This window comes from Nelumbo nucifera, chromosome 1, assembly GCF_055504915.1.
Source record: "Nelumbo nucifera cultivar China Antique chromosome 1, China Antique-T2T, whole genome shotgun sequence".
In the NCBI taxonomy this organism is placed as follows: Eukaryota; Viridiplantae; Streptophyta; class Magnoliopsida; order Proteales; family Nelumbonaceae; genus Nelumbo; species Nelumbo nucifera.
In genome coordinates this window covers 95016010-95160188 of record NC_142649.1, presented here as the reverse complement: position 1 = coordinate 95160188, position 144179 = coordinate 95016010, and the positions used below count along the sequence as shown (strand labels likewise).

The 144179-nt window shown below is 38.9% G+C and overlaps 5 protein-coding genes and 1 pseudogene across 6 annotated transcripts; 4 read left to right on the top strand and 2 right to left on the bottom strand.

The window, feature by feature from the left end:
- Nucleotides 1-27834: 27834 nt before the first annotated feature.
- LOC148803576 (zinc finger BED domain-containing protein RICESLEEPER 2-like) lies at nucleotides 27835-29021 on the top strand. Its single transcript, XM_088896851.1, has 2 exons — nucleotides 27835-28893; nucleotides 28977-29021. Exons 1-2 carry the CDS (start codon nucleotides 27835-27837, stop codon nucleotides 29019-29021), a joined length of 1104 nt encoding a protein of 367 aa, XP_088752977.1.
- Nucleotides 29022-78421: 49400 nt separating this feature from the next.
- LOC148803575 (uncharacterized) lies at nucleotides 78422-79096 on the bottom strand. The gene has a single exon (XM_088896845.1). It carries the CDS (start codon nucleotides 79094-79096, stop codon nucleotides 78422-78424), a length of 675 nt encoding a protein of 224 aa, XP_088752971.1.
- Nucleotides 79097-82584: 3488 nt separating this feature from the next.
- Nucleotides 82585-84956, top strand: LOC104605548 (uncharacterized). The gene has a single exon (XM_010270357.3). It carries the CDS (start codon nucleotides 82857-82859, stop codon nucleotides 84819-84821), a length of 1965 nt encoding a protein of 654 aa, XP_010268659.1. The 5' UTR covers nucleotides 82585-82856; the 3' UTR covers nucleotides 84822-84956.
- Nucleotides 84957-87605: 2649 nt separating this feature from the next.
- Nucleotides 87606-91358, bottom strand: LOC104605547 (leucine-rich repeat receptor protein kinase HPCA1-like; annotated as a pseudogene). The gene is made up of 6 exons (XR_016081469.1): nucleotides 90881-91358; nucleotides 90636-90788; nucleotides 90358-90497; nucleotides 90055-90274; nucleotides 89734-89969; nucleotides 87606-87862 (listed from the first exon to the last, which is right to left on the bottom strand). The product of XR_016081469.1 is annotated as a leucine-rich repeat receptor protein kinase HPCA1-like (transcript).
- Nucleotides 91359-97907: 6549 nt separating this feature from the next.
- On the top strand, nucleotides 97908-101026 carry FNR1 (ferredoxin-NADP[+]-oxidoreductase 1). Its single transcript, XM_010270356.3, has 9 exons — nucleotides 97908-98312; nucleotides 98463-98697; nucleotides 98806-98939; nucleotides 99155-99233; nucleotides 99395-99486; nucleotides 99642-99719; nucleotides 100208-100270; nucleotides 100382-100616; nucleotides 100703-101026. The coding sequence occupies exons 1-9, from the start codon at nucleotides 98199-98201 to the stop codon at nucleotides 100768-100770; spliced, it is 1098 nt and encodes a 365-aa protein (XP_010268658.1). The 5' UTR covers nucleotides 97908-98198; the 3' UTR covers nucleotides 100771-101026.
- Nucleotides 101027-114469: 13443 nt separating this feature from the next.
- LOC104605545 (glycine-rich protein 2-like) lies at nucleotides 114470-115643 on the top strand. The gene has a single exon (XM_010270354.3). The coding sequence runs from the start codon at nucleotides 114731-114733 to the stop codon at nucleotides 115316-115318; it is 588 nt and encodes a 195-aa protein (XP_010268656.1). The 5' UTR covers nucleotides 114470-114730; the 3' UTR covers nucleotides 115319-115643.
- The last annotated feature ends 28536 nt before the right edge of the window (nucleotides 115644-144179 follow it).

Genomic DNA, 144179 nt, shown 5'->3' with positions numbered 1-144179 from the left:
TGGGCCTAGGCCGAATAGGGCTGCATCGCTTTTTTTTATTTTTTATTTTCTTTTGAAAATTTTGATTTCTTTTCTAAATAAAATTGTAAAAGTAAAATAATTAACTTTCCTATGAACTTTGGGAATTAGGAACTATTTAAAAAATTAAGAAATGAGAAATCTAAGTTATTTAATACTACATAAATGAAAAAAAATGCTTAACCAAATTGAAATAAGAATGATGGAATAACAAATTGGAAAAAAAAATAGGAATTTTATTTCATTTAAATTTGAATGGTACAAATTAGTGAATTACAAATACAATGATTAGATCATTGCATACTTGGATGAATGAAATACAAAAATGGAATAAATTAATAAAATATAAAAAATACAATATGGTTACAAATTAAAAATACAAAATTACATTGTTAAAAAATTTAAAAAAATATATTGAATAAATTAAATAAAATTTAAAAATTTTACAATAATTTGAAAAAATGAAAAATTCTACAAGTAGTCAAATTCATGAATCATCATTCATGACTTTCATCATCTGCTTCGGGTGAAATGTCCGGTGTTGTATCATGCCCTTCCTTGTCTTGTAATCTATCTTCTGCATCTAGCCAATCCTTGAAGCAGATGCACATCTCTATGTTCTCTACGTTCATTCAGCTTCTTTTGTCATCCAAAACCCTGATACATGCACTAAAACAAGACTCCGATGGAATTGTAGACACTAGAGGGGTTAGTAGATTGTGTGCCATGGTGGCGAGAACCGGATAATTTTTCAAGTGTTCACGCCACCAAGCTAAAATATCAAAATTATTTGATACTTCACCTAAATTAGAAAAATTTGCTTGCAAATAAAAATTAAGTTTAGTAAATAAACTTGTTGTAGAACTAGCAGATTTCTACGTTCTACTTATTAAATAAAAAAGCTTTTCTCTTCTACTACTGGGCTCAAAGTTAAAAGGAGAAGAAGAAGATGAACAAGTTGTAGGAATATTCCGTACAACTTCAGATTCATACAAACTGTACATTTCAAATAATAACTTCTTAATTTCTTCTTTTTTATTTCCTATATCAATATTCATATTTTCATAATATGTTTCAAGTAAAATATCTAAACCATCTTTCCTAACCCTAGGGTCTAATATTGTAGTTAAACAATAAAGGGGAGAAATGTTCTCCCAATATTTTTTAAAATTATTTTCCATAATTTTAACAATACATTGAAATTGTGGATTTATTTCTATATTTGGCAAAACAATCACTAATTACCATTAATTGATATGGGAAATTACAACTAGTTGGATAATAAATTCTAGATAATTCATTTGTTACATCATAAAAATGTTTTAAAAAATCTCTTATCTAGACTGCCATTTCCCAGTCTTCCTCGAATATCATATCATTAGGCATTTTTAAATTATAAAAATCAGAAAGAATTTGTTTATGAGATATACAACTTTCTGACATAGCATAGGTAGAATTTCACCTATGCTTTACATCTAATATAAAATGTTTATATTTTAAACCATAATTTTGGCAAAAATATTTAAATTCTTGTTTTCTTGCCCCTGAACTTTTTATATATATAAAACAATTTCTAATTTTTGAAATATGATTTGAAATAATATTCAAGGCATCTTGAATACATAAATTTAAGATGCGACATGCACATCTAATATGAAATAATTTAACATTTAAGCATGGTTTTAATTGAGATTTTAAAATATTTATTGCAGAATCATTATTGCTAGCATTATCAAAACTAATAGAAAACAATTTGTTTTCTATTCCATAAGCATGCAAAGTATTTAAAATACTTGCAGCAATAGCTAGGCCACTATGTGGCCATTCAAGCCTAGTAAAACTTAAAATTCTTTTATTCCAAAGCCAAATTTTATCAATGAAATGGCCGGTAACACAAATATAACTAATATTAAATTTGGATGTCCAAACATCTAAAATAATTGCAACTTTAGAATTAAGATTTGCTAACAAAGAAAATAAATTTTCTTTCTATTAATAAAAAATTTTTAAAGCATCAGTTCTTATAGTATTCCTAGAAAATTTTTTATATTGTGGGTTTACAGAAGTACACAACCATTTTTCTAGCTTTGGATCTTTAGCTAATATAAATGGTTGTTTTGCATGTACAATATACTTAGCAAGTTCTTGTCCCATTTTTTCTTGTGAACATTTAAAAGTACCAAAACTAGTCCGCCTCCCAATCTGTGTTTGGGTTGTTTCTCTCCCTTCATCTTCCTCTTGCTCATGTTTGAGCAGATGTCTTCTCAAATAGCCCGTACCACCATTGCTACAATAACTAAAGTATTTCCTACATTTTTGACAAACGACCATTTTCCCCTTCCCCTCAATATCCTCTACTTTGAAAAATTTCCAAACCGGGCTACTTAGCTTAGAAGCCCTCAGTTTTTCCATAGTACTACTACTACTACTGGGGGTGACAGTTCTACTTCCATTGACATCAAACGCATCGGCATCAGTGCTAACACTAATACTATCGTGAAGCGATTGAATGTCATCCATGGTGAACATGTTGGGGAATTGGTTTTGAGAAGGGCCAACCATTTTTTAAAATTTTAAAAAGATAAAAATTAATCTAATTCGATTTACTCGGATTGCCGGTTCAAAATCCCAACTTGATTTCAACGGTTGAAGCCTTTCAACGTCCAAGCCTCCCGAATTGAGATACTTGAGCTGGTTGAACAAGCCTTCTTATTGAAAGTCGAAACTTCGATAAAGTTGAGACTTGAGAATTGAAGAATGCAAAATCAGACAATTAGTTAATTAGAATTTCTCAGATTGCAGATAATTGAGAATGTATGAGTATGAGAGAGAGAGAGAGAATTAAGAGAATTGTTGAATTGGTGTGATGAAAATGGTGGAGGATAGGGTTATTTATAGGAATTGAACATAATTCAATTGCCCAAAATACCTAAAAAACTATCTGTTATTTAGTTGTTGGGAGGGGTATTTTGGTCATTATAAAGTTACTTATAACTTTACCCAAAATGCCCCCCTAAACTAGTTATATAACTGTTGGGGGGCATTTATGTCATTTTTTCAACCCCCCATAAGCAAAATACAAAAATACCCCACTAATATGGCTGTTTATAGCTGTTGGAGGGGTATTTCTATAAACCCCTCCCCAAAAGTTGAAACTAGCCACCGAGCGCGGCCCGCTACAAGCTTGGCGGGCCATGCCAGCACGCGGGCCGCAGGCAGCACGACACGACCCAGCATGACACAAACCTCTATGCTAGGCTTGGCATGGCCCGTTAGCCATCGTGCCATGTCTGATTTACATCTGTATCTCTCACGAAGCTTAGGGGGGAGCAACATGTCCCAAGTTGGCTAGTCAGTGAGCAATTATGTTTTTCTTCTCTCCACATGTGTGAGTAGGCAAAGTGAAAGTGTGTTTCCCGCGAATGGCAAAACACTCATGAATTAAAGCTTCACATCTCAATGGAGGTTGGTCTAAGGTGACGTTTGATAACACTTTTCAGATGTTTGAAGTTTGAAAACTTTGCTTTTCAGATGCCAGTGGTGTTTGGATTTAAGTCTGATAAGAGTATCTGAAATACAAATTCAGATCTGAATTGGTAATATTTGGTTTCATGTCTTACAAAATCAGATGCATTTCAATGTAATAAAATGACATTAATGCCCTCATTATGTCATCTATTCAACAACAACAATAACAACAATAACAACAACAACAACAACAATAATTTATTTAATATTAATTACTAATAATAATAAATCATATTGTTATAAATATTTATTATTACTTAATAAATACTATTTCTCTATTTAAATAAATAATAATATTTAGTATTAATATTTATATAGTAATAAGAATATTTTATAATATATTTATTAGTAATAATTAAGATATTTTTATTTATTATTAGTTAATAATAATAATACATAAATGTTATTTTTAATAAAATAAAAAAATTATCTATTTCAAAAGATATAGTATTTGTATATTAATAGAATACTATTTTTATTTAATATCTTTTTTATTATTTATAATATTATCAAAGTCAAACAATTTATTTCTAAGGGCATAGTAATAAACTTCACAATTTCAGATGTTGGAGAATTTCTCCAACTCAAATAATGTTATCTTTTCAGAACTTCTAAAAAGTAAAAATACCATTTCTATTTATTTTCAAATTTTCTATCTGAATAATATCTTTTTAACTTTTCAAATTTCAGATTTTATATTTATCAAACACCACCTAAATGCGTTTAAACAGTAGATCCTAAACTTGAAATCTCCTTCAATCCAGAATTTTGGCGAGCAAGCCTGTGAGCTTCAATCGCTGCCCATCAATGGGAGGATTCCATTTAACCTTATATCTAGTTCTGGAATGAGGGGCTTGCCTATTTCCATTTTCCAGTTATTGCATTAAGATATTCCAGGACGGCAATTGAGGCTTGTTCAACAATTTTACCTGGAGCATCCAGTTTATTTTGGAAGACTTTCTTACATCTATTTTTCCATATTTGTCATAAAAGAAAATACAATTTTTTTCAGAGGAGACTTCATTATCATTAATAGAGTTAATTTCCCTCCATTCTCAGTCACCGCTAAGCAAAGTCCTCCTTGTCAAGGATGGGGTTTGGGGAACCCCATCTTTATCATATGGGAGAATGTCGGTTCAGCCCAAGGTCAGAATTTTTAGGCCAAAATAAAGTTGGGATAGATGCCAATTCGAAAAATCGAAATTGATGTCAATTCACAGGCATGCATTGATGTATAAAATGGGGGGTTTTTGACATTTTAAATATTTACAACTCTACAATAAAATTCGGAATTCTGCATTGAACCTGTTCTTTAAATTTAATTTGTCTGGCAAAGGAGCAATATCTGAGAATTTTTTTTTTTTTTTTTTTTATTTTGAGTACGGGGCTCTGTTCATGTTTTAGTAAAGGGTACGTCGTTGGATTGTTCTACCACCCTGGTTGCACAATAAATAGTCTCATACATGGTGGGTTCAGGTTAGGGTTAAAAAAAATTAAATAATGAAATGTGAGGTGTAAGATCATGTTAGGAAGTTGTTGGAACGTATTTTGTAAGGACAGATCCCAACTCCACTAAATATTATTGTATTATCTTTAATTTAGAATTAAAATAATATGCAGACATATATAAATGTAATAGAGCGATCTAAGCTTCTAGAATCCATCCAACCCTAAGTCTTTCTAAAACTATTGAATTGAATATTGATCAAATACAAGTATCTATTCATTAACATAAATTTTGTTTCTTTTCTTTTGTAAGCATGCAGAAATAGAAGGTACATTATTAGTTTTTTCCTACTTTTTTGTTCAATGTTGAAAGATAAGAGAAAGGGTAGACAAGTCTTGGGCCGGATCAATTGATTCAATATGCTCTTAATTTCTTTGTTCTTCTTGATAACAAGATCTTTTGTCAGTCAATTAAACTATTTGGTTGGTGATATTGTCTAATCTGAGATATTCTAAATCGAATACATAATCAGATAGTCCTACTAATTGAACCAAATCGAGATGGAAGTATAACCCTGATGCAGGGATGGAACGTTAAGCAAAGAAGTGTTTACATCGGCTTAATTTTAGCTTGGTTGATTCGAACGACGATTCACCCGGTTTGACCATCATTCTTCAGGCTTGTGAAACAAGAAAGCTTCTATTAATTAAATTGTTTGCAGAAGAGAGACGAAATTAAAGTAGGCTAACAACGAACAGTTGGACGGTAAAGAAAAATTAATTTGACTTGGGCGTTGATGCATATATGCATTGTTTTCTGATTCGCATCAGCTGCTGCGGCAATTTGTATCTTCGTCCCGTCGAGAAAGTTCAATATCAAGGTCATACGTCATTGCTAACAACAGTTATACTGTTATAGAAGAAATTACTCGTCAATTTAGAACCTTTTAAATTTCTTTGAGAAATCAAACCTGAAAGAATGACTCTTCAGTCTTATTGAATTAATTGAGTAGAGTACAACGGTATATATATAAAGACAAAAGATAGAATCAAAGTAGGAGTCTGACTCTTTTGGATAAGAATACAGGAGGGGTAAGAATTGTAATAAAAACCAATCACGTTAACGTGTAGGTTAGTGTGAGGATGAGTATTATAATACTCCCTCTCAAGTTGGAGAGAAGATGGTTCGAACCAACTTGGAAGCCAAGGTAGAGAAATGGTCTTTGCCAAGAGGCTTGGTAAAGACATGGTCTTTGCCAAGGTAGAGAAATGGTCTTTGCCAAGAGGCTTGGTAAAGACATCTGCCAATTGTTGAGATAGAGTGTAAGAAGCTCGAAGAAGACCAGTGATACGAATGAGCCAAGAAAATAGATAGAGAGAAAAAAGGAATATTTCTTGATGCTCTATTAAACAGGTTACAACCCTGGTTTATAATAGAGCAGGGATACAAGTTCGGCTAGCTAAGTTAGAATACAAGGAGGATATGTACATCAATTGTCGATAGGACTATATCTCCTAGAATTAAGGAGATAATGATAGGATAACTATCTCTCCTTAATTCTAGGATAGTAATGTCGATAGAAGACTAACATCCCCCCTCAAACTCAAGATGGTAATGTGTCAGTCATCTGGAGTTTGCCAAATAGAGCACGGAAGTGAAGAGGAGAGTGAGCTTTGGTAAATATATCGGCAGACTGATCCTGGGAAGCGACAGGAACAAGGCGAACAGTACCCTCGAGCACATGATGGCGAATAAAGTGACAATCAGTCTCAATATGCTTGGTGCGCTCATGGAATACATCATTGTGGGCAATCTGTATGGCGCTACGATTGTCACAATAAAGTGAGGTTGCAGATGAATGAGTAAGTCACATGTCATGGAGTAACCATCGTAACCATAGCAACTCGGAGGTAGTGTTAGCAAGAGCTCGATATTCAGCTTCAGTACTGGAACGAGAGACAACCGTTTACTTCTTACTACGCCAAGATATAAGAGAATCTCTAAGAAAGAAGCAATAACCAGTAGTGAAGCGTCTATCAGTAGGATCACTGGCCCAATCAGCATCAGAGTATGCGATCAACTGAAGAGAGGAAGAACTGGAGTAGTGAAGTCCATGAAACAAAGTGCCCTTGACATAACGGATGATACGAAGCACAACAGCATAATGAGTAGTGCGAGGGGCAGACATGAACTAACTTACAATATGAACAGCATACGCAATATCAGGACGAGTGATAGTAAGGTATACAAGACTACCAACCAATTGTCGATATAAGGTGCAGTCACTAAGAGGAGTACCGTCAGTGGCTGTAAAATGGGCATTAGGCTCAATCGGAGTGTTAACAGTCTTAGTATTAGTGAGTCTTGCACGAGAATTAAGATCAGTAGCATACTTGGCCTAAGACAGATAATATCCCGATTGATCGGAGGAGACCTCAACGCCTAGGAAATAATTGAGGCGACCAAGATCTTTCATTTCAAACTGTTTGCTAAGAAAAGTCTTAAGAGCGGAAATTCTCTGCAGATCATCGTCAATAATAATCATGTCATCCACATAAAGGAGGAGAAGTACACAACCCTGAGAGGTCTTACGGATGAACAAGGCATGATCATAAGTGGTAGATTTAAAACTAAACTGACAAACAGTAGAGCTGAATTTGGAGAACCATGCTCGAGGCGCCTGCTTAAGTCCATATAGAGCCTTACGAAGACGACAAACCTGATTAGAGAGATGAGCATAACCAGGAGGAGGCTGCATATAAATCTCTTCAGAAAGATCGCCATTGAGAAAAGCATTCTTAACATCCATCTTAAATAGCTGCCAATGCTTAGCTGTAGCAATTGCAATAAGACTGTGAACAGAGGTGAGACGGGCAACCAGGGCAAAAGTCTCATCATAATCAATGCCATACTCCTGTGTGAACCCTTTAGCTACCAATCTAGCTTTATACCTCTCAACGGAACCATCTGCCCGAGTCTTGATTTTGTAGACCCATTTACAACCAATCACGGATTTATTTGGAGGCAGGTCAACTAAATCCCAAGTGTGAGTGCTTGTAAGAGCTTGAATTTCTTCTGCCATTGCTTTCTACCATAGAGGGTCAGTACTAGCCTCACAATAGGTGCAAGGCTCATATAAAGATACAATGGTAGAATAACAATGAAAATCACGAAGAAGAACAGAAGGTTTAGTGACCCTACCAGAACGACGGAGTGGAGCATCAGAATGGTCAGAGTCAAACTCATCCGGAGCAATCAAGGGCTCAAAAGAAGGTAAAGGTAGAGGATGCATAGCCCAGGTAGATGCAGTCGGAGAGGTTGCAGGTTGTGTAGTATTGTTAGAGCTATCAGAGGAAGAAGTAGTCGGACCTGTAGGTAAATCATCAGGAAAAAGTGAAATAGTAGGATCAGTGAAGAAATGTGAAGGTGTTGTGGTAACTCGAAATGGGGAGAGACTTGAGAACATTTTGTGTTCCCAAAAGGTAACATGACGAGATATGCGAAGTCATTGGGAAAGAGGATCCCAACACCGATATCCTTTATGTTCAATACCATACCCGAGAAAACAACATAGACATTCTTTTGGTTCTAGTTTGGTATGTTCATGAGGTTGTAATAAAACAAAACAAGCACAACCAAATACACAAAGAGTTTGGTAATCAGGGCAATGGCCATACAGTCGTTCATAAGGAGAAATGTTACCAATAACAGGAGAGGGAATGCGGTTGATGGTATAAACTGCAGTGAGGGCTGCTTCCCCCCAAAATCGTTCAGGACAAGAGGAAGAGATTAAAAGAGCTCGAACAGTATCAAGAATATGCCTATGTTTTTGTTCTACACGTCCATTTTGTTGAGAGGTACCGGGACAAGATTTATGAATGATAGTTCCATTTTGTGAAAGAAATTGGATAATGATAGAATCTCGATATTCCATGGCATTATCAGTGCGAAAAATTTTGATGATAGAGGAAAACTGAGTTTTGATCATGGTGGAAAATTGAATATAAAGTGCAGGTAGTTCAGATTTATTACGCATGAGATAAATCCATGTATATCAAGAGAAGTCATCAATGAAAATCACAAAATAACGCGAACCACCCATGGTATTATGAGGTAAAGGTTCCCAAATATCAGAATGAATAAGATCAAAAGGTGCAGAAGAAACAGAATCACTGATATTAAAAGGCAAAGCATGATGTTTTGAAAGAGGACATGAAACACAATCAAAGTGGGTTGTTTCAACAGGACCCAAACACCCATTAGAAATTAAAGATCCTAATCTAGAGGTAGAAATGTGACCAAGGCGAGCATGCCAGACAGTAGAGGTGATAGCAGCAACAAGGGATGGTAATTGAAGAGATGATAGCTCAAACAATCTCCCAACCTTACGGCTTGTCCCAATGATCTTCCCTGTCCATGGATCCTACACAGTACAACCACGACTTGAGAAATGTATTTCAAAACCAAGTTCACATAATTGTCCAACAGATATAAGATTTAGAGATAATTGATGTACCAAAAAAGTGTTAGGAAGTAATAAACGAGGTGTTGAAATAGTTCCTACACTTTTGACAGTTAAGGTGGAACTATCAGCAGTATGAACAATTGGTGCAATAGAAGGATGTGACTTGGAAGTAAAGAGGGATGAATTGGATGTCATATGATTGCAACAGGCAGAGACAAAATACCATGATGAGGTAGTACCTGGAGTGACGGACAAGACTGAATTAGAAGGCATACCAGAAGCAGGTTGGAGCTGGTGAAGAAGGGCTTGGAGGTCTCGAAGAGAAAAATTTGGAGAGGTGTTATCAAAAGAATCCTCTGTGGCAGTAGCTGCAGTAGAACTCGAAGCCTGAGAACCCATAAATGAGGACTTTTGTCCAGACGCCTTTTTGGCTTGCAATCGGCGGCACTCAGAGATAGTATGACCAGTCTTCTTGTAGTAATTACAGAAAGTCCGTTTTGAAGATTTAGAGGAAGTTGAAGAAGTAGCAGGCGTGCCCAGAGTAGTAAGAACATCATCAGTAGATAATAAGGATCGCTCATCTCGATGTGTTTTTAGTCGAGTTTCTTTAGAGAGCAAATCTTTGATTGCAACTTCAAGGGAAGGCAATGGGCTATGATGAAGTAGAGTACCACTAATAGGTTCATACTCATCCATGAGAGTCATCAGAAGATGCCAAACACGTTGGCGATCGCGGAGTTTAGAATAAGTAGTAGCTGTAGAGGTACTATCCCATTCAGGTTTACACTGTGTTGGCTGGTCCCAAAGAACTTGTAATTCGGAGACATAACTGTGAATGGTCTGTTCAGGTTGCTGCTTCATACAATGAAGATGCTTATAGAGATGGAACTGATGTATATCATCAGAAATAGAACAACGAGCTTGTAGAAAATCCCATACCTCTTTAGGAGAGTCATATCTGCGAAATTCCATTTTTCCCGTCCCATTTTTCCAGTCGTTCAGTAAATTTATATTCCGTTTCATTAGCAATTTTAGTAGGTTTGGGAATCTCACCAGTCACATATCGCCATAGAAGGCATCCATTGAGAAAACTGCACATCTCTTAGGACCATAAATCATAATTTGAGCCATCGAAGGTAACAGTGATGGGATGACAGATATGTTGAGCAGCTTTAAATGAATCCATGAGAAGAAACACAGATCTTTGGAGCAACACAAATCATGGAAAAATCTTAATACTGACCGGTGCCAAGAAACTTCACCAGATGTAAGCCGCTGGAACCCGAAAGAAGATTGATCGAAATAGTCCTTAGAGAATCACCAAATCAGTCTCAGGAATGACAAAGAAGGTATGCACTTCATTCGAAGTAGACAGTACCCAGGAGAAAGAGCTTCATGGGTGCAGTCTTCTAATATATACCGGAGCTCAGAGAAGTAGAGAACGAATGAATCCGGAAGAGACGATCGACAACAGTCCCAATATAAGGGAATTGGTCGAAAATAGCTGCTGCAGTAACTGCAGTAGTGTCCACCCAAGACAAGAAATTGATGTCAACCCAGATGACAAACTTGCTGCCGGGAGTGTCCTCTCGATTCTAAAGCAATATGCGAACGGGGTTTCGTCCAACCTCAATGATCTCTGGCGTGTTCTGGACCATCTCCAGATCCGAAGCTGGAACGAGTACAATGACGAAATCAACACGACAGGGTGGTGCTGCTAGTAGTCTGGTGGGATTTACGAGTTATTGCCACGCTGTGACGTTCGATGTCAGTGGAGAAGCTTGGACCATCAACCCATCCGCGCTGTTTTGTGGCTGGTAACGAGAAACAGAGTGCCGATCTAAAGACGCGGAGGGCAGGACTGAAACAGAGATCAAGAACCATCAGAAAGAAAACTTTGTATTGTCGTTTCAGAAGACGAATCAAGAGAAAACACCAGAATGCTCAGTTGAAGACAAGTTGTTTCTCAGATCAGTCGATTGATTAGATCTGAGAGCACAAGCAACCGAACTGACTTACCGGAAGAACAAGACTGTCGGAAAAGCAAGAACGGAAGTCACCAGAACTGAAAGACTTGCGGCTCTGATATACGAATGAGCCAAGAAAATAGATAGAGAGAAAAAAAGAATATTTCTTGATGCTCTATTAAATAGGTTACAGCCCTTATTTATAATAGAGCAGGGATACAAGTTCGACTAGCTAAGTTAGAATACAAGGAGGATATATACACCAATTGTCCATAGGACTATCTCTGCTAGAATTAAGGAGATAATGATAGGCTCCTTAATTCTAGGATAGTAATGTCGATAGAAGACTAACAACCAGACTGCAATTTTTCGCGAACAAAATGATAGTCGAGGTCTACATGCTTGGTGTGCTCATGGAAGACCAGATTACGTGCAATGTGTAAGGCGGCTTGTTTATGGTAGTAGCATTGAGTAGGTTGGAGAGGGACACCGAGATCTCAAAGTAGGAAACTGATGCATTGTGCTTCACATGCTGTAGAGGCCACGGAACAGTACTTGGCCTCGGCTGATGAACGAGCAACTGTTGATTGTCGCTTGGACTTCCATGATATGGAACTGTTCCCAAGGAGACAACAATAACCTGTCACAAAGCAACGTGTGGTGGGGCAAGAGGCCCAATCGGAATCGCAGTAAATGTGTAGCTGAAGTGAACTAGTAGAGCTGAGAAGGATGCCATGGCTAGGCGTGGCTTTATTGTAGCGAAGGATGTGAAGAGAAGCATCTCAATGAACATTCGTCGGTTTGCTAGAGAACTAACTGAGAGTATTCACAATGTACAAAATATTTGGACGGGTGACTGTCAAATATTGGAGGCGTCCAAGAAGATGACGAGAGCGAGTGGCATCGACTAGAAGTTCATTCTGTGTGTCGTCGAAACGGCTGTTTTTATCCATGGGAAAAGTAGCAGGTTTGGCATTTGTGAGGCCACAATCATGTAGAATATCAAGAGTGTATTTGATTGCATCAATAGCAGCAATGTTGTTACTTGACAATAATATATCATCGACATATACCAAAATTGTAGTGTAGGGGGTGCTACAACATCGAGTAAAAAGTGAATAGTCAGCCCGAGATTTCTGAAAACCATGCTCAAGCAAAGCTGAAGAGAACTTGGCAAACCAATTCCGGGAGGACTGTTTGAGGCCGTAGAGGGATTTGAGAAGGCGACAGACTTTGTTCTCCCTCTGTTTAGGAAAATCGGGAGGTATTTTCATATAAACTTCCTCATTAAGGTCACCGTGGAGGGAGGCGTTGTTCACATCAAGTTGAAATAGGTGCCAATTCTGGGTAGTGGCTACAACAAGTAAACATCTCAAAGTGGTTAGTTTGGCAACTAGAGCATATGTCTCTATGTAATCGAGGCCTTTAATTTGTGTAAAACCCTTGACAACAAGACGAGCCTTGTGCCTTTCAATGGTGCCATTAGAATTATATTTGGTCTTGAAAACCCACTTACAGCCTACGACCTGTTTGCCAGGGGGTAGGTTAGTAATAACCCAAGTGTCATTGTCCTCTAAGCTTTTATCTCAGCAGCCATGGCATCACGCCAACATGGTTCTTTGATAGCGACAGAGAAGGAAGATGGGTCTGAGGTAGAGGAAATGGAGGTGAGAAAGGCCATGTGTTTGGGTGTGATGTGGGCATAGGAAAGGAAGTCAAAGGTGGGGTAGGGCATACCTGAAGATGGTGAATGTTGGTGTGGGTGACAAATGCTACAACATTAATCACTATTAAATGCTGCTGCACATTTTCAGAAATATTGATTCAGTGTTCTAGAGTCATTCTTGAGTATCAGAGATGTAATCGAGTGCTCTGAACAACTACTTTACTATGTAAGTCATGTCCTCTTCAATGATCGTCCCTTTCCAATATGAGTCGTTTGATCTTCCTAGAATAGTTGGTTCCCAAGTTAGCCGATTCGGCTCCCAAGAAGAATTGACGTCTGCTCTGCTCAATGTGAGTCGGTTCACCTTCAACCGACTCCATCCATTATAAATACCCCCATCCTGTACTGGTTCGGATAACAAAGAGACAAACAATACAATGCTTAACAGAATTCTTCTCTCGATCTACTAAGTCTACTTTCTCATTCTTTTATTTTTTATTTTACTGCCTTCTTTCTCTTACTATTTTTCACAAACCATTAGTGGTATCAGAGCCCGTTTGATCAATCTCTTGGGCGTGATTTCTCCTAAACATAATGAGTGCAGAAGCCATTCATTCCACCCCTTCTCTATTAATCTTCAATGGAGAAAACTATAACTTCTGGTCCATCAAAATGAAGACCTATTTTCGGTCACAAAGTTTATGGAGAATCGTGGAGGAAGGATTCTGCATTGCTGAAGATACTTCCACTCTTTCAGCAAATCAAAAGAAGATCTATGAAGAGAATCAACAAAAGGATTGTCAAGCACTATTCTGTTTGCAGCAAGCAATGGCTGAGGAGATATTTCCTCGAATCATGGGTGCATCAACTGTAAAAGAAGCATGGGATACTGATGAGGGCAGATTTGGCCCTCCAGTGAAATTGCGACACGTGGCACCTCGTGACAACTAGGCAAGCACCCAGGCAACAACTTACCAAGTTGGTGTCCCCCCCGGGCACCGGTCTGGCTGGCCTGGTGCGACTTGCACGCGGCCTGGCGTGGCCCGCGTGGCCTGCGCACGACCTGGCGCGGCCTACGTTCGACCTGCGCAGCCTGCGCGACCTGGCGCGACCTGCTCGTGGCCTGCGCGACCTGGCCGGATCAGCCTGCCACAGGCGCCGACCTGGCAACCTGGCCTGGGCACAGGCGCCAACCTGGCAATCTGGCCCAGACACAGGCGCCGACTTGACAACCTGACCTGGACACAGGCGTCGACCTGACAACCTGACCCGGACACGGGCGCCGGCCTGGCAACCTGGCCCGGACACCGACCCGCCGACTGACACAGGCGCCGACCTGACAACCTGGCCCAGACACAGGCGCCGACCTGGCAACCTGGCCCGGACACCGACCCGCCGACAGACACAGGCGCCGGCCTAGCAACCTGGCCTGGACACCGACCCGCCGATTGACATAGGCGCCGACCTGACAACCTGGCCCAGGCGCCGACCTGGCTGCCTGGCACAAGCGCCAGCTTGACAACCTCGAGGAGTTCATCACCGTACCCCGGTTCTGACGGGATATGACGTCTTACCATTTGAAGGCTTTTCACCCACCTAACCCGCGAGGGCACCACTATATAAGGACTCCGACCCCCAAAGCCAGAGGGGAGAAAAAAGGATGATAACCCCCGCTCTCTAGCTCTCTCATTTCTCTCCAAGCCCTCTGTATTCAGAATGCTAACTTAGGCATCAGAGAGTCCCCGCCGGGAAAATACCCCCGGGTCCTCTGATTCAGTTCTCGCAGGGCCCTCAGCTCTCCCCGTCTACAAAGGAGAGAAAATCACCTCACGCGCAGGGTAGTCGGGTTGCGCTGCACCAGGGAGCTCCACCATCCTTTGAGTTGCAGACCGCCTAGGAGCAAGTCAAGTGACGAGTTCGCCATCAGGCAGTTCGGCACCAGGGAGCACTACCAGGCAGTTCACCATCGAACAGTTCGCCACCAGGCAGTTCGCCCCCAGGCAGTTTGCCACCAAGTAGCTTGCCACTAGGCAGTTCGCCACCAGGCAGTTTGCCCCCAGGCAGTTCGCCACCAGGTAGCTCGCCACCAGGCAGTTCGCCACCAGGCAGTTCGCCACCAGGGAGCGCCACCAGGGAGCACCACCAGGCAGTTCGCCACCAGGCAGTTCACCACTCGGCAATTCGTCACCAAGTAGCTCTCCACCAGGGAGCTCGCCACTGGGTAGTTCGCCACCAAGTAGTTCGTCACAAAGTAGTTCTCCCCTAGGGAGTTCGCCACCAAGTAGCTCATCACCAAGGCACGTCACCACCGGGTCAAACAACGAGGTACTTAGCCAAAAAATTTATACATCACAAGAAATGGTACGTGACCAAAAACGGTTACATCAGATACGATGCAGGAGGAGTTTCAAGGATCTGTCAAGGTACACACTGTTAAATTGCAGAAGTTTAGAAGGGATTTTGAAAATCTTAAGATGAAGGATATTGAGACTGCAAAAGATTACTATTCTAGAATAAAAGAAATAGTAAATCAAATGGGAGCCTATGGGGAGACTATTTCTGACAAGAAAATAGTCGAAAAAATTCTAATCTCTTGTACAGAGAGATATGATCCAATAATTTCGGTGATAGAAGAAACAGAGGATCTAGAAAAACTATCACCAACTGAATTGATGGGCACTCTCGAGACATATGAAAATAGGCGTGATAAGCAGAATGAAAATTCGGTTGAAGCTGCCTTTCAGTCTAAAGTTAATCTGCGGTCTCATAAAACAAAAGTTGATGGAAGAAAGTCACAAGGAAAACCAAAAGAAAATAATGACAAGTATTCTTCATGTGGTATTTGCAAGAAGAGAAACCACTTGGAGAAAGATTGCTGGTTTAAAGGAAAACCATAGTGCCAAAACTGTAAAAAATTTGGCCATGTTGAAAAAGTTTGTAGATTCAAGAAAACCCATCAAACTAATTTTTCAGAAAAGAAAAATGAGGAAAATAATCTTTTTTATGCTTGTCATTCTGCAATAGAAGAGAAAAAGGATACTTGGTATCTTGACAATGGGTGTAGCAACCACATGACTAAAAATGAAGGTATCTTCCACAGTCTTGATAAAATCAAGACAAAAGTCAAAATTGGTAATGACGACTTCATGGAAGCAACCGGCAAAGGCACCATTGTTGTTGACACCAAACAAGGCAAGAAATACATAAATGATGTACTTTTGGTCCATAATATTGATCAAAATCTACTTAGTGTGGGACAAATGATAGAAAGAGGTTACTCTCTACATTTTGAGGGAAACTCTTGCACAATCTATGATAAGCAAGACAAATCCCTTGAAATTGCAAAAACAAAAATGACAGAAAACAGGTGCTTCCCCATTCAATGGAAAGATGCAAGTTATATAGCAATGCAAGCACAAGTGGACGAGTCGTGGCTATGGCATAGAAGATTCGGACACTATAATTTCCATGGATTAAGGATTCTTCAACAGAAGAACATGATGCGTGACCTACCAACTATCAAGGAGTTCAACAATGTCTGTGAAGGGTGTATGCTCGGAAAACAACATCGACAACCCTTCCCATCCGGCAAAGCTTGGAGAGCCAAAGCGCCATTGGAGTTAATTCATACAGATGTTTGTGGTCCAATGCCTACTCCATCAAATAATCAAAATAGGTATTTCATCCTCTTCATTGATGATTATTCTAGAATGACATGAGTTTATTTCTTGCGAGAAAAATCGCAGGTTTTTTATATTTTTAAAAAATTCAAAGCCCGTGTTGAGAAGCAAAGTGGTCACAACATCAAGACCATAAGAAGTGATAGAGGCAAAGAATATACCTCTAATGAATTCAACAAGTTCTGTGAAGATGAAGGCATAGAGCATCAACTCACAGTTGGGTACGCTCTAGATAAAACAAAGTATCTGAAAGAAAGAACATAACAGTTATGGAGACAGCAAGAGCCATGCTCACGGAAAAGGGTCTTCCCAAAATTTTCTGGGCAGAGGCAGTAAGCACTGCTGTCTATTTGCTCAATAGATGTCCTACTAAAGCTGTGCAAGATAGGACACCAATTGAAGCTTGGAGTGGGCAAAAACCATCAGCAAAGCATCTCAGAGTTTTCGGATGCATATGCTACACTCATGTCCCACAGGAGAAAAGAGGAGTTATAGTGAGCCAACACTCTACATCAAAACTCAAGGTACAAATGACACTCTCATTGTTTCTCTATATGTTGATGATCTTATTTATATCGGAAATAATGAGAAGATGGTCAAGAAGTTCAAAGAAGACATGATGAAGACTTTTAAGATGACTGATTTAGGCCTAATGCACTATTTTCTTGGAATTGAAATAACTCAAGAAAAAGAAGGGACATTCATCTCACAAAAGAAGTATACAGGAACTCTTTTGAAGAAATTTAAAATGGAGGGGTGCAAAACAGTCTCCACTCCATTAGACAACACTAAAGCATACAAAAAGGAAGATGACTTGCCAAAGGCAAATGAATCACAATTTCGAAGTATGATTGGAAGTCTTCTTTATTTAACTACTACAAGACCAGACATCATGTATGCAGTTAGTCTACTATCAAGATTCATGCAGAATCCAAGTCAAGTTCATCATGGAGCAGCTAAAAGAATACTAAGGTATTTGCAAGGAACAAAGAGCTATGGAATTTGGTACAGAGTCACACATGACTCTAAGCTCATTGGCTACACCGACAGTGATTGGGCAAGTTTGGTAGATGACATGAAAAGTACATCTGGTTATGCCTTCACACTTGGATCAGGGATATTTTCTTGGGCTTCAAAGAAGCAAGCAATTATTACCCAATCATCAGTTGAAGCAGAATATATTGCAGTAGCAATAACAACGAGTCAGGCTATATGGCTCAAAAGGATATTTGATGACATTGGAGAACCACAAGTTGGTGCTACTAAAATCTACTACGATAGAAAATTTGCTATTGCAATGGCAAAGAATCCCATATTTCACAGCAGAACCAAACATATTGGCATCAAGTATCACTTTATCAGAGAAGCTAAAGGAAACAAAGAAATAGAATTCAAACATTGCAAAACTGAAGAACAGTTACCAGACATATTCACAAAGGCACTACAGAAATGCAAGTTCCAATTGTTACGAGACATGATTGGTGTTGCCGAAATGTGCACCAAGGAGGAGTATTAAATGCTGCTGCACATTTTCAGAAATATTAATTCAGTGTTCTAGAGACATTCTTGAGTATCAGAGATGTAATCGAGTGCTCTGAACAGCTACTTTACTATGTAAGTCGTGTCCTCTTCAATGATCGTCCCTTTCCAATATGAGTCATTTGATCTTCCTAGAATAGTTGGTTCCCAAGTTAGCCGATTCGGCTCCCAAGGAGATTTAATGTCTGCTCTGCTCAATGTGAATCGGTTCACCTTCAACCTACTCCATCCATTATAAATATTCCTATCCTGTATTGGTTCGGATATCAGAGAGGCAAACAATACAATGCTTAACAGAATTCTTCTCTCGATCTACTAAGTCTACTTCCTCATTCTTTTATCTTTTATTTTACTGCCTTCTTTCTCTTACTATTTTTCACAAACCATCAATCACGTAAGTGGGCTGGTGGGCAGTGAGGTCGAGTGGAACGTCGTAGTGCGGTAGCTGGTGCGGAAGTAGTAGGTGGGGTGTCTGTGTGTGGAACGATTTCTGGTTCAGAGGGGATTGGTGTTGGTGTACGGGAGGTCAGTTCAGTTATGGGAAGTGTGGAAGGGTTGGTTGGGGTTCCTGATGAAGGGATTGTGATATCTGGGACGGGTGTAGGAAGGACAATGGTGGAAGAGCTAGATGGAGAGGAAGGAGAGAGAAAAGGGAAATAATCCTCATGAAAGATTACGTCATGGCTGATGAATGTTGTATGCGAGTCAAGGTCGTAGACACGACAACCTTTGTAGCCATGGGGATAGCCAAGAAATATGCAACGGCGGGCACGGGAGCTGAACTTATCATGTGTGAGATGGCCGTTGGGAGTAAAGCAGAGGCATCCAAAGACGCATAGGTGTTTGTAAGCAGGAGGACGACTAAAAAGAAGTTCGTGAGGTGTACGTCCTTGGAGAAGTGGAGTGGGGGTTCTGTTAATAAGGTAAGTGGTGGCAAGGATACAGTCCCCCGGAAAACTAAAGGGAGTCCTGCTTGAAAGTGCAAAGCACGGGCAACGTTAAGGAGGTGTCTAAGTTTTCGTTCAACCACCCCATTTTGTTGGGGGTGGAGACAGCTAAGTTGGGGAATGACGCCATGGGATTGTAGAAAATGGACCATGGGTCGGGAGCGGAATTCCCGTCCATTATCGGAACGTAAGAAATGAATGGATGTATTGAAATGAGTGGAAACATAAGTAAAGAAATATTGCAGTAAGTCAAAGGTTTCAGATTTATATTGCATAAGAAAAACCCAAGTACAACGGGTGTAATCATCAACGATAGATAATAAATAGTGAACTCCAGCTAGAGATGGAACGGAGTAGGGTCCCCAGATATCACAATGGATGAGTTCGAAGGGAGTTGTAGTAGAGATGGTGCTTAAAGGAAAATATAGTCTTGTTTGTTTAGCCAAGGGGCAAATGTCACACTGATGGTTAGTGGATGCAATGGTAGGTAGGTGTAAGGTGTTTTTAATGGTTGCGAGGCGAGCATCAGAAGGATGTCCCATGCGCCAATGCTAGAGGTCAAAATCTTTGATGGTAGTGAGAAGGGAGGTTGATGGAGAGGCACCCATGAAGTGATACAGACCGTCGCGTTCTTTACCCAACCCGATTAGCATCTTCGTCAATAGGTCCTGAAAAACACAATGATCGCATAAAAAGTGACAGCAGTTTAAGGCTTTGGTAATTTTTCTTATGGATAACAAATTGAATTTAAATGAGGGTAGGTGTACAACATTGTCTAGATGCATAGTGTGTGAGAGTGTGGGGGTGCCAATAGAAGCAATTTTGGCTGACGAGCCATCTGGTAAGGTAATAGGTGGAAGGGTGGGTGTGTTATGAATAACTAACTGTAGTGAGCATGTCAAGGGAGGAAGCCATGTGGTCAGTGGCTCCGGTGTCGATGATCCAAGATTGTAGTGTACCTTGCTGTGATGTAAAAGCAAAAGAAATACCTGCGAAGTTGGCTAAAGAGGGTCCAACTTTGGTCTCACCGAGTAGCTTGAGAAGTTTGTCGTACTATTCTTGAGTAAGAGATGGTGGAGAAGCTGCTGTGTTCAATGCTGGTTTATTTTTGGTGTCATCAGTAGGACGGATGGAATGCGGCTTCCTAGGCTTGTAGTTAGGTGGATACCCATGCAGTTTGTAACATATATCCTTGGTGTGCCCAATGATATTGCAGTAAGCACAACGATCCTTGGTGCGATTCCCTTTAGAGTCCTGATTCTTTAATGGTGGAGTATTGAAGGAATCACGCGAGGTTGAATGCAGAGCCATGGTATCTGGTGAAGGTGTGGATTGAACTTGTAGCATTTTGTGTGCTTCCTCTTGTAAGGCCAATGAGTAGGCTCGGGTAACCGAGGGTAAGGGTCCATAAGGAGAATCTTGAGATTTTAAGTTGGAAAAGGTATCATTGAGGCCCATAAGGAACTGCATCAGATGAAGTTGTTGTTGGCCCGTTATGTAGTCCTTTGAAGCTGCACAGGAATAGGAAGGGGCAATGGTATATGTTGCCAACTCATTCCAGAATCCTTTGAGAGTGTTAAAATATGCTGAAATTGAGGTGGAATGCTATTGATGCATGGCGATGGTGCGTTGCAACTGATATATGCGAGGTCTGTTACTCACCATGAAGCATTCCTTGAGGTCCTTCCAGACTTGTTCAGCCGATTCAGCGTAAAGAACAGTAGGCGCTAAATCTTTGTAGTGAGTGTTAAGGATCCACGAGAGTACCATATTGTTCACTCTCTGCCAAGATGAATAGTTGGCATCCGAGAGTTCTGGTTGTTGAATGGTGCCATTGACAAAGCCTAATTTTTTTTGGCAGACAAGGCCATGGTCATGGCACGACTCCACATGTTGTAGTTGTCTCCTGTCAGAGGAGAGGACACGAGCAACATACCTGGGTTATCAGAATAGTGTAGGTAATAGGGGCTCTCTACTGAATCGATCAAAGAGAACTCATTGGAATTAGCAGAGTCGGTAGCCATTACAATGAAAAAAAAAACAGAGAAGAGAAAGAAGAGACTATCGATGCTCTGATACCATGAAAGAATGACTCTTCAGTCTGTATTGAATTAATTGAGTAGAGTACAACGGTATATATATACAAAGACAAAAGATAGAATCAAAGTAGGAGTCTGACTCCTTTGGATAGGAATACAAGAGAAGGGGTAAGGATTGTAATCAAAACCTATCACATAAATGTGTAGGTTAGAATGAGGATGAGTATCATAACAAAACCTAAGACTAGACTAAGGATATTTGCAGCTATATATTCCAACACCCAATTTCGTTAACAGGTTTTTCTTAATTCAAACCCATCGGGTCCGATTGAATGTGCTTCCAATTCCATTTATCTCTGCAACCAAAAATGCAGTATCCTTCAACTTTGATTTATGAACAACCACTCCAGCTAGTCAACGACCTTGGCCTTTTTTCCTTTCAACTTCAATATTCTGGGCTTACTCCATGCAGTTTGGATTCCAAAGGTTAAACCATTTTTCTCTCTGTCACGAGCCATTTGTTCAACCGCCTGGTTAAATGGGTCAATCTATATCATATATATGTATAATTATTAATATATATATATATATAATAAAATATTAATATACATAAATTTATAATGTATATTTATATTTTTAATTAATATATATACATATTTCAAATTTATTTTTTATATTAAAATTTAAAATTTGAACTATAATAGTATTTTTTTAACAAAAATAGTGCCTTTGGCTCCTTACAATACTTGAATTGCAAAAGGTCACCTGACCAAATGCAAAGGTATGGCTTATGAAAGTGTTCTTATCAATTGTATTTTGTAACTATGAAATGCTAACTAGGTCAAAGGAGTCAATGGCATAATCACCTAGGTCAAAAAAATTGGGGTAAATTATAGATGGGTACCCTGTATTTTGGGGGTAGTGATAGATAGGTATCCTAGACTTTCAATTGCAACATTTGGCACCCTGATTTCTCAAAAATAGACACTTGGGTCCATCCATTAGTATTCTGTCAATTAAACATTACATAATGCCAAAAATACCATTCTCGTATATTTTTTTAGATCATTCTTTGGAGTAAAATCATCACCAAAGAATGCCATCATCGAAAAATTTGTATATGTTATTTACTATCCATGTGAGAACGTCATTGTGGGGAGACGCTTAGTAACCTAAGAAGGGTATTTTTGGCATTATGTAATATTTAACTGACAGAATACTAACTGATAGACCCAAGTGTCTATTTTGAGAGTTCAAGGCACTCAAGTGTTGCAATTGAAAGTTCAGGATACCTATCTGTAACTACCCCCAAAGTATAGTGTACCTATATGTAAGTTACCCAAAAAATTTTGACCAATTTGACAATTTGTGCACAAATCCTGAGTTTGAGATAAACTCAGACCAGAATTGATGCGGGATAACAGTTCAAATGGTTGAGTGCCCCTATCAATGACGGTTTGAAAACACTTGTCTTGAAGATACAGTAATTAGTCCTACTCTAGAAGATAATTCAATAAGAAAAAAATCAAAGATTAGAAGAGAAAGAAGAGAGAGAGAAGAGAGAAATCAAAGAGAAGAGACTTCAGAAAAGAGTGTGTCAATTACACATTGCTGCCCCACTCAGCTATTTATATTAATAATTTAAAACATAGCAAACTTACAACATTGCCCCTACTACAAACATAAATAAATAGCAACTGAAAAATAACTGAAATAACTAACTTACTGACACTACTAATATGCTAACAACAATATAAATAACATGCAAACAACATAGATAAACATATTATTGCTTTATAACTCTACACTCCCCCTTAAGTTGGGAGTAGATATCAATTATTCCCAAATTGTGTAAATCTGTCTCCAATTTGGTCTTTGATACTGTCTCAGTGAAGAGATCAACAAGTTGCATGTCGGTGGCAATATATGGAAGACACATTTCTTGAGAAGCAACTCTCTCTAATAACGTGTCAATCCACTTCAATATTCTGAGTTTTGTCATGTTGAACTAGGTTATGAGCAATGTTAATAGCGGCTTGATTATCACAATACAACATCAGGGTCTTCTCAAAAGCAATGCTCGATTTCTCAAATAGGGATCTCAACTACAATACTTCAGTCACACCATTCGCCATAAATCTATGTTAGGCTTCAAAACTGAAATGGGCCAACAACATTTTGTTTATTGATTCTCCAAGAAACAAGATTTCCTCCTACAAAAGCACAATACCCAGAGATGGATCTCCTATCATCAACACACCTAACCCAATCAGCACATATGTAGACTTTTATTTTCATGTGATCATTATCTTTGAAGAGTATGCCTTTTCCTAGACATCTCTTCAAATAAATAAGGATCCTCTCAACTGCAAGAAGGTGAGCGGTGTGGTTTTAGGGGAATGCATATACTAGCTAACAACACTGACCATATAAGAAATGTTTGGTTATGTGAGGCAAAGATAAAGGAGTTTTCCAATCAATCATTGAAACATAACCATGTCTTCAAGGGGCTCTCCACCTTCTACACTTATCTTATGATTTGGTTCAATAGATGTGTCAGCAGGTTTAACACCAAACTTTCTAGTTTCTTCCAAAAGATCAAGAACATACTTCATTTAGGAAACAAAATTCCCATATTTAGACTGTACTTCCTTAATTCCCAAGAAATACCTAGTTCTCCCAAATCTTTAACCTAAAATTCTTGGTAAAGCAATTGCTTAAGAGAGTCAATCTCACCGGTGTCATTCTTTGTCACCACAATATCATCCACATATATCGCAAGTAGAGTCAAGGAGGAATCCATTTTCTTAATGGAAAGGGTGTGATCTGATTAGGCTTGTACATAGATGAATTTTTAAGAGCTTGTCTAAATTAGGGCTGTTCATAAGAATGCCCAACCCAACCAAACCGACCAACCCGGACTGACCCAACCCGAGTCGGCCGGGTTTTCATCAGTACCGGTTGGTTTCGGGTTGGGCAAATATATAAACCGATATATCGGGTCAGTTTCGGTTTTTTTGTGTGAAAACTGAAACCAACCCGACCCGAACCGAACTAGTCTGACTAGTTCGGTAGTTCCTAGTTTGAGTAGTTTCCTACTTAACTATAACTAGTCTTCTACTAGAACTAGAAGGCCCATTAGGCAATTACAATTAGAATAGGCAATCTATCATAGTTTCTAACTTTCTATAGTCTTTTACACCAAATAGGCAACCCATTAGGCAATTACAAGTAGAATAGGCAATCTATCATAGTTTCTAATTTTCTATAGTCTTTTACACCAAATAGGCAACCCATTAGGCAATTACAATTAGAATTCAATTAGGTGTCCTTTTTTACCTAGATTAGAATTTAGAAAGTTTCTAACTTTCTATTTTATTGACAACTTTGTCTTCTCTTAATATCCTCTATTCTCTAACTTGGTTGGTCCACCCCCCTCAAGTTCTCAACCCAAGAAATCTTCTATTCTCCTAATCTCTTAATCTCTTTTATTCTCATTCTCTCAACTCAAGGCCTCAAGCTCAACTGCTCAAGTCTCATTCTCAAAGTCTCAACTTCAGTCATTCAAATGTTAGTATTTATTTATTTATTTTTAATTTAATGCATGTTACAAGTTGATATATTTTATTTGTGTTTTGTTTAAGTTTGAGCTTTGAAAAAAATCCAGTTAATGATAATATATTTGCACAAAAAAACTTCAGTTTTGTATGAAAAACCTAATCTATTTAAAATTTTAAATATATATTTATATTTTAATTTAAATAAATTTTATATTTAAAACTATTAAATAAGGATATTTCAGTTTTACATAAAAACCGAAATATCTAAAAAAATTTATATCTAAAAAATATATATTCTGAAATATATGAGATATATATTTCCAGAAAATATATATTCCAAATTTCCAATATATTTTATTTGTATGTATATTTTTGTTTATATATATATATATTTTTTTAAATACATATTTCAGTTTTAAATATATTTCCAGAAAATATCTTAAAAAATAAAAACTTCAGTTTTCAGTTTTTATGAAAAACCTAATTTATTTAAATATATATTTTGGTTTTAATTTAAATATATTTTATATTTAAAACTGTTAAATAAAGATATTTTGGTTTTGCATAAAAACCAAAATATCTGAAAAAATCTATATCTAAAAAGTATATATTCTGAAATATGTCGGATGTATATTTTCAGAAAATATTGTTTTAAATATTATAAATAATATGTGTATTTCCGAAATATATATAATATGTATTTTTATATTATTATATATTCAGCTTTAATTGTTAAATATATTCCAGAAAATATATTCTGAAACTAAAATATAGTAATATATTAAAACTGAAATATAGTAATATATATCTGAAATATAGTATATATATATATATATATATATATTTATATATAGTATTTAAATATAGTATATATATATTTCCATAAATATATATCTGATATATTTTGGAATATTTATATATATATTTGAAATATAGTAATAGATTTTATAGTAATGTCATAATTTTCATTTTGCACAAAAACTATGTATTTTTATTATATATTTCAATTTTAAATATATTCCAGAAAATATCTTCTGAAATTTTATATATAATATATATATTTCTGAAATAAATAAAAAATAAATAATATATATATATATATATATATATATATATATATATATATATATATATATATATATATAGATAGATAGATAGATAGATAGATAGATAGATAGATATAAAGCAGAAATATAGTAATATATATCTGAAATATAGTATATATATACATATATATATATATATATATATATATATATATATATTTCCATAAATATATATCTGATATATTTCGGAATATACATTTTTCATATATATATATATATTTGAAATATAGTAATAGATATTTATAGTAATTTCATAATTTGCATTTTGCACAAAAACTCTGTATTTTTATTATATATTTCAATTTTAAATATATTCCAGAAAATATATTCTGAAATTATATATATAATATATATATTTCTGAAATAATTAATTAAATATTATATATATATAAAGCTGAAATATATTAATATATTAAAACTAAAATATAGTAATATATATATATATTTTCATAAATATATATCTGATATATTTCGGAATATACATTTTCATATGTATATATATATATATATATATATATATTTGAAATATAGTAATAGATATTTATAGTAATTTCATAATTTGCACAAAAACTATATATTTTTACTGAAATATATCAGATATATATAATATCAGAATATATATTTTCAAAAATATATTATATATATTCTGAAACATGTTTTTATTATTTTATATATTTCAGTTTTATTGATGTTAGATAAAAAAATAACATATATAGTTTTTTATTATAACCAATTAGTTGCTTTTTTCTTAATTTGTTACATTAGGAATGTCACTTGAGAAACTCAATAATAATTATAAATTTATAATGGTATTTTGTTTTCAGATGGATCCTAAAATAAATGAAAATGTGCATGGGATTGATGGAGTTGAAGATTCAGTAGCAATGGGTTCAAAGCAAAACAAAAGGCAATGTTCTAGATTAAAATCATAAATTTGGGACCATTTCACTAAAATGGAGGATAAGGATGAACCTAGGGCTACATGTAACTATTGTGGCAAAGATTACGCATGTGACAAAAAAATCATGGCACTAGTAACATGTGGAGTCATTTGCATCAACAGTGCATGAAATATCCCTATAGGGTTGATAAAAGGCAAAAGATATTATCTTTTGAACCTAAAAATGAAAGAGGAGAAGATGGTCTCACTACTGGTAAGCTAAAAACAATGACTTTTAGTGTTGAGGAAGCTAGAAAGGAGCTTGCTAAAGTGGTTATAATTGATGAATTGCCTTTTAGGATTGTGGAGGGGAAAGGATTTAAGAAATATTCTCAAGCTTTGCAACCTAAATTTACAATCCCATCCCGTATCACAGTTTTTAGAGATTGCATGAAAATTTTTCTTGAGGAGAAGATTGATAGTGAATGTCTTACCACTGATACTTGGTCATCAACCCAAAATTTAAATTATATGTGCTTGACAGCACATTGGATTGATAGTGAATGGAATTTGAACAAAAAAATTTAAACTTTTGTCAAATTCCTAATCACAAGGGAGAAACAATCGGTAAGACTATTGAGGATTGCTTGTTAGAATGGGGCATTGATGGAATTTTTACAATTACTGTTAATAATGCAAGTTCTAATGATGGTGCAATTAGATATTTAAAAAGAACTAGGGATTGGAAAGGCACCATCTTAGAACATGACTTCATGCATTTAAGATGTTCTACTCATATTGTGAATTTGATAGTGAAAGAAGGATTGGAAGACTTACATAAGTCTATTCTCAAAATCCAAAATGTTGTAAGATATGTGAGATCATCTCCATCTAGATTTCAAACTTTCAAAAGGTGTGTTGAGAAGGAGAAAATATAAAATAAGAAACTTGTATGCCTTGATGTTGAGACTAAGTGGAATTCTACCTATTTGATGTTGGAAGTTGTGGAAAATTTTGAAAGAGATTTTGACCGGCTAGGTGAGGATGACCCAAGATATCTCTTATACTTTGAAGGCAGTGATGAGGATGAAAATGATGAGAGTGAAGGTGGGAATAAGAGAGGAAAAGGAAGAGGGAATAAGCATGTCGGGCCTCCTAATTATGATGATTGGGACAATGTCAGATGTTTTGTGAAGTTTCTAAAGCTTTTTTATAATGTAACATTGTGGTTTTCAGGATCTCTTTATGTCACATCGAATACATTTTTTCATGAACTTGTGGCATTGCAAACTAGGTTGGTTCGTTTATGTAGAAGTGGAGACAGTCTCTTGAGTTCTATGGCAAAGCGCATGAAACAAAAGTTTGATAAATATTGGGAGAACCTTGAAAATCTGAATTTCTTGTTATATGTTGCCATTGTTTTGGATCCTTGTTACAAATTAAAATATGTGAAATTTTGTTTTGGTCAAATATATGATAGTTTGAGGGCTAGAGAGATGACTGAGAGAGTAAAGGAAACTCTTAATCATTTATATTACCATTATCATGATCATAAATGCAATTCAAATTTTAATGCTGGACATGAAGCATCAAGTTCAAGTAAATCTTCTAATGAGATGGATTTCGATGATAATGAAGATGATACATTAAAATTCTTAGCATCTCAATTTGCAAAACACTTAGAAAGTGAAGAAAGGGTAGAAAGTAAATCTGAGGTTGTAACGTATTTGTTAGAGAGTTGTGAAAAGCCAAGTGATTCATTTGACATTTTGATTTGGTGGAAAATGAATTGTCAAAAGTATCATATACTTTCTCAAATAGCAAGAGATGTCTTGGCCATGCCAATTTCTACAGTTGCTTTTGAATCGGCATTCAACAAAAGTGGGCATTTACTTGATCCATTTAGGAGTTCACTATCTCCAAAAATGGTGGAGGCTCTTATATGTGGCCAAGATTGGTTACGGTCCAAACCAATCCCAATTGATATTCGAGAAGCTATGGATGAAGTGGAAAAATATGAAGAAATTGCATTACATAATATTTGTTATCTTGTGAATAAACTTTATTTCATGATATTGTTTATAACTTATATAATTTTTTGGGTTACATACTAATATTTGTTTCTTTGTTTTAGAATTGTCAGGAACAATGGAACAAGTGTAATTATGTGAGTCATTAGCATGGCCGCATTTCTTCTTCAAACATGAAGTTCCAAAGCCCATTAGGCCACCTTTTTGAATGGTTGCAAGCAACTTTGGTTTAGTGATTAATGAACAACTTTTGTGATTAACTTTTCATTTAAATTTTATCATAGGAGATGGCTGAAATGATGTTCAATTTATGACAGTTTTTATTTCTTACTTGACACTTGTTTTTACATGAAGAATTTATTGATTTTATTCTTTACCTGAATTAACTTCATATTTATCTTGGACTCTTGAACATTAACTAATTCAGATTTTATTCGGTTTTGTACAGGAGCAAAACCGAAACCGACCCAACCCAACTCAAACCGACCAGGTCGGTTTGGCCTATCAGTGGGTCGGTTTCGGTTTCCACCTCAGGTAACCTGACCAGGTCGGGTCGGTTGGGAAAACCCCAATAAACCGACCCAACTCGACCCGTGAATACCCCTAGTCTAAATCTATCAAACCATGCTCTTGGAGACTGTTTCAGTCCATATAAGTATTTATTCAACTAATAAACCTTCTTCACCGCTTCTATACTATACAATCTAGGAGGTAACTCTATATACACCTCATCTTGCAAATCACCATTAAGGAAGGCATTTTTGACATTTATCTGAAACAATGGTCATGAGAAATTTATTGCAATGGATAATAAAACTTTAATAGTATTCATTTTGGCTACTGGTGCAAAAGTCTTCAAATAGTCTATGCCATATGTTTGTATAAACCCCTTTGTAAATAATCTGACCTTATATCTTTTAATAGAGCCATCAACATTATGTTTAATTGTAAACACCCATCTACACCTAACTGGTTTCTTCCCTTTAGGTTGATAAACTAACTCTCATATATTGTTTTTTAAAAGATCATCCATCTATATCTTCATTGCATCCTTCCACTTAGGTACTAACATAACTTCCTACATTGTTCTGGGAATGGAAATAGTAGTAATAGATGCAAAAAAGGACTTATAGGATGGATACAAATGATCATAAGACAAAAACTGTGAAATACAACGAGCTATAGATGAGATACAATGGTGCTTCCCTTTATAAACTGCAATTGGAAGATCAAGATCATCTAAAGGAGAAAAAGGCTCAACATTTGGAGGTATCTCATCTATAGTGGGAGACAAGGAAGTTGTGTTACGTAGATCTAGAGACATAGAGGAAACTGGAATTGGCCTAAATTGATGAGGACCGAAATCAACCTGTCTCCACCACCTATGGAACACCCTCAAATCCCTACACTATTGACAACCCTCCTCACTTCACTCCCTTTTAGTGATTGAGACAGGTAATGGAATTTCTAATGTAGGTGAACCCGTCTCACTACTCTCCCTCTAAAAAGAAATTCTATGATAGTAGGGTACATCTCAAAGAATGTGACATCCATAGAAATAAACTATTACCCATAAATATGTTCATAGTAGCAATATCCCTTTTTATTTTGTACATACCCAAGAAAAATACATTTTGATGCTTTGGGATCAAAATTAGAGTAGTGAGGCCTAAGAATCTAAACAAGCAAGTACATCCAAAGGTCTTAAGGGAATAGTAAATAGGTCATTATCGGGATATAAAAAGTTAAATGGAATTTTTATGTTTAGGACCCATAAAGAAACTCGGTTGATGAAATATACAACAATATGGATATAGAATCCCTATAGAAACGTGCAAGAACATTGGAGTTTAGCATAATACTTCTAGCCACCTCCAATATATGCCTATTTTTCCTCTTAGCAACCCTATTTTGTTGAGATGAATGATGATAGGTGCTTTGATGGATAACCCCATGGTTAAGGAAATATGAAGCCAATGGTTATGCAAAATACTTCTTAGTATTATCAAATTTGAAAATTTTGATTGACTCTAAATTGGGTTAAAACCATATGATGGTGCATAAGATAAACCAATGAGTGCATAAGATAAACCAATGAGAAACGAGTATAGTCATCAACAAACAACAAAAAATATCTATATCCCCCCATACCAATGATGCGATATGGTCCCTAAACATTAGGATGCACAATTTTCAAAGTAATACTACACATTTTATTGCTTAAAGAATATGTTGTTCTATAGGACTTTGCAAGTTCATAACATTCACATTTTAAATTAGACATTTGAACTGACTCAAGCAAACTAGGAAATAAACTCTTCAAAGACGTAAATGACAAATGATCTAACCGATTATGCCAAAGCATAATCTTGCTCATAGACTAAGAAACTAATGACCTCCCAACTTCTTTATCTTCCCCATGTGAATGCCCTCCAAGTAGGTAGATTTCTTTTGTCTCTTGGCCAATCCTAATAACCTTCATTTGTCTCCAAATCCTAAAAAACACATCGATAAAAAAAGAAGTCACCGAATAGTTTTGAATTTTAGTGATGCTACTTATCAAAAGTATGTTAGTAGTAAGTTTAGGAACATGCAAAACTGAGGATAGAAGATGACATCAGACAATCTAATGTCTCCCTTACCAAAAATGGAAACAAGGGAGTCATTAGCAATGAACACTTTGTCTCTGCTAGAAGATAAGCAATAAGTAGTAAACAATGAAGATAAGCCAGTGGTCATATGGTCGAATGCACCTAAATCTATAACCTAAGCAGGTTCATTGTAACCTAAGGTTGAAGCATAATATGCTGAAGCCCTTGTACCTGAATGAGAAAATGGTGAAGTAGGAGAAGCAGATGTTGTAGCTGGTAGCTAAGATGAGGAGGTTGGAGTGCCAATTTCACTTTCCAACTAAGTCAAAGCAGCTCGAACAACAACTAAAGCGTCTAGGGATGTGGCTCTTATGCTAGAGGATGATACACCATTAGTAGTAATTGCTACATTGGCATTTCCTTTATTGTTTTTGAGCTTTGCTGGAATTAGATGTAGATACAACTTCCAACAAGTGTCCCTAGTATGCTTTGGTTTCTTGCAATGACTCTAAAATAACTCCCTCTTATTTTCTTTCTTCATATCCCTTTCTTTGTCACCCCCAAACTTTGGTTTCACTAATGCTTGGGTTGATTCCATAGGTTGATATTGTAACATAATCTTTCTCGTACTTTCTTCACTGTGTACTAAGGAGTAGGACTGAAACAATATCACACTCTCTCTCATGAGGAGTTGTTGCTTCACAATATTATATTCTAAATTCAAACTAGCTAGGAATTCAGAAACCATATTGGTTTCAACCTATTTTCTGTATGTTTGTGCATACTTCTAACTTTCCCACTCAATTGTCTCTAGGTGATCAATTTCATGCCATAAAGATCTCAAAGTGGAGAAGTAAACCGAGACAGGTTTTTCTCCTTGCTTAAGATTATTGACTTCACATTTCAACTCATAGGCTCTAGCAACAATAAGTGGCTGGGAGTAGATTTCTCTCCTAATGTCCCAAATTTCTTTAGTAGTTTTGACTGATATGAGGTTGTATGAAATTACACAGCTAAGTCATGACTAAATAGTTCTCATGAACCCATTTGTCATATGAATGGTCTTCCTTGGTTTCTTTACATCCCCCATCACATAGTCTAATTTTCCTCTAGCCCCAATAGCCATCATAGATGATTGAGCCGATTCCAAGTAATTTGATCCATCAAATTTGACAGTGGTAATCTGAAAAATATTTTCAGTCATGTTTCCAACCCCCAAAACACCTTCCCCTTGAGCCTTTAACTGAGTTATTGCCATATATATTAAGAAATTTATCAAAAAGAGCTCTTTTTATGTTGAAACATAAGTAATTATTACCTAGAAATTGCCAACAACCAACCTGGAATGTTGAAAAAGGTTTAACAAACACCAGAAATGTTGAAACAGACCTAATAATCTCCCAAAAGTTATTATCAATCAATCTAGAATGCTAAAATAAGTTTAATTGGTACCCAGGGGTGGAGCTAGGAATTTTTTATGAGGGGGGCCCAAACTTATGGATGGGCCATAGGGGGGACCAACCATTGGGTGAGAAGTGAGGGGAGAGAGGAAACTTACATAGAAAATATGTATTCAGTGTGTAGATTTCTAAACCATAGGGGGGGCCATGGCTCCCCTGGGTTCCCCCCAGATCCACCCCTGTTGTTACCCATAAACTAATAATAGTCAAAATACTATTGTTTAAATCAGAGAACTAATCATGGGTTTAGGAAAACCCTAAAAAGATAAGAGAAATCGGAAAACTCCCAGCTGCTCATTTCCAGATCACTCTAATAAGTTTCAAATTGTTGTCAATCTCAAAGAAAAACTGAAACTTACCCAGAACAGGCTAGCCGCCACTTCCAATCCTAAATTTCAATCAGACGTTTCGTCTTTTTTCATGCATATCGGCGAAAAAGATATGATGAAAAACTAAAAAAAAAATAAAGGGTAAAAGTAAGCTTCTTTTCCCCGAAATAAGCCTTCTTTCACCCCCAAACGACTCTAAAACTCCAAACTACATTCCTAGAGTGATAGATTTGCAAAAGTTTGCAAGAAACAAGTGTGAATTGTTACTTTTTTTTAAGATTTTTAAATTTTGAAAAAATATGGCAAAATAGGTTTTTCTTTTCATTTTTTTATAATATCTTGTGATTTCTTTTTTTTTCTTGAATGTTTAAATTTATGTTGATATACATTTCCTACATTCAAAATCACAATTTTTTTTTGTATTATCAGTAGATTTATGAAAATTTCATGAAGATATTTGGGGAAAATATAAATTAACAAAAAATTTGAAAATATAATTTTTCTGTCTATAAAGACTAAATATGCTTTAGATATATGGATTTATTTATCATATCCATAGATCAATTGAAATTGCTTCTTTAGTTTTTTTTTTTATTTTTTATATTTTTAGAATTAAAAATAAAAAATTATTAATTATATTTTATCATTTGATCACAATAATTGAATATATTATAATTCTATGGATGATCTATCATATCCATAGACAAATTGAAATTTCTTCTTTAAAAATTATTTTTATATTTTTAGAATTAAAAGATAAATAATTAATTAATTATATTTTATCATTTGATCACAATGATCGAATATATTATAATTCTATGGATAATCTATCATATCCACAAAGCAATTAAAATTTCTTTTAATAACTATTTTTTGAATATATAATATAATGTTTATTTATTTTTTATAACTTTTGGAAATAAATTATAAATAATAAATATTTAAGTAATAAATAATTATTAATTATATTTTCACATAGAAGTTGTGCCAATGCATGTTTTATGTTTGGATAGGAGAGTTGGGTTTTTCACATCACATAAAACATCAAAACTTAAGAATTATAATTTATAAATTATAGTTAAGCACGGGATTTTTAATAAAATTATAATTGACTACAATATATTTCTACATAAAATCATTAAAATATATTAATTTAATATATATATACACCTCATTGAGGTCTTATATTTAGTGTTATTGATGTATTTTTATGATTTATTAAATTATTTATAGTGTTTCCAAGCATATCTATATGTATCTTAGTTTTTCTTTGATACACATGCGTATCCAAGGCGTATCCCAATACGTCTCTTAAAATTGCCTTTCCGATACACTTGACGTTTTTGATACTTTGAACCTTGATTTGAACCCTAATCTTGAATTTCTTTCATTCCCTCTGATTCATCCTGGTCATCAGACACTTTCTAAGGCTTTACAATCCCTTAAAAAATTGATGCACTCTACCAGTAATCTCCAATAACCAGTCGATGGACCAATCTTATTAAAACTTCCAACCATAGGAAGTTCTTATGTAGTTGGTCTGATTAGACTCACATGAGAAATCCTAGGTTGGTTCTGATACCAACTTGTCTTGTAGAGACTGTAATCAATCCTACCAGCCCACTCAAATATTTATATTAATATTTTAAAACAAGGTTTTTAAAGCCGAACTAGACCACAAACCGTTTAGGGGACTAGTTCCCGGCTCGAACAGTCCAACCATTCGAACCGAACGGATGGCCTATTTTGACAAAAAATAAAAAATTAAAAAAAATAAAAATGGCCAAACCGTTGGACGGTTCAAATGGTTCGACTGCCAATGTCCGTGATTTGCTAACCAAATCAATGGTTTTTGGCAAAATAATGGTTTTAGGTAAAATGGAATCGATCACCTTATCGGTTCCTGGTTCTTCCGGTTCGACAATCGGTCCGGTCCGGTTTTGAAAACCATGGTTTAAAACATAGTAAACTTATAATATTCCCCTACTACTAACATAAATAAACAACAACTGAAAATTAATTGAAATAACTTATTGACACTACTAACATGCTAACAACAACAAAAATAAACATTTATTGCTCTACAACTCTACAAAAACATTCAAAGTGGAACCCAAATTTAATTATGTCATGACTCATGGCTAGTTTTATATGTTTGTTTCTTATATAATTACTAGTGGGGGCCCATGCGATGCACGAGCATTGTTAAGCAAAAGTTAAAACAATAGAAACACATAAGAGTATACAATTGTTTTATATTTTAACTTTTTAAATAATTAATAATTATTTACATTTTATACCATCAATAATTTTTTATAACACAAAAATAACAATAATTAATTTGAGCAAGGAATGTTCATCAAACCAATGAGACTGACCAACCCAACCCAACACGATCCAAGTTGGTCGATTTTCTAGTATTTCAGATCGGCTTTGGTTCAATAATTTCTCAACCCGACCAGGTTGGATCAGTTTTGTTTGGCCATTTGTAAACCGACCAAAACTGAACTGACCTAACCATAGATATATATATTAATATTTTATATTTTAAATATAATTTTTTAATACAAGAAAGTGGGAAAATTCTAATATTTTTTATATCATAAATTTAATTAATTAATTAATTTTTTAATATTACCAATTTAGTTTAAATCTTTTGAACCAACTGACCAAATTGAAAATCGACCTAAACCAATACAACTGGAGTTGGTTGGTTTTCACTAATTGTTAGTCGATTTCAGGTGACCAACTTCCCAACTTGACCAGATCAATTAGGTCACTTAACCAGCTACAGCCGAACGAAACGTACTCATGAACACTTAATTTCAATTAAATCAATAGTCTAATCTCTTAAAAATAACTATAGTTTAATCTCCAACAACTATTGAAAATTTATAGCGAAAATAAACAATTATTGAAAATAAATTTATAATGGAAATACAAATAACTAATAAATACAATAATTACAAAATACAATAAATATTGAAAACATATTAAATTACTCAATAAATAGAATAATAAAAAATAATAGTTTAATTTCTAATAAATATTAATCAATAAATTATAATGAAAATAAATAATTACTAAAAATAAATTTATAACAAAATACAATAAATTAAATTTAAAAAGTTAAATAACAGTAGTTTAATCTCCAATAACTGTTGAAAAGTTTCTATTAAATAACAAAACAAAAATAGATTTATACATAACTATTGAAAATATATTTATCACAAAAAACAATAAATAATTATTGAAAATATAATAAATATTCATTTTAGTATATATAAATATATAATAAGTATAGATTAATATTTTAAAATTATTATTAATAAATATTAATCTTTTTGAACTTTATTTTCTAGAATTATGAATCGATATAACTGAAATTAGTTATATTCAATATTACTTAGTTATTTAGATAATATCATTATTTAATTTTTAAAATATTAATTATTTATTGAATTTAATAATCCATAAATTATAATTTATACTATTATCAATAATTTTATTATTAATTTTGTAAAATATTATATTATTAAAAATTTGAATGTTATAAAATCTATTATAATTATTTTTCTACTTTTATGAATTTTTTAAATTCAGTACATAGTTTAGTTATTTTAACTATTTAAAATTTAGCTATGTTAAGTATTTCATTATTTAAAATATTTAGTTATTTAAATAATATGTAAAATATTTAAAAATTTTCATTATTTGAATTTTAGTTATTTTTAAGTTATTACGTAATATTTAATATTTTGTTATATAATTATTTATCTATTTTAATATTTTTTATTTAAGATATTTAGTTATTGGAATATTTAAATAATATTTTATTTATTAATGTTAAATTTGTATTATTTGAATAAAATTTAAAAATAATAATCCATAAAATTATAATTGATATTGTTAGTACTTGATTTTGTGATGAATTTTGTCAAAAAGTATAAAATTATTAATAATATGAATATTATTAAATCTATTATAATTATTTATTTCATTTTTATAAATTTTAAAATTATATAATTTCATTATAATATTTAAATAATTCTTAATTTTTTTAATTCAAAATTTCCTTATATAAATATAGATAAAAAGTGAGGGAGAGAATAAATAGGAATTAGAGATAATTTAGGAGAAAGTGGGGCATAGTGGTGACACTTGGCTAGACATTGAAAAAACAAATCCCTTTTTTATTATCTATTGGTTATTAGAGATAGTTTGGTCTATGTTATTTCCATATTGGTTTTATGGGCAATTACATAGAATTAAAAAAATAAAAAATTCAGAAAAAATAGAAAATTAGGAAAAGGGTTTGGAGCGAGAAGCATGGTGGCGTAGATCATCTTACTTTATATATGTAGAATAGATAGAATAGATATCGTTTTCCAATATATGAAAGTGTAACCCGAATTTAAGTAACATCCCAAAAGATAAAAACATGATACGGAAAGGATTAATATGCAATTTTCCAAAATGATAAAAAAAAACATTGAGAAAAACTAATAATAACTACGAGAAAGACATGATACCGAAAGGATTTTGACCGATCAAACCCCCCTCCCGTGAATTTTGATAAATATTACATACCTCTTTTATGATACCTATTGGTTGGTTATAAGTTTTTCCACTTAAACCCAGGTAATTAGACTATAATAAATTTTAAATCATGAGGATAAACAAAAATATTTTTGTCCCAATTAATATCAGTTGCCCAACCTATTTTATTGTAGGCTACGATGGGCCCTAGATGGGCTGCCAAACTAAAGGAGAATTCACATAAACTTGAGCAGTTGAGATTAGACCAGTGGAAAATTAATTAAGACCAGACAATCCTGAATGCCATCAAATATATTGGGTGGTGGAATCGAATTGATAATCACAAACTCTGTATGCAGTAATAGAATCCGCTATCTGATAAGGAAGGGTTGAACCAAGGTTTAAAATATTTATAGTCTTCATATGGCGGAAGGGATGTATTGTTGAACCTCGTGCATTATATTTTTACTAGTGGGGACCCGTATAATGCATGAGTTTTGTTAAAATATAAGGCAAAAGGAGTTAGGGGTGCAGTTTAAGTAGGTTTAATCCGAGCTCGAGCTAACTCAACCAAAGATTTTGCACAGGTCAGCTTGGGTTGAGGCCTTAGGTAGCCTAAGCCCAATTCGACCAATTTGAGCCCGCCTAACATTTTGTGATAATATCTACATGTTATCAATATATTTTACCTAGAAATTAGGCTACAAAGTTTAACACGTCCGGTCCCAAGCCCAACCCAAGATGTTGGGTTAAATCTCAAGTTAGGGCTAAATTGGTAAAAAAATATTGAAAATTTTCAATAACTACTGATAATTTATTAATACATAACAAAAATAGAATGATAATAATTTCCAAATCTGGATGTATTATTGACTACAAATCGCTGTTTACAAATCTTAAAAAAAGCACATCGGAATCTTATTCTCGTTCTTGGTAGAATGACACATTCACCTGTTGAAGGGAATGGTCATTTCCTTTTCCTCGATGTCTTGAGAATGAAAATCTATAAATCTATTCAAAGTAATACTCATTTCAATTCCGGCTCTTGTCTAAATCAAACAGACAGGAGCAATAGACCATTTGAATTCAATTGTAATTCCAATTCCGAATGATTTTCGATTCCAATTCTATCTGCAAACCAAATGGATCCCAAAACTAGCAAATTGTATCCGCAACCTTTTACAAATTATGAGCCCTGAATTTCAACCCAATCGATTGCCCTTTGACAAATGAGAATGGTTTAAAAGCTTTGGGTGGAGTCTATTCTAACAGCAAAGAGAAGTGGGCCCTTACCTACAAAATGGCAATTGATCGCCATGTGCTTACATACGTATCAATGATCAATGAATTTAAATGCATTAAAGACACAATCATGCATTAATTGGCAAGCCGAAACTCTCTCTCTCTCTGTCTTTTCTTCCATGAAATCTATATAAAGGGTGACCACAATGGTCACATATTTATTCAATTTGTGGCTGCAGGTATATTAAAGGAGGACCACAATGGTAAAAGGGTCCACCCTTAAAGCTCTAGTCCGTCCATTGATTTGATTCGATAGGTAGTGGATTACTAATCAGACTGAGACCCCACTTACAATACAAAATTTCACATCCCAGGGCAAGGAGAGCCGATGGCATTGGTAGAGAGTAAATTTCCTCCTCTTGTTTCATTTTCTTTATTGCAATCCAATCTCAAGTCTACTTATGAAAAAGATACAATCCCAACTCGTTGGACCCATTTGATATGGGCTCGGATGGGGGCGATGACCGAGATGAGTTAAACAGTAAATGGTCAACATAGTAGAGCCTTCATCAAGGACCCACGTGGAAGAATTCTACTTCACCCAACAATCTTTCCTATCTCCTTTGGTTGTTGGGATGGTAAATAGGTCTGACATTAATTCTCTTTTAATTTGTTTCTGATGACTGTGTTCTAAATAAGACTTTAATAGTAGTGCTGCTCCTGCAAAGTTGCAACAAAATCTAGAGAAATTATATATAATTGAACTAGAGTACATTGTATCAAGAAAATGTGACAAAATCGAAGTGGTTGGGTCAGCTCTAGACATAATTTAATTGCAGTGATGCAGAGTACGCACATTGTATATCCACCTTAAACTAATGCTCTGCTATAATCAACAAATTAACTGGGTTCTAACCTGGGAAATAACGTATATATTTCATTCATTCATGCTGAAAGAGATTCAACATTTTCGTTAGCTGATAAGAAATCTGAACAAATCAACGTCTTTAAAACACTCATAAGTGAGAGCAATCTGAGCAATTTTATCTGCAGCTAGAACTGTTTGCTTGTCCTTCAACATGAGTGGTGCAACTCGATGATTTGTTTAACGTCGTCACCATCAAAGGCCACATCGCACAGTTGCAACTCAACGACAACAACAAAAAACCGTCCCTTCAACTTGTAAGGGAGTTTTAACTTTTAACAGGGAGAGGAACAACTCAAAAGATGTGATGCCCATGATGGTCTCTTTAATCAGCCCCACTCCAGCTTTATCAGAACCCACAACTCTATCAATATTTAATTTAAGCCAACCTACATCTGGTTTAATCCAAGATAGCAGCGGGGCTATTGGATTGACTGAAGTCCCTTGGTCTGGTCCTGTAAGTTTGGCTGAACAATGTGTTGGAAAAGGCACCTAGGGTGATGATACTTGGTAGGTATATTATATTAACTATGTATCCTATCCATGTCAGCCTCAAGCAAAGAGCACTCCACACCCTACCTTCCTACTAAAGACATGACCCCTTAGTAGGGTCCACATTGGCCTCATCACCACTTGCTTTGGGGCCCTCCACTTCATCCAAGGACCTAACCTCGGCCTCATTAGCCTCATTGCCATGACCCTAGCACCCTTACTCAATTGGGGCAGTTCAACCTCGGATAATTGACATTGGGGAGACAAGCTACCTAAATTGCTACCCAAGCTACAACAACTATAACTAGACAAAGAGACAAAAGAGGAAGACATTGGTAAGATGACTCGCCGAGCTCTAATGCTGAAGTTGAGAACAAGGACTCTAGATGAGAGGCTCTGACCATTCCCGGCCAAAGACTCAATTGCAAATAACAAAGTCCCCTCCTCCCTAACCTTCTCCCTTTTTAAGGCAAGCCATGCCTCAGGATGTGTCGGACCCAACGGCCTAAAAGCTACCTCTCTACTTCTTGTGCAATCCCAACACCGGTGATGTGCAAAACCAGCACACCGATTATCTAATGCCGCATGTCACTTCGAAAGCCTCAGGACTTGTAGGATGAAAGGTCGAGAATTATCTGCCATCAGGGCAGGTTCATGTCTTGTCAAGGAACCTCGGGAGGTTGCCAACATTGGTTGAAGTGGATCGACCAAGGCCCCGGTTCTGCCTCAAACACCTCAAGACATTAGAAGGCCTAGGCACGTTGGTACTCTAGCCACATAAATCTGACCTACCACATTAGCATGGAGGATGCATTTCTAGGCACTCAACACCTCTGAGATCATCGGAGGCATGACAAACACCCGCAATAATTGCAGGAGTCTCCCCGCTTCTTAGGGAAATAGCAAGTGACTCATCTGAAGAATGCTCCTAAGGGCCCCTGAGAATTTGGTCATCATGGTCCATTACTTCCAAGAATGTCGGAAGCGCCTTGATCACCCCTCGCCTCTATAAAAGGGGGAGACATTCCCCCTCACAAGGTACGCTCTCATAGAAGAACTAGTTTCCTTTGCTCTCTTTCTACTCGAGATTCTCTTTCAGATCATCTAGCTAGGCACTAACTTGACTGTTGTAGTTTCCTCGCCTGGGCTCACAACCCAAGCTCTCTGACACCCTCTCTCTTGTAGGCCTCAAAAAAGAGTTTGTGCCACTCCTTACTCTCATACTAGCACCCAAGTAGGTTGAGCCACATCAATTGGCATCATCTAAGGGAACTAATTGAAAGGTCACCTTTATCTCTCACTGTTTTCAATATCAGTTCTCTTATTGTGATTAGCATGGCTTCACATAATGGAAAGGACGCCCAAGTCAATGCCATTGGAGCAACACCTGTAGACCCCTCAACAATCCCGTCAGGGGTTGACGCCCAGCAAATTTAGGAGTTGATGACCTACATACGGGGTATCGACCTTCAAATGTAGACGTGGGAACAATGCATGGCTGCCATGAGATAGCCCTCAACACAAGCACCAACATAGAACTTGATGGTGTACGATCTGGTAGCTCCTTGTTGGAGGACAGCTCGGATGCCAAACTAGATAGGTCGCTTTGTCAAGATGTAAGGAAAGAGAGAAAAGATCAGAGTACCTGAGCTACTTTACCCAGTGTGGGCACTCCGATGCTTAAGTTGGCAAACTGTAATTTTTTGAGAGTTAGAAAGCAAGAGAGAGCTAGAGAGCTTGAGTGCTAAATTCACATATCTTAAGAGGTTGGAGGTGAGGCCCTTATATAGGCAAGTTGTCGTGAGACTCACGAAACGTGTCTGGGATCTCCTGTCCATCTTGTTTAGAGGTGGTTTCACGCCTGGAGGTGGACTCCGTGTAAGTAGGTAATGTTTATCCAATCCCGTCCGAAGCGGATGGGGTGATAACCAGCTCTTCCAACATGGCGTCGTGATCCCGGGGAATTCGGAGGTGATAGTCCACTTAAGGGGGAGGTCGCTCGGCACGTCAAGAAAGTTGCTAACCAGAGTCAGGTCAGATTGGTGGAAGCAAATCACCTCTTACGCCGACCTGAGGTCTTGCCTAGCTGTTCGCAGTTCGGCTTACCGGAGTGGTACCGAGGTCATCGATGTAGTTGTGAAGTGTCTAAGGTGTTCCGGGGTCTGCTTACATGGTGCTAAGGTGTCACCCTAGTATTCTACAATGCCATGTGTCGTGATATCATTGGAGGATCAAATTACCCCTCATTAATTGCCTCCCACTCCCAAGTCCGGCATGATCAATTCGGTGAGGGAGTAGTCTTAACCTGAGGTGATTTGGTCTGAGTTCCATCCTTGACTATGGTCTGACCAATGGCTTGGGATCGGGTTGGTTTGGCCCATCCGACATAGGCACGAGGTAGCGTACCGGGGATGCATGGATGCCACACAACCATTAGGTCGCGTGGATGCCAAAAATACGCTAAATAGATTTCGCCTCGGAATATGAACCATCGTGTCCATGCGAACCGTGGGATCCAACTAATACCAACCGTCCATAGTTCAGATCATCTGTCTATAAATAGGACCCTTGGGCAAGTCATGCGGAACCCTCTAACATTCCCAAACTCGCTCGTCCCTCTCCTTTATCCACTAAAATCATCACTGAGCTACGTCCAAAAGACTTCAAGGCGTCGAACCTCAAAAACTACGATTACACAACTGACCCTGTGGACCACATAGAAAGCTTCTAGGCTCTCATGCTTCTTCATGGGGCCATAGAGGCTAGTATGTGTCTACCGTTCCCCACCAAATTCCACCAGACAAGTCGGATGTGGTATTCAGGCTTTGCACCAAGCTCCACCACTAGTTGGAAACAATTTTTCGACATATTCATCTCTCACTTCACCACTAGCTAGAGATACACTAAGACCACGACGAGCTTGATGTTCGTCTACCAATGTTCTGGAGAAAGTATTCGAGAGTACGTCCGTAGATTCAACCTAGAGTGTTTGCAAGTTTGAGACCTCAATCCAGCTATATAGGTCACAGCCGCAACCCATAGAGTGCGAGATTGATTCCTTATGGTCTCCCTAGCCAAGAATTCCCCACTGGAGATGAAGAGCTTCCTCAACTGTGCCCAGAAATACATGAACGCGAAAGATGAAGGGCCGAGATAAGAACCGTGGAGAAAACAACAAGAGAAGATGACGTAAGCATAATTTGTCTAGAAGATCAAAGTCATCGACTAAGCGGTCGCAAACTCCCCAGCTAAGTACCATAGTTTTACACCGCTCAATGCAAAATGAGGGGAGATTCTCATGAAAATTAAGAAGGTAGAGTATGTACCTGAAGTGGTCATCTCGTATGAAGGGAAACACATAGAACAAGAACCAAGACAAGCATTGCCACTTCCATAAGGCCAAGGGCCATGACACCGAATACTGCTAAGATCTTAGAAATGAGATCGAGGAGTTAATTAGAAGGGGTTACCTAAAGCAATTCATAAATAAGGAAGAACACATGCCCAAGTAAGCCAGAAATTGGTGCAATGAGAGTGCATACCCAAGCAACCCAGAAATTGGTGCAATGAGAGTGACGACGAGGAGCAGATCGTGAGAGTGATAGCAACCATCACTGGAGGATCGATTTGTGGTTGGCTATGTTAGACAGTGTATTCCCTTAGCTCCAATTAGATTGATGTATATATACATTTACCGTAAATGGATAAAAATACATTATTGTTTCATGTTGATATTTGTATGTTTCTGTGAATTTATCCCTTAAACTAGACACTTATGAGACTCATGTTAGTTTAGAATATTCCCAGCCACTGGATAGACTTTGGGAGTTTATCCTACCAAGGCTGACACTGATGTGCTGCCAAAAAAGTCAAGGTAGCTTGTCTCAGTTGCTAGGGTTAGACTCGAAGCACATGTAGTGTGTGTTTGGTTGAAGCATGGAACCGAGACCATTATCTAGTTATGCCCTAGACCTTGGGAATTGATGGGTAAAATTGAAAAGTTGCACATAACCCCTGGACTTGATTTTGGTACTACACTAGGTGTTGGATTGGGTTGTCTTTGATATGCCAATCAGTGAGATCCTTTGTGGGTTAAAACCTAGGTATGCTGGGGCAGTCTGAGAATTCACTTAAGTGGGTGATCATAGTGATAGGATCGGCCCATTTGTTAGACAATGTGAATGATCAGGTTTGCACTCTCTCTGATGGAAACCTAAACTACTGGTAGTGGATTTCAACTATGTTTGAGATTTGGTTTTGCAAAATATATTTATATAATATATATAATATATATTATGTTTTATGAAAAATGTTTGCAAAAGGTTTTAATTCTCGGGATCCATTCGAGCAGAGAGTGTGACATTGCACCTTGCAGCCAGGGGAGAGACCCTTCCTTATCGAGCAGTGTTTGATCATTATGGGTTGAGAGGTTAAGTGTAAAAGACCATTAAGGGCTGATTACCTAATGGGCTTTATTTTATTTAAGTCCATGATCCTTGAGTCTTCACAAGATGACTGGATTTAAGGATCATTTAAGTGTAAATGTTGGGCCCATTTTGAGCCCATAGTGATGAACTCTAGGGTTTACTTCATTTAGTAGTGAATTTGGCCAGGCCTTTTCATAGAGGCTAGGTCGAACCCATGTGGGCTTATGTGAAGTCATTGTGGGGTCCCACGCCATATAAATCAAGCGTAAATTGGCCAAGCAACACCATTGGGTCGTGAGCCATATAGCTGATGAGCCTAAGGCCCATAATTAATATGATTAGTTAAGATGTCACATGACAGGTTAAGTTGTCATGTGACAGGGGGCGAATCTGGGTTTAGAAATGGGTATGGAGCACCCATCCTCTTAAGAGGATGAGACTTATTTCTTAATAGAGTCCAAATTTAAATAAAAACAGATAATCTCCAAATTTGAATAGGAGAAGTGCTCTATAAAGAGATAAAAGAAGAGGGCGAACTGGTTTAGAACACCTGTCAATTCTGCTTTCTCTCTTCTTCTTTTGTCTCTCAAAAATCCCTAGTTCGATTATAGCTTTTTGGGACTGATAGAGATCAGTTCTCTCTCCATTTTTGCAAGAAAAATTCAGAGAAATTTCATGATCACCTCCCCAGATTGATCCAAGCAGTTAAGTTGCAGTTTTGTTGAAAACTGTGCTGTTGAATCATCTTCAAGATCAAGTTGCGCCATCTTTAGTGGACGCTAATTTTAGGAACTGATTTGGGCATGAACTTCCACCTTGGGATCTACACTTTTGGTATCCGTATCAGGTAAACACCTCCCTCTTTGTTCAGTTTCAAATATGGTCCGGTTCAATGCAAGACCAATCCTAGAAAAATGCAATTTTTTGAAACTTAGGGAATATGATTCTTGGAAGGATTGAAAATTTTTGAAATTTCACCTAATCATCTAGCATGATTCGGCCATCCATATGATGGATCCTAAACCTTCCTTTAGGATGAAGTACCTCAGTGGGAAAAATTTCCGTTAAGGAATTGCAACATGAAGAAGAGAATCCACCAAAAGATCTGAAGTTAGAAGAGGTTATTTCCTTCATTGAAGATGACCTCTGAGGTGTATATTTCCTGTATGATGACGCATTGGTCATGAAGCTCATCATCACAAAGTATGAGGTAAAGTGCATACTTGTAGACAACGAAAGCTTGGTTGATATCTTATTCCTAAAGGCCTTTAAAAAAATGAAATTGAAATGAAAAGACCTCACCCCAACTGACATGCCTTTGGTTGGTTTTAGCGGGGATGTTGTGTGTCCTATGGGCAAAATAAACCTATAGGTTTCAATGGGGACTGCGTCGAACAAGCAGAGGCTCAAACATGACTTCTTGATAGTTGATTCACTATTGCCCTACAACGCCATTGTAGCCTACACTTTACTCCATGCCCTTCGAGCTATGGTATCAACATACCACCTTGCGATGAAATTCCCGACAAAGCATGGGGTCAACATAGTCAGAGGATACCAGCTTGAATTCTGTAAATGTTATGTGGCAACCTTGAAGCAAACAATCTTTAGATGTGGACGCCGACCTTGACCCACTTGAATAGCCCAAGGAAAATCTTGGTAATCCCGTTGAGGAAACTGTCTCACTTCCTCTCTTTGAGATCGAGTCAGAAAAGAAAGTACAGGTTGAGTCACTTCTTGAGGAACCCAATGTACTGAACTGGTAAGATTCCTATCCTTAAACTCCGATGCTTTTGCTTGGTCGGCCGCTGACATGCCTGGCATAGACCCCCGTTAAGCAAAGGAAAAGGAACTTCATCGCAAATCGATGGAGAACCATTGATGAGGAGGTCGGAAAGCTCCTAGACGTCGGATTCATCAGAGAAGTTGATACTTGGATTGGATGGCCAACATTGTACTCATAAAAAAGGTGAATGGAAAAGGGCATATGTGCATAGATTACACTGACCTCAATAGAGCTTGCCCCTAAGACTACTTCCCGCTTCCTTAGATAGACCTACTCGTAGATGCCACCTCAGGGTTCAAACTGCTAAGCTTCATGGATGCCTACTCGGGCTATAACCAAATCACGATGGACCCTATTGATCAAGAAAAGACCACTTTTGTAATTGAGACCGACTTGTACTGCAACAAGGTTATGCCCTTTAGCCTTAAAAACGTCGATGCGACCAATCAAAGACTTGTGAATAATTTTTTTTTCTGAATTAATAGGAGATAAAATTAAAGTGTACGATATCAATTATATGGTTGTAAAAAGTCGCTTTTCTAACTCTCTCATCTCTGACCTCACCGACGTCTTTAATATTTTGACAAAATTCTAGTTAAAACTTAATACTTGCAAGTGTGTTTTCGGTGTCACCTTGGGTAAGTTCTTAGGCTACATAGTAACTCAACTTGGAATCGAATATAATCAGAAAAAATTCAAGCAATTTTGGATATGTCACCACCTCAGTAATTCAAGGAAGCCCAGAGACTTACCAGCTGGGTCGCTGCCCTCAGCCGCTTCATGTCCAAGTCAGCAAGGCGATGCCTCCCTTAATTTCAAGCAATAAAAATAAGCTCAAAACTTTGAATGGATAGAGGATTGACAATCCATGTTCAAAGAACTTAAGCTCTAACTGAGCTTGCCACCGTTATTGATAAGGCCAAAGATGGAAGACGAGCTTATCTTGTACTTATCTTGTAGCGATGAAGTCGTTAGCTCGATATTGATCTGAGTAGTTGACAAGGTACAATGGCTTGTTTATTACATGAGCAGAGTCCTACATGCGACTGAGACCCGATACCCTAAAATTGAGAAGCTCACTTTTGCGCTTATCATCTCGGCTAGGAAACAACAGCCCTACTTCTAGGCTCATACCATTGTTGTACTCACTGACTAGACACTCCACCAAGTCCTACAGAAATCTGAGGTATCAGGATGACTAACAAAATGGGCAATCGAATTGAGTGAATATGACATACGCTTTGAACCGTGTGTAGCAATCAAAGCTCAAGTTTTGGTGGATTTCATCTCAGAATACACCAACGATCAATGACCTATCCTTAAATCAAGAGGCATCCACCAACACGACACCACCCAAAGGACCTAGAGTAGAACCCTGGATCCTCCACGTAGATGGGTCATCAAATTAAAGGGGCAATGGGGCCAGACTCATTTTGCTCGGGCTGGATGAAGTAAGCCTTGAGCACACCCTAAGATTTGGATTCCAAGCATCCAACAATGAAGTAGAATATGAAGCCCTAATAGTTGGTTTGACCTTGGCCAAAGAGATCGGCGTAAAAGATTTACAAGGGCACAGCGACTCACAACTTGTTGTCAACCAAGTGAATGGGCACTATAAAGCTCGGGAACCATTAGTGACCAAATATTTGAACAAGGTTTGCAAGCTCATTTGGAAATTTGATTCGTTCTCAATCCATCACATACCAAGGTCGGACAAGGCACAGGCTGATGAGCTTTTAAAGCTAGTTGATGCCGCAGGTAACACAAGGAGGATGGTGCATATCGAAGATTTACCCCGACCTAGCATAGAGCCAATGAAGGAAGAAGTCTCCCTTGTGCACGTCGCTAAACCAAGCTGGATAGATCCAATCTTTGAATACCTACAACTCGGAGCAAGACCCTCGAATAGGAATGCAACTTGAAAACACAAACGAAAGTTACTGTGTTGCCTTCGACCTATGGAACCAGAATGCATCCTTCACAAAATTCATGGAGGATTGTGTGGCAAACACTCGGGGGGCAGGGCCCTAGCCCAGAAAGGCTTAGACAAGGTTAGTACTTGCGATAATGAAAGCCGAAGCAATCAAGCTCATCCAACGATGCGATAGATGCCAAAGCCATGCTAACATACCTCAACAGCTCACCACTGACCTATAACACCTCACCAGTCCATGGCCACTTGCCTAGTGGGGGATAGATATCCTTGATTCTTTCCCCCCAGCAATTGGGTGTAGGAGGTTCCTGGTCGTAGCCGTAGATTACTTCACCAAATGGGTTGAAGTAAAGTCGTTGACAACTATTACAACTCGAAATGTGCAAGGATTTTTTCAAAGAAACATCATCTATCGATATAGACTACCTTGCGCACTGATCTCGAATAATGGTAAACAACTCGAAGACATCAGGTTCCAAAACTGGTATGATGAGTTAGGGATCAAAGAACACTTCATGTCCATGGCCCATCCATAGGAAAACGGATTGGTCGAGGTTACGAACCAAGCTAGTCTGAGAGGTTTGAAAGGTTGGCTGGCCCAAGGGAAGGGGTTATGGGTAGACGAGCTCCCTAGTGTCATCTAGGCATACCGAATGACTTGTAGAACAGCCATCGACAAAACCCTTTTTAATGTCACCTACGGAACTAAGGTGGTGATACGAACTGAAATTGAAGTACCAACCCTTAGAACGGAAGCGTATGATGAAGATGGAAATGACAATGAACTACACACCAACCTCAACCTCGTCAAAGAAATAAGAGGCCGAGCTCAAATCAGAATCGTGGCATACCAACAAAGGGTAGCCCGCTACCATAATGCTCGGGTCAAAAGTCAAGATTTCTGAGTTGGAGACATTGTACTTTGAAAAGTCATGGTACCTGAGTTGGGCTTAGGCAAACTTGAGCCAAACTGGGAAGGCCCATACAGAGTAACGAAAGTTATTGGCCTCAGCACATACGGGCTTGAAACTTTGGAAGGGAGGTCGATACATGGAATGCTGAGAACTTAAGGAAATACTTCATTTAGAATTTTCAAGATCGTCATGTAACAAGTGTATGACTTTCTTTTAAGAGTTCGTTAGTACAAACACTTCGATTTAATTCATAACTCGAATTCTAATTCAATTTATTTTTGCTCTCTTTGATTCATGTTATCCTGAAAATATTTCACTGAGAAGAAGCCCGATGCAATGATTGAGCTCCATTTTTGCCATGTTCACGCAACGACTTCGCTAAAATAAGGCAATTGAACACCTTGTTCAGGAGTCTACACCTTGAGGCATGACTTTCGGGTCATAACCATTAAATACTAAAAAGTTGTTTCAATACCTCGGGTTACCTCAAAGCTCGCATTTGAACTATATAATAGGAGCTTGTATATGAACACCTCGGAAAATGTTTTAACACCGTCTCAATACTTAGACAAATTTATGTATAGAAACATGCATATGAAAGGAAATACTTCATCATGTTAACTAGCAAAAGAATTTGGTACAAAAAAAGTGTACTTTGAAATGAAATGAAAAACTAAGCTCAGCCCTCGTGCTTCCTCCGCCCTTACCACCTTTTCCACCCTTGCCACCCTCATCCCCGTCTTCGTTGCCATTTTCCTCGATGTCGTCCTCCATGCTAACTTCATCTCCCCTTGAGTCTAGCTCGTTATGGACTTCCATGGCCATTCCAAGGCTAACAGCATCGATCACCAAGAAATTGATGCCATAATCAAGGGTAAGCAAATTGACAAGCTTACGATTTAACTTGAAGCCCTCCCTCATGGCACCGGTAGTATATTTATCTTTTTCTTTTGTGAAGCGGTGTGAGGCTCAGAAAGCAACGAGAACCTTCACTTCAGTAGCTCGGATGTCCTCAACATGTTTGGCCAGTTGTTCCTTCAATTGGACAGATCGCTCATTCTGCTCGATCATTAGTGAGTCCACATTCTTCTCGGATTTGGTCAACCATCTAGTCAACTCCATCTTCTCCAACTCCATCTTCTCCAACTCCATAACAGCAACCTGCTTTGACAGGTGTGCCACGCTGCATTGGCACCCATCCAATTGAGCTCGAAGATCCTCCACTTATTTTCCTAGTAGCTCATGTTGACGTTCAGAGTTCACACATCAGTCCGTAAGGACCTGAGCCAAGGTGTTCGACTACAAGACAAGTTTGGATTAGAATAAGGGAAACAAGAAGGTATTCAAGATGTCTGCTTGAGCTTTTACCAACAAAACAACTCAGTAGAGCTTCCCTCCAAGCACCTAGGTAGGTTGCCCGGTGAAGTCCTTGACATCCTCGAGGAGGAGAATCTCTCTACTCATCTTGAGTGCCACGCGGTGGGTCCATAGTCTGGTTTGACATCGTTATTGATCACTCTAGAGAAAACTGAGGCGGTGGCACGATAGCAACTGGTGGAACTTCCTTAACCACGTCTATTCTCTCAAGCCTAAAGCTTGGACCAACCTACTCGGAGCTCGGTGTGACCTCTCCAGCACTAGTATGAGCAGCCAGCATCGGCTCAATCTCCTCCTCCTCCTCAAGGACGACTACAGGAGACAGGAGTGGATTGCTGACCTTCCCTCTTACTAGAAGCGCTCTAAGACTAATCTTCGGTTTTCCTTTTTCTCATTTTCTTCTTAGTTTGATTGAGAACCCCTAATGTGTTTATGCCACCAATTCACACATGAACAAATTGTGAGACAAAAAGACGAACATAACCAAAGAAAGTACCTAAGCGTCAGCAGACGACCTACCTTGAGGACTTAGCCCGGCTCAAATTAGTGCCTCCTCGGTCAAGTAGTTGTCTACACAAGCTCTCTTCTTGATCAAACCCTTCACCCACTCCTCTAAGGCCTTGCTCATGGTAACCTCCCCAATATCCCTAATAGTCATCCTCCACTTAGAATCGAAGAGCCATCCCTCCTCGGAAATGAGGAAGAAGAACTTGTTTTTCCATTCTAGGACCTTGGATGGAAAATCGACCAATAACTTGTATCCAGGCTGGTAGGAGAGGTAAAAGCTATACTGGTCAGCGGGATTTCCTTTCAAGTGACAAAGGCAAGCGAAGGTTTTGAGGCTCAAAGGAAAATCAAAGTGATGGCGGAACAAAATGGTCCTTACTAAAGTCCTAAGAATGTTCGGATGAAGCTGAGAAAGGGTGATGTTATACTAATTCAACACCTCGACTATGAGGGGATGAAGCAAAAATCTTAGTTTGGACTCTAAAGCTTGATCGAAGACACAAACCTCATTTTTTTCATGTTGCCAAGGCATTTGGCCATTGAGGGGAAGCATACACTCAAAACGGTCTGGGATCTTATATCGACCTATGAAAAACCCGACCTCCTTAGAAGTTAGCTTAGTCGGACCGAACTCAGATTTTTTGGGTTGACACCGAGAGGTGGAGGCCCCCTTATGGGAACCTCATTGCTCTTGCATCGGGGACCCTTCCTCGACGTGGGCAACACGCCAACATTCCCTGTCGGACTCACCACCAGACATTAAGATAGGAAAGAAGAAAAGAAACTTACCAAAAAAACTTCTAAGTTGTAGACTAGTATTCTACTACTATAGGGGTCGGGTTCGGGTTGGTTGGATTTCCCGAGAGGTCAACCCTAACCCAACCCGAACTAAGGTCAGATTCAAGAATTCCAACCCTAACCATAACCCGATTGACCAAACCCAACCCGGCGACTTTTTCGGATTGGGTTAGGGCCAACCCGGCCCAAGTTGCTTTCTGAACTCACTTGCTCAACTACGACGTCCTCATCCAACTTATATGATTACTAACTTTAGTGTCGAAGTGTTACTCTCCAATGAGCACAAGTCGTCTGAACTGAACACCTCGGCTAATCCAACTCATCAAAATATTAATCTGCTGTTCGCCCAGCTTAACACTAACAGCATCAACTTCCTACACAAAATATTTAACCTGTCTGATTTTAATGTATTTAATTGGATGAGCACCATAGTCATAGTCATAGGCAGCAGATAGAGAACTTCGAAAAAGATAGAGACTCCGCATATTCAATTGGCGGAAGAATTTTAGATGAAACAACAAAGTTAATTATTGCACTATTCTTAATTGGTGGCCGGCTGAATCTCATTCATAAGATGCATTTCTAAATGAAGCATTTTATAATGAGAATACCCTCCTATAAAACAGTTATTTCCGTTAATAACTATGAATTTTCACCTATAAAACAGTCTACATGAGGTCCCACTGTTAATCTCATGGGCTCCAGTGTGGGTGGCCTATGGGTTGAAGGTCAATTTAACTTACGTTTTTAAAATATCAAAGTGTTTTCTATAAATTAAAATCAAATCGCAATGCCCCAATTTTAGGTTTTGTGTTTTGGAGATTAAAAGTGGTTTAACTCCTCATTATATATTTATATTTTTAAAAGATCAAATACTTATCAAACGCTTTTTGCCACATTTTTGTTTACCACAGCCAAAAACTCAAAAGCCAAAGCTTATACTTGTCCAAACAAAGGCTTATTGGCTGATTTCAATCAGTCAGGACCCATGCTTTATGGATTGTTGCTACATGTACGAAGTGGCTCTTCTGGGCTAATGCAACTTGTTGTCAGTAAATACAATTGGCATGGGCTGAGCTCTTGATTGTTATACGGTTGGATTTTCGAACCTAAGTCTGCCAAAGCATTGTATGGCTTATGGGTAGTGCCAAATGGCCCCTTGTGGGAATGGACGACCCCACGTCCCAACTCTCAAAGTCCCAATCATAAGTAAGGCTAAAGTCTAATGGAGATGGAAGATGGAAGATGGCATGAAAGCCATGGAATGGTGGGTCTCGGAACCTTCTTATATGCACATGTCCAGTGACCTTCTTCAAATGTTTACACCCATGTTGTCTATTTATTTTTCCCAAAAACAACTATATACAAGAATTTGGAAAGAGGCATGCATATATACACACTGATAGACAAACTAGAAATAGATTACAGACAAGAAAAAGCAATGAACCATTAGTATGTATATATACACACATTAAGGCATGAAATCAATCTAGAATTTATTTGATTATATTCCTTCAACCATCTCACTTAACATGTTTTTTGACAGAGAACATGTTAAGAATCCTTTCTAGTTTTATAAAATTTTGTTTTTTTTCATTTGGCAAACTAAGCACATTTACCGCTCTAATCAAAATGGATCACTTCTTTCACCATAATTTTCAATGAACCAAACATCTCTATCAGAAGGGCTGAGACTCAGCTTTGCACAACTAATTGTCAACTCATGCTGATAGGGGGAGTCACATTCATTGGACGGGTAGGGGGAAAGGTAGACAGTCGTAGCTAAACCTTAGGGGAAGATGGTCCACTTTGAGTACTCTATGAGCCCAAATAGGTCATATAGGAAGCCCAAAAACGTTCCATGTGACTTTTACTCCAACGAGAATCCAGACTTGTCATCCACATGCAGTATCGCTAGTAAATGTCATTGTGGTACTGAAGTTGGTTGGTTGATTCCTTGAAGGGCCGTTACCCAAATGTTGATGTTGGGCCCGGCGGCCATCCGATTCCGACTCTCCGAGGTATTGGGAGGCCCAGGCTGCAATTTCACATTCAAATTTAGGCTAGTTTGGAAGCAGTACAAATGCAAATATGTACAGTATAAATACATACAAAATTAAGGTTTTACACTCTACATATTTGCATTTGTACTCCTTCCAAACTCAGCCTTTAAGTGTTTTATTGTTTTCATGGTGATAGAAAACACGCATTGATCATAAGAAATGTTTTAAGACTTGGACCAGAGTAAAAACTGAAATGATTTTCTAGTCCCGTTTTTATCAGTTAACCGGGCCGTTTGTCAGTCCGTCCAGTCCAGCCAGAGTCTTAAAACATTGATCATAAGAGATCATTGTGATGGTTTAGATGTTCGGGCCAATATAAATATAATAACCCAAAGATCTAGTTCATCACAATGCATTTGTAGAACATTAATTATAATGGGGGTAATGAGGATCAAACACTAGACCACTTGGTCAAAGTGGCTCTAATACCATCTCAAAGAACCATTCAACCTAAAAGCTTAAGATGTTAAATGAGATCCTTATATAGGTTTTGTTCTCTAACAAAGATGACTTTACACTTGAGAATTTAAACAAAAAGTATATTTTAATGTTTAACATAACGAGTCGATCACCTTACTTCAAAAAGGCAAATTTTTCAGTGTTCAAAAGACAAGTTTGGTGGCATCGTGATAATGTTAGGAGTCCAAAGAGTCCATACTTGTCATACCATCACTACGACTAAGGAGTGAGGATGATCACGGACCCGGTTAGAAATTCAGGTTTGTTCACATAAGTTCTTGAAATCATTTTTATAGGAATACTTAAATTTTAAATCTAAGGCCCCATTTGGTTCGCAGGAATAGGGGTCTAGAATTGGAATCGGAATGGGCTTTCTGATTCCAACTGTTTGGTTGGGTGGAATGAAATCTTATTCCTACTGATTCTAATTTTCATTTTCATTCCTGTCTGAACCAAACAGATCATGGGAATAGGCCATTCTAATTCCAATTCCGATTGTGAACCAAACAGACTCGAAGTATATATACACACATACACACTAGTGGGGACCTGTGCGGTGTACGGGCTTTGTTAAAAGAACTTGAGGCAAAAAGAGTTAGGGCTGCAGCTTGAGTAGGCCTAATTTGAGCCCGACCCAACTCAACCAAAGATTTTGCATAGGTTGGGCTTGAGTTGAGGCCTTGGGTAGCCCAAACCCGACTCGACCAATTTGAGTCTATCCAACATTTTGTGATATGCATATTTATATTTATCAATATATTCTATCTAGAAATTGGGCTACAATGGTCAACACGTCCAATCCCATGCTTATCTCAAGATGTTGGGTTAAAATTGGGTTTGGTCAAGTTTAAACTACCCAATGCCTCAACCCAAACCCAACCAGAGTTTAGGTTAGCCTTAAGTTTTTTGCTCAAACCTAGCTTAAATTTCAAAAACTCAAGCCTAAATTATGCAAAAGATTGGGTTGAACCGGGTCGGGCTCGAATTAGGCTCACCCAACCCAAGGTACACCCCAAGCTCCTTTTGCCTCAAAATCTTTTAACAAAACTCGTGCATCGCATGGTCCCCCTACTAATTATTAGCACTAATTTTAATTTATAGTCACTAATAGTAATATTAATTAGTAAGAATAGTAATGTTTTATGGTATTTTTTAATTATTCACAAAAATAGTTAATAATTATTTTTAAATTTTATAATTAATATTTAAAAATATTAATAAATTTATAATTATAGTTAATAATTCTCAATTATGAATTAATAAACTTTATAATTCTTAATTTATAAAATATTACTATATATAGATAAATTGCTATTATTAATCGTAAAAATAGTTAATTTAATATTCAAATTAATTATTCATGAAACAATTATTAATTTTTTTATTTTGATATTAATAAAACAATTAATTATTGTTGGTAATATATCACTAATTAATTAATCATAAATTATTAATATATCACTAATATTAATTAGTAAAAATAGTAATATATTTTGGTATTAAATTTTGGAAATTTTTAATAAATCATGGATATGAACAGTAGATTTTAAGTGAATTTTGGAAATATTACTAAAATGAAATTATTAATTATTAAAAATAGTAATATTGTTTGGGAACTTTTAATTAATTACAGAAATAATTATTTTATTTTGGTATGAGATAATAAAATCAAATGAAATTTTTAATTATAAACAATAAGTAATATACCATTCAAAGGAAATGGGTTGTAACTAGGTTGGGTTAATGATAGATAGATAGATAGATGTGTCTTAGTTAGAAGTAGGGATGTGTCTTAGGAATGAGGAGAGGTTTTTAGGAATTAAGACTTTGGAGAATTTTAAGAACAATAAATTAGGAGTGTGGAGAGGTTTTAGGAGAGAGGGGATAAAGAGAGATTTTAGGAATGTTTTTATTAAGGAGATGTTTCAATAGGGTAGGAATGCTCTTAGGGAGAGAGAGAGAGAGAGAGAGAGAGATTGAGCTAGCTAATAAGGAAATGAAGATAGAGGGTGCTAAGATGACTTAATATAATTGGTGGGAAGGGGAGAGGAGAGAGAATCAAGGATAATGTGAGGGTGAGGGTAATGGAGCAAGAAGAGGCATGGTGATGTGAACCCATAAGTTGGTATTTATCAAAAGTCATTGGGGCTTTTAACTTTTGATTCAAAGCCCTTCTGATATTATGTACTTCTGGTAGCATAGATTTTCCTTTTCCAGGCCCTACAAGTGCTTAGGTAGAGTAAAAGTCAATCATTCCTCTTCATTTTTTGTTCTTTTTTGGTTCTCCATGTTGTTTGAGATTAGTTAATATGGATGGAAATTTCTATCCTACCCTATGGGTACGGGGCAGGTTTTTTTGCTTGAAGAACGGGTTTTGGGGTAGAGATGGGTTTTGGGATTCTATAACCTATATGGGTAAAGGTAAGGTACGGATGGTATTAGGCTAAATCCGACCCTCCCCAACCTGCATATTGCTGGAAAGCATATAAACATTATGTACTAAGTGTTGAATTTAATAATAATTTTGACTTTTATGTAAAAACTAATTGATAGTTTATGTGTTTTTTACATGCCTTAATCAAATAATTGAAAGTTTTGTTATTTATCTGTATTATTTTACTTATTTATTGCTTATATATAACAAGAAATAATAAGAAATTAAATGTGAATTTTAAACTAGTAAATCCAACCTACCCCTACCCTTAAATGTGGGAAGGATAGGGTTAGTAAGAGTTTTGCATTTTCATATCTAGGGAAGGTTTGGATTCTCAAAATACAATCCCCTAGAGTAGGTAGAAATTTGGCATTGCTCATATCATTGGTGTGGATATCATATCGGTGTGGATATGGATATTTTTAGTTGAAATTAATGTGTTGCCTGTTAATTACAAATCCACCCGATTTCATCCCCTACTCTTTGAAAAGTTATTTTTCGCACATGATAGGATTTTCAACGAGGAAGTAGAAACAATTTTCAGAACCGGAACTGTTTTAGGCTTTTAGCTACTGATTTCTCGGTCAGTATTTTGACCATTCGGTAAACAGACAGTATGTTGTAATTTAAAAAATAATTAAAATAAAATAACCAAAATTAGGAATCAAACAGATCAACAATTGAACCACTCGAATTGATAAATTGCTGATTAAATCAATAATTTTTTACAGAAGAATGATTAAGAGTGAAATGGAACTGGCCTGAGTTTATATTAGGGATTGACGGCTGGAAACGTTATTGGGCACGACATTTTATTATGGGTGGGGTAAAAGAGTAATTGCCCTTAATACAAAAAGACAAATAGGGAAAAATGAACAGACTTTTTTTATTGGTAAAGAATGGGTTGACATATCTTGGGAAAAAAATGTTAACTATTGGTTAATAATCTTTTATTTTTCGTCTCACGGTTATTAGATAGATAAAAAAAAGGGTTTTATACTTCAGTCCATCCAAAGTATATGTTTGGCATCAATGTTACAGATATAACATTGTTTTATATTGAAAAACTTTAGCTGTTGGGGCTAGGATGGTTGGACCGTTCGGCCCAGGAACCATTCAGGCAAATGGTTCCGTTTTACCCAAAACCCAGAATCTGGTCAAAAACCATTAAAAAAGTCAACAAACTGTTGATTAGGATGGTCGAACCGTCAACCTGTCAACCCGTTCAATGGTTTTTTATCATTTTTTTATTTTTTTTATTATTTTTTAATTTTTTTAATTTTACTATCAAAACGGGTCGTCCGTTCAAACCGGACAATTGGACCATTGACCCAAAAACTGGTGACCAGAACGGTTCTGATGGTGCGCAATCCGGTCACTCCTATCTGGCACTTACGTGGCTCTTGGAAGGTACCTGAGATGGAGAAGAAGAAGAATCCCCGGGGGGTTGCCCGGCGGGAACACTCTGATGCTTAAGTTAGTATTCAATAGGAAAAGCAAGGAGAAGATGAAGGCTAAGAGTGCAGATAGTGCATGAGCGGAAGATCATACCTCTCTCCCTTGATAATAAGCTCCTTATAACAAAAATCTGTTGCATCAGGCCCACCGGCCTCTGACAGGGTAGGTATAACCGCCACTGTCAGCCTGCCGCAGCCGTTAATGGCAGGTGCTAAGGTGGCACACACGGGGCCGTCATCGCAGGGTACGTGCCTGTCAGGTGTGAGGCACCCTTTAAAGGTGGCAGGCACGACGCTGTCTGACGAGGGATATGGCTGTTGTCCCCAGATTTGTCGGGTACGGTGGTCAGGTAGGAGGTTTTCTTGCGATATGCCGAACTACCCTTCCGCGAGTTACCCTGTGCTGGGCTATCTCGCAAGCGGTGAGCTGCTTGTGACAAGCTAAGTCGAGCTGTCTGGCCTGAGGTGTCTTTACCCCGGAGTATCTATAGGCGGATCGGTGTGTTCCTGTCTGGTAGAAGCTTCCTGAGGAGTGCCCACGCGGCCCATTCCCGAGCTACTCTGTAGCGAGCTCACAATACTTCAGGATTACCTTTAACAGAATTGGTCCTTGGGATGACTTGTCTGCTTGGGAGCTTGGGCGAGCTAGTTCCCCTAGTTCGCGAGCTAAAAGTTGCCTCGGAGTATCCCTTCAAAGGTAGCTCGGGGAACCCGGAGCTCCCGTTGTGGCGAGGTTCTCCTTTTGTGAGCTACGATGTAGCGAGTTGCTTTATGGCCCGTCACTTGGTCGCACTAGGCTACAATCCTGAGTTGTTGCTCGTGCTGAGTCAGTGTCCACGTGTCACCGTTTTATAGGTCGGGTCAAATCGTCCATCAATTGCCCCCCACTCCTTGAGCTGAGCGCATTGCCTTAGCGCGAGGAGTCCATGAAGCGTGATGGACTGATTTGACCGAAATTCAAACTTGATTGACTACTCACATTAAATGCATCCGCGGGAATCAAGAGATTTCCTGACTTTTCTGACTTTTCAGATTCTCAAAACGTGCTGAAGTGGATCTTAATTTTGAGCGTCATGCAGCCATCATTGCCTTAATCGTGGAAGATATGCCGCCAATCACCTTCAGTTTTCAGAAGATGTGCGGTCAGCGCACCTGCGAGCCATTGGATTTGCTTTGATCTGGGCCATCGATTCGGAGACGTGGGGGCTATAAATAGGAGGGCCCTCTGGGCCTCGTTTCCCTTCACGCCATCTTGCTGTCTTTGGATTCTGAGGTCGCGCACCTATCAAGTCTACTCGAGTTCCTCAACTTATTTCATCTCATCCCCTTTCGGTGAGTCTTACTTATTGTCAGTCATGTCGGGATACCCGTACCATGTTCGTCACCAGGGCGGTGACCAGGACGATGACGCTCCCTCGAGCTTGGGGGGAGCTAGGGAGCATGTTCTGGGGGCCAGGGAGGTCTCCGGCAAAGGAGCTTCTACTTCGCAGGGAAGGGAGCCCGATACTTTCGGCCCTTCCTCCATGACAGAGGGGAGACTTAGGTCTCTGATTAGCTATTTCCACCTCCCTAGGGACCTTCTCTACTGCATCCCCACTGGTAACTTTCCGTGAGAGCATGGCCCCAACGACATAGTCATTTACCAGGAGCAGCTCGAGGCTGGACTGCGTCTCCCCCTGCACCCCTTGATAGTGGAGGTGCTAAACCACTTCAATGTCACTATTGACCAGCTCCATCCCAATGCCATCAGGAACTTGGTTGGGATGATATCCTTGTGTTGGGAATACTATCTTCCCTTGAGTCTGGACATCTTCTCCGCTATCCTCTGCATAAAGAATGCCACTCCCGGGGCCCCGCCGGAGAGGCGTCTCTACTACTTCTCTCCCCACCGTGGCTACAAGCTCTTGCATGAGCTCCCGAAGAAAATCCCCGCTTGGAAGCGGGATTATTTTTTGGTTTGTAGCCCCGAAGGGTGGCCCTTCCCTACTTCTTGGAGGGGCGCCATCCAGGACTCTGGGGCCAAGATGGACCCCGAAACTCAGAAAACGATGCTGTCCTGGGCATCAGTAGGCTTCCTCTGCTCGGACTACTTGGCCGAGGAGAAGCTCGTGCAGGCCAGCCTGAGCCCGGGTAGGTTGTCCTTTTAGGTCGCACGTTTTTTTTCACGACATTGTGTTCATATGCATATGTATCTCTCGTTCTTACCGAACTGATACTATTATTTCTTCTTGGCAGCCATCATGTCTGGTATCGACTCACGCCGCCTTCTTTCAAGCAACCAGGGGCGCAAGGTGAAGAGGTCGCGCCCCAACCGAACTCCTACCTCGGGGGGAACTAAGTTCGGATCTGCCGAGCCAACTTTATCCTCCCCTCCGCCTGAGATCCCGCCACCTCCATCCGAGGGAACTAGTGGGGTTGGTCTCGGAGGGGGCGAGCTCCCACAACAGGGGGCGACTCTCCATAACCCTTTCCAGTGGGGAACTGAGAAGGGGTGAACGACTACACCATGGCTCGCCGGTGAAGGAATGGTAGGATTCATCTAATGGACGCCAAAAGGTTGTGGAATGGGTGGGCGAATTTCAAAAATTTCCTACCTTCCTTCAATTGGGAATCGTATTCCCTAAATTTAGAATACCATATTCAATGATCTTATTTGAACCATAATCGAACCAGATCTGAACCACAAGGTAAAAGGGAGGATTATACCTGATCCGGAGAAACAGTATCTCCCAAAGTTGGTGTTCACGCCCAAAGAAGAAACCAAGATCCACTCCTGCTGAAGATGACACAGCTGTGGATGGAACAGAACTAGCAGGGTGCGTCCTACACACTGGATCCTTCGCAAGAATCCTCTGAAAACTCTGAACACCGAATCTTCTTCAGTCTTTCTTGCAAGACTGATGTCAAGAACTGATTTCTTGACTTCCTATTGTTGCAAAGATCGAATCTTGCAATAGTGGATGGCGGCGGCAGGAGAACTCCAGGGACGAAGATGGCTGAACTGCTTTTCTTCTCTCTGGAGTATGAATGAGATCTGATCTCAATTCGCAGGGAGTTTTCTTTCACCAAAACCCTCGTTCGAATTCTGATGTATTTTCTCTTGTTTTTCTCCTCTTTTCTTCTTGATTAAGAAACCTCCTAATTAGGAGTTATCCCAATCCAAATCTGTATTTGGATAGGGGATTATCTTAATCCTATCTGCAGATTAAGTTAGTTTACTCCTGATCTTATCAGGAGGTTACCAGATTCAAATCTAATTTGAATTTGGTCTCCTGGAGTGGATAAGGTTAAAGGCCCAACCCTTTTACTAACATTAATCTCAAATTCGCCCCATAGATGGGTGATCATATCAGCCCAGCTCGAAATGGGCTTTTGGCCCATTAGATGTTCAATGTTTAACTAGTTTCCAATTTGCTGCCCAATTGGGCTTCTTAGTATGGTGTGGGACCCAAGCATTGATCTACACACCAGCCACATGGGTTCGGCCCAGCCTTTAATACAAGACCCAGCCGAATTCACTGAAAGACTCAGTAAACCCCTGAGCCCATCTTATGGACCCTATGGGCCCAACACTTACATTAAGTGGTCCCTGGGCCAAGCCATCTTATAAAAACCTAGGGACTGTGGGCAGGTGCAAGATTAGCCCATCAGGTACTACCCTAAATGGTCTTACACTTAACCTCTTAGCCCTTAATGATCAAGCACTGCCCGACAAGAGAGGACCTCTCCCTCGGTTGCAAGGAACAGTGCCGCACTCTCCACTCACATGGATCCCGGGAATTAAAACCATTTGCAAATAATTCGAAACCGTACATATATATATAAATATATTAATTTTGCAAAACAAAATTCTAACTATTGAAATCAACTGCCGGCAGTTTGGTTTCCATCAGAGAGTGCATTCCCGATCATTACCCTTTGTCCGACAAAGGGGCTGATCCTGTCACTATGATCACCCACTCAGATGAATTTTCAGACTGTCCCAATATACCCAGGTTTTGATCCCCATCTAAGGATCTCACTTATTGGCATATCAAAGACAATCCAATCCGACACCTAGTGAAATATCATAATCGAGTCTAGGGGTCAGGTGTAACTTTCCAATTTTGCCCATCTGTCTCCAAGGTCCAGGGCAACACTGGAATTTGGTCTGGTTCAATGATTCAAGTAATCCCATACTGCATGTGCCTTGGGTCTTACCCTGGTGGCTGAGACAGGCCATCCCAACATTTGGTGGCACACTAGTATCAGCCTTGGCAGGATAAATCTCCCCAGACTTATCCAACGGCTGTGAATATTTAAAACTAACATGAGTCTCTATAAGTGTCCAGTTTTAGGGTCTTACACAGAATTAAACCAAACAACATGAATCAAACATGTACTTTATTTATTTCCACTAAATAACAAAAGTACATCAAATTGGATTGAAGCTAAGGGCATACAAAACTGTCTAACAGCTCCCACTTGCACTTAGGTCCGATCTGGTACAAGCCGGAGTCCCATACTTTCCACGTGTTTCTCAAACACCTTCTGTGTCAGTGGCTTAGTCAATGGGTCTGCCACATTATGCGCTGATGCTACCTTTTGAATTAGGACATCCCCTCTACCAACAATCTCCCACAATACATGGTACTTTCTCTCGATGTGCTTTGACCTCAAGTGAGCCCGAGGCTATTTAGCCTGGGCGATCGCTCTATTGTTGTCACACAACAACGGGATGGGTGATGTGCTGGATGGAATCGCTCCCAATTCATGTATGAATTTCTTTATCCACACGGCTTCCTTGGCAGCTTCACTTGCAGCAATGTACTCGGCCTCGGTTGTGGAGTCTACAGTGGACCCTTGTTTGCTGCTTTTCCAGCAAACAGCACACGATCCTATCGTGAAAACATACCCAGATGTAGACTTTCTATCATCTGGATCCGACTGGAAATCGGCATCGGTATACCCTAGAACTTGTAGTGAACTACCATCGAATACCAGACAAAACTCTTTTGTCCTTCAAAGGTATTTGAGTATGTTCTTCACAGCAGTGTAGTGCTCCTGCCTTGGGTTTGCTTGGAATCTGCTTACCACACTCACCGCCTGAGCAATGTCCGGGCAAGTGCACAGCATGGCATACATGATGCTCCCTACGGCTAAGGCATAGGGAACGTCTCTCATGCTCTCAATCTCCTCAGAAGTCTTGGGAGACATCTTCTTGGAGAGAGTGACTCCGTGCCTGAAAGGAACGTTTCCTTTCTTGGAGTTTTCCATGCTGTATCTTTTGACAATTTTGTCAATATAAGCAGCTTGGGATAATCCAATTATCCGCTTCGATCTATCTTTATAGAGTCGAAGACCTAGTATGTATGAAGCTTCTCCAAGATCTTTCATGGAGAACTGCTGTGATAGCCATACCTTGACCGAAGTCAACATTCCTACATCATTCCCAATGAGTAGGATATCGTCCACGTACAACACCAAAAAGGTGATCTTATCCCCACTGGATTTCCTGTAAACACAGGGCTCATCCGGATTTTGCTCAAAGTCAAACGTTTTGACTGCAGAATCAAATCGGATGTTCCAACTCCTAGAAGCCTGCTTAAGTCCATATATGGATCTATTAAGTTTACATACCATGTGTTCCTGACCAGCAGCAATGAAGCCTTGCGGCTGTTGCATGTAGATATCTTCACTAAGATCTCCATTCAAGAACGCGGTTTTGACATCCATTTCCCAAATCTCGTAGTCATGGTACGCTACTACAGCTAGCAGGATCCTAATGGATTTAAGCATGGTCACGGGCGAAAAGGTTTCCTCATAATCGATGCCTTCTTTCTGGGTATACCCTTTCGCCACCAAACGAGCTTTGTAGGTCTCAATCCTGCCATCGGGGCCCTTCTTCCTCTTGTAGATCCATTTGCAACCAATTGCTTTTACCCCAGAGGGCGGGTCTATTAGAGTCCAGACTCCATTGGTCTCCATCGAGTTCATCTCAGCTCTCATGGCCTCCACCCACTTCTAGGAGTCTATGTCTAACATAGCTTCCGCGTAAGTCACAGGATCCTCTTCACTAGTCAAGGCTTCCACCAGGTAACTATCCTAGTCATAACCATATCGGACTGGTGGTCTGAATACCCGGGTGGACCTTCTAGGTTGGTCATTACCTGGAACTTGTGGGACATCTCCCACTGCTCCTGAGCTCTCCTCATCAAGAACTATTTCCTGACGATGGGTGTCCAGGATGTATTCGGATTCTAAGAATTGGGCGTTTCGACTACAGAACACTTTCTGCTCACTTGGGTCATAGAATAGATAACCCACCGAATCCTTTGAGTAGCCTATAAACAAGCAACAACTGGTTTTAGATTCCAACTTGTCTGCACTTGTTCTTTTAACGTGTGCAGGACAACCCCAAATCTTCAAGTGTCTTACACTTGGCTTCCTTCCGGTCCAAAGTTCATATGGAGTTTTCGGAACTGATTTGGTTGGAACCCAATTCAGCACATAGATAGCAGTCTCTAATGTGTATCCCCAAAAGGATGTGGGTAATTCTGAGCATACGAGAAGTGACCGAACCATGTCCAACAAGGTCCTATTCCTCCTCTCTGAAACACCATTGAGTTGAGGTGTAGCAAGAGGAGCTAATTGTGACACGGTCCCATTGTCCTTTAAGTAGTCCCTGAATTCGTCAAAGAGATACTCGCCACCTCGATCTGATCGAAGGGCCTTAATTTCTCTCCCTAACTGTTTCTCGAATTCCTGTCTGAACTCTTTGAACTTTTCAAAGGATTTAGACTTATGTCTCATTAGGTACACGTAACCATATCATGAAAAATCATCTGTAAAAGTGATGAAATACACATGTTGATTCCGTGTCCTAACACTCAGGGGACCACATACATCAGTATGTATTAGGTCAAGTGTGCCTTCAGATCTTTCAGGCTTACCGTCAAATGGCCGCTTAGACATCTTACCTTGAAGGCAAGGTTCACAAGTGGGAAGATTTTCTACGGTTAGAAAATCCAAAGGACCATCCTTTACCAGTCTTGTGATTCGGTCAACACCGATATGGCCAAGTCAATAATGCCAGAGGCACGTGGGATTTACTGTATCACGATTCCTTTTCTTGGGATTTTCGACCGACGTAGTTTCGGTTAAGTTAGTTTCTAGAGAAGCATGTAGAACATAGAGACCGTTCTCCAGTTCTCCGCATGCGATGAATTTGTTATTCTATTTAACAGTAATCATATTACTGTTTAACAGTAATCATATTACTGAAGGAATGGTAGGATCCATCTAATGGACGCCAAAAGGTTGCGGAATGGGTGGGCGAATTTCAAAAATTTCCTATCTTCCTCCAACTGGGAATCGTATTCCCTAAATTTAGAATACCATATTCAATGATCTTATTTGAACCAAATCTGAACCACAAGGTAAAAGGGAGGATTATACCTGATCCGAAGAAGCAGTATCTCCCAAAGTTGGTGTTCAGGCCCAAAGAAGAAACCAAGATCCGCTCCTGCTGAAGATGACACAATTGTAGATGGAACGGAACCAGCAGGGTGCGTCCTACACACTGGATCCTTCGCAAGAATCCTCTGGAAACTCTGAACACCGAATCTTCTTCAGTCTTTCTTGCAAGACTGATGTCAAGAACTGATTTCTTGACTTCCTATTGTTGCAAAGATCGAATCTTGCAATAGTGGATGGCGGCGGCAGGAGGAGAACTCCAGGGACGAAGATGGCTGAACTGCTTTTCTTCTCTCTGGAGTATGAATGAGATCTGATCTCAATTCGCAGGGAGTTTTCTTTCACCAAAACCCTCGTTCGAATTCTGATGTATTTTCTCTTGTTTTTCTCCTCTTTTCTTCTTGATTAAGAAACCTCCTAATTAGGAGTTATCCCAATCCAAATCTGTATTTGGATAGGGGATTATCTTAATATCTGCAGATTAAGTTAGTTTACTCCTGATCTTATCAGGAGGTTACCAGATTCAAATCTAATTTGAATTTGGTCTCCTGGAGTGGATAAGGTTAAAGGCCCAATCCTTTTACTAACATTAATCTCAGATTCGCCCCATAGATGGGTGATCATATCAGCCCAGCTCGAAATGGGCTTTTGGCCCATTAGATGTTCAGTGTTTAACTAGTTTCCAATTTGCTGCCCAGTTGGGCTTCTTTGTATGGTGTGGGACCCAAGCATTGATCTACACACCAGCCACATGGGTTCGGCCCAGCCTTTAATACAAGGCCCAGCCGAATTCACTGAAAGACTCAGTAAACCCCTGAGCCCATCATATGGACCCTATGGGCCCAACACTTACATTAAGTGGTCCTTGGGCCAAGCCATTTTATAAAAACCCAGGGACTGTGGGCAGGTGCAAGATTAACCCATCAGGTACTACCCTAAATGGTCTTACACTTAACCTCTCAACCCTTAATGATCAAGCACTACCCGACAAGAGAGGACATCTCCCTCGGTTGCAAGGAACAGTGCTGCACTCTCCACTCACATGGATCCCGGGAATTAAAACCATTTGCAAACAATTCGAAACCGTACATATATATATAAATATATTAATTTTGCAAAACAAAATTCCAACTATTGAAATCAACTGCCGGCAGTTTGGTTTCCATCAGAGAGAGTGCATTCCCGATCATTACCCTTTGTCCGACAAAGGGGCTGATCCTATCACTATGATCACCCACTCAGATGAATTTTCAGACTGTCCCAACATACCCAGGTTTTGATCCCCATCTAAGGATCTCACTGATTGGCATATCAAAGACAGTCCGATCCGACACCTAGTGAAATGTCATAATCGAGTCTAGGGGTTAGGTGTAACTTTCCAATTTTGCCCATCTGTCTCCAAGGTCCAGGGCAACACTGGAAATCTGGTTTGGTTCAAGGAATCAAGTAATCCCATACTGCATGTGCCTTGGGTCTTACCCTGGTGGCTGAGACAGGCCATCCCAACATTTGGTGGCATACCAGTATCAGCCTTGGCAGGATAAATCTCCCCAGACTTATCCAACAGTTGTGAATATTTAAAACTTACACGAGTCTCTATAAGTGTCTAGTTTTAGGGTCTTACACAGAATTAAAGCAAACAACATGAATCAAACATGTACTTTATTTATTTCCACTAAATAACAAAAGTACATCAAATCGAATTGAAGCTAAGGGCATACAAAACTGTCTAACAGCCGGAGGAGCCGGAAGGCGATTAACAACAACAAGGTCGCCCATTGGGGGAATCTGAAGCCCGGGGACCTTGCCGCGTTTGCCTCCTCCCACTGCATGGTGGTAAGTGATTCTTTCCCTTCTTCTCTCATTTCGCTTCCTTTTGCTGTCCTCTAATCTTCTTTCTGTTGGCAGGTAAATACCTCCATCCATGCTATGGCTCTCCAGACGCGCATCCACCATGTCGACGCCCTCGACCAGCGGACTACTAATAAGAAGCTCCAGGGCGAGCTCGACCGGATTCGGGGTGAGCTCCATCACACTCGCAGGGGGAGTGAATCTCAGGAGCTGCTCATCCGCGACCAGGAGGCCCAAATTGCTCGGCTTTCTGAAGAGAGCACTAGTTACCGAGAGGAGTCGTCGAGGGTGGCGGCGGAGAGGGAGCTCCTTCGGTAGTAGGTACGGGACCTGGAGTCCACTCTTCCTAATCGGACTCGAAATTTTGACTAGATGGTGGAGGCCGAACGAGAGAAGGCGGTCTGGGATTTCAAAGACTCCCAGGAATACCACGATCTCCAGGTGGAAGGGCCTATCTCCTGAGACGGCGGATCAAGCGGAGGAAGAGGAGCCTAACTCCCCGGAGGACAAGGATGAGGAGGCAGATCCCTGAGGCGGTGTTTTTCCTGGACTTCTGGTGGCTCCTGGGTGCCATAAACCCGGTCTTTCAAAGATCTTTTGTTGGGCGGTTGTGCCCTGTGACTGTTAAACTTTACCGAGCTGCTTAGCTCGGTTATTGCCTTGTCATTTTTCTCTTTCTCTCTTCTCCTTTTTTTTAATGGTAATGAAAGTTCTTCTTTTTCTTCTAAATATGGTGTGCACTCTTTATCTTTACTAAGGCGATCTCAACACCCGAGTTATTAGAGCTACATACCCAAAGTAGGGGTTCCTCAACTGTCGTGGTCCCGAACTGTATTCCAACACTTAGTAGGGGTAGCGTCATGTACACCGAGGTGAGTGACATAGTAGCGTACATGCCCGACCTGTCTGCACCCGGGTTAAGTTGATATCAGTTGTCCTTTACAGGTTTAACTTGTTGCATGCCAGGATGGACTATCTGTCGCAAGGTTCTCGCCCGAACTGCCTGTGCCTTAGGCATTGCAAGTACTTAGCCTATGTCGATGAGGCAACTAGGTTTTGTATGGTGTCGTGGTCTTTCGTTAGCTCGGCGTTTTAGCCCTTAGGCTGGAGGAGCGGCTTATAATCCATTCTCCTAGAGTTTGCCCATGCCGTAGAGGCAACTGGGTCTTATTGCACGAGGTCATGTTAGCTCGGCATTTTTTGTCCTTCGAGGGTCTCAAGCTCATACATTCCTTCCCTGAGCACTCATTTCTCTTGGTAAGATCCTTCCCAGTTGGACCCGAGCTTGCTAGCGTCGAGCTCAGGTACCATAACTTTACGAAGGACCAGGTCTCCAACATGGAGGTTCCGCTTCTTGATCCTGGCGTTATAGTACCGAGCTACTCTTCGCTGGTAGGCTACGGTCCTGATTTACGCGAGGTCCCTTACTTCGTCAAGTAGATCAAGGTTGGTACGCAGCTCATCTTCATTCGTGATCACTGTATGCTTCTAGTCGCAGCGTAGGTACTTCAATCTCTACGGGGATAACTGCTTCGGTGTTGTAGGTGAGGTTAAAGGAGGTTTCTCCCATTGTGGTCTTCTCCGTAGTCCAGTAGGCCCATAGAACACTGGGTAGCTCATCTGCCCACAATCCTTTAGCCCGGTCTAACCGTGCCTTCAGTCCACGGAGCATGGCTCTGTTTGTGACTTCTGCCTGACCATTTGCTTGAGGGTGTGCGAATGAAGTAAAGTTCTGTCGGATCCCCATGTCTTGGCACCAGTCTTGGAATTTGATGTCCTCGAACTACTTGTGGTTGTCAGAAATCAGTACCCGAGGTAATCCGAAGCGGCACACGATGTTCTTCCAAAAGAAGTTTCGGGCGTTCCGGGTTGTGATCGTTACAAGGGGTTCAGCCTCTACCCACTTGGTGAAGTAATCCACTGCTACTACTAAGAACTTCCTCTCACCCATTGCTAGCGGGAATGGCCCGAGTAGATCGATGCCCCATTGTGCAAAGGGCCACGGGCTGGTGAGATACTTGAGGTCGGCAGCAGGTTGGTAGGGGATATTGGCGTGCTTCTGGCCTTTGTCACATTTTTTAACGAGTCCAATGGCATCTGCCTTCATTGTTGGCCAATAATACCCCTGTCAAAGTGCCTTTTGGGCGAGGGCCCTGCCCCCCAAGTGTCCACCGCATAGACCTTCATGAGTGTCGTGGAGTACGAGCTCGGCTTCGGTAGGTCGCAAGCAACGCAGGTAGGGGAGCATGTAGGATCTCCGGTATAGTCATTCGTCTATCATGACGTATTTGGCTACCTGGCGCTGCACCCTTCTAGCTGCATTGCGATCTGCAGGGAGGGTCCCGTGTAGCAAGAAGCTCACGAGCGGGTCAATCCAGCTCGGCTCTGCTTGAACGACGGGAGAGACCTCCTCTGCCCCCTCGAGAATGCTAGGCCGAGGCAGGTCCTCTATGTACAGGGTTCTCATGGTGATGTCGCTGGTGCTGGCTAACCTGGGCAGGGCATCGACCTCAGCGTTCTCCGACCTAGGGATTTATCTGATGAAGTGTGACTGGAAGTCGAGCAGGGCCTCTCTGACTTTGGCTAAGTAGGCGACCATGGTTGGCTCGCGAGCTTCGTACTCGCCAGTGACCTGGTTGACCAAGAGCTGGGAGTCGCTGCAGATAACGATGTGCTTGGCTTTTACTTCTCTGGCTAAGGCTAGTCCAGCTATCAACGCCTCGTACTCCGCTTCATTGTTAGATGCCGTGAACTTGGAAGTGCAGCGGGTACACCAGTTTCGTGCCACTTGGGCCATGTAGGACTATTCCGGCTTTGCTGCCCTATTGGTTCAAGGAGCCATCTACGTGAAGGATATAGGGCTCCTCATCCCAGCTCACGCTTGGCCGAACAAGGAGAGATGCCACACTAGCTGCTACCTCACGGGGATCGGACTCAACTGGCCTGGGAGCTTCGGGCCCACCCGAACTGGGGACCTCATGCTCAACCGGCCTGGGAATTTCGGAACTGAATGTGCATTCGGCGATGAAATCTACTAAGTCTTGAGCCTTAATGGCAATTCGCGGCTTATACTGGAGGTCGTACTCGCAGAGCTCAACGGCCCAGTTCGTCAACCGACCAGAGACCTCGGGCTTAAGTAAGACTTGCCTCAAAGGTTTGTTGGTGAGGACAATAACAGTGTGAGCCTGGAAGTACGGGCGGAGCTTCTGAGCTGCAATTACCAGTGCATATGCTAGCTTTTCTATCTTCGGATATCTCGTCTCTGCTCCCTGCAATACTTTACTAACATAATAGATGGGTCGCTGGGCCCGATCTACTTCCTTTATTGGTACCGAACTAACCACTTCGTCGCTCGCTGAGAGGTACAGTTCTAAAACATCATCTTCCTCAGGCCGGGTTAAGGTCGGCACGCTAGCGAGGTATCTCTTGAGCTCGTCAAACGCGAACTGGCAGTCTTGGGTCCATTCGAACCCTTCGCTCTTTATTGCCTTAAAGAATGGCACACAGCGGTATGCCAACTTGGACATGAAGCGGCTCAGGGCGGCTATGCAGCCACTCAACCTCTGAACCTCCTTCAACTTCCGGGGTGGTCTCATATCTAAGATGGCCTTAATCTTATCTGGGTTGGCCTCAATGCTGCACTGGTTAACGATGTACCCTAGGAATTTACCCGAGGTAACACCGAAGACACACTTGTTTGGATTCAATCTAATATTAAACTTACGCAATATTTCAAAAACATAATGCAAGTCTTGTATTAATTCATGCAAAAATTGAGTTTTGACGACCATGTCGTCTACATTGCATTCTACTTTTCTGCCAATTAATGGCTCAAACAGTTTATTTACAAGCCTTTGAAAGGTTGTCCCTGCGTTTTTCAACCCGAAGGGTATAATCTTGTAACAGTATAGACCGAACTCCGTGATGAAAGCAGTCTTTTCTTCGTCCGTTGGGACCATCTTAATTTGGTTATAGCCCGAATAGGTGTCTAAGAAACTCAGCAACTCGTGCCCTGAGGTCGCGTTCACCAAGCGGTCAATTCTGGGGAGTGGGAAGCAATCTTTCGGGCAGGCTCGGTTTAGGTCAGTGTAGTCGACGCACATGCGCCACTTGCCATTAGCCTTCTTTACCAGAATGAGGTTGGCTACCCAACTCGGGTAATGAACTTCTCTTATGAAGTCAGCTGCGAGGAGCTTCGCAACCTCCTCGTCGACCGCTTTCCACCGCTCCGGGGCTAGGTTGCGTTCCTTCTGTTTAACAGGCCTAACTACAGGATTAGTATTGAGCTTGTGAGTTATAAGGTCAGGGTCTATATCGGGCATCTCTGCCGCGGACCATTCAAAAAATATCTAAATTTGGAAGTAAGAAACTTACCAGTTTGGATCGTAGAGGTTTCTAGACGGAAGCGCGATCTGAAGCGTCTGAGCCAGGTCTGCGGCTGAGGTCGGAACATCGACTGTTTCTTCTATGGGTGCAGCTCGTTCTTCGCCTTGCTCTGCAGGCCGCTCCAGTTCGAGGTCATCGATCACCTTGGACTTTCCCTTTAGGGCGGCGACATAGCACTTGCGGGACTCGAGCTGGTCGCCCCGCGCTACCCCCACACCAAAGTCTGTAGGGAACTTCATTGCCAAATGATAAGTGGAGACCACCGCCCGTAGGACATGGGTGATCGGTCGACCTATTATGGCTTTGTATGGGGAGGGGGTCGCGACCACCAGGAAGTCATGGTTGAGTCTGACTATGCAGGGCCAAGTGACGACTTCCACAGGTACTGTTACCTTCCCAAGGGGCCAGATTTCTTCTCCGCTAAAGCCTACCAAAGGAGTGTCCGCGGGCTTCAAGTCACTTCTTTGCAACTGAAGCTGGTCGAACGTGGCTTTGAAGAGAATATCTGCCGAGCTGCCTGAGTCAACGAGTACGTGCCTGACCTCGAAGTTGTTGATCCTCAGCTTTATCACAAGCCGTGGGGGTAGTGGACCCCTCGCGCATCATCATCCGTGAAGAAAATTGGCTCTTTTGTCATCGGCCGCTTCGGAGGATTTTGTTCTTCCCGGGCAGCTTCACGAACTGACGTCCGAGCCGCTGCTGAAGTACAACCCACAATGATCGAGCCTTCCACTATCACGTGGATGGTGCCCCGAACCGGCCTCTCTTCTAGAAGTTGCCTCTGTGACTATTCGGCCAGCCTGCTGCTAGACTCGGGAGCATCCTTACCATGCTCCCCTTGCCGACCTGTTTTATTATTATTATTGTTATTGTTATTTTGTACAAAGTTCCTTAGATATCCGCAACGGATGAGCTCCTCTATCTCGTCGTGGAGGTTCTTACAACTTTCGGTACTGTGGCCGTGATCTCTGTGAAAACTACAGTACAAGTTCTTATTTCTCTCGTTGGGATTTCCCCTCAGACGGGGTGGCCACTTCACATACAGGGCGTCTTTGATCGCCATCAGGATTTTGGCCTGCTTCGTGTTCAGTGGGGTGTAAACAGTTCGGTCCGCTACAGGAGCTCAGAACGACTAACCTGGCTTTGCCCCCCAAGCTGCATCTTTTTTCTTTCGGTTGTCCCCTTGGCTGGAAGGCTCTCCTTCCCTTTTTCTCTTCTCGGGCACACCCTCGCCCTACCATGTACGGGCTACTCCCCTGAAAGTGGTGGAGAAGGCCACGCACATGCATGACTCACTGGCTCTCGCCAGGTGCATCTGCGACTGGAAGGCATCTACGTGGTCATTTGGGTCAAACGACCCATCATATTTATCAAGAGGGGGGAGCTTGAAGTCTTTAGGCATTGGAACTGCTAGGAGTTCGGAAGACAGGGGGGACAAAACTGAAAGGAGGGGAACCTTAGCTTCGCCCGAGATTACCTTATCTCTGCCTCCGAGCTCGAGCAGGTTGTGGGTGGCAAACCGGCGAGCTCGGCGGCGGTGTCTCTGCTTCTTGGCGGGCTCCACATTCGTGTTGCTCACCTCCGTGCTATCAGGAATGGTTTGCGTAGGAAGTAGCTCGGGCCACTGGTGATGGCTGCGGACAGAGGGATCCTACTTGGAGTCTGCAGCCAGGATCTCGAACTGGTTCTCCAGGCGCAGGGCTTCAAACTTCGACTGCCGAGGTGATGCAGACCTGGCGAGCTGGAGTTCTCCCGACCTGATCGCCCGCGGCGAGACCGGGGTGGCCGGTCTTTCTTGTCTACCGCGGGAAGAGGCCTGGCTCTTAGGAGGGTTTTGGGAGGCTTCTTCTTGGCGAGAAGGGCGTTCGTCTTGGCGGCGAGACCTAGCTCACTGTGAGGCTGGGTGCCGAGGAGGAAGCTACGGCTGCTGAAGCTGAGGTTGAGGTTGAGGCAGTTGAGGGAATTGCTGCTGGTAGTGGTACTGGGAGACGTGGTGTAGCACTTGTTGCTGGTAAATTTGGTGTTGCTGGAGCTGTTGCACTTGGGCTTGCATGGCCCGCATGCACTACATCAGATCGTCGAGCTGGCTCTGGCTGGTCGCCAGAGGAATGACAGTTGGTTCCGCAAAGGTCATTTCAACCGAGGAAGGCAGGAGAACACCCACAGGCGTCGTTGCTCGCGGCATGTTCAGCCTGGGGACTCCGTCCACCGAGAGGGGGATGGTGAACTGCCCAATGCGGACCGTGGGAACCTGGGGTTGTCCCTTGGAGTTACCCATCTCCATGCTTCGTCCAACGTTGCTTGAAGAAACCATGAGTGTCGAGTTTTCAGAGAAGGAAGAACGGTGAAGTTTTAGAGGAAGGCTTTTAGAAGTGTTTCCCACAGACGGCGCCAAATGATGGTGCGCAATCCGGTCACTCCTAGCTGGCACTTACGTGGCTCCTGGAAGGTACCTGAGATGGAGAAGAAGAAGAATCCTCGGGGGGTTTCCCGGTGGGAACACTCTGATGCTTAAGTTAGTATTCTGTAGGAGAAGCAAGGAGAAGATGAAGGCTAAGAGTGCAGATAGCGCGTGAGCAGAAGATCATACCTCTCTCCCTTGATAATAAGCTCTTTATAATAGAAATCCGTTGCATCAGGCCCACAGGCCTCTAATAGGGTAGGTATAACCGCCACTGTCAGCCTGTCGCAGCCGTTACTGGCAGGTGCTGAGGTGGCACGCGCGAGGCCGTCATTGCAGGGTACATGCCTGTCGAGTGTGAGGCACCCTCTAAAGGTGGCAGGCACGACGGTGTCTGACGAGGGATATGGCTGTTGTGTTATGGGCCCGGGCGTAGGATCTTGTCACGGGGCGGTTTGCTGGGAAAACTCCTTGCCATCCCCTTGCCTTCCCTTTGCAAGTTGACCCTATGATGGCGGACTGAGGGGTGATTTGTTCAAGAGATCACCTAACTCTCCCTGTTCTCTTCTTGACTGAAAATTCGATGACTTTATTGAATAAATCAGCTCCTTAAATAGGAGATTACAGGAGGGTTTCCTTCTTGTATTCGGCTAAGGTAGTCCCTCTCTTATCGCAACTTAAACTTCTATCAAAACTCAAACTCCTACTTCTAAGGGAAACACAAAAATAGGGGATAAGGGAAAGGTACAGCTGGCGTGTGGGCCCCGCTCTACGTTGGTGCGCGCGCCCCACCTTGCTGCTGTTGTGAGGTGCGTGCTGCTGCCGTGTTGTGCGTGCCGCTGCTGTGCGGTGCATGCTACTGCCGAGTGCTGCTGCCAGGCGGCTGGCCGACTGTACCGCGGCGCGCTGCCGGGCAGTGCGTGCCGCTAGGTGCGCTGCTGCCTGTGGTTGCGACGCAGCGTGTTGCCGGGAGTCGTGTCCATAACATTACACCCCTCCTGGGCAACGAGCTTGTCCTCAAGCTCGAGGTCGGGGTAGGCATTGTGCAGGTCGGCCCATGGAATCCAAGTGGCCTCTACTGATGGTAGTCTACTAGAACCTCGAAGGTGCCCCGATTGATGTGTGACCGGACGAGAGCTCTAGGTTGGAGGATGGGTCTGCCGTCCTTGAGAGGGGGTAGAGGAGGCACTTGCGTTGAGGGAGTCCCTGTAAAAGGCTTTAGCAGGGACACATGAAAGACATCATGGATTTTGTTGTGCTTAGGCAGTTCCAGTTGATAGGCAACCTTACTGATCTGTCGAAGAACTTTGAAGGGCTCATAAAACCTTGGGGTCAGCTTTTGGAGGCCCCGTCGCCTGAGGGAGAGCTGATGGTAGGGCTGGAGCTTTAGCCAAACGAACTGTCCTGGCTGGAAGGTGACCTCGCGGCGGTGTTGATCGTAGGCTATCTTCATATGTGCCTGTGCCTGCTGCAACCGTAAGGAGACTTCAGCCAGTAGGGCATCGCGGTCTTGGAGGCTACGGTCTACTTCTTCCAACTGTATTGAACCCGGTTCGTAGGAGAGAAGACGAGGAGGGTCTCGCCCATACACCACGCGGAAGGGAGTCATGCCGAGGGATGAGTGGTAAGATGTGTTGTAGCAGTATTTGGCCCAAGGAAGGCAGTCCACCCAGCGTCGTGGTTGGTCCCCCACGAAGCAACGGAGGTACATTTCTATGGTGCGATTGACAACCTCCATTTGCCCGTCCATTTGTGGATGATAGGCGGAGGAAAAGGCTAGAGTCGTGCCCTATAATCTAAACAGCTCCTTCCAGAAGGTGCTGGTGAAGACTGCATCCCTATCACTGACGATGGTCTCGGGTAGCCCATGTACGCGGAAGATGTGTGTGAAAAAGGCATGGGCCACAGAAACTGCGCTGTAGGGGTGGGACAATGGAATGAAATGAGCATATTTTGAGAAGCGGTCCACCACTACGAATAAGATGGATTTCCCTCCGACCTTAGGCAAGCCTTCAACGAAGTCCATAGAGATATCGGCCCAGATCTGCGTTGGGAGTGCCGGGGCTGTAGGAGTCCTGCTGGGTGTAAGTTCTCCCACTTTTGTTGCTAACATACGGAGCAGTTCTGGATGAAATCCCTGACCGAGTCTTGCATACCATGCCAATGAAAGTCTGCACGGACGCGGTGTAACGTCTTTTGCACCCCTTCATGGGTGGCATTGTGGATGCTGGCGAGGATAGCTGGAATCAAGGGACAATCGGTTGGGAGATATACCCTTCCTTTGTACAGCGCAAGTCCCTCATGAATGGTCCAGTTTGGTTTGGTTGTGCCCGACTATAACTCTTGCATCAGGTCTCTCCACGTGGGTGATTGGGGCAACACGCTCCTTAGGTCCTCCAATAGGGTCACGCGGGACTGGGAGACCGTGCAGAGGTGCGCCGTGTCCTCTTCCCGCCTGGATAGCGCATCAGCGGCCCAGTTGGAGGCTCCCGCCTTGTGGTCTACGCGGAAGTCAAATCCTAGCAGTTTGCTTGCCCAGTGCTGTTGGGGTGGAGTAGTAAGCCGCTGTTCTAGAAGGTATTTGAGGCTGTAGTGGTCTGTCTTGACAATGAAGGGTTTGCTCCACAAATACGGCCTTTAGTGCTGGACGGCCTTGGCCAGTCCGATCAATTCGCGCTCGTAGGCCGGTAGCTTGAGGTGCCGATCTGCTAGTTTGCGGCTAAAGAAGGCTATGGTGTGCCCTTTCTATTGCAGTACTGCTCCGATGCCTATGCTAGACGCATCACATTCTACCGTAAATTCTTGCTCAAAGTTTGGTAGTTGCAGCATGGGGGTAGTGGAGAGTGCGTCCCTTAGGTTTGTGAAGGCGGTGTTAGCTGCTTCATCCTATTGAAATGCATTCTTCTTCAACATCTTGGTCAATGGGGCCGCTAGGAGTCCATAGTCCCTTACAAATTTGCGGTAGTATCCCGTGAGCCCCAAGAACCCACGGAGAGCCCTGATGGTCTATGGCTTGGGCCACTCCCGGATGGCTTGAATCTTGGAATTATCTACCGAGACTCCTTCCCTGCTAACTATATGGCCTAGGTAACGGACCTACGGCTCTCCAAAGGAGCACTTGGTTCATTTTAGGAAGAGCTTGTGCTGTCGCAGCAGCTCCAGAACTGTCCTTAGGTGACAAACGTGCTCCACCCACGAAGTACTGTAAATCAAGATATCATCGAAAAATACTAGGACGAACCTGCGGAGGTGGGGCCGAAATACCTCGTTCATCAGGGCCTGGAATGTAGATGGGGCATTGGTGAGACCAAAAGGCATGACCAGGAATGCAAAGTGGTCGTGATGCGTTCGGAAGGCTGTTTTCTCCACATCTTTAGGGGCCATTCGGACCTGGAAGTAACCTGACCTGAGATCCAGCTTAGAAAAGTACTGAGACCCGTGGAGCTCATCTAGCAATTCGTCTACCACCGGGATCGGGAACTTGTCCTTGACGGTTCTACTGCTGAGCTCCCTGTAGTCCACACAAAATCTCCAGGTGCCGCCTTGCTTTGGCACCAACAAGACTGGTGAAGAGAATGGAGAGCGGCTGGGGCGTATGATTCCCTGTTCCAGCATCTCTGCACACTGCCTCTCTATCTCGTCCTTCTGTAGGTGCGGGTAGCGGTACGGCCTCACGACGACGGGTCCTGCCCCTGGTATTAATGGGATCCGATGGTCACATGATCAGCTAGGTGGAAGGCCCCTGGGTTCTGAGAACACGTCTGAAAAGTCTGCAAGAAGCCTCTCCATCTCCGCGGTGTGCAAGGCGTCGCCATGGAGAGTATGCACCTGTGATTTCCTTGCTCTCATCTTGGTCCCTTTCCAAGTGACCCGCTTCCCATGTAAGTCAAATGTCATGGTCAAGGCGCTGAAATCCCATAGGATGGGGCCGAGGGTGATGAGCCACTTAATCCCCAACACTATGTCGAACTCGTCTAAGGTCAGTACAAATAGATCTGCGAGGAATGGTTCAGAATCCACCTGGATTTGGACACTTCGGCAGATCCCTGGACTATGAATTCTCTCCCCATTTTCTACAGCCACCTGGAGCCGCGGCCTGTCTTCCATTGGTAGATTCAGTCGGAGCGCAGCCTGCTTGCTGATGAAGTTGTGGGTGCTCCCTGAATCAACCAGAATCCGTACCTGTTTTCCTGCCACCTGGGCCTCTAGTTGCATGGTTTGGGAGTTTTGGACTCTAGTGATGGCATGGAGGGAGATCTCGGGTTCTTGTGTCGCCTGTTCCTCTTCTTCCTCCTCTAGCTCGTCTACTAGGAGGCAGAATAACCGCTTGCAACAGTGGCCAACTGAGTACAACTCGTCACAGTTGAAGCATTGGCCCTTGGCTTGGCGCTCTGCCATCTCGGCCCTGGATAAGCGTCTGATGGGAGGTGCTATCGTGCTACTACCTATGCTAGTTGCAGCTCGGGTTGTGTTGCTGGTGAAAGGGCGTTGTTCCCTATTGAAGGCCCTCCTATGGTAGATCTTGGGTTCACCCAAGTCGTTGCGGGACACCCCATGCTGGACGGCCCTCAGCTGATCTGTAGCTTGCGCTCAAACGCTCGGGCCAGATTCATTGTTGTGACCAAGTTGGGTGGGCTCTGCATCTCCACATCAACCCTTAGAGGTTCCGATAGGCCGGCTGTGAACATATCCACCTGCTGGTCTGGCCGAACCAAAGAGGCTCTGGCGAGAAGGGTCTGAAACTACCGCTGATAATCCGCGACGGTCCCGGTTTGATTGAGGTTAATGAGCTCCCCCAAGGGGTTGCTCGTTAATGGGGGCCCGAACCTGAGGAGGCAATACGAATTGAACTGGCCCCAACTAAGGCCTGGTTCCTCCTGCTCCACTCGGTAGAACCAGAGCTGTGCTTCATCGGTCAAGTGGAATGCTGCCAGGCTGACCTTGTCCTTCTCTTCCATGCGCTGATTGCGGAAGAATTGCTCACAATGGTACAGCCATCCAAGTGGGTCACCGTTGCCGCTGTATGAGGGGAACTCTAGACGACTGTATTTGGGTATGATTGCTGCTGTTGGTGTGTCACTCTGTTGCTCACCGGAGCCCTCTGCCCGATCTGGGCGGCGGCTGTGATGAGTGGTTGCCCCTTCAGGGCTCCCTTCTCTAGTGGAGAAGTATAACTCCAGTAAACGTCGAAGTTCCCTGGCATCCTCTTTAACTTCCCTTACCTCTGCATGATTTTCCACGAGACGGTGTTCCAGCTCATGAACCCTGGTCGATAGCTGCTCCATGTCGCCCATGACGCTCGGCTCTGATACCAAAATGTTATGGGCCCGGGCGTAGGATCTCGTCACGGGGCGGTTTGTTGGGAAAACTCCTTGCCTTCCCTTTGCAAGTTGACCCTATGATGGCGGACTGAGGGGTGATTTGTTCAAGAGATCACCTAACTCTCCCTGTTCTCTTCTTGACTGAAAATTCGATGACTTTATTGAATAAATCAGCTCCTTAAATAGGAGATTACAGGAGGGTTTCCTTCTTGTATTCGGCTAAGGTAGTCCCTCTCTTATCGCAACTTAAACTTCTATCGAAACTCAAACTCCTACTTCTAAGGGAAACACAAAAATAGGGGATAAGGGAAAGGTACAGCTGGCATGTGGGCCCTGCTCTACGTTGGCACGCGTGCCCCACCTTGCTGCTGCTGTGAGGTGCGTGCTGCTGCCGTGTGGTGCGTGTCGCTGCTGTGTGGTGCGTGCTGTTGCCGAGTGCTGCTGCCGTGCGGTGCATGCTGCTGTCGGGCGGCTGGCAGACTGTACCGCGGTGCGCTGCCGGGCGGTGTGTGCTGCTAGGCGCGCTGCTGTGCGCGCTGCTGCCTGTGGTTGCGACGCAGCGTGTTGCCAGGAGTCGTGTCCATAACATGTTGTCCCCAGATTTGTCGGGTACGGTGGTCGGGCAGGAGGTTTTCCTGCGATATGCCGAACTACCCTTCCGCGAGTTACCCTGTGTTGGGTTATCTCGCAAGCGGCGAACTGCCTGTGACAAGCTAAACCGAGTTATCTGGCCCGAGATGTCTTTACCTCAGGGTATCTATAGGCGGATCGGTGTGTTCCTGTCTGGTAGAAGCTTCCTAAGGAGTGCCCATGCGGCCCATTCCCGAGCTACTCTGTAGCGAGCTTGGAATACTTCAGGATTACCTTTAACAGAATTGGTCCTTGGGATGACTTGTCTGCTTGGGAGCTTGGGCGAGCTAGTTCCCCTAGTTCGCGAGCTAAAAGTTGCCTCGGAGTATCCCTTCAAAGGTAGCTCGGTGAACCCGGAGCTCGCGTTGTGGCGAGCTTCTCCTTTTGTGAGCTACGATGTAACGAATTGCTTTATGGCTCGTCACTTGGTCGCACTAGGCTACAATGTTGAGTTGTTGCTCGTGCTGAGTCAGTGTCTACGTGTCACCATTTTATAGGTCGGGTCAAATCATCCTCCATTAGATTCCGTTTACAAGTCGTTTTTTAAAACGTTGGTCTCAACAGCCTATGCTGTTGGACCCCAACAGCCAAAGTTAACCCGTTTTGTACTATCTATCAAACTGCCACGTGGTAAGTTACATCCTCTCTTATGACGGCAATGAAATTTTGTTTTATGCTACCTACCACACGGCCACAGTGGGCTACCCATCCCCTCTCCCTGGTTATGTAGCCCCGTGAAGCCAGAAAAAATAAAAAAGGTAAGTAGAACGAAGTGACGATGTTATGAATAATTTACAAATCAGATGACTGATTCTGATTGTAACCCGTTTAATGGAAAGGTGGGTCCAAATGCAGATTGTGGACGCCACACATGGGATGAGATGCATGGTAATTTGGGTGGAAGGGTTGATGATATTGGTACCAGTCAGTGTAATCTCGATTAAACCTGTTTATGGGCCGGATAGTACGATGGCCCTGATGTAAGTCGGGCTTAGACAGAATTTTAGGTCTACGGGTTTAAGGTTTTTTAAAAATACTTGAACCGAATTCAAATCCAACTTCTTAATGTATTATATAATAAAAATATATTTTATATAATAAAAAATATATATATAATACATTTTTTCTTTATTTTTCTTCTTTTCATTATTTTTTAGGTTTTGATATTTTTAATATAAATAAATTAGTTTTTAATTGAATTAAAAAAAAAAAAAATATTTTTTTCCAAATTTCTAATCAGACTCAAACTCAAGCACGAGTTTCGAGCTTTATATAAGAGCCGGGCTTGGGCTAAGCCTAGGCCTGATGGTCGGGCTGAGCTCAGGCTCGATTGACTGATTGAGTTGAGGGATACACTTCACTGATCCAGCCCGGGCCCGGCCCATGAACAAGTTTAATCCCGATTGACTGATTGAGTTGAGGCAGTGAAGTGTGAGGAGGAGCAGTCGCAGTCTGGGCCTGGTAAACTGAATCAGGCTTTTAGAAGACATCCATCGTTTTGGAGTTACAGTAACCATATGATTGATCATCCATCGTATTATTTTTCTTTTCTACAATCAACGGTGGAAATGTATGTATGTCCATATATTTCTTTTGAATTTGTTTAAGGAATACCAACCGATAGAGGCCCTAACAATAGAGCAAGGGATAGCCGGACAGGAGGATATGGGCTCAAAAATGGAGAGCAAAACGCGTTTGACCTTGTAAATACCTGTTGACTCAACCACCTCCCCCACCGCCACCAGTCCACCACCACCTTCTCCTCCCCCCTTTGTCTTCGGACATCAAACCCGCAAAAATAAAACTCAAACTGGCTTGGGCTGCATTTGGCATTCCTTACTTATCTCCTTATTTGAAGGACTCATCTCATTTTACTGCGAACTGAAAAGGAGATAAGCCTTTAAAATATCAAACTGGCTTAGGATGCATTTGGCATTCCTTATTTTGAGGACTTATTTCATTTTAACTGCAAAAAAAAAAAAAAAGTAGGTAAAAGTCCTTAAAATAAGGAAATGCCAAATGTAGCATTAGAAGCTCAGCTTTAATCGGTTCATTCTAAAATTTTCCTTCTTTCTCCTCTAATTTGATCAACCGGTAAATTCGTATATTTATTGGGTTTGGTTTTAGCACTCTATGTAGGCTTTGTTCGGAGATATCATCTCGATATCGGTCTTGATCTCTTTGCGATAGACGCTTTGCCTGGGGCCATGGCGGACATCGTGAAGCAGATCCTGACAAGGCCGATCCAATTGGCTGACCAGGTGACCAAGACCGCCGACGATGCCCAATCCTTCAAACAGGAGTGTGCCGAGCTTAAATCCAAAACGGAGAAGCTCGCCACACTCCTCCGTCAGGCTGCCCGTGCTAGTTCCGACCTCTACGAGCGCCCCACCCGGCGCATAATCGACGATACCGAGCAAGTCCTCGACAAGGCCCTCGTCCTCGTCACAAAATGTCGTGCCAACGGCATTATGAAGCGGCTTTTTACCATCATACCCGCCACTGCGTTTAAGAAAATGTCTTCTCAGCTCGAGAATTCCATTGGCGATGTCTCTTGGCTGCTTCGTGTATCTGCCTCCGCAGATGACCGTGACGATGAGTACTTGGGCCTTCCTCCTATTGCCGCTAACGAGCCTATCCTCTGCCTTATCTGGGAACAGATTGCTACCCTCTATACGGGATCTGTTGAAGAGAGATCCGACGCGGCTGCCTCGCTTGTATCTCTCGCCCGCGACAATGATCGATATGGTAAGCTCATTATCGAGGAAGGTGGGGTGGGACCTCTTCTGAAATTGCTTAAAGAAGGCAAATTTGAAGGCCAGGAGAACGCCGCCCGGGCCATTGGTCTTCTCGGTCGTGATCCTGAGAGCGTAGAACACATGATTCACGCGGGCATCTGCTCAGTGTTTGCGAAAATCCTTAAAGAAGGTCCCATGAAGGTTCAGGCCATGGTTGCTTGGGCAGTGTCTGAGCTTGCCGCTCATCACGCCAAGTGTCAGGATCATTTTGCCCAGACCAATATAATTCGACTACTCGTTAGTCATCTCGCATTTGAGACCGTTCAGGAACATAGTAAGTATGCAATTGCGAGCAAGCAATCCATGTCGATTCATTCAGTCGTAATAGCGAGTAATAATCCCAACCAGAGCCCCAACAACAACAACAACAATGCCAACGAAGACGATAGTCAAATTCCTCATCCAATGGGGAACAAAATCCCAAGCCAGATGCATAATGTTGTTACTAACACCATGTCTTCTGGGAAATCCCCATCGAGGCCACCTCTAGCGCCAAATAACCATGGAAATCATTCGACTCATGGCAGCACCAAGCATCATCACCATTACCACCAACAACAACACCACCACCACATGCCACCATCAGGGCCTAGCATTAAAGGGAGGGAATTCGAAGACCCTGCCACCAAGGCCCATATGAAAGAAATGGCTGCTAGAGCCCTTTGGCATCTTGCCAAAGGCAATTCAACCATATGCCGAAGTATCACAGAGTCGAGAGCACTCCTATGCTTTGCAGTTCTCCTTGAGAAGGGCCCTGAAGAGGTGCAATTCAATTCCGCTATGGCATTGATGGAGATTACTGCAGTTGCCGAGCAAGACACTGAGTTGAGACGGTCTGCATTCAAGCCCAATTCCCCTGCCGCTAAGGCTGTTGTCGACCAATTACTGAGGATCGTCGAGAAGGCAGACTCCGACCTTCTCGTCCCTAGCATTAAGGCCTTGGGACACTTGGCAAGGACGTTCAGAGCAACAGAGAAGAGAATTATTGCACCATTGGTGCGTTTGCTGGATGAGAGAGAAGGGGAGGTTTCAAGGGAGGCTGCAATTTCCCTCATCAAGTTCGCAGGCACCGACAATTACCTCCATCTTGACCATTCCAAGGCCATAATCACTGCTGGAGGAGTAAAGCATCTAATCCAACTTGTCTACTTCGGAGAGCAGATAGTTCAAATTCCGGCATTGATCCTGTTGTGCTACATAGCATTGCATGTCCCCGATAGCGAGGAGCTTGCAAATGCAGAGGTTCTCACGGTGCTTGAATGGTCATTAAAGCAGGGGTCTATGATGCAAGATGTCACCGTTGAGTCATTGTTGCCAGAAGCCAAAGGTCGGTTAGAGCTCTACCAATCCAGAGGTTCAAGGGGATTTCATTGATTCAATGTGCACAAATATTCTTAACGCAAAATCGGTTTGTATCTTTTTCTTCTTATCATGGAGTGTATATATCGTTCTTTTTTCTGTTAGTGTTAAGAAGAATGTCGATAAACCCATGGAAATCCATTTCATACTTGTATGTTGTGTATTGGCATTCCATGATTGACGACCGACTGTGACAGATAGAAGTCTCGGATCCGTTACTCCTACCCAGAAGACACTGCAGCTGCACATTCGGATTTGGAGAAATTTACCGTACTTATATGCAAGGTTTTTAAAATCGGTCAGGACAGAGAACCACTCTGGGGGCAGGTTCGAATGGTCCGACCGTCGGGTCCGAATGGACGGCCCATTCTGACAAAAATTTAAAAAAGCAAAAAACAGCTAAAAACCAATGCCAGGGTCGAGGGTTCGATGGTTCGCCCACCTGAGTCAGTGGTTCACTGATCAAGTCAACGGTTCTTGGCCAAAAAGTGGTTTTGGGGTGAATGACTGGTTTCTAGTTTTTCCGAAAATTTAAATTGACCCGGGAAAGGTATGAACTTGAAGCAGTGTAAAATGCTGACTCAAGCCAACCGGAATTGTACCCCTAATGCGTAGCAGTTCTTCTAGATCCCAAATCTAGGGATACAAACGGATCAGATTAAATTTGAATTATACCCCTAATATTCTAATATAATTAAACTACCTGAACCATTCGACCCAAATGATCGAAATCGTTGACCTAGGAACTGGTGGCTATAGCGGTTTCATTTCCGGTTGATTTTTGAAACCTTGAATATAATAGATGTATACTATGGTTTGTCATATTATATATGCTCTAGAATACAGGCTATTGTACAGGCATCTCGGTATTGATTCAGGCCACTTGTATTTCATCCAACCCAATATTGGAGGCTAATTGGACGCCTTGATGGTTAATTATAAGACCTGAAATCACTTATGCCATTTAAATCTTCAGCCAATTCATAGATAGGGATGGTAATTTTTCTCATTTCCTTGATTACCGTTGAAACCCTCCTTATGGGGCAAGGATGGAGATGATTCTTTTCCCCCCACAGGGACAGGAAAGGGATAGGGATCCCCGCTTATATATATGGTTGAATATGTGAATATATTTGGATCTTTTTTAATATGATTATACATTTCAACTATTTTGTTTTTTTTTAATTTTAAATGAAATAAAAAAAAAAAAACAAAAACAAAATAATTGATATCATAAAAAATCACGAGTGGGGATGGGGACGGAGATAGGGTTTTTTGCGGAAATGGGAATAAGGAGTGGTTTCTCGTCCCCACCCTGCCCCATTGCCATTTCTATTCATGGGTGACCCTTGTCAACAACACCTACATGTTGCTATACATGTTTACTTTTTGTAGATTGTGATTTCAAATAAAGGGCCTCGGTTGGATGCCTATCCACCCCCGAAAGTCCACATACTGAAGTCGTGCAATAGCAGTGATGACCAATGAATTAATTTGGATGAAGCATCATCTCTTATTTGATCTCGACCTCTCTCGTTCTCAGCCTATGACTTTTTTTTTTATAGTACAGAGAAATGACCCCAAGCGTCAAAGAAACAAATAAACAATAATTTCATATTCGAGAGACTCGAGCTTGATACTGAAATAGGATGTACCAAGTTGGCAAGGCAATCTGCTGCATAATTTCCCTCCCTTATGACATGTTCATAGAAAACGCAGAGATTGTGGGTAGTACATAATTTTTGGCACTCTTCAATAAAGTTGTTGATGTTGCATGGGGGCTTCATTTGACCACATAGGCAATTGATGATGATACTTGAATCTCCTTCGATGAAGCATTTGAATTAAGCAAACTTGGTAGCTACAACGTGGGCATCGAGAACAGCCCAGGCTGAAGGTTATGACCTAGATAGATGTTTCCATTTTATAATCTGGTCCTGGGGGGGGGGGAGAATATTCATTTCCATTAGGAGTAACTATTTTTTGGAATAATTTAGCATTTCTATTTTCAGATATTCCATAAGGTCATACATCCTACAATCGAGTTGCATACATTTATTGTCTCGGCTTTATTTACTTTGTCCCACCAATCTTTAATGGTTTCCCCAATACTATGATTTATATCATTGATATTTAGGCCTTCCCATACTTGTTTAACCTCAAAATAGTGCAGCAACCTGTGATTTGTACTCTCATCCTCTTCACAATGTAGGCAACTTGAGTCATCCCCCACACCCATCCTTTTAGCCTCATTTTGGTTAGAATTCTGTCACTCAAAACTAGATACATGAAGAAATGAATTTTTGGAGGGCACCTAATATCCCACACTTTTTTTAGATTTTTATCTAGCACTACAAGAAAAACGGTCAAAGCCAGCGGTCAGATGACCGCCGCTTTTGACACATAGACCACCGCTGCTGGCGGTCATGAGTTCACCCCCTCAGCCACTGCTGGCTTAGGTCAAGACCGCCTGCTTAGACAGAAAAGATCGCCGCCTTAGATCCGTCAATATGTTTATTCCATTTTTTAGGTGGCAGTTAGAACCACCGCCTTAGAGTTCTTTTATGTCTAAGGCAACGGATGCATGACCGCCGGCTTTGATTTTTTTATTTTTTTATTAATATCAATTTGATTTCAACATTTGTTGCACCTATTTAATACAAATCTCATGATAGATAATGCACAAAAATCAAAATAAATAAATAAAATATTTAATTAAAGTAATAATTATTATAATATCCAAAAACAAAATGCTTAAATACAATATACAATTAACATAAAATAGTACAAAAAACAATATAAATGCAATTTAAAAGATGTATTTCCATTCGAATCATAAATTAATACATGTTACGTTTCGAACGAATACAAATTAATACATGAAAGACATCATAGCATTATGATTGTGTGGGCTCAGGAACAATAGTCAATGAAACACAAGCAACCAGAATGGCAGACGTCCGTGATAAAGCCTCTTGCATGCTTCCCAATTTCATGCATGCCTAGATTTATGGAATTGAACCACTCCTTAAAGCATCAAGAACTCTTCCATGTTGCTGCATCCACATATGATATGATGATTAGACTGAGGAATGAAACTCTCTTTATGAGGCTCAGGTCATGGCCATCATTCTGCAGGCACATATGATATGATGATTAGACTTTGAAGCAGAGAGAGAGAGAGAGATGCCAAAAGAACAATTTGGGTATTTTTTTACAGTTATCTATATCAGATCCAAGCCCACAAGAATTGGGCCCTAAAATGGTGATCACCAATATTGATGGAACTTGGTTCTTGAACATATGCCCAACAAATCCAATCTGGACTTGCTCTATTGAGATGGTTAACCTTCCTTATGTTCTGAGTAAAAAGACATGTTCCTGCTATGGACTTTGATGTGGAAATACATGGGTAGTGATTAAATTATACGTAGTGTTTTACAAGTTTTTGATACCAAAAGCAGAAAGGGATATACATATTAATTCCTTCCACACACTTTATTTGTAGTGAACTAGTGATACCAAAAGCCTCTTCCATCTAGCTAAACTAAGATCTTCTTTGAGCATTTCCCAAACAAGAAAAAAATTAATCTTTTAATCTCTAGTATCACCATACTAGTGGAAAGCTATAAATGATAGGGTGCAGGGATTATGTGAACTGGTAAAATGCATTCCAGTGCCAAGTGTTATGTGAACTGGTAAAGCAGATCATGCATAATGCATTGTATTCACTTGGCAATCTGTATTTACATGCTCTAAGGCTGCATTTGGCATTCCTGCATAAGGCCCGTTATAATTGAGGAGCCAGTTGGAAATCTGGATTTAGTTGTCGCACTCTCCATTATACTCCAACCTTTTCAGCCGTACATTGAGAAAATCCTTCCATTGATAAAAATATACAAGTACAGAGATGTTTTCTAATGCACGACTGTGAAGTGTTGTGAAAACAGTGTAAATATAAATATCTATAGTACAAATATTATAAATACAAATATAAACTTGTATTTGAAAAGAGTACAAATACAAATATGTACAGTTCAAAGGTTGCATTTTGTATTTTTAAACCTACATTTTGCACCATACATATTTGCATTTGTACCCTGTCCAAACTAAGCCTAAGAGATGCACATGCAATGGGCGGTCCTAATCTTTGATCATATATCACACGGATTCCTAAACATGCAAAATATGGGACCTGTAAGCCAAAATTATATATTCTAGAGTGATATATAATCTATAATCTCTATATATAAAAGAGGGAGTTGCACTCTTCTTTTTTGTCCTATGAAAAGAAGAAAAGAGAGGGTAGACCTGTTGCTGCAACGGATGCCTTAGAGGAAGTCCTATGGTGTATGTTGTTTGAAGATGGCATAGCTTTGGTTAATAAGACAAAAAATTGATTAGATTCAGTTCAGGATATATGCTTTAAAGTGTAAGGTTTAGAATAGAATTAAGTTAGGTAAACAGAAAATCTGGAAAGTAATTCTAATAGTGTTATCAATGTGGTTCATGATGACTACTCATTTTGGCCTCACTAATTAAGTTCTTGAGTAAGCCTACTTAAACTAAAATATCATTCAGGTTGAAAGGATCAATAATTTTACAGGATGTTTCTATAACTCAAGAATCTAGTGATGGTTATAGTATCCTGATCTAAAACTAAAGCCAGTTTAAATTTTCCTTTTCCTCCAAATGTTACTGTGTTTATTGAACCATAATCAAATAACATGTTTAATTTGATGCATCTTTTCCTTCAAAAATTGTATCCTCGACAAATTAAAGTACTTATGAAGTCATACATTTGACATTTGTTGATATAGATATAATTGTGATTCTCTCAAGTAGAAATGCAGAATAATATAATGGCAATGCATTCTTGAAGAGACCTTCAGGATGGAAGAGGGACAGCCTATGCAGTAATACTTACCACTGTTCCTTTAACTTGGGTGGAAACATGTCCCTTAGAAATGTCTGATATCAGCTTGGATAGTCCAAAATCTACAACCTTTGCAACTAAATTTTCATCCAATAGAATATTACTCGACTTAACATCTCTATGAATTATGGGGGGATTAGCATGTTCATGAAGATACGATAATCTTCTGGCTATGTCTAGAGCAATTTGGAGTCTCCTCTTCCAATCTAGGTGAATTCCCGATCTCCCTGCAGTTGATGATTGCAGAATAATTTCTTATTATGTATTAAGATATACAAAATAGGAGAACATTTATGGAACTGCGAAACATACCAGACAAACTCTCCCAAAGCATCCCATTAGGAATGAATTCATAAACCAGCATTTGCTCTCTTTGCTCTAAACAAAAACCTACCAGGTTCACCAGATTTTTGTGATGAACCCGTGAAAGCAACTCAATTTCATTTCTAAATTCATGCCCACCCTGCATTGAACCTTGTGTTTCTCTTTTAATTGCTACCACTTGCCCACTACAGAGAATTCCTTTATAAACCTGGAAAGGGAACAAAGTTCACTATATTGCCATGCATTGCTACATACCAAGAGCTTTATGAGTTATAACAAATGGATTAGTACCTTGCCATAGCCCCCAGATCCAATTTCATTGCTTTCTGAGAAATTGCTGGTGCACACTCTGAGTTCATCATAAGAAAACAATCAAGCTCCTTTTAATTTTGGTGCACCACCATTATCACTATTCATTTGAAACAACGATGCTGCAATATGGTGGATAATAGTTCAGATAAGCAATTTATATTGGAAATTGCAACTTCTCAAATTTCAACATATTATCATATGCACTTGTAAATTTGGTATAGAAAACATTATATTCATAATTGCATGGAGCACATTACCAAATGGTTTACTCAATTTAGTAGTTTTGTCTGCATGTTTCTTCTGTCAAATGGCATAGATTCCCACACCCATGAGTAAGAAGACCAAAGAAGCACAAGAAATTGCTATTCCAGCAATGGCACCTGAGCTTAGTGAAGTTCCTTGACTTCCACCTGAAACAATTGTTTTGTTCATTTTTTATCAAATACATCATTTCAAGGGGTTGACTCAAATTTTGTTTCTAAGCAGGAATAGAATAAGTTACCTGGGAAAGGATAAACAAATGCATTAAATAAGTATGGCCCAAATATATCTGAAGGTTTATAAACTTGGTTGCTCAAATAAAACCCAATCCTTTGAACCTCTGTCCTATTAAAGTACTTACCATTTGACGGGAAGAGTTCCAATTGCATCTGTAGATAGTCATCCTCATTAAAAAAGATGTTTTGGAGGGAAACCGAACCAGGCACAAGGCAAAGATTTACCTAAAGGCTCATTTCTAGTGAACGAAACATAGCGGCGTTGGACAATTCTCGGAAGGTAGGTGCTCTGAAAATTAACATCCCTGTGTATGGATAGGCACAATCACAACTCTGAGGGTTCACACTTTGTTGTGGGGGACATGACTTGGAGCCACAGTTAGTCAGGTCAGTGGAATAAGCCTGTCCTGTTCCTTGAAGCCGGCAGTAGTTATCATTCGTGGTAATTGTACATACTAGATTTCCAACAAGTCTGAAACCCATGGTAAATGAAAATGAAAATTAGTAGTCGCAATAGATGAAAGTTCATATAGAGGACACTGTAAAAGAAAAGACTAGCAGTGCATGCATGATTTCACATTAGGCTGTTCGAGTATCCAGTGCGATTTACTGATTGAATATTGTTGTTTTGCAGATCAACGAACTGCAGTTGTTACCCAAGGATTGATTCTGCTAAAACATTGGAAAAGGAACTAGGAGGAATCATTATCAAGTATTTACCTAAAGAGCTTGACTGACAATTGCTGGGGGCAGAAGACCTCTTAAGTAGTGGGCATCTCTCTCTTTCTCAGTGAAGGCAAGTCCTTTATTATGGTGTGGATCCCTCGACAGAGTATACCCACTACACAAGAGAAAAAAAAAAAAGGTTCAGATAATTAAAATGCATTAACATAATAAATAAACATTTTATTATGAAACTATAGCTTTGACATGCAATGAATTAGAAGTTGGAGGTGTGAAAATTTTGTTCCCTTTAGTGGCTTTTGTTACACAAAAGAAGTAGATGATCTTTTAACAGATTAAAATTCTACATAGGTTTGTTTTAAATAATATGTCCATCCAGCAGCCTTGTAAAGCAAGGAAATGGCTTTGGAAATCATACTCTTTCTGTCAGATGTTGTTCAAATGCTGTGCAAGTTTGGAAGAAAATTCATAGGACCTCCAATTATGGGCTTCACTTGTAACTCACATACTGATGTTACTTAAACTAAATCAAGAACCACTCACTCATTTCTCCCATCTTCTCATCAAGGACTCTAAGGTTATACTGCAACAATTTTTATAATAATAAATACACATATTGGTGGTCCTGTTTAACCTGTCCAACCCACCGATAACCAAAAAAGAGGAAGAGAAGAAAACAGAAAATTAACATTCTTGGACTGCTGAAACAATTTAGAAATGTGAAACTCCAAAAAGGGTTTAAAAGGAAGAAAAGAACCAGTGCTCTTCTAGATGAAAATGGAAAAATATTTGATTTGATGGAAGCTTTGATGGTTTGGTGGTGTCATCATAATAAGCCCAAATCTTGTGAGACCAGAGAAAGAAAACCAGAAGTTCTAAGGTTATAGTTATACATTTCTCTTACTTAAGTAGACGAAGGTTTAAATTGGGTTTTCTTTTCAGCATTAATTCAAGCTAGCTCAGAAAAGACTTACCAAAATATCCGTTAGTATACGATAATCATTAATCTCACCAGTAGATGGGTCAACCTCACTAACAATACCCACTGAAACACCTGCAAATACAGATAACCACACTTGCCACAAGAACCTAAAATAAAGAAAGAAAAATCAAGTAACCATGTTTCAGATAAGCTGTATCTAAAATAGGTTCAACAGACACATTGGATGTTCAGAATTATTTAGCCGAAAGAAGACTAGTTTCAAGGTTGCTGTCAAGAAATTCTAAGCAGTGCATTCTCTCAGTAGTCTACTACTTTTTCCTCTGTAATGTGGCCCAACTTTCTAATCAACCTATAACCCAATTCTTGGGTTCTAGATGGTGGATTTTGGAAAAAGCATCAGAATCTCAATAATCTAGATTTAAAGAATTCTAGGATCTAGAAGCCTAAAATCCAACCAAATTTTTTTTGCTTGGTAGTTTTCAATGGTTGTATGCATTCCAACCAAATTTTGGAATTGTAAATACTCTGATTACTTGTGATCTTATCAACTTTAAGAAAACTATTCAAAACTTCCCCCAACTTTACTGACCATGTCCAAAACTTCCCCTCAACTTAAGATACCTCCAGGAAACCCCTTAGAAGGTTTTATGAATTACATATACTGTAACTAAAGTCAAGGAGAGTTTTAGATAATCTCCCATCAACTTGTAAGTAGATCTAGATATCTACACACTGAAATTTTAGTCTATTGGTTGCCATAAATGCACAACTGCACATATTTATTCTGATGAAGGCAAAACAATTTCAGTTCTGTTCCTCAGAAATACAAGAAGAAATGAAAGTGTGATGGTGTGGTGGATTGGTGATGATGCTCAATAATACAAAGTGGATAGAAAATTCTGTATTAGCTTGGTTAGAGAAATTACAAATACCATAGAAATAAACAATACCTCAAAAAGAGCCTTTAATTCTGTATCCTCAACATGGCTATTTATATTTCTCATGAAGAATGTCCTGGAGGGGTGTTCACCATAAGGGTGTTCCCCTGCAACAGAGCCATAAGAAATTTGGCGTAAGATAACATTGGATTGATCCACAATTGAACAAATTAAGTTAATGTTTAACAAACATAAAATTCAGTTACAACTCTATGTAAGAAACATTCTTAGTTGTACCTAAAACCCAGGATGTATACAGACTGAAGAACCTGCAGAGTGAGCTTAGATAATTCATTTTGGAGTTGGAATATCTTTTGCCCTTTTTCATACTAGAGGTTGGTATTTGCATAAGAAATTGAGCTTAGATAGTTTATTCTTTTCTTTCAAGTTATCTATCCTTTTCGTTTATTATTATGTTCTATGCATTTCAGCATGTGTTCTTTGGAAGCTAAGTAGCACTTTTTCTCTACCATGTATGAAGAATCTTTGGAACTCTTTATTGATCGAAAAGATCACCAAAACTCTTTGTCTATAGGTGTCAATTGCCACTATAGATGCTTCCAAAAGTCCACATTAGGCTTTTACAAGATTGTTTACAGGTTGCTCCCACTGAACAGTAAAATAAGATCACCTAACATCAAAGGCAGTTCTTAAATGTCACATGCCAAAGCTACTACTTTTCTTTTGAAGAGTAAAGTGAAAATTCATTAATTGAAATAAAGAAATATAATCCGAGAGGTGACAAGATGGCACCTCAACATACAAAACACAGCAACTCTAAACCAAAAAACAAAAACTGATCCAAAGCTACTACTTAATACTTTGTGTGCTTATTTTAAACATAATAAAGAGTCGTAGTTGAAATTTAAAGCATCACCATCATTTGATGTCAGATACCTCACTAAAGATATAGCATCCTTTTTAAATTTGACAGGAGAAAACTAGGATTTGGTCAGGATATGGTAATATTCTTTAAATTTGACATTATCTCGAGGTAACCAAGGTCATCAACTACAAATCCAATTGATTTCCAATCTTTCAGCAACCAGGCATGTGGTCAGTGCTAGTACTCTCTAGGCCTTCAAAACAATGATGTTTTGAAAGAAGATAAAATTTTCAATTGAGCATATCCTGATGTCCATAAGGAATGTGAAGCATCAAAAAATGCCCTGACAAGAATATGGTAAGTTATTGGATAATACAGCCCCATCCCAAACAATCAAGATCAATTCCGAAACTAAAAGATTTAAATTAAAAACAAAAATTTCTAGAACGAACATCTTTTGACGAAGAAATTATTGTCTATAGATGATTGTAATGGATGCTTAAAAAATAAGAAAGAAACTAGCGATAGAATAAGGGAAAATAGTAGTAAACCCACCTTGAGAATGGCAGAGGAGGAAGATGGTCGGCTGGTTCTCACTTCTCACTGTTCACTGCCGCTGAAATTTCTCCTATCTTGCTCAAACGGACAGAGGTCGCTCAGAGAATGGCCCAGAAATTTCTCCCTTCTCAAGCATGGATCTTTTTCCTTCTCAAACTTCAATATAAATAATTTTTTTGTGAAGGAATCTTTCCCCTTCTCAAATGGACAGAAGTCTGCTATCTTTCTTTCTCGTGAAGAAGCTTGTCTTCTTCAAAAAATTTCTGCAAGGTTCTCTCTGAAAAGAGAACCCTCCTATCTTGTCAAACACTGTGTTAGACAATGTATGCACTCACCAATCACCAACCATCGCGGGAGAGAACCCTCCTAAATTTTTTCCTCCTTTTTGCCTCAGGCCACCCTTCACCAATGATGAATGGGCGCAGTTATAGGACTTATGGCCTACAAATCCACAACCTATGCATAGGTCGTTGATGTTTTCATGCATCACGTTAATGGTGTGATCCACTCCACCTACTGTAACAGGGATCTCCAGAACTAGGGGTATCTTAAGATTGACTGTAATGAAAACTCTTGGGAAGAGAGTACGATACCTACTGTGATTGTTTTAATTCCTGTTCCGGCTTAGCATTGCTCCAGAACTAGTTGTTGTGTTGTTTTCGTTCTTGGCCGGTACCCTTGTTTCTATTGTTCATAGTAGCTCTTTAATGGATTATCTCTTTAATTAGAGAGAAAGAGAGAGGCAAATGCTTACCTGCAGGAGCTAGCATTGTTCATTCCATATGATATGAAAATGAACTGTGATCACACAACCCCCCCCCCCCCCCTTCCCCTCCCAGAACGGAACAGTGTAACTTATAAATACGGGAGATGCTCCCAATGCATGATAAGATGTGCGTATGAGGTGCCCTATGTGAAGAGCAGATCCGGTCTCCCTAGTGATGTGCGTATGAGGTGCCCTATGTGAAGAGCAGATCCGGTCTCCCCCTCACTAGGTATCACTTTAGGACCTCAGCAACTAGCAACCATGAAATGAGAGGCTGAGGTGTTTATATACTGTATAGAATGAAAAGTATTCCAACATGCTGGTATAATTCAAAAGAATATGGACCATTATCCAATGTATATACATCCTAGGGGCCACTCTCATGCACAAATATATACAAATATGCATATATTGTGCATGTTATCTATGTACTTCTGTCATCTTTTGTAAGACCATATCCATATCTACATTAGAAAGAGGTTGTGAGGGGTCGGCCTCTAACTATAGAGCTCTGATGTTCCTACTCCTCTCATTTTTCATACAAGTGGTTATCTATTTTTAATTGAAATATAAAAAAAAAATGTAAGTTACAATAAAAACTCTCTTAGGCCAATCCAACCTTAATATGGAATCTAGCTTGGACATATCAGCACCATAACCTAACTAAGTTTCTATTCAATTCATGTGTTTGCATGGGTTTACTTGCTAGTATGACATATGCAAGAAAAGTTTGGCTGTTTGTAAAAAACAGCTTGGGCTGTTTTGAAGTTTCATATGCATGGCACGTTTGCATGGGTGTGAGGTAAAACAGTAATTGGTGTCATCATGGGCAGAAAGTTTACAAGAAATTGAATGAGATAAAGTGTGTGTGTGAGAGAGAAAAAGAGGCTTAAAAAAACCAACCCAGAAATGGATGGGCCAAATTTTTTCCATAAACCTAGCCCAACCTGCCCAAGTTGCATCCCTAGATAAATTGCAAAGGTCGTATAGCAAAGTTCTTATGTGAAATGAGTATTAACTGGCCAGGTTTAAGAGATGATCCCTTTCTTGGCAGAAGGGTGGAGGAGAGAGAGAGAGAGAAAGGGCTCTTGGTTGCCGCCACCATTGACCAACTTAGGGAATGTTTTACAACATCACTTGTTTTTTATTTTTTACTTTTTTTTGTTGGTTTCAAAACACAAATCAAAACCATCTAGTTTGGAAACAACCAAAACAAAAACACATAATAAAAAAAAAAAACATGCTTTTGTGTTTTTTGTTTTCAAAACTGAAACAAAAAACATGTTCTTCAATTTCTAGCTTGAGCATAGGTTTTCAGTTGAAAACCCAGGGGTTTGAAACTTGGAATGTGTAGCTTGAATTTCGGTTGTAGACTAATAGTCAGTTGAGTTACACTATGGCTGGCCTCAACTGAAAGCTCCATTCATTCTTGGAATGGGCTTGTTTACATGGCTGTTCAGCCCACAGAGTTGGACATGGGTTGGGTCTTAACATGCCTAAACTCCCCATGTTTCATACCAAACTAGAACTGGTTTCTGGACTCTGGTGTCAAGTGAAAAGCCTCCACAAATCAATACTAGATAGTTCAGTTCTCCTTAACACGATAACAACCTTAGAGATATTTAAATAATTAGAGTTCCAATATTAAATAAAATCAATAAATCATAATACAATCCCATTGTAATCGTATCCCATTTTGATATGGACATATAGAGATAAACAAGGAATTCCTTGAACTCATATGGGGTCCAAATGAACTTTATCAACAAATAAGCACTGGAATCCAAAAATGTCTACTAATTTTTGGTTCGACGATTATCATTACTAAAGAAATCAATTGGGTCCACAGAGAACATAAAAAGAGTTACAGAACAAGGCCCAATTAGAACAGAATGGTAGAATAGTATAAGTTCTTAACTTTGTTAATATATAACACCAATCCACCACCTCAAAATGATGCATCAAAGCGCATATAATCTTCTTTGCTAACTTGTGAGGATCAAGTTAATGCAGTCAGAAACAATCACCCACTTTTCTGAGACTCAATTCAGCTGCTAACTGAAGACCAAGCAAGAACCATGCCGTCAATCCACTACGGTACCCCACCTTCGGATTGGTCGGGTCAGCTTTTTCGGCGTCTTCTCCAATTCATCAGGGTTCGAGTTCCACGATCCGACCGGAACGGAGACAAGCGAACGACCCGCTCTTTGGTTATCGATCCGGTCTGATCCGGCGTTTCCACACCAATCACCGGCCACCGGATTTACCCGTCATTCTCTTTGACAAATCTGAAATCTCAAGCCACAACCTCAGAACCTCTAGACTCTCTAGTTCGGTATCGTATGGTGTCGGGGAGAAGAGGAATCTGAATATCTGATCCAGTGACCAGTGGGTAGTTCGTATTAGGGGCCGAAGACTTATCCTCACAGAATCCGACTCCCTCCAACAATAACCACCACTGCATTGCCCTTCCATTCTCCTCCACCCACTCCAAATCCTAACCCTTTTTCTCGCTCCTCTCCCCCCCATCTTCTCCTCCTCTTTCTTTTCCTCGTCAAACCTCTCAACCACATTTACTTTCGTTCACTTTTTCTTCTCCACCGAAATCATGGCTTCTGCTTCTGCTGCACTGACTGCTGCAGTCTCTCTGCCATCCTCCAAGTCATCTCCTCTTCCCACCAGAACATCTATAACCTCTCTGGAGAGAATCGGCTTCAGCAAGGTAAAGTTCTAACGAATAAACAACTTAAATGAATGAGACCGGGGGAGCGCTTCATGGTTGAGATTATCTTTCTTTTTTGCATTTTTCCTCTTCTATTGTATCCGGGTTTTCCTTCTCTTACCGTTTATCGTCTCGTTTTGGGTTCTATAGACTTGTTTGTACTATAGGAATGTCTCTATTCGTGGGAGAGTGGTTTCTATCAGAGCTCAGGTCACCACTGAGGCACCGGCTAAGGTAGAGAAGATTTCCAAAAAGAATGAAGAAGATGTGGTTGTTAACAAGTTCAAGCCCAAGAACCCATACACTGGTAGATGCCTTCTCAACACCAAGATCACCGGCGATGATGCTCCCGGAGAAACTTGGCACATGGTCTTCAGCACTGAAGGTACTGATTTTTCTTATTATTTTGTCTCCCAGATGAGTTTTGTTGGTTGAAATTTGATGTGGCATTTTTCTTGTTTGATCATTTGTGCCGGTTGCTTGAATGATACAGGGGAAGTCCCATACAGAGAAGGGCAATCTATTGGAGTAATTCCGGATGGCGTTGACAAGAACGGAAAGCCCCACAAGCTGAGGCTGTACTCGATTGCCAGCAGCGCTCTTGGGGACTTCGGAGACTCCAAGACCGTAAGTCTTATTCAGAAATACCTGATTTTTCTAATCTCTTTTTCCCAGTTAAAATAATCCGTAAAAGTGCAGAATGCGCACTGAATTTTCCTTACCCCTTACTATAATTCGTTAATCTGTTGATAAATCATAAATACAAAGCTACGATTTTAAGCTCTCGATGGAAAGTTCTCTTTCTTTTATTACAACCAATTAAGTTTTGCGTGTCTTTATAGGTCTCTCTGTGTGTCAAGCGACTTGTTTATACCAATGAACAAGGGGAAATAGTTAAAGGAGTTTGCTCAAATTTCCTATGTGAGTCTTTTTCAATTTTCCTCTCGCAATTGTCTCTATGTAGTTCTGGGATTCTAACCTGGTCATTGTAGTGAAAGTATATACTTTGATGATTGGTAATTGGGAAAGTTCTCTAGTTATTTTATCCTTTACCCTTGTAACTCTAATTGTTTGATCTTCAGGTGATTTGAAACCTGGAGCTGAAGTGAAGATTACAGGACCTGTTGGGAAAGAAATGCTTATGCCAAAAGATCCTAATGCCACAATCATAATGGTAGTCTTCATTGATGAATGTCCATCTTTTTTTTTTTAATTTTATGTTGTGTGCTGTAATATTAAAATTGCCATTGAATTCTTTGTTCTGCTTATGTACCGTTTTTGAGTTCTATGGGTTTATCAATAGCTGTTGTCTTGTCTCTATTCTTGCAGCTTGCAACAGGAACAGGAATTGCTCCTTTTCGTTCATTCTTGTGGAAAATGTTCTTTGAGAAGCATGAAGACTACAAGGTACACAGATCTCCTTAAGTAGGATTTTAATGCATTATCATTTGAAATGACTTATTACACATTTCTAACTTGAAACAAAGATGGGGCCCAGACCTTGAACAACTAATTTTGTATCTGAAAGTAATAAAATGGAGGCAAAGACAATGTCTCATAGACACATGGTTCTATCATCTGTGGGGCCATTGAGAACCACTGAATAGCTGGATCAAGGAGGACTTCGTTGATATGGGCCCTTATGTACTCAATCCCTGGAAGGTGCTTGTGACAGCGACACCTTCAGTATTAGGGGTGATACTTGTTCAACCTTTTTAGTGGATTGAGTGCAAACCAATTTCCATGGCCACCGCCGAGCAGCTTCTAGAGAAGCATCCAATTGTTTGATATATTCCAAGGTTCACATTTCACTACTCTGACACAATTAAAGGGATGTCAATATGAATTGTGAAGTTATTCTTAGTAAGCGGCTCTAATTTTAACATGTTTTGCAGTTCAACGGATTGGCATGGCTCTTTTTGGGTGTTCCAACAAGTAGTTCATTGCTCTACAAGGAGGTTAGCTAGTCTGTAATTTCATGCTCTTCAGGAATTTTTCTGGTTTTTGGATTAATTGTTTGCAGAATTTTTTGAAGGACAACCTAAAATCTTTCCATGCTGGTTGGACAGGAATTTGAGAAAATGAAAGAGAAAGCACCCAACAACTTCAGGCTTGACTTTGCTGTGAGCAGAGAACAAACAAATGAAAAAGGTGAGAAGATGTACATTCAAACCCGAATGGCCCAGTACGCAGAGGAGCTATGGGAGTTACTCAAGAAAGACAACACCTATATCTATATGTGTGGACTGAAGGGAATGGAGAAGGGAATTGATGACATAATGGTGTCTTTAGCTGCAAAGGATGGTAAGAATAGATCGAGTGGTTAGGACATGATATAATGCTTGTACATATTGTTTCTCTCATTGACTTTCACATGCCCTATTTTGCAGGAATTGATTGGGCCGAGTACAAGAAGCAGTTGAAGAAGGGAGAGCAGTGGAATGTGGAAGTATATTGAAGCTTGCTTCTTTATGGAAGCGCTTTTATCTGCAGAAGCCATCCTGCCATGCTCCCCTGTGTGCTATGTAGATAGGTAACATTGTAATTTGTTTTAATTTTCTTATAAAGCAGTTCTATTGCTGTGGCTCCTGCAAAAGTTGGAACAAAGAGCGAATATCTACCAACCATACAGTGTAGTGGGAAGTAACTTCAACCTCTTGTAAGCATTTTTCAACTTCATTTGTTGATATCAATCCCAATTTTCATGCAGCAAACATGAGTATGTTTCAATATGGATTACATTTTGGACAGTAGAACTAGCATAATTTGGCTCCATCATCCAGCTCTACTCGGATTTATGGGAAAATTTACTCAAATTGTGCTACTCATACAGAAGATTTTTCTTCAGAATGAAATATGATGTAAAGACCCTGGATATCCATGTTACGTAGGATAGCATCAACAAGTTGTCATATAGAGAATTTACACTCGCACTTGAAATATTTAACATGATGGAAAATTGGTTATAGTTCTGCTACCATAACCCATCATCATCCATGCCTTATCCCAACTATATGGGATTGGATACATGAATCCTGTTTCGCCAACCTATTCTATTTAAAGCCATATCCACCGTTAAATTATTAGTGCTTAAATCATTTATTACTACTTGTACCCATAGCCCCCTTCAATTCTGCTACCATAACCCTAATTAAAGATGCTGAATTCCCTTTAAGCCTGAAATCACTGTATCTATACAATGGAAACGTGAAAACAAGTGATATGACGCTAAAATAACTTCATTTTATTTTAAAATCAAGCCACTCAGGAATGACGAGGACTCTTTATAGTTGGGAGATTATTTAATTGGGTGACACTCGACCCCTGGGATGAGTGGTTACTCTTGGTTATAAAAGTTTATAGTTGGTATCATAGCACATCTTTATCAATAACCCAATTCAACCAAATTTGAGTTGGAGTTTAGAGCAAGGTTCAAAATATTGCAACTATAGGGACATACCGGTCCATACATATTGTTCCAGTTTATGGTTGATGCATGGAACACCGCAAATTGGGGTGTTTCACTATTTTTCGCACCATCCAAGTGTATCAAACCCATTTTGCCTGTATTGACTGCAAAGGTAGGGTATCAGTGTAGCCATTTACAAAATTCATAAGAGGATGACAGAACACTCTCAAACTCCTTTACACAACCCAAGGTGACCAGATCAGCAAAAGAATTACAACAAAGCATAAAAAAAAAATAAATCAAGATTTTTGAAATCATAATTGTCTTGGATCCAACGTAAGAAGAGAAAAAGAAGTAAGTTTTCTTTGATGTTTCTATTTTAGATTCATTTGTTCAAATTCTGTTTATGTTTGAATGTTATAAAACACTTAGATCTACAATAATATACTTTCGTCGTCTTTAAAATCCAATATTTTTTGGTCTTACAAGTAAATCTATATAATTTTTGACAAAAAAAATTGGTGGAAAATATAAAATAACAGAAAACTATTATATATTTTGCATGATTTGATTACAGGGAATAACTATAATGCTAATATATGGATGGATGATCTTTCATATACTTATATTCATAGATCCATCAAAGTTTTTGTTTTTTTTTTGATTTTTTTTAAATTTTGGAATAAAAATAAATATAAAATATTTATTTAAAAAAAAATCGTACTCAATTGTGACTCGTATCAGGGTCTCTTGGGTGTGGATGGTTATATAATTTGATTCTTTGCTCTTATAAATTTATTTTTTAGCGAAATTTTGAGAGAAATAAAAATACAGTATATAAAAAAAGGAAATTTAATATGGTTTTACATTATGCAATGATAGATAATAACGATAATGTGGATCCATGGATCTATCATATTCATAGATCAATTATAAACTTTTTTGCCAATATTTATTTTTTTGAATTTTTTGTAATTTTGAAAATAAAATAAAGTATGTGATTCTTATATTTGCCTTGGTAAGTAATATTTATATGTTTGTGAATGATGATGACTCACTATATATTTATTCATAGAGACCATTAAAGTACGTGATTCTTATGTATAAAAACATCACTTAAGATTTATATTTACTTTTTCTTTTTTTAATGCATTTTTATGATTTATTTGTGTTCCCATGTCATATCCTTGAGTATTTGTATTTTTCATCCGCATTTATGCATGTCCAAAGCCTAACATAATACTTCTCATAAAATTGCATGTCTGATATGCCTTGCATTTTTAATACTTTGAACCTTGATTCTAAATCATCTATAATAGTACATAGGTTTGATTGGATTAGGGTTGGGGTTCAATAATTGAGATAGGGTTAAGGTTGAGTTGAGCTCAATCCAATTTAGTCTGGCTCAATTTTCTATTCAAATGCAACTTGACCCATTGAAGTAAAGATGTCATTAGCTATCAATTCAAAATATTTAGCATTATCACCTTTTTGGATTTTCATGCTATTTAAATCAAAAACTGCATTGGTAGGTCCCACCTGACATTGTTTTATAAGATTTGAACATATAAGAAATTATGAAAAATTGGTGGATATATCACACATGAAGATTGAGGTCTATTATTTATGTTTCTATTTATGGAAGTGAATATATATTTCAAAAATATGTCTGGCATGTCATAAAATTTCTTCCAAATTTGAATATATATGAGAAATTTTTATAAAAATAATTGGTGGGATCACATGAAAATTGGTAGCCCCAACATGATTGTTGGTGGCCCTCACATATGTAGCACATGTCACCACATTTTTTCCAAATTTGAACATAGGTGGCTCCCAAATGTTGATAGAGACGTAATGCCCAATGTTTCTCTTTATTAACATGAATAGGCATTCCGAATATGAGGGACATGCTACATTTCTTTCAAGAATAAAGCCAATTCTTGCTCAAGTGCAAGAAGACTTTTGGGCATGCAACACTTAGGTAAGGAAAGGAATTTAAATTATTGGCCATTTCTAGATAAAATTTGAATAGGTGTCCATTTTAAGCATCATCTTGCCCCATTCATGTCAAATATTGGCAAAATTGAGTAAAAACTGGGCCCCAAAATGTGAACCAAATAGGGCCCTAAAGAACTCAAAAAGCCATTAAGGTCATATAGTAGCCCAATAGTTTAATATGCATGATTTCAAAGGGCTTAAGCTCTGAGGCAAGAGACTTGGGTTTTGCTTAGAGGCTTAAGCCTTTGTTAGAAATAAGGGTGAAAACAAATCGAGCTTTTTATGAGTTATTCGAGCTTGGCTTGTGAAAAGCTTAACTCGGCTTGGTATAAATCAAGCTTCACGCTGAGCTTGAGCCCAATATATAGGATTGTTTTCTAATCAAGCCAAGCTCAAGCCTAATATAGTTCAGCACATAAGGCTCGCTAACCTAATCAAGCTTGTATATGTAATAAAAATATTATACATATAAAAAATAATATATACATAAATATATAAATAAAAATAAAAATATTGTATATATTATTTTTAGTTTTTATATGTATAACAATAACTAGTTTTTATAATTTTTAAATTTTTTATGTGTAAAATAACAAAATTAAATATTTTATATTTATATTTTTAATTTTAATCGAGCCGAACTCAAGCTCAACTCTCTAGCTTGAACCGAGCTTGAACTCGAGCTTAAGCCTCATGGCTTTCTAGCAATTGGAGATTGAATAGTCAAATATTCGGTTTGGCTCAACTTGGATCCACCCCTAATTAGAAATATGTATAAGCCCCCAAGATGTAAGCCCTAAAGCCCCAACACTCCCCCCCACCCCCCACCCACCCAAAAAAAAAATGGATGTAATCCATAAAATGCATAAGCCTCAAAGCCTACAACAATTTATTTATTTAATATTATTGTTTTATGTTTCTTTTTAAGTTTAAAATATATGGAAAGAGGCACTTTGATAATTATGGGACAAATAAAAGTATTAGAAAAAAAAAAGCTAATCAAGCAAATAGGGTTCCTAGTTTCCCATAGGAGGTGATTTAGCACGATCAGGCTGCTCCCAGCTGGAGGTGACTTGGCTTCCAGACAGACGGTGGACTGAACCTGCAAGGATATCAGAGAACCTCGGGATGCTAACCCGGTGAGGTCACTCCAATGCTTAAGTCAGTAGGCTAGTAGCGAGCTAAAATTGCTTGAAAATGAGAGAGCTTGAGAGCAGGAAATCACGCATACCCTGTACCCCTGGGGGGTGGAGCCTTTATATAATGGAGTCCTCGCGGGTTTCGTGGAGTAGTTTCGGAATCCTCGTCATGATGAGATCCGTTTTTGCGATAATGGGAGATAGTGTTGCTAACTTATAAAGTTTATCAAGTCCGCCTGAATTGGTCGGGGGAGATAACGCTGGCTGTTATGCGACGTGATCCCGTGAAGTCCGGGAACCGTCGAAGGGATTTTCAGGATCCTCATAGTGGCACGTCGGTATCCCTGAGCTGACGCTTTTAAGTCTCGAACTAGACTGAATGTCGAAGTGCCTTGGAATCTAAGTGTTCTTGTTGCGATCTGGTACCGAGGCGATCTCATTTCGAGGTGACCCTGTCTCAAGGTCACTTTAGCTCGGGGTAGATGGGTACCTAAAATTGTTATGCTGCGGGCTGATCATGCTGAGCTGTCGTCTGTTAGTCAGGTCATGTCTACATGTCACAATATCATTGGAGGGCCAAATCCGCCCTCATCAGGAGGCAAATAGAAATGCTCCCTAAATGCACTTACCCTAAAAACACTTACCCAGGTAAGTATCTTACTAAAAAGCAAACAGAGCCTTAGGGTTTTAGAAGAGTTCAATGAAACAAGGACCAAAATAAACCTTCATCGTTCCATTAATTTGGTCAAATTAAGTAGATTTTTTTCTTATTATTCTATATTTTGGGGTCACTAAAAATTTAGCTTCCTAAGTTTGTCAAATTAAGTAGATTTTTGCCTCTTAATTCTCTTCCCAATGGATTGTGTGTGGATAAATTTCATGTTTTGTGTTTTTATGTTATGCTTTTTGTATTTTCATAAATATTGTTTTCAAAACAAGCTTTTGATGGTAAAAACATTAATATGTGTTTGGTTACAACGTATTGCTCTACCACATGTAGACTTGGCAATTGGGTTGGGTGGGTCGGGTTCGGGTTCGATCAAGGTACTTCATGTTGATTTTAGGTTGGGTTGTCAAATGTTAAACCCTAATCCTAAATGTTCGGGTTAGGTTGACCCATGGGTCAATTCAAGTCATCCCAAAAAATAATTAAAATTTAAAACAATAAAGAAAAATTACATGAAAAATGTCAAAATTAAAAGAATTAACCTTAAAATTCCAAATATAAAATAAAAAATTGAATATTTAACAATTTAAAGAGTAAACAATAAAAAGTGAAGACTAAATAGAAAAAATTAAAGAGTGGAAACTTCTAACAATGCATAAATAATCCCAATTAGACTTGACAATCGAGTCAGCGGGTTGACCCATGACCCAACCCAACCCAACCCAGTTTTTTTCAAGTTGGGTCAAGTCGAATCATTTTCACATTCGGATAGCTAAATATGAGACCCTAACCCTATTTTTTGAGTTGGGTTGGATCGGGTTCGTGGGTTGGGTTGGGTTGGGTCCATATGTGACATGATATATTCAACATATGAACCTATTATTTGTTGAAATTTATAATATAAAAATATCACATGAACCATAGTTGTGCCATGTGACACAAATTAATGCCATGTGGTATATATTTTGCCTAGTTTATGGACATCAAATTTGGAATATATTTTGCCATGTGTTACAAATTTGCCACATGGCATATTTTGTCATGTATTACAATTTTTTCCATATAACATATTTTTCATGTATCACATGTTTTGGCTACATGACATATATTTGACATGTGTCACTAACTTTGCCACATGAAGTTTGGGTTATATATAACCCAAGTTGCTTTCTTTGTTAAGCTAAAAAATGTTGTTTCATTCTTTTTTCTAAAATGTTGGATAATTATAAATCTAGTATCGATTATATAGATGATTCATTAGAAAATCTCATTATTGAAAGAAATTTTGATGATGGAGATTTTTTAATAATATAAAACATATAATTGGTCGTTTGAACAATTTAATAAATTTGGATATTGGAATTTGAAATATAAAAGGTTTATTGTTTTATGGTTATTAGTTGATTAATTATTATTTTATTGAATATAAAAATCTAGATTTTGTCATAGATGATTGTAAATTCTATTAATTCTCTCTCTCACATACATACGTACACATATTTATTTGGTAAGTGTTTCTTAAAAAACTTACACAGGTTTTATCTATATTTTTTTAATTTACAGATAAATTATATAATGATATTTTATTTGTAAAAAGATATTATTAAAAAAATAAAATGGACAAATTTATCCAATTACATTTTATAAACTTTTTTCTTACGTGGAAGCATTATTTAATTGAAGATGGGTATAATTTTACCACAAACTTTCCCCTTCAATCCATGAAAAATGTACGGGGCTTGATGTAGAAGGTGATGTAAGCAGTATAAGTAATTGGATTTGGATAGAATCTAACTATATATAAATTAAAACTGGTCCTCAGGTCTCTCCTTTTAGAAAACCCTCAATTCTATTTTTCTGTTTTTTTTTTCTTAATTTTTTAATTCATGTAATTATCTCACAACCAAAGCATGGGAACGTTTGGACTTTCAAAGCCCCTCCCGCCCACGTCTGCCATTAAATCTTATCTTATAGGAAGTCTAGGAACTTTGAACTTACAAGCTTTTCTACAAAAACTGTTGGACTCTCATGCATATTTGTTCTTTTCTTTTTTTTCAGTCTGACTTTATTCAAATATCAGATTCGAATTCACTCGAGCAGACGTGATTTAGCTTGGAAGAAGAATCTCAGCAATTCTCCAATTGTACGTATTTGTATTTTGTTTTTTTTGCAAAAAACAGATTTTATTAGGTAATTTTTTTTGCATTATTGGGTGAATTATTAAGTGTTTTTCTGATGCTGAATATCAAAAATAAAATTGACTCATTAAAAAGTAGAGAAAACAGCAAGAAAAAGCAATAAAAAATGAAAAAAAGTTAACCGGGTCGTCGCAGAACCCGTTTCAACGGTTGGGCGAAGAAGACAATGAAAACGGTTTTTTGCGATCCGTTTTCGATAGAATATTGGGTACATCCGAACCCGAATTGTTTTAGGACGGTTCGCACCAATCGTCCGTTACACGGTTAATTACAATAATTAATGTTGATTAACATTAACAATAATTAACGTCAATAAATTTAATGTTGATTACGCGGATTGGTTGTGAGATAATTAACGACCAAACGTAATAAATACTGTATTAACGTCAAAAAATTTAATGTTGATTACGTGGACTGGTTGTGAGATAATTAACGTCCAAACATTAATAAATACTGTAATTACAGTATTATTTATTGGTTGACTTTAATAATTACAGTATTATTTTAATTACAACACTTTTCATAATTACAGTATTTATCTAATTTTTAATAATTAACATTATTTTAAAAATACAGTATTTCTTAATTAACAGTATTAATTACAATATTAAATTAATTAACAGTAATTTGTTAATTACATTTAATAAATACATTTAATGAACAGTAGTAAACAGTAATAAATACATTACTTTTAAAAAATAATATATTTTTAATTAAAAGTAAATAACAGTAATAAATTAGTTTGATTAAAATTAACAATAAGTAATTACTGTTAATTGCTTTTAATGAATTAATTATTGTTAATACAACATAATTGATTACTGTTAATATTAACAGTATTTACTAATTAGAGTAATTTAATAATTACATTATTTTTTAGAATTTTTAATAAAATACATTTAATGACATTTAAATAATTACAATATTTTAATAAATACAATATTTATTAATTACAAGTATTAATAATCACTGTATTTATTAATTAACAGTAATTTAATAAAAATGTATTTATTAACTAACAGTATTTTCAAAAAAGAAAACTAACAGTAATTTTTTTATAATTAACTGTATTTTCATAATTTTTAATAATTAACATTATTCTAAAAAATACTGTATCTATTAATTAACAGTATTGAATACAGTATTTAATTTACACTATTTAATTATAATAATAAATGATTATCACAAAATTAACTGTAATTATTTTGTATAATTAACAACAATTATTTATATAATTAACAAAAATCAACATATAGTAATTTAATAATTAACAGTAATTATTTTCAAAAAATTACATTTATTTACATATAAATAATTACAATATTAATAAATACATTATTTGATTTACACTATTTAATAAATACATTATTTTAAAAAAATGATATATTTTTAATTAAAAGTAATTAACACTAATTATTGTAATTAACAGTAATTATAAGTTAAGCTGTAAATTACAATTACCAGAAAATTACATTTATTGAATTAACATTAATTATTAATTAACAGTAGTATAATTCACAGTATTAAACAGTAATTATAATCTAAGCTATAAATAGCATAAAATTACACATAATTATCAGGTAATTATATTTAATTAGTTTTAGCCAAGAAATTACCAATATATTTCTAAAAATATGATGATTTCCAGAAATTAATATATATATATCCTTTCTCCCCCACCCTTTTCCTAATTTCTCAGAGTTTTGAAATTTCTATTTTCTTAATCCACATAATATCATTTAAACCAATGCAGGAGGCATTTGGGCTTCCAATGCATCTCCTGCCACAGGCTTTTATTTCAACGATACTCCAAACTCCTCTCTATCTTCTTCCCATGCATCTCACTCAAAGTTACAAAGCCACCTTAGACATTAAAAATCTGAGATTGGTGAACATAGAAGAATAAAGCCACATCCTCCAGTTTTTTATCGTTCTTCAGTGAACACATACCAGGTATGTTTTAGATTATGTTTTTTATTTTTCTGGGGTGTTAAATCCTATTTTTTGAAAGTAAACTCTGTATCGTTCTTTAGTTTTTTATCATTCTGTATTGTGTTTACAGAAAGTAAACTCTGTGACAATGTTGGAGATAAATCCTATTTCAATAGTTTCAAGTACGTTGGAAATAAAGTTTTGAAAAGGTTTACAGATTGGTAATGAGAACGTTGGAGATAAGTTTTAGGTTAGTAATTTTTTCTTTGTTTTTTGCTTTTCATCTTATAGTAAGTTTGAGAGATAAGTTTCATTTTTCTTTGTTTTTGGTTTTTCTTTTGAAATGCATTGTTTTTCCATTTTAGGGTGGTTTTTCTTCTTCCTTGGATTCTGAAATGCGACTTCAGTAACTCTTCTCCATTTCAGGTTGGTTTTCAAGCGCGCTTTCCACCAAGAAACACTTTGTTCAAGTCGGTTCTCGCCTTTGAAAGCTTAATGTAAAATACATTAGTGATATCTATTATGTTATAAATAGCATAAAATTACAAGCTATAAATGATTTAATTAGAAGTATTTACAATTGCATTATTATTCTTAATTTTTAATAATTAACATTATTTTAAAAAGTACAGTATTAATTAATTAATATTATTAATTACAGTATTTAATTAGAAGTATTTATAAATGCATTATTTCACTTTTTTTACCAAATCCCGTGCATCGCACGGGTCTGTGCTAGTATATATATATGGCATGGTGGTCCACGTCAGAGGGCCTCTCCTTGCTCCAAAACCCCCATGCTGCTCTCACTTTAATTCTCTCTCCCTCCCCCATCCCACCACTCACATTATACTCAATAACCCTCTTTCCTCTATGTTTATCCCTTTGGATATTCCCTCCCACAAATATTCCTAAAATCTCTTTCTACCAACATTTAATCTTATCTAGCCAAGTGGCACCATTATCCTCCACTTTCTCTTAAATTACCTGATTATCTCTAATTCCTATTTATATCCTAAATTATCTCTAATTTAGAAGAGATTTTCTCTCTTAAATTATCTCTAGTTCCTATTCATCATCTTTCACACTTTTCATCTATATCTATCTAAAGAAAGTTTGAATTAAAAAATTAAGAATTATTTAAATATTATAATAAAAATTATGTAGGAAGAATATAAATTATAATTTTACGGATGATTCAATTTAAATATTATTCATATAATAAAAAATAAAACTAAACAATATTATTTAAATATTTTAATAACAAAATATTAAAAATAACTAAATAATCATATAACAAAATATTTAATATTATGTAGTAACTTTAAAATAAATATAATTTAAATATATACATATTATTTAAATATTTAAATAACTGAAATTTTTAAATATCAAAATATTTAACATAACTAAATTTTAAATAGTTAAAATAACAAAATTATGTAATAAATTTTAAAAATTTGATTAAAAGTAGAAAAATAATTATAATAAATTTCATAATGGCCAACTAAATTGACCTGGTCGGGTTAGGGAGTTGATCACCCAAAAACGACCAACCATTAGTGAAAATCAACCAACTTGGGTTATATCGGTTTGGTTTAGTCGGTCAGTTCAAAAGATTTAAACTTAAAAAAAATAAATTTAAATTTTAAAAATTATAGTGATATCATTAAAAATAAATAAATAAATTTAAATTTACAATATAAAATATTTTGACTAAGAAATATGGGAATTTCCCACTTTCCCATATTAAAATATATATATATGGTCAAACTGAAATTGACCTAACTTAGTTGAGCTGGGAAATTTCTGAACTGAAGCCAACTAGAAATATTAGAAAACTGACTAACTTGGGTCAAGTTGGGTCGGATTGATTAGTTTGGTCGGTTTCATCGGTTTGATGAAAAACCCTAGATGAAATTAATTATTGTTATTCTTGTATTGTAAAAAATTATTAAAAATAGTATATAAAAATATATAATTATTAAATATTTAAAAAGTTAAAATATAAAACAATTGTATGCTCTTTATGTATTTCTACTATTTCGCTTTCACTTAGCAAAACCTGTGAATCATACCGGTCCCCGCTAATAATAATATATTTATAGGTGAACTTGAACTTCAAAGTCTCGTTCAACTCAATTTTTTTTTTCTGATAGAATAGGAAAAAGAACAAAAGGGATTACAAAGCACAAGGGGTAGCACATCCCCATAAATCCAAACAATTTAAAATTGATAAGCTCTAGGCAACAAATTTAAGCAAATTGAAGAACTATGGGCCTAATTTGCTAACCAATCTGTGGCTTTGTTGGCTTCTCTGACAACATGATGATAATCTAGATCTCCATCGGATCTTGACCTCATCCTTCTGCATTCTTCAATGATCGACTTCAATCTCCACAGGCGCTTGATTCTTCTGTTGAGGCAATTGGTGACAAGCTTGGAATCTCCATCTATGAAAACACGCTTATTGTTGAAATTTCTAGCTAAATTATGGGCTTCCCATGCAGTCCAAACTTCAGCTAGACTAATGGTGGTTATGCTAATGCTATAGGCTTTTAAATCGAGAATCTTTCCCAAATGGTCATTTTCAATACACCCAATAGTACAACACTTATCATTCACACACGATGCATCAAATTTTATTTTAATGGCATTTAAGCAATGGATCTATTAAAGAATATCAACCTATTCAAGGACCTCACCTAATAGGTTAAGCTTTTAAGTTGAATGGTTCTTTGAGATGGTATCAGAGCCACTTTTGACCAAGTGGTCTAGTGTTCGATCCTCATTACACAAGGTATAGATGGACTTGTGCTTGTTCACACTTCAAGTCCAATGGGCTTTTATGTGAGGGGGCGTATTACATAATATCAACCTATTCAAGGACCTCACCTAATAACTTAAGTTTTTAGGTTGAATGGCGCTTTGAGAGGATCAACCATCTTATTGGTAACCATGTTCTCTCTTCTTATTCTTTCAAATAAGCAAGGTTTTACTTCTCTAAATGAATTCAGGGCTGGCGGTAAGTTTTTATTATTAAAAGTCTTCTCATTTTGGTATCATGATCGGACAAAAACCTCCAGGCCTCCTAAATTGAGATGTTAAAGCAATTAGTTAAATTGAATGTGTTCTAAGTACTAACCACACTTGTTTAGTATGACTTCCTAAATTGAGATGTTAAAGTAATTAGTTAAATTGAATGTGTTCTAAGTTACTAACCACACTTGTTTAGTATGACTGCATTTGACAAAAATATGATTAACATCCTCTTCCTAAATAACAAACTCCCAACAAAAAGTCTTTTTATTGTGTAGGGGAAATTGATGGTTTGTGCAGCTTATGTGGGGAAGAGGAGGAGAGGGGACGAGATATAAAATATTATTGATTTTGTTGAGGAAAGATTGGATGTTTGGGCTTTTTTTTTTCTTGGTTTTTAACATGACACTTATCCCAATTGGTTCTTTATGTCTTTTTAACTAAGGCTGCATTTGTTTGTGATACAAAGCAACTGGAGTATTTATGTACCCCGATTCGCCTTTGTAAGCATTTGTTTGAAACGTAAAAATGTAATGATTATCAGAGTAAAATTGCATTTTTTGATATTTTTATATTTTAAAAAGAGAGTATTAGTGTACCTATTTTTTGGATATAAATTTGTATTCATTTGATAATTAACTTTTTAATCAAAGTTGAGGCATTGGAGCATAAGCTAGTTGGAGAAATTAATGATGAGCTCACACTTTTATACCGAATTTGCGTTTATGAACCAAAAAATGGGTAAATATGTAATGTACATATTTACAATTGCATTGCAACCAAACGCAGCCTAAAGAACATTGACTACAATTACACTTTTACCCCGTCACACCATGACAACGTCTGGAGTACATTACATAAATAAATCTTGAAAAATAGCCACGAATATTATTATTATTATTTAATTATGGAAGAAAAAGCCAAAATTATCCCGATTTTCTTGAAGATCAAGGCTGAAGATTCAAATCAAGCCTCGAGGTCGAGGCAAGGAGGCATGGCATGGGCCGTCGAAATGTCATGTCCCGTCCTATTCCTAATTCCCCCTATTTTTAAGTATCAGATAACAGAGACAAGAGACTCTCTCACGAGTCATGAGTTTGACCATTTGACCACCCCTCATTATTAATTATTAATTATTTTGGGCTCCTTTCCTAATTTCCTCTTTATTTATTATCGCTAACAACATCTCTGATGACTTATTAAAAACATATAATAATCTTCAGCTCCATTAATTCCAGCAGTAATTGCAGAATTAACCCTTCTACCACTACACCTATCCATCCAACCAAAGCAGAAAAGTAGAAACACTTTTTTTTGAGCAGGAGGAATAGAAGAAGGGAAAAGACTCTTCACTCTCCAGCTTTTGAGTTTTGAGCATCCCACTACAAACAAAAGAGTCCTAAAGTCACCTATCCCCCCTCCCACCTCCCAAACCTATCAAATCCAACGGCTCCAGCGCCTTCACTTATCACTCACTCACCCTTCGATTCGATTCTTTCCGGAAAAAGCCAAACTTCGCTTCAACTTCCCAAACGATTATCGAGGCCCATGAACCCATTATTTTATTCCACTTTTTTTACCGACGTGACAAACGAAACGATTCGGTTCCAAAACGAGCACGCTCTCGTTCCCTATTTACATGAACGTCCTAACGTGTTCGTGGTTCATTGGAGAGAAAACCGACACGTAGGGGTACCAGATGGTAGTGCGCTCGTTGGATCACCACTCTTTATATAACTAATACTCCATCTTCATCTTTTATTCTCTGTTCTCATCGGTATCAACATAAAAAAAACAAACAAGGAATCGTGGAAGGGAGCGAGAGGGAGAGGGGGAGCGGAAGAATGGGGAGGGAGAGAAGGGGGGAGTGAGTGGGGAAGTTTCACTCTCTGGTCTCTACCCGGTTTTTTCTTGCTTTCGTTAGTGTTCTTGGGGTTAGGGTTTCGCATCTGGTCTGTTTCTACTTTCTAGAGTATTAGGGTTTTGGGTTTTTGTTCAAGTTTCCGCCCATACGTCAATAGATTGATCGATCCATGGCTCAGGGGAGTGCGAGAACGACTGGAGTTGTGAAATGGTTCAGCGGGACCAAGGGCTTTGGATTCATTACCCCGGACGATGGTGGCGAAGATCTCTTCGTCCACCAGTCATCTATTAAGTCTGAGGGTTATAGGAGCCTTGCTGAGGGAGAAAAGGTTGAATTCGTGATTGATACCGCCGAAGATGGGAGGACAAAAGCTGTGGATGTGACTGGCCCCGATGGATCTTACGTTCAAGGAAGCAGGAGAGATGGTTACGGTGGTGGTGGTAGAGGTGGACGCGGTGGTGGGTACGGCTTTGGAAGTGGTTACGGCGGTGGTTATGGTGGTGGAGGGTATGGTTTTAACGGTGGTGGTGGCAGAGGCGGAAGAGGTGGTAGTGGAAGGAATGGTGGTGGTGGTGGTGGTGCAGCTTGTTACAACTGTGGTGAGACTGGGCACTTTTCGAGGGAGTGTTATCAGGCAAGTGGAGGCGGCAATGGTGGAAGAAGGTATGGTGGAGGCGGATTTGGTGGTGGGAACTGCTACAATTGTGGGGAGGAAGGCCATTTCGCCAGAGATTGCCCTAGTGGTTCGAGAAACTGACTGAACGAAGTAGTGAATATGCTCTGCCTTTTTTGTGGCTTTTCGTTCCTTATCTTCTGCATATTGGTGGTGCTTTTTTAGTTTTTAGTTTTTTTTTGGGTCTTTCAAAGGCTTCTCTCAGGTTTCGTCTAAAGCGATGATACTACAGTAATTTGATGGGGTTTCCTGGTATCTTTTCACTCTTTTTTTTCTTGTACTTTGAAACCTTTTGATGAGAGCTGATGACTAGGGTTGGTATTGTTGGGCTCTCTCCATCCATTGGTGGCATATATATCATGTAGCGTTTGCTTGGATTAATGGAATAGGTTTATTTTCTTGGTATTAATTTGATGATCGTTTGTTTTCTTCTTAATATGTTTTATTTGTTCATTTCATCACCAACATTGGCTGGATTAACAGGTTCTGTGTTCTTTTGATTTTTTTTTTCATTGAATAATATTATGTGTTTTGGTTTTTTCTCTTAATAGCAATCGACAATGCAGGAGGTGGAAGAAACATGAGATGGAGGCTCTTTTTATTCATTTTTTGTTGGGAGTTTTACAACATGATCCTGTTAGCCTTTTATTTTCTTATAATCTGTAATATAAAACGTTCTGCAATAGTAGGAAAAGCTGAAAGTAAAAGGGGGAATCATGAAGTTTTCGTTTCCAACTACCTTGGTCATGAAAAGGACTTGAATGCTTTATTTTTCTTTTTCTGAGTGACCGGTTGAGGGGGTGTGGAGTTGGAAACAATGGTGTCTGCCCGCCTGGCCTGGATGTACAGTAGAGAGAGGTGGTTTAACGCTATTGTCTACTTATCTTTCCTCTGGATAAAAGACGAAGTAGTACTGTCTGCCTGCCTGGCTGCATCTTTGCGCTAAACTCCAAATATATTCTGATTTGTGATACACTGATACTCTTGTCTGTTACTTCTGAATTCTAACTGCAAGGTGGAATAACAGCATTTCTTTGTGTTTTGATTTTAAAAGACCCATAAGCTGATGACGAAGGTTTGCTTAGTAATTCATAATATGAGCTTGATTTTCTCGGATTCTTTGTTTGTGTGGCTCTTATGCTTGTGAAAATGGTGGCCTTGGAAAACAAATGTCTGCTAGGTGCAGACTGTGGAAGCTCTCATGGCTCGGACTCTTGTCTCCTTTATTTACTGGAGAAAGGCTCTATTCTTTTATTCAGTAGTTGGGATTTGGGAAGAGAGTTTTCTTCCTTCCCAACCAGCAAGTTATGACTTGTGGAAATGTCACTCCAGTTCTGCCGCCCTAGTGATTTTCTTACTGCCTTTCAGTCATCAAGTTGCAGTCTCTTTCCGCTGTGCAAATCATGATTATAGGCGAACGGATGTAAATCCAAGTTGCATATAAAAATTATTATCTGGTTCTGGTTTGCAAACAGAGGCTTCTATCAAATTTCTACTAAACTGAGTGAGTGGTACGGATGCGTGCATTGTCATTGTGTTTTGGGTTGATGAATATAAATTTGAGAAAATATGTTGTTACATATGAATGTATTTCAATGATAAATCAAATTTGATTTTAGAGTAAATAGCAATTTGTAATAATCACATAAATTTGTATTGATAAACCCAACATTACAGTCAACATAACACCCGCTGAGTTATCATGTTGGAAATTGTAATAGTCAGATAGAGATCTCGCCCAAGGACTTGCCATCTAAGAGATGATTCAAACCAAAGACTACATTATGTAATGTTCAGCAATGGCAATTCCATGGTAGCTGGGGAAAGGCAACGGGAGTTAAAGCCAGCCAGCCAGCCTGGGTTTAACTATTATAGCAGTATTGGGCCTAAATTTTGTGGGCCAATCTATCAAGGTCCAGCTAACTAGAGGGGAGAAAGTAATTACAGACTCCATTTCAAAATTATTTTCTATTTGATAGATCAGGAACGAAATAGACAGAAAATAAAACAATTAACACAAGCATAGAAGAAACAAATGAATCGAAATTTGCTTCCCTCAAGGCATGAAAATATGAGATGGCAAGCTCAGAACATCTACAGACATGATGAGATTCATTGGTGAAGTTGCATATGTTCCATGGAGCCACCATACGATTACGAAGTCAGTCACTGATAATATACTGAGAAAATTTGGCCATTATGAGGTGGGCTTCAAGAGCAGCCCATGCTTCAGCCAAATTTATCGAACACACTCTTAGTTTAAAGCAATACAAACTTCATTTACTCATTTTTTTTAAAGTTTTTTTAGTCTCCATTCTCCATTTCTTTTGCAACAGGGCATAGTGCAGTAAAAGACATGGTTGGGTTGGGCCTACTTCAACAACCATTCTTGAAGAAACAGTCTGACATGGATGAGATTCCACCATGTCGTTTTGCTAGTTGCATACACCTTATTTGGCTGCATGATGACATATTCTTTCTGCTGTTAATGGTGAACATCGGAGTATCATCATTTCATTCAAAAATGTTTCTAAAACAAACACAGGGATAATGTGTATGTGATAGCGTAGCTTACAAGTCTTCTCTTGGGTAAAGTAGTCACTATCATTCACCGTCCGATGCAGTGGCTGTGGTTCTTTAATTTTAACAACATTAATGGCGATTTATGCATCTCTTTTACTTCACTTGATCCAACGACATAAATAGCCAATTAAATTGTATTGTTGCAGAGCAATGCATGAATTCAATAGTTTTAAAATTAAAAAAACCTCCCCTCAAGAAAAGATTCTGACAATCATAAAAGCCTCCCCTCCCCTGATGCAATTACTTCCCTTTCATTATTGGTTCAATAAATTCATTAAGAAAAACATTAACGGAGTTTTGAAATTACAAAATTGCCTTTACTACATCTTTCAACATAATTCAAACTACTAGATTTTCCCTTTTAAATCAAATTCATTCAATCATCATAATGAATGTACAAAATGAAATTACCTCACTTTCCAATCTGAATTAAAAGTGTTTTTCCTTCTGGGGGTATATTAGTAAATCTCCAGAGTAGAGTAAAATGGGTGTTTCCAAAAAATTAATGCATTAAGACTATTTTTGGGCTGGTAGGATTTTTCAAAAGGATTTTATGATTGCCAAAATCTCGTGGGAGATTTCTATATTACCCTTCACAAAATTATAGCCTGTATGGCTGGCTGGCCGTATGCAACACAACCCAGTAGCCTATTTTTGTCTTTGTCTTTGCCCAGGCAATAAATCTAGAAATTTATGATGTTGGATTCAATTGGAACCTATTGAGTACTCTCCCTTGAGTATGTTGGGCTGTTTAATTAGGAATACATTGTTGGTGGGACCTGTCGTTACTCCTTACCCTGAAAGATGCAATGAATTCATTCTTCGATTTTGTGAAGAGGTCCAGAGAGAGAGGACGTTAGACAGACAGCTGGACTCTCAGTTTCTTCTTTCTTATTGGGTTGCCCGCATTCTATCATCCTCTCTCTATAGCCGTTTGACAAGTAGCCACTTGGACCAGGTGATTTTCATTAGTGGATCCTAGTCCTAGCTAATATTTGGAGTTTGGACTAGACCTTTCCTCTAAGCTGCTAAGCTGCTTAGATGCAATGGGTGATCCTGTCGGTCCTGGCCTAAGACTTTTATCTATCAAATACTAAATATTAAATATATATAATATGATAAAATTTATTTTATACATTGTAACATAAAATATTATATAATATGTATTATAGGTGTCATATAAGTTTTATATTATAAGATATGAATATAATATAAAATAACGTGATGGCCGGGCCAGAAGATACTTCTTTTCAAATTTTCCTCCGGCATTTCAGTGCTCATACCATTCCAACCTTGCAATGAGAATATTTTTCCATGAAATAAAGTATATAATTATAATAGGGAGATATTTTCAATAGAAGGTTGTAAAGGCTGCTCTAATGGGTTTTGCCCTGACGGAAGCTGAACTCTGAGCATCTGCATGAATCCGAATGTCTAAATACTCTTAAAATTTTGTTTATATTTTAAATTTTAAAATATTATTGTATAATTACAATATTAATACCATTACATATATTGAACTAATTTCAAATTTTATGTTATCTTGGTCATTAAGATGTTAGCTTAAGTGCTAAGGAGGCAACTACCTAGCAGCGTAGTCCTCATAGGCTCTATGAGCTTGATGATCTCTACTAGATTGAACTAAGCTTGGACGCATGATTCACAAAATCACTTTTAGGCTGTTTTGATGCAAATTGTTCATAGTCTGCTCTTTGCTCACAGATTTCACCAAATCACTGTCGGACTCCACTATTCCTATAAATTATTTGAATTATTATTGTTGAACTCCTCTGTGCTAGCAAGTTTAACAACAATACTCATACTTTGACGATTTCACCTCAACGTTCTTTACATCTTCCTTCCTTTGCGTAGGAGCTCTTAAGTCTAATGTTTTGAAAAATGACCGGGAATTGGACCCGTTTCGGCCATTAGTTTTTAGGTCGGTGATTCTTTTGTCTGATTTGAATGAATGATCCATTCTAATAAAAAAATTAAAATAAAAAGGCTAAAGACTGTTGAATGGATTGATGGTTCGACCACCCAAATTAATAAATTATTAATTGATTCAACTAAGGATTAAGTTTAGAATAAACCAGAACCGGTTACCTGGACTATGGCCAAATAGCGGTTTGAAAACCACGCTTAAGACTCTTATTTCCCAAAATATTCAACAACTTCATTACCGGAATCATTATTCTGAAACATCTTCTTTCGAGTCCGATTGCACCTTCAGGGAAATCTCATTACTGGCCTTCTTTGATTCCGTAGATTTCATCAAACCATTCTTCATCTCCTCTTCTCCTGCAAAATTCACTAGGTCATTGTTGGGCTACTCTTTTCCAATTTATGACATGCGATGACGCACCTCTTGATGCATTTGATCAAACTGAGGTATGTACATGCACAATTTAATTTGTAATTATATCTTCGTTAACCCCAATAAGGGCAAAAGTTCTGGAATCTAAAAGTTCACGATTTCATATTGGCGAAGCAAAAGTGAGGGGATAAATGTCACCTTATTGTGTTTGTGAAATTCTTCTGACCCGCTTTATAACCTGTTCCAAATCAAGTTGGGAAAAACTCAAAGACAAAATTTCATATGACTCAGTTTGGAAGGAGTGTAAATATAAATGTATAGAGTATAAAATCTTATATTTTGCATTATTTTGTATGCTTTTGCACTGTATATATTTGTATTTGTACTCTTTCCAAATTAAGCCTAATGGTTTGGAGTAGCAGTGTAGTGCTTGGGCAGTCATATTCAATATATGGACTCTACCTGAATAAGATATATTGTTTGGGAGTTCTCTTTTATGTAATCTTTGACTTATTTAAAAGGAAGTAGAGTTTTGAGAGATTGGATATATTGGGGTTTAGGATATCTAAAAGCGGGGACCTGTGTGATGCACGGAAAAATCCATTAATTCAGTATTTTATTTCTATTTAAAAAAAACAATAATCCAGTAACATATCAGTAATTATTCATTAATTATATAAAACATTTTTCAAAATACAGTAATTTTCTGAAATCACACTAAATTATACTAAAATTTTTCAAAATTCCAATAACCAATTTATTTTAATATTTTCAATAGCAATAAAAATATTAATATAAAATAATTGAAAATACTAATCACTGAAATATTAAAATTATTGAAATTTATAATTTAAAATACAAATAATATAAAAGTAATGATTAGTTTATTCAAATATCAATAAATTATTTCTTGAAAATGTTTGTAATTTTCATAAATATCAATAATCAGCAATTTATTAGTAATTATTCATTAATTATACAAAAATGTTTAAAATTTAGTAATTTTCCAAAATTAAACAAATTTATACTAACTTTTGAAACTTCAAATAATTCAATTTGTTCTGATATTTTCAGTAATATTAAAAATATTAATATGAAATAATTAAAATATTAATTACTGAAAGTTATAATTACTGCATTACTGAAAATATTAAAAGTAACTAAAACTTAAAAATATTAAAATACAATAACAATAATAATAATAATAATAATAATAATAATAATAATAATAATAATAATAATAATAATAATAATAATAATAATAATAATAATAATAATAATTGCTGAAACATTAAATCAAATAAGTAAAAATAAAAATAAATAACTAAAAATATTATAATTATTTAATTAGTGTAAATTAATTTTATCAAATAATTAAAAATAATATTCAATATTCAAGAATTATTTGAAATTGTAATAAATCATTTTTGGGTAGTGTTTATGATTTTCATAATTTACAGTTAGTAAATGATTATTAATGATTAATTTATATAAACACGAATGAAACCGATGTGTCAAGTAATTTACTAATAAATTAAATATCATTAATTATCTTCAGAAATTAATAGTAGTGATTGATTATTAATAGCTTGATTTGATAAGTATTGATTATTTATTAATAATGTAAATTATAATTTATTAATGTGACTGGTTTGCACAGGTTTTAAATATCGTTAATTATTTTGAGAAATTAACAGTAATAATTGGTTATTAATAGTTATTAGTTAGAAGACAAAACCGGACTTATTATTAATAGTTATGCTAGTTTGGACAAGTTCAAAAGGACAAAATTGGACTAGTTTGTTATTAAAATGGTTTATTTATATGGTTATAGGTCGGATTTGAGTTGGACTATCTAGAATCTGATGCAAAATAATTGTCTTCATAACCCGAATGAAGCCAATAGTGTCATTCGACATAGTGGTGAAATATAGAAACTGGGGGTGAGATATTCACCTTCATTTCGATACCTTAAACTCCTAAATGGTGTTTGACGAAGTCACCGACAATAATGAACACCGAAAACAGCCCGTACAAATTGGAAATGGTGTGAAATACATACCTGTGTTTGAGATTGAAGAAAGGAACAATGATTGAGAGTTTGATCGTTCTTACGCCTCCCTATGAATACCAAGAGTTGGATTGCCCAAAAATGGCTGACAACTAAATTCTTGACGTTCCAACAACTTCCAAATTAACTTCGTTTTTCTCTCTGAAAAAAAAACGATTGCTTGTTTTGGCATGTTCAAGTATGAATACGGTTAGCAAAATAGGGAGCACTAATAGAAGTAAATGAATATCAGACAACTAATAGCATACCTTTAAAAAGTTTGCTTGATCCAGTGCTCACGGTACCATAAACAAAGCAAAACTACCATTGGAATAGAATGAATAGCAAAAAACAACCACAACAGTCTCACCCCTGTTTTGGTGTGGTCAAGTATGAATCTATGGTTAGCAAAATAAAGGATGGAGCATTGACAGAAAGAAAGTGATGTCAAAGAACCAATAATACCTTTTTTATCTAGTTCTCAAACTGTTCCAAAAACTTCTACTGGAATGGAAGAAAATAGAGCAAAACCACTGGGATTGGATTCTCAAGCTGTTGCATCGTCTTTGTTTACATGGGATTCTCAAACTTCAAGCTTTTCTGAACGTGAAGAATAAGGGTTGGCAGTAGTTTATGATTGGGTTGTAGAAAAAATATAACCCAAAAAAAATCTGAGTATAAAAAATGACCTAGAATCATGCTTCATTTAAAGTCGAATGGAGAGAGTTCGTTAAGCTAGGAAAATCTCCTGAAACGTGAACTACATGCTTACTTAGATGGAATTACGTAGAATTAAAAATAAAAAAAAATTATAAAAACCACGAGTATAACACGTGGTTTCTCACTATCTCCCATTGCAACCATTCCAACTAGTGTCTCTTCTATCCAAACTATTGGATTTTAGTCTCATAAGAGATGCGCGCGTGTGTGCGGCGCTTTAGAGGTGAACTTTGCTCGCAACCACGTGGCTCGTGATGGGCGGCTTTGGTTTTGGTGCGCTGCTGACCGTTGATCACCGTTGATGAGATCAACAGTCACGATTCGATCGGGTGTGATCAAGAGGCACAATTCAAAGTTAACAGTCACTAATTGTTAACTACTTCTTAAACAGTCACAATGTTTGAAATTGTGAGTGTTCAAGGTGCATTCTCTAAACCAGCACCTACCTTTACTTCATATCACTTCACACATTATTTAAGGAGCATGAATCAGACTCCAAAACACAAAATTTCGAAATTCATTCTCTCTCTTTCTCTCTCAGTCCAGTTTTCTACAGTCTCACAGAAGGTTTCTTTGGAGACTCTTCAACTTTGCTGGTTGCAGATTCTCGCCCAAGGCTCTATTGTATTCTGGGAACGAATTTGCCTATAACCCAATAGCAAACTCAATGAAACTGAGTGGGGGCAAATAACGTTCTAAAGACAGTGTCTTCAGACGCGCCTCAGAGCTTCTCCTCCAAAGTTACAGTGACCTCATTTTCTCCAACACAAACTTAAGATGAGAGTAATAATGCTACTTGAACCATCATAGTCATAGCCCTCTCCAATTTCATGAGTTTAATGTCTGTCAAACTCAATAAACACAACTATCTTCTTTGAAGTGCCCAAGTAATTCTAGCACTCAAAGGCAATCGGTTGCTTGGATATATATGTAGATTAGAACTTAGAAGGATCATTTGATCAACAAACCTTGAATCTCAACTTCACTACATGGATTGAACAAGATCAACTCATCTTGACTTGGATCCTCGTTTCTTTTATTGAACCCATATTGGCCCAAATTGTTGGTTGTACAACATCGAAACAAGTGTGGGGTTGTCTCAATTGGCTGTTTTATTCCTTTAATAAATCTAAAATTCATGATCTGAAGCTAAAGTTTGCCCTTGTTCGAAAGAGATTAAATCATAGTAGTTTGGATTTGAAGCTAAAGTTTTCCTTCTGAGATAACTATACTAACAAGAGGTTTAAGTTGATAAACACCTTTTGTATGCATAATTGTGTCATAGTAGTTTGGATTGAGAGAGAACTATGTAATTGATCAATCAATGTGGGGGATTGCTAGATTTTAATATCATAAGAGATTAAATCCAATGGGTTTGATTGGTCAATTACATGAGAAATTGCATCTGCACACTTGATTGAAAAATCACTTTTTCTCTTACAAAACCTAGTTTTGAACTTGTCCCACATTGGAAAATTATAAGTTTTGTTTTTAGTATTTCAATAGGAGCTGATTTACACTCCTTAGAATTAGTAGAGGAGAGTATGGGGATTCGATACCGCGCAACGCGCGCGCATGCGTGTGTGCGCGTGTTTGCGGCACTTTAGAGGTGCACTTTGCTCGTACCCACGTGGCTCGCGATGGACGGATTTGGTTTTGGTGCGTTGCTGACCATTGATCACCGTTGATGAGATCAACGGTCACGATTCGATCGGGTGTGATCAAGAGGCACAATTCAAAGTTAACAGTCACTAATTGTTAACTACTTTTTAAACAGTCACAATGTTTGAAATTGTGACTATTCAAGGTGCCTTCTCTAAACTAGCACCTACATTTTCTTCATACCTCTTCACAAATTATTTAAGGAGCATGAATCAGACTCCAAAACACAAAATTTCGAAATTCACTCTCTCTCTTTCTCTCTCAGTCCAGTCTTCTACAGTCTCACAGAAGGTTTCTTTGGAGACTCTTCAACTTTGCTGGTTGCAGATTCTCGCCCAAGGCTCTATTGTATTATGTGAACAAATTTGCCTATAACCCAACAACAAACTTAATGAAACTGAGTGGGGGCAAATAACGTTCTAAAGACAGTATCTTCAGATGCGCCTCAGAGCTTCTCCTCCAAAGTTATAGTGACCTCATTTTCTCCAACACAAACTTAAGATGAGAGTAATAATGCTATTTGAACCATCACAGTCATAGCCCTCTCCAATTTCATGAGTTGAATGTCTGTCAAACTCAATAAACATAACTATCTTCTTTGAAGTGCCAAAGTAATTCTAGCACTCAAAGGCAACCGGTTGCTTGGGTATATATGTAGATTAGAACTTAGAAGCATCATTTGATCAACAAACCTTGAATCTCGACTTCACTGCTTGGATTGAACAAGATCAACTCATCCTGACTTGGATCCTCATTTCTTTTATTGAACCCATATTGGCCCAAATTGTTGGTTGTACAACATCGAAACAAGTGTGGGGTTGTCTCAATTGGCTGTTTTATTCCTTTAATAAATCTAAAATTCATTATCTGAAGCTGAAATTTGCCCTTGTTCGAAAGGGTGATCTATCTATTATTACATACAAAAAGTGAAGTCTTTACCTGATGCTCTTGCTACATCGAGCCATATTGTTTCAAACTCTAATTTGAACTATTACGATTCTTGGAAGTTTGCCATCTGAGTATAACACTCTTGTTATTTCTATCACTACTCATTTACATGAACTTTACATTTCTTGATACTCAAAGCTTATTCTTACTTTTGAAAAGAAACTTGCTCATCACTCACTTATTGTGATTCCCCATCACAACATCATTATTTATCCAAACCTCCTCATTTCCCTCCCTCTAATGGTGGTAAAAAAAACCACCTACAAATGGTAATCACAAAACTAACATGAAGGATTTTACTGTGATTTGTCAGATTTGTGGGTATAATGAACATACAACGGCCACTTGTAGAAATTACATAGAACTTCTTGGGGTCAAGAGACCTTCCCAGAATCCTTAAGATCTGAAACCAATGACTTTGCCTCTGGGGCTTCGAACCATCTAACCTCAGATCTCTGTAATCTTTCTAATCACGAGTCCTATTTTGGTTCTAATGGAATTACTGTTGGTAATGGTTCTCAACTTTCTATTTCACACATTGGTTCTACTACTTTTCACATTGCTCATGGTTGAAAACATTTTTGCGGGTATCTACTATACTATTAAGGGGGCATTCTTTTTCTGGATCTGGATTTTGAGAGAGGGAAAAATTGGCAATGGGATTTTGATTATCATTGACTAAGAATCACATGTCTTTTTTTCAGATTTATGTGGGGACCAGGAAAAATTTATTTTCCTGGGTTTCACTTACCCTCATAGGTGGATAAATAACTTTCCCACATAAGGGGAAAGTTATTAACACATAAATAGAACAAAAATGCTCCTTTTAATAATGGATTTTTATGGCTAAAATGGCCATTGCCTTATTTACATGGGAAATAAAAGAATATGGGTATAAAGGTGTAAATCGGGCCGCGCCGCCCACGGCCCAGCACAGCTCGACACGACGGTCCACAGGCTGTGCCAGGCCTGGCACGATCGTGCGGGCCGTGTTGGGCCTGGGATTTTAGGTCCATAGACCAGGCCAGCACGGCCCAACACGGCCCATGGCCTGGTCTGACATGGCCCATATATATTATTTATATATATATTATATTTATATAATATTATATAAATTATAATTATATAATAATATATTAATAAAATAAATATATATTTTTTAATTTTATTATACTGGTTTATTTAATTATTGTATATATAATCAATTGTATACATCAAAATTCATATAAAATTAAAATTTTAAGTTTTTTGTCAATTTTTTTTAAATAAATAACTTTGGCCCAATGCACAGTCCGACCTGGCCCAAGGCTCGGCCCACGGGCCAGCTCGGCCCGTAGTATGGCATGAGTTTGCACAGGCCTGAGTTGTGGGCCGTGCCGGGCCGACCCCCCAAGTTATCCCAAGGGTGAACGGCATGGCCCGATTTACACCTATATATAAATAAATACACTTACCCGAATAAGTTTTTCCTGAAAAACACTTTACCCAGATAAATAGTTGACCGAAAAAGGAACAGGTCCTAAAACTCTTCTCTCTATGAGCTAATTTTGCGAGGACCACAATGCCATATTTATATTTGTTTCTCTTGGATTTCATGTCAAGGATTGAGAGACGAGGAAGCTTCTCTATCAAGGACCAATTGAAAATGGGCTCTATAAAGTGTCCACTATTCTTAGCTCTCATCTAGTACTTGTTCAACATTTATTGATGAGTGAACTACAGAACTAGCAAGAACAATTGGCACCAAAGATCGGAGCACTCAAATTCTAGAATAACATCTCATATTATTTGTTTGTAGATTTGCTTTACTAGTTTCTTTTACTACTTTTCATTTTTTTACTGCTTCACCAAGGGGAAAGAGATGTTTTTGCCTTTCAAGGCTGGTTCTTATGTTGCTAGTAAACCTCGAGTTAGTTTTCATTGTTGTTTGGGGTCCGGCCCCTATTCCTACAATTGATGGTTATCGCTACTATGTCTCATTTATTGATGCTTACAGTCGCTTCATTTGGATTTATCCTATACATAGTAAATATGAAACTCCCACAATTTTTTTTTTTTAAATTTTAAAAATCATGTTGAGAACTTACTAGACTGCAAGATTAAATCCTTAATTACAATTAGATGAAAGCTCAAAATTCAAGCCTCTGAAATCTCTTTTTCAATCATCTAGGATTCTTCATAGACGTTCATATGTTCGGATATGAACATTAGCAGGATGACTCTTCTGAACGTTGGTTGAGGTGGGGTTAAAAATGATGGCCCATGCTTCAATTTCTCAATTGTATTGGTATGATATATTTCATGCAGTTTGTATTGGTTCAAATTCTGAAGCAAAAAAAAAAAAAAGAAAGTTTGTATTGGTTCAAATTATTTGGTATTGATCCTGACTACACTTTGAGTTTTTAGCTATGCATGTTTTCCACATTTACAATCTTATAAAACGTTCAGAGTTGGAATTCTGTGTTGATGAGTGTGTCTTCATTGGTTATAGGGTCATGCCCCCAATCAAGTTTAGGCACGAGACAACATGTAAGATTTTACTTGTTCACAATCAAATCATAAACTAAATGTAAAATCACGTAAACTCTAACAACTTGAGTTTCATTAAATGTCTAAGGTTTAGTGAAAACTCTTGTCTACACAAAAAAAATACAAAATAAATCTAAAATATAACTAATAAAGTTTACTATAAGTTTTAACAAAAAGAAAATTTGTACTAGCGTGCTCTCTCTCTCAAGTAATCCCAAACAGTAGCTATTATGCTTTAGCATGTGAAAAGGAAGAGAAGTAAAAATAATGAGTATGACCCTTAGTAAGTAACATTTCATTTCCTAGTTGGATCGAGTATGCAGAAGAAAATAATATTACTAATATTAATAAAGAATTCATAAAATCCCCATATTATTCACACGATAAGTCTCAAACCAGTTAATCTGTCTTGGAGAAGAGAAACACATGTCGTGGACCCATGTTGATATATTCAAATTCAAATTCAGAGCCACAACAATTTTCACAAGAGTAGGCTACAACCACTTTCACCCCAGTGATAAGGGACCACATATATGCCCTGTGGTGAGGTTACAAATTCAAAATGGATTAGTCCCAAGATGCCACCGTATTCATCCCTAATGGCAGGCAAGGTTCAAAGTATCGATACATATCGGCCGATATATATCATGCCGATGGCTTTCCAATACGCCCCTCCAAGGGTTGTATTAGGTCAGACACTGGTTCAGAGGGTAGTCGGGCCTTAAACCAACCCCTTTGAACCGGTTTTGAAAAAATATAAAACCTAAATAAAGTATCAATACAGGCCGACCGACGTATCGGCCTGTGTCGATACTTTGAACCTTGATGGTAGGGTCCAAAGTGTAGTCATATATTAAACTATGACCACTTTAACCCCAGTAATAAAGGACCACATATATGCCCTGTGGCAAGGGCCAAATTCAAAATGGACTAGTCCAAGATACCATTGTATTCATTCCCAATGGCAGGGTCCAAAGCATAGTCTTATATTATTAGAATATAACAGATACATCAATCCACACATGAGTCTCACAAAGGAATTTATCGTAGAAACAACAACATAGTTAGCTAAACCAAGAATAACAACTTAAAAAAAGGTCATTGTTTCTTTTAAGGAATAACAATGTGTCAAATATCGGTGATTCACAATTGTCAAAAAAAAAAAAAAAAACACCATCTAGATTCCGAATTCCTAATATTCACATGCTTGGATCACAATTCAAATAAACAAAAGCAAATATATAACCAAGAACTTATTTGTTAATTTACTTGATAGTGACAAAAGAATAAAAAAAAACATATATAACTGGAAGATGAAAAGTCACTTACACAACACGTTCAGTCCAAAGTACCAATACAAGTGAGTCACGATATATCCAAAAGCCTACAAATCAACAAATAATTGTCACCACCAATTTCAAAACTTATATTAATAAATTTGTCGTGTCAAAATTGTAAATTTATTGTAGTACTCTACCTAAATCTCTGGTAGTTTACTAACTTAGGTTTTGAGACCAAGATTTCCAAATTTGCTGTGTTCAAGGATCCAAATCTTAAGACTCATAACTTCCGGTTCAAAAGTCCGTTTAGCAAGTATATATCGTCATGAAGGTCTCACAGCCCATTAAAATTTAAACATTACTCCCATCTAAAGAGATCACCAGACGACCCCTTTCTGGTAGCCTAAAAACGGCTAATTGCTAGAATTTTCTTAGATTCCCAGATTTTAGCAAATTTAGGATTCTAACTTTAAAAATTCATAACTTTTAGTACAAAAATCCAAACAAGGAGATCTAGGTACCATTTTGAAGATCTCATCGAAAACTGCAATTTAGAACCAAAATTTAATAAAAGACATCACTAGAATGCCTATTTTCGGCAGCCTAAAATCGGCTAATGTCCATTGTGTTTCAATCCAGAATTTAACCTAGCTTTCCATCTACAAATAAAAAAGACACAAGGTTGAATTCATTAGGTTCCTAATGTCAAGAAGTCTCTATTAAAACTATTTTTTATTGTTGAAGATTGTTTGGGAAATGATCATCCACCAAAATTTCTAATTTTATAAGTTTAATATACAAGAAAACAAAAAACGAAAATCCAATGGAGAAAAATACTTACCTAAAAAGTGGTTTGATGCCAAAAATCACTAAGATAAATCCCCAACTTGATTCTCCAATGATGGATTGTCTTCACCTTCTTGAAAAAAAAAAGAGGAAAGAGTTCTTGCATTAGCTAAAAGGATTAGGTTTTCTTTTCTAAACACATTTTTCCTTTTTGTTAAGAAGTCCCCCCTTAAAAACAAATTCCAAACAGCCCCCCTCCTACAACACCTAGTCTCCCTCCACTACCATATTACCAAAAGTTCTTATTGATAATTTTCTATTTTAAAATGGATCATGGAATCTACAACTGGTGGAAACTATTTTACTCTCTAGTGGAAACTATTAAGTGTGTTCAATTTATAGCAGATCTAGGTACCATTTTGAAGATCCCCCAACTGTCAAATAATGGTTTACAAAATTGAACACACTTAATAGTTTCAGATTTTCTATTTTAAAGTGGATCATGGAATCTACAAGCTCTCCAACAACACTTTATAGCAGAGTCAATTAACCACATAATTGAAATTAGTGTAAAAGGAACAACTCAGGTAGATATACAGTCAAATCAGCCTACATATCCTTTTCACAAGCCTCCCCCGTTTTCAAATCAATTATTTGATTGGAAGCTATTATGGAAGCTAGAATTCCATAAAAATTCCAAGTTTTCATGTGGATAGTAATATATGGAGGTATCAAAACAAAAGAAAAGTGCAAGGCCTGACTCCAAGATTAAGACATGCTATGTGCTATATGTTTACAAGAAAATGAATCATTTCATCATTTATTTTTTCAGTGCCCTCTAGCTGGAACAATCTGGTGCCTTACTCAAATAGGAGTAAACCCAGAACACACTAGAGACAAACCATTTCATTAATACCTTTCAGAATGGTTCTACTCGTTACCTAGTCATCTCTTCAAAATGGAGAAAATCTACATGCTCTCCAAATTTTAGGTGATACTATACAAGTTATGGGAAGCAAGGAACCAATGGATCTTTCAAAAAAAAAAAAATCACCCCTTGTGTATCATTAAATCAGCTTGCAACATCCTCAAAGAATATTCAGAAACAACAGAAGAAGAAAATGAGCACCCCGACACAATTCCAAATCCTAGCACTCCCTCATTTACCTTGTACACAGACAACTCATTTGATGAAAAATCAGGTCATGCAGGGATTGGATATGTACTCAAGAGTTTAGAATTAAAAGCAATCTTGGAAGTGCAAGGAATAGCATGCTAAGCAAATTGGAGCAGTGATGCAGAAATCAGACCTCTAGTTCAAGGACTGGAATCAATAATCCATCACAATTGAAATCATTTACTGGTCTGCCTAGATATTGAAGGATTGGTCAAGAAACTCAAAAACCATTCTCTTGATTGCTCATGGGTGGATCAACTTCACTAGGGTACCATTCAAGCCAAGACACAACACTTCCAGTCAATAGAATTTGTATATATCCCTCGTATAGAAAACAAACTAGCTCACCTCTTAGCATATAAAACTTGTATATATGGAGAAACTGAAAGATACCATGTTCTAGACTATTCTGACATACAAACTTTGAATTGTTAATAGAACAAGAAACTTTACCAGCAAAAAAAAATTATTAATCTTAGTGGGTTTTTTTTCTTTTTTTTTTGGTATTACATATAGCCGACATCACAAAGATTACATGTGTTTACATATACCCATAGGCCAAATATATATCTCTAGAAATGTAATTTTCAATGAAAATAAATTTCCATTTGCTGCTTTGGTTGGGTTATCTTCCTTACAATCTAATCCTTCTCTTGGATGGCCTGTTGGACCACCATTAGTTACTATTCTTGAGCCAATGCTCAGTTCTTTTCCACTACTAGTTTTGAATCCATCGGCTTCTCTCACACATCACAATCATACTTACTAGATGATGCCTAATACTACTTCATCTCGCATTGAGAACCCACCCAATGTATATGGACCTTTGGTTTCCAAGCATGCTATGGAAACCCATTCTGGTGTGACAATATGGGAGAAAAATTTCTTGCATACAATCTAATTCAGCATTCATGTTCGAACCATATTGAATTGGATATTCATTTTTTGGGAGAAGGTTGCATCTGGTTCTATGCTTATTCATTACATTTTTGGCAAACACCAAAATGTTGATATACTGTCCAAACCCTTATCCTCTTCTCAGTTCCTTGCTCTCACTCCCAAGCTCAACATCTATAACAATTATTCTATTTTTTGTAATGTTTATTTTTATCCTTTTTTAACTTATCTATGTACCTCTACATATATATAAAGTTCCAATCGATGAAATAATCATCAATATAGGGTTTTACACAACTCTGTAACCTCTATTGTTGATTTCTATAGTAGATTTCTGCTCCTCCTTCGTCCATGGACATAGGCTATAAGTGATACCATGTAAATCTATGCATGCTCTATTTTCTGTCTTTTCTTTATCACTGTTTTACTTAATTTTATATTCAACCATTACAATATATTTTTCTAGGTTTTGCATATAACACACCACCCTGCAACTACAAGGCAGTAATTTGTAAATTTACTGTTTTATTATTAAGATATCTAGAAAGGAATGCATTTAACATGGACTACTCTCTATGTTCCATGGATGTGATTCATTCTTTCAGGAAACTCACTAATTCTGTGATATATCATGTATCTATTAGACAATAGATGATTAGATCAAACTTTAATCTTCCTAGACCTCCCAATGTTTTACTTAATTTTATATTCAACCATTACAATATATTTTTCTAGGTTTTGCATATAACACACCACCCTGCAACTACAAGGCAGTAATTTGTAAATTTACTGTTTTATTATTAAGATATCTAGAAAGGAATGCATTTAACATGGACTACTCTCTATGTTCCATGGATGTGATTCATTCTTTCAGGAAACTCACTAATTCTGTGATATATCATGTATCTATTAGACAATAGATGATTAGATCAAACTTTAATCTTCCTAGACCTCCCAATGTGTTGAGTGCTCTAGTCAAAGTTTATCTCCACTGGCTTTGACCATCTTTCAACCATGTCAAAATCAACTTCAGTGGCACGACTTTAGCTCTATAGGTTGGGAGTAGATGTTGTTTCTCGAGAATCAAGATCGGGCAGGTTATTGTTGCTCGTTGGATAAATTTACCCCATTGCTCTTCTTTGGAGGTAGATAGAGAAACTAATAGAGACAAATACTTATGTGAATGGTTTGATGGATGAAGTCCATCAACCTTGTGTTTATTTATAAATAAAGAGTTTGAGTTACAATACAACACTTGTCAAGATAAAGATAGACACAACAGATAGAATTATAGTAGAACACAACTGCTGAGTTATAGTTGGATAAGATTGATCTCTTCATGCAAGGGTGATAACTGTTAACACGCCCCCTCAAGTGAAATGTCCAACATGGACATGAAACTTGGATCTGAGTTGATGGAATTAAGCACCACTAACAAGTTTGGTGAAAGTGTCTGCCGTCTAATCCTTTGATAAAAGAAAACACACTTCTAGAGATTTTTTCAGCACTATGTCTAGAAGAAAATGATAATCAACTTCAACATGTTGGGTTTGGGCATGGAACACGGGATTGGATGCGAGATGAGTTGCACCAATGTTATCACACCAAATAACGGGATAGTGACGAAGTGGATTACGAAGATCACTTAGGAGAGATCGTAACCAAAGGACTTCTATGGCAGTATTCGTGCAAGCTCTGAATTCAGACTCCGCACTTGAACGTACAACTATAGCCTATTTCTTGGAGCTCCATGCAACCAAATTATTTCCCAAATAAATAGCAAAGTCGCCGGTTGAACGCCTATCATTTGGACATCCCGCCCAATCGACATTAGAGAAGGCCTAACGAGATAAGGGAGCAGAGGAGGAATAACAAACCATGATCTATTGTACCATTGAGGTACCAAGTATTTGTTTCATAGTTGCCTTGTGATCTATAGTTGGAGAGTGAAGAAATTGACAGGCCTTGTTGATGCTAAAAGCAATGTGAAGTTAGTGATTGTCAGGTATTGTAAAGCTCCGACAATACTTCGATACTCACTAGGATCAGATAAAGAAGAGCCACTAAACTTGGTTAATTTGCAACTGCTTGCCATAGGAGTAGACAGAGGTTTGGTGAGATCCATGTGACTCTGCTTAAGTAGATTCACAATGTACTTCCGCTGAGAAAGAACTAGACTAGTGGAGTGTGGAGTGAACTCCATGCCCAGGAAATAATAGGTGGAACCCAAATCCTTAAGAGAAAATGTTGTGGCCAGAGAAGAAATGACCCATGAAATGGTAGTGGAACTAGACCCGGTGAGAAGGATGTCATCAACGTAAATCAGCATATAGATAGAAGTAGTGCCACTGTGAAAGACAACCAATGATGGATCTGCGTTCGAAATTTGAAAGCCCATACTTAGTAGAAGAGTAGTCATCCAAGAATACCAAGCTCTAGGAGCCTTGCGAAGACCATATAGTGATTTTTGCAGTTTACACACGTGTGGGAAACCGTGGGTCCTCAAATCCTCTAGGTTGACACATGTAGATATCCTCATGAATGGCTCCATTAAGAAAGGCATTATCAAAGTCGAGCTAATGGATTGACCATTTATGAGACATGGCTATGCTGATAACAGTTTGGATGGTTACCAGTTTGACAACTAGGCTGAAAGTGTTAGTAAAGTCCACTCTTGGAATCTGTGAGAAGCCTTGAGCCACAAGATGAGCCTTGAAATGTTCTATAGACCCATCTGCATGCCGCTTCACTTTGTAGACCCACTTTGTGCCGATGGCGTTCATATCAGTTCTATAAGGAACAAGAGACCAAGTTTGATCGGTTCTATAGTAAGGCATTGAATTCCTTGGTCATTGCTTCTTGCCATCGAGCATTAATGGCTGCTTTGGAATAGGAACTAGGAGTGTCATCATGTAGATGAGACAATAGTGCAGCGGGTAGGGGATACTTGGCAGCAATATGAGCCTGATTTGAGAGAGTGCCATCCATCAATCTGGTGGTCATATGATGTTGATGAGAACTGGATCATGGTGGTGGCACTGGCTGTGTGGTGCTCAACAGATTTGTAATGAGTCGAGTGCCATGAGGGGACTCTGAAGGAATGGATTGATTAGTATCTGGACTATTGTCATTAGTGAAGAGAGATTGACCAATTGGAGTGAGATCATCACAAACATCATCTGATGGTGAACGATTTACAGTTGGAGGTGCTTCACTTGTGACAGAAGCTTCTGTATCTAGACCAGATTTGTATGATGTGGCTGAATGTGATGGTAATATAGGAGCATGAATGTAGACACCATTTGGATATGGAGATGATGTCAGTGCAGTGTGAGGGGGCCAGGACTAAAATTCGGGAAACAAGCCCTCATAAAAAATAACATGTCAACATATATATTCTCGACCTGATTTGGGATACAAGTAACAATAGCCCTTGTGAGTTTCACTATACCCCAAGAAAAATACATCAAAGAGACATGAATGTGTTTGTTGTAGGGGTGCAAGAATGGATAGCATATACATCCAAAAGTCTTCAACAAGTTGTAATCTGGAGCAGTACCAAAGAGTTTTTCAAATGGGCTGATGTTACCAAGAGATGGGCTTGGCACATGATTTAGGAGACAGACAACTGTCTTAACTGCATCAAACTAGAAACTGAAGGGGAGAGATGAGGTTGCCAATAGAGACAGGGTAGATTTGATGGCATGTCGGTGTTTCCTTTCAACTGTGCCATTTTTCTCATGAGTGTGAGGGCAAGGTCGATGATGGGTAGTGCCATGAGTGTCCAAACACTAGAGAGCTTTGTATACTTTCCTCCCCAATCGGATTGAAAACATCTAACTTTTGCATCAAATAACAGTTCAACATGACATTTAAATTTAAGAAATAGATCGAATACATCAGACTTGTGTTTCATAGGAAACATCTAGAAGACAAATGTAACATCTGAGTACACTTTATTTGACACAATTGGGGCTGGTCCCCAAACATATGAGTACACCAACTCCAAAGGACACTTATTGGATGAAGAACTAGAAGACAAATGTAACCTATGACTCTTACCCATTTGACAAGCTTCACAGACTCTATTGGATGTCTGACTAGAATATGGTAATCCATATTTAGATAAAACTTGCCTCAAAACTCGAAGAGCAGGATGTCCAAACTGCTGATGCCACTCTTGAATAGAAGCTTGAACTTCGACCATTGCTTGTGGAGACTTATTTCTGGTGTGAACACTACCTAGAAAAAGATACAGTCTGTCTCTACTGGGTCCTCACAGAACGGTTCTCCCTGTATAGTCCTTCAAGAGAAAATACTCTTGATGAGACTCAAAAAATCATTCATTAGCTTTAGTGAATTTGCTAACTGAAAGTAAGTTTTTGCACAGATGGGGAACATGAAACAAATCATTTAGCTGGAAGGCACCATTGGAAGTGGATAAAGTAGAAAAACTAATGTTGGAAATGTGCAAACCTGAGCCATTACCCACTTTCACCTGATCACCACCTAGATAATCTGAACGATACTGTAAATTGTCTATGTCTGACATCATGTGGTGAGTGGCGGTCAGAGTTTGGATACCATGTGAGACCAAAAGATGACAAGGTACCATTATTATAGGCAGTCGAGTCATACTCATCGTTGTGGAAGTTGAGGTCATAGCGTCTCCTGCATTCCTGTGCTCCATGACCGGGTTTATTGCACAATTGACACACAATACTAGAGCCACTATGTCCTTGGCCACTGGAATTGTAAGGTTGGCCATCATTGTTGGACCCATGGCCCCTTCCTCATCCACGGGTATTGGACTGAGAGGAGTATTGTCGTTGTCCTTGAGAAGGAGTAGAATTCTTGCTCTTAAAGTTGGCAACATTGGAAAATGGGGAAGAATCATTTGAGGTAGGGGCATGTTCCTCTAACCATGTCTCATGACTCAATAAAATGCCAAGAACATCATTGATATCTAGTTCATCAATATCAGGTCTATTGGTGATTGTTGTCACAACAGATTCATATTTCGAACTAAGACTGGTAACAACATAAATAATTAAATTCATATTAGAAATTGGATCAGCTACAATAGAGAGACTATCAGCGATTGATTGAGCCTTATGAACATAATCAAAAATACTGAGACTTCCCTTCTTTAAACTTTGCAATTGTTTCTGTAATTGAAAAACCTATGGTTTAGCATGAGTATAATAGGACTTATGTAGAGCAATCCATACCTCAGATGAATATTGTAGTCCAATGTTTTGAGTCCTCACTCCTTCAGTCAAAGAAGAAATCAGCTAGCTGAGGACGAGCTGATCAAGTTGGAACCATGATTCGCACGTCGGGTTGAGTATCAGTTGATTGTTGGTGGGATCCAAGATCAGTTTAGTTGGAGCCATCCATTACCCATCAACGATTCCCATTAATTTATGGGTATGTAGAATGGTTAGGAACTGGACTTTCCATAGCAGAAAAGTCTCGCTGTTTAGTTTGACCGGTAAGAAATGAGTAATATTAGGGAGATGACTGACCAAACCAGAATCCATGCATGGTGGTCGTAGACTGCTGAGTTGAATTCTGAGTTTGGGCGTTGGAGTTGGAGAGAGAGGCCATAGCTCCGATACTGTTAGGTTTAGGAGTCCATTCATGTATATATCCTCTTTGTGTATATCTTCTTTCCTTCTTTCCTAATCATGAATTGTTCAGATAGGATAGGAAAGATTGAGTCCCTGTAAGCTTAGGAGTTCTAGTTGCCATAAGCTTAGGAGTTCGGTGGCTGTGTGGTTGTGCATTCATGTATATATATTTGAATTTTCAATGAATAATACACAAGAAAAACAAACCAGAAAAGCTCTAGTTTTACATGGTATCAAAGCCTCGAAACAGAAGCGAGAGGTCTGTGTTCCAAGACCTCTGGAGATCAGTGGCGACGATCTATTACCAGCGGTGCGAACACTGAGAGGTGGAAGTAGTTCCAGCGGCGGTGATCTATTACTAGCGGTCGTCTTTCGTTCTAGCGGCGGTGATTTATTACCAGCGGTGCGAGCACAGAGAGGTAGGAATCGTTTTAGCGGCGGTGATCCATTACCAGCGGTCATCTTTCGTTTCAGCGGCGGCGATCTATTACCAGCAGTTGCCTTTCATTCCAGCGGCGGCGATCTCTTTCATTCCAGCGGCGACGATCTATTACAAGCGGTGCGAACACTGAGAGGCAGAAGTAGTTCCAGTGGCGGCGATCTATTACCAACGGTGCGAGCACAGAGAGGCAGGAATCGTTCCAGCGGCGGCGATCTCTTACCAGCGGCGACGATCTATTACCAGCGGTCATCTTTCATTCTAGCGGTGGCGATCTCTTTCGTTCCAGCGACGGTGATCTATTACCAGTGGTGCGAACACAGAGAGGCAGGAATCGTTCCAGCGGCGACGATCCATTACGAGCGGTCGCCTTTCGTTCCAGCGGCGGCGATCTATTACCAGCGATCATCTTCTTTTTGGAGCAAAAGCTTCATAAGTGGTTGGTTGCGGATGACTCGCAAGTTCGGTCACTGCAATCCCAAATCCGACGAGCAGCTTTTATAAGGACTGACTCGCGAGTTCCGTCAGTGCAACCCCAAATCCGAAGAGAAGTGTTTTTTTATAAGGACTAAAGGTATTTTTGAAGCTCAACTCCCTTTTGTTTTTTTTTTTCAGATTTGGATTTCTGTCAAGACTTGTGAAGTACGAAATCAGCCCACTGATGGCCGAAAACAGAGAAAAAGAACAGAGCAGTGGTCAATTGACAAGGAATGTGATCTCGCCCTACCTTCTATCAACCAATGACAATCCAGGCAGCATTATCACACAAATCCAGCTTAGAGGCGACAACTATGATGAATGGGCTCGAGCAATAAGAACGGCGCTGCGAGCCAAGAAGAAATTTGGCTTCATTGATGGATCGGTGAAGCAACCTTCGAATGATTCGGTGGAATTGGAAGATTGGTGGATGGTGAATTCCATGCTTGTGTCATGGATTCTAAATACGATTGAACCTAATTTACGTTCAACCGTAACGTATACTGAGATTGCGCAGACGCTCTGGGATGACATAAAGGAGCGATTCTCTGTTGGTAATGGACCATGAGTTCAACAACTCAAATCCGAGTTGGCAAATTGCAAACAAAGAGGGATGACAATTTTGAATTACTATGGCAAACTCAAGATGATTTGGGAGGAATTGGGAAATTATGAGCAATATCCCACTTGTCAATGTGGAAAGTGCAGCTGCAACATAAGCAGGGCATGGGATAAGAAGCGAGATGAAGAGAAACTTCATCAATTTTTTATGGGGCTAGATGACACGATCTATGGAGGTGTGCGTTCACATATACTGAGTACAGAACCCTTGCAAGTTTGAATCGACCCTACGCTATAGTAATTCAAGAGGAGCAAGTTTAAACCATGACTAGAGCAAAGGAAGAGATGACTGAAGCTGTGGCCTTTGCAGCCCATGCAGGGAAGAGGCAAAGCGAAGGTAGAGACAAGAACGTAGTGTGTACTCACTGCAACAAGGCAGGCCACGATACAGAGTCTTGTTTCCAACTAATCAGCTACCCTGAATGGTGGGGCGACCGGCCGAAGAATAATGCCTGTGGAACAGGCCGAGGGCGTGGTGGACAGAAACATGGAGCAGGGGCAGGAGGAAAAGGACGTGGCGGCCAAGTCAAGGCCAATACAGCCAAAGCCTCTGCGCAAGGCAATGTGTCTCAAGGAGAATCAATTGATGCTGCCAAGACTAGGTTAAATGGACTAAGTAGTGAGCAGTGGAACAAGTTACTCAACCTTCTGAACACACAAAAAGAGGGGGGTCAACGACTAAGTGGTAAGCAAATATTGTTAGAATAGATAATAGACACAGGGGCCTCTCATCATATGACAGGAAGCCTCGAGTCGATGAGAGACATAAAGAATGTCATTCCGTGCTTTGTCGGGTTACCAGATGGGAAAGCGACAATAGTAGAGAAAGAATGCACAGTTGCACTGGACGATCATCTGAAACTGACTAGTGTTTTATATGTGCCTAGTTTGAATTGCAATTTACTTTCTGTATCGCAATTGATTGAGGAATCGAATTGTATTGTCCAATTCACTAATAAATTCTATGTGATACAGGACCGCACTACGAGGATGCTGATTGGAGCGGGTGAGCAGCGAGAGGGACTCTATTATTTCTGGAGCATTACATCAACAAGAGCAATGAAGACTATAGAGAACAGAACGTGGGATATTTGACATCAAAGGTTAGGGCATCCTTCTTATAGAATTGTTAAGTTGATGCCTTTTATTAGCATTAAGAATAATAATGATGACAGTGTTACGGGTTGTGATGCATGCTTCCGAGCTAAACAATGTCGAGAAGAATTTGTTTCTAGTAATAATAAAGCATCCAATATTTTTTAGTTAATTCATTGTGATTTATGGGGCCCTTATAGAACTGCAACCTCTTGTGGTGCTCATTATTTCTTGACCATAGTAAACGATTTTTCTAGAGGCATTTGGATCTATCTTTTAGTTGATATGATAGAAGTGAGACGAGTTCTTCGAAATTTTTTTGCTATGGTTCAAAGGAAATTTAACAAACTTGTAAAGGTGATCCTTACTGATAATGGGACTGAGTTTGTTTGCTTGGGTAGTTATTTTGCTGAAAGTGGTATTATTCATCAAACCACTTGTGTCGGGACCTCTCAACAAAACGGGAGGGTTGAACGTAAGCACCGCCACATACTCAATGTTGCCCAAGCCTTGCGCTTTCAAGCTATCTTGCCTATTGATTTTTGGGGGGAATGTGTCTTGATCGCATGTTATTTGATCAATCGGACACCATCCATTATGTTGAAGGGAAAGACTCCCTATGAAATGCTATTTGGGCGACCTCCTTCTTATGATAATGTGCGAGTTTTTGGTTGCTTAGCACATGCGCACAATCATGGACATGGAGGAGATAAATTTGTTAGTCGGAGCAAATGGTGTGTTTTTGTTGGGTATCCTTTTGGAAAGAAAGGATGGAGCTTGTATGATTTAGAGTCTGGCAAGTTCTTTGCATCAAGAGATGTTACTTTTTTAGAGCATGAATTCCCGTATGCACACAAAGAGGATGAACAGCCGAACAAAACACAAAGTCAATTTAATTATGGAATTGGTGGGACAGATGAGGTGTTGGTACCCTCCACTTGTTTACCTGGACTAGCAAATGGTGAGATGGAGACTACCCAGCGAGATGAACTCACTGAAGAAGGAGTCCGTGTAGAAGAAGGAACCCACATAAACCCAAATGCAAATGCTGGTGAACCCATGCATTCTTGTGACGCCACCACAAAGAATGCAACCGAAGACAATTCTGATGTCAGGGGGGTGGTGATGTTGAGTAACAGCAACATGTTGTGCAACAACAACACTCTGAATTTCATTTGAGGCGTGGGCATCGACAGAAACAGCAGTCCACAAGGTTGAGAGATTATGTGCTTCACACCACACAACACTTGAGTCCCTCTCCGCGTCCCTTTGCAAGCTCACTCGGCCAATCACATCCTGCAGGTAGTCCTTATCCCATAGATAACTATGTGAATTGTAATAGTTTTTCTTGTTGACATCGTGCTTTTTTGGCAGCTATTACTGTAGAAGTTGAACCTACTTTTTTTGCTGAGGCCGTAAAGGATGAAAAATGGAGGGATGCAATGTAGAAAGAAATATAGGCACTTGAGAATAATCAGACATGGACCGTAGAGCCTTTGTCATCCGGAAAATGAGCCATAGGATGCAAATGGGTGTATCGAATCAAGTACAACGCTGATGGGACAGTGGAAAGATACAAAGCCCGTCTCGTGATTTTTGGGAACAAGCAAGTTGAGGGAATTGATTATAATGAAACTTTTGCCCCAGTTGCAAAAATGGTTACTGTCTGTACCTTTCTTGCAGTCGCAGCAGCTAGAAATTGGGAGGTTCATCAAATGGACGTACATAACGCATTCTTGCATGGTAACCTTCATGAGGAAGTCTACATGCGAATGCCTCCTGGTTTTCAGTCAGATAAACCAGGTATGGTGTGTCGGTTGCGAAAATCTCTGTATGGCTTGAAACAAGTGCCGAGATGTTGGTTTGCTAAATTAACCGCAACCTTGAAGACATATGGGTTTCAGCAATCAGGTTCAGATTACTCCCTATTCACCTTTCGTCGAGATAGGGTGCATGTGCTTGTTCTCGTGTATATGGACGACATTATCATGTCAGGTAATGATCGTATGGCAATTCAAGTCTGCAAGAAATATTTGAGTGACTGCTTCCATATGAAAGACTTGGGACCATTAAAATATTTTTTGGGCATTGAAGTTCCCAAAACTCAACAGGAATTTTTCTGTCTCAATGAAAGTATGCTCTGGATATTATTTCTGAAGTTGGATTACTTGGTGCAAAACTTGCTCATTTTCCTATGGAGCAGAATCACAATCTCGCCTTGACAGATGGGCCTCTTTTATCTAATCCTAAGCGATACAGGCGCTTGGTGGGCAGGCTTATTTATCTCTCAGCAACTCGTCCTCAGTTGTCTTATTGCGTGCATGTTCTGTCCCAATTTATGCAGCAACCGCAAGAAAGACATTGGGAGGCTGCATTGCGAGTGGTGCACTACTTGAAAGGAAATCCTGGTCAAGGAATTCTCTTGCGTTCAGATTGTGACTTGCAATTATATGGATGGTGTGATTCAGACTGGGCGAGTTGTCCTCTGTCCCAACATTCTCTGTCTGGATGGTTTATTTTTCTTGGAAAATCACCGATCTCCTGGAAAACTAAGAAACAACACACTGTGGCTCGTTCTTCAGCGGAAGCAGAGTATCGTTCTATGGCCACGACCACGTGTGAATTAAAATGGCTGAAGGGATTGTTATTGGCTCTTGGAGTTACGCATTCAAATTCAATGCAATTATATTGTGATAGTCAGGCAGCCTTGCATATTGCGGCATTGAAGTTGATTGCCATTTTGTACATGATGAGATTCAAAATGGTTGCATTCGTCTTGCTTACGTGTTGACCACCATTCAGCTGGCTGACATTTTTACAAAGGCACTGGGTCGCAGAGAATTTGAATACTTTTTCCGCAAGTTGGGCATTCACAATCTGCATGCTCCAACGTGAGGGGGGTGTTAGGATTAGGAGTCCGTTCATGTATATATCTTCTTTCCTTCTTTCCTTATCATGAATTGTTCAAATAGGATAGGAAAGATTGAGTCCCTGTAAGCTTAGGAGTTCTAGTTGCCATAAGCTTAGGAGTTTGGTGGCTGTGCATTCATGTATATATATTTGAATTTTCAATGAATAATACATAAGAAAAACAAACCAGAAAAGCTCTGGTTTTACGGATACAAAGATTTACGTGAATAGATTGATGGATGAAGTCCATCAACCTTGTGTTTATTTATAAATAAAGAGTTTGAGTTACAATACAACACTTGTCAAGATAAAGATATATACAACAGATAGAATTATAGAACACAACTGCTGAGTTATAGCTGGATAAGATTGATCTCTTGATGCAAGGATAATAACCATTAACAGAGGTTGAGGTTCTAGCCGTGTGGGAGGCTGCTTTGAAGCTTTCTATTGAATTTCAATTTCATCATGTGATATTTGAGGGACATGCACTATAAAAGTTATAATGTACCTGTTGGAGAATTATACCTCCTTCTTCTCCTTTGGCGCATATGAACAATCGTGGCCGATTGCTCTCTGCTCATTTTGTGAGACATCTAGCAACCAAGTGGCTCATTTCCTTGCAAATAAAGCTCTCACTATTTATAGAGTGTTTATTTGCTCTGATGTATTATATATCTCATTAATCTCCTTGCTCATCCTGTGTTTTCAGATTGTAACTTGAGCATTTGAGCTAACTAAAGGCTATTGCCTTTCTCGCATAAAAAAGAAACAAGGAAAACTAGCCAATTCATAAAGAAAATGAAAAAGAAAAACAAGAG

Coding starts and splice junctions, on each gene's coding strand:
- FNR1 (XM_010270356.3), top strand. CDS start 98,199: ATGGCTTCTGCTTCTGCTGCACTGACTGCTGCAGTCTCTCTGCCATCC. Junction 98,940..99,154: donor ACTTCGGAGACTCCAAGACC/GTAAGTCTTATT, acceptor GTGTCTTTATAG/GTCTCTCTGTGTGTCAAGCG. Junction 100,617..100,702: donor GTCTTTAGCTGCAAAGGATG/GTAAGAATAGAT, acceptor CCTATTTTGCAG/GAATTGATTGGGCCGAGTAC.
- LOC104605545 (XM_010270354.3), top strand. CDS start 114,731: ATGGCTCAGGGGAGTGCGAGAACGACTGGAGTTGTGAAATGGTTCAGC.
- LOC104605548 (XM_010270357.3), top strand. CDS start 82,857: ATGGCGGACATCGTGAAGCAGATCCTGACAAGGCCGATCCAATTGGCT.
- LOC148803576 (XM_088896851.1), top strand. CDS start 27,835: ATGTTGGAAGTTGTGGAAAATTTTGAAAGAGATTTTGACCGGCTAGGT. Junction 28,894..28,976: donor TACATAATATTTGTTATCTT/GTGAATAAACTT, acceptor TCTTTGTTTTAG/AATTGTCAGGAACAATGGAA.
- LOC148803575 (XM_088896845.1), bottom strand. CDS start 79,096: ATGGCAGAGCGCCAAGCCAAGGGCCAATGCTTCAACTGTGACGAGTTG.